General features: G+C 42.9%; 3 protein-coding genes and 1 long non-coding RNA gene across 4 annotated transcripts; 1 reads left to right on the top strand and 3 right to left on the bottom strand.

Moving 5' to 3' along the window:
- Positions 1 to 1,377: 1,377 nt before the first annotated feature.
- MATN3 (matrilin 3) lies at positions 1,378 to 19,031 on the bottom strand. Its single transcript, XM_066314750.1, has 8 exons — positions 18,937 to 19,031; positions 13,342 to 13,911; positions 10,568 to 10,690; positions 10,018 to 10,140; positions 9,316 to 9,438; positions 7,247 to 7,369; positions 3,663 to 3,770; positions 1,378 to 1,868 (listed from the first exon to the last, which is right to left on the bottom strand). Exons 2-8 carry the CDS (start codon positions 13,805 to 13,807, stop codon positions 1,813 to 1,815), a joined length of 1,122 nt encoding a protein of 373 aa, XP_066170847.1. The 5' UTR covers positions 13,808 to 13,911; positions 18,937 to 19,031; the 3' UTR covers positions 1,378 to 1,812.
- LAPTM4A (lysosomal protein transmembrane 4 alpha) lies at positions 17,553 to 31,162 on the bottom strand. Its single transcript, XM_066314751.1, has 7 exons — positions 30,982 to 31,162; positions 24,081 to 24,201; positions 21,879 to 21,955; positions 21,662 to 21,784; positions 20,416 to 20,511; positions 18,937 to 19,035; positions 17,553 to 18,328 (listed from the first exon to the last, which is right to left on the bottom strand). The coding sequence occupies exons 1-7, from the start codon at positions 31,078 to 31,080 to the stop codon at positions 18,254 to 18,256; spliced, it is 690 nt and encodes a 229-aa protein (XP_066170848.1). The 5' UTR covers positions 31,081 to 31,162; the 3' UTR covers positions 17,553 to 18,253.
- Positions 31,163 to 31,271: 109 nt separating this feature from the next.
- On the top strand, positions 31,272 to 33,913 carry LOC136358755 (uncharacterized). Its single transcript, XR_010743162.1, has 2 exons — positions 31,272 to 31,679; positions 33,515 to 33,913. It is a non-coding gene; the product is annotated as an uncharacterized lncRNA (long non-coding RNA).
- Positions 33,914 to 38,924: 5,011 nt separating this feature from the next.
- LOC136359822 (protein LYRIC-like) lies at positions 38,925 to 70,487 on the bottom strand. The gene is made up of 12 exons (XM_066316760.1): positions 70,388 to 70,487; positions 69,625 to 70,052; positions 59,125 to 59,184; positions 57,843 to 57,933; positions 55,414 to 55,482; positions 53,391 to 53,606; positions 52,379 to 52,453; positions 50,618 to 50,716; positions 44,035 to 44,138; positions 43,217 to 43,336; positions 41,605 to 41,734; positions 38,925 to 41,121 (listed from the first exon to the last, which is right to left on the bottom strand). The coding sequence occupies exons 1-12, from the start codon at positions 70,485 to 70,487 to the stop codon at positions 41,066 to 41,068; spliced, it is 1,548 nt and encodes a 515-aa protein (XP_066172857.1). The 3' UTR covers positions 38,925 to 41,065.
- Between the last annotated feature and the right edge of the window lie 51,628 nt (positions 70,488 to 122,115).

Raw genomic sequence — 122,115 nt, 5'->3', positions numbered from 1 at the left:
ACAAATCATTTATATCATCTTGGAATTTTACATGGTACTCACCAAGTGAGGCAGATAATTGTTCAGAGGAATTAAATGTAAATATTATCATTTGTGATACAAAATGAATTTATGAATACTAGTGCATGAATCAAAGCCTGCCCAGCTGACAGCTTGCAAGATACATCTGGCCTCCAGAACAATTTTCCACTATCTTATAAAATTTTACATCTCATCTGACAATTTGCCTTAGTGTAAATAGGGCTGATGTCATCCCCTCCCAATTGCCAAGTTGTAAAGTCTTGCATTAGATTTACAACTTGTTTATTCTTACCAATTACCGAGGCCAAGTCATACTTCTGGCCCTATAAATGCCTGTATAATGCCCATGCCTAAGCAGAGGACATGAAAGTAAGCAAAGTAAAGTGCTGGATATAAAACTCCATGACTTGGAGAAATAAAAAAAAATTTGCATGCACAGCACTTTGAGGAAGCAAGTTTAGCATAGCCAGGACATCCCACGCTAACTTTAATTGTACTACAGCAAATTAACATCAGTACAGGGACACATCACAAAATACCAAGCACAGCCAAATCCAGCATTCCTGGAGGGTTTGTAGTCTCATTTTTAGCCCTTGCAGCTGAAGCTGTGTCCCATGTTCACTTGTGCTATTTAGTGTTTTATTCCAGCTTAACATTACTATGTATGCATACCTGAAGTCACACTCCCATGTGCAGTGAATGTAACCGAACGTGCTTGAATGTGGTATGTGCAGGGTGTGAAACGAGTACAGATGTTGTTTAATACGTGCTTGGCAAACCAGTTACCAGATATAATATTTTGTGTAGTTATATTGCAACAGTCTACAAAATGTGGGGGATTTTTCAATTTAAAAAAAAAACAACATTGTTTTTAGTCCTAATTTAAATATAATTTCTAAAGTATTTGGATGATTATAAATGCCAAGTGTATAAAACAAACTGATTTCTTTAATGACTAATTTTGTTTTTAATTGTTAGCTTCTGTGTTTTATCTTAAAAGCCTGATTGACACAAGTAAAGTGTCAGTAAATCTGTGTAATGACAACAGGAATGACTGACTAATAACATAAGTAAATTATGCAGGATAAAAGTATTAAATTGGAGGATGTCTTTCATTCTTCTACATTTTGAACATTATTAATACCTGAAATTATTGTTCAGTGTTTTATTTAGAGTGATTTCTAGGTTTTAAAATCAAAGACTTCTTTTTCCAAACATGACTTGGGGCAGTATTCTGTTTATTTCTTCCATTTATGCCTCCTTTACCTTTGAAGTTTTGCTTCCTTGGGTATTTTAAACCCTTTATTTCATAACACATCCTTCAGGAGGAATACAAAATAACTTCCAACATCAATGTGCATATCATATCGCATTTTATTAAAATAAGTTACAGGATCCCAACTTACTTTCCCATTTAATTGAAAGAAGACATAGGCACATTTTTCATTCTGCATTGCCATTTCAAAGTTTTATATAATGTAATTTATTTTTTTTTCTGCATTTACTTTGAACTAAGAGAATAAAACATGCAGTTACTACAGAAAATCAGTATCTGCAGTACAAACTGAAGCACAGCAGGTAAAAGTAGCTTCATGGCTATAAAGTGACTGTACATGAAGATCCTCAGGGTCACTGTATTTTCAAGACTCATCTTCCTGAAGTTTTCTTGAAATTTGTTGATAATAACAAACCAACTGCTGTTTTGCAAGTTATGCAATGAAATAAACTTCCTGAAAACAATAAAAAGGCTTGATTCTGAAAAATTATTTTAAAATCAAGCAAAATGACAGCTCAGACAATCTGCTGTCTGTCTTGATATGCCTGCAGCTTCTCAGACACTTCCTCTAGTGGTCAGTTGTTAAGGGCAATAAAATAGATGGTTATAAGGTTTGTTTTTATTTACAGTCTTTCTCATTGCTGCATTTTCAGAAAACAGTTAGTTTTCTAGATGAGGTCAATACATGCTTGAAACAGAGATTTCCAAACATGTTAGTGCTCTGTCAAGATCTGGCATCTTACCAAATAATATCAGCAGCCCTAATTTATTAGAAAGAGTTGGATCAGGTGATACTCAGGGATGAGGAGCAGAAAGTGATGGTCTCTGCTATGTTTTCCAGGTTGTCTAGAAAGGATGCTAGGGATAGAAATGGCCCATCAAAGAATAACTTTGAAAGAAAGCCTCAGGTCTATGTAATAAAGTCTATTCCTAACTTAAACCCAAAACATTTTCCTGCTTAAAATGAGCTCTTGGGGCAGAAACATTGATCTCTGAGGGACGTGCTACTGCTGAGATGACATTACAGGTTTAAATATCTTGGTGTTCAGTTTTAACTAGTTAGATTCCCTAGAAATATACATTATAATCCAGGAAAAGCAGAGTTCTTCCTCCCTCTTTTCCTAGGCAGATAGACTGAACTCCAAGCACACTGCAAGAAGAGGGATGTGCAATTAGATCTCATAAAAATAACTTTGAAATTTACTCAAAAACTGGGAAAGTCTTGTGTCCTTGGCAGAAGTGTTTATTTGACTTTCAGAAACTTTGGCAAACTGCAAAATTCTTGTGTCTGTCTAAATGATGACATGTATAAAACACAATGCTTTGCTCTCTTTTTTTTTAATCTTTAATAGTCCACTCTTCCCTGATTTTGAGGCTGCAGGGATCAGGATGATAACCACAGACATAATGCTCCTTTAAATCAATTCCTATTTGAGTAAGAACACCTCTGACAGAAAAAAACACTCAGTCTCAAAAATTTTCAGCAAATAAAATCTGTGACAATCCTTGGTACATTGTTGCAGTGATCAACCACTCTCACTTCTAAAAACTATGCCTTATGATGTACAAATTCAACTTCTAGTTATCAGTTCCTGCTATGTCATCTGAGGGCATTTATTCCAGCATTCAGGCTTGCTGTGGTACAACAGAGTTCACCACTTTCTCTTTGTTTATTGGCTGCGGTTCTTTTTCACTCCCACGTGTTTGTGGAATGTCTAATCCAGGGACTGACCACATTTCTCCTCAGGGCTGCAGACACAGCGCTGCAAATTCCACCACCAGCTGGCACCTCGGGTCTCCTACAGACACAAGGCTTGCCCACAGCCTCCAACCTCAGCACCCTGCCTTGCAGCTCTCTCATGCTCCTCTAGCCCAGGATTCTAATAGGCCCACACATTTTCTGAGAAAAGAAGGTGCTTGAAAATCACTTGGGACAGTGCCTGCCTATGGAGGTGGGATGCAGAGGAGTACCACAGCTAATGGGACTGTTGTCACACTGCCCGTGAAGATATCTCCAAAGTTTTGGGATACAATAGGAGAGCTCAAACTGAGTGTTTGATGTAACAGTTAAAGCCAGCCAGAAGAATTATGAGTAGAGCAGTGCTTGATGTTCACCGTGGCACATAAAAATCTAGGGGATGTGGACATATGCATTTATTTTATCTGTATTATGTTGCTCTTCAATGAAATGTGAAAACATAGTGGTGTTTGCAACGGCCTATCTTTTTTTCCATAATGTTTCTAAAATCACCCTGAAAATACTTTCTCTTTTGAGGATATGTCTTCTGTGGTTTATATCAAAACAGCTACCTCTAAAATACCAGGAAAGTGCTGAATGCAGGTGATCATATAAGAAAAAGGATATATTTTGTGGACAGAGCTTCAAGGCGTGAGGTCACTGAGTCCTGGAGGGCAATTATGGCTTCACATTTACAGGACTCTTCAGTTGTTACAAGACTGCTCATTATGACTCCTAAGAGAGAAAACAGCGTTTAGCATTTAGCATATTAATTACAATTATTGAACATTTAAATCCCAAGAAAATGCTTGATCCTGTGGAAAAAGCCAAACCCATGCTGTGAGACTACAGCAAGCACTGCAACCCAGGGCACTTGGGAAGGAGGAGCAGCAGTGAACAGGGGCTGGTATATAGCCAGAGACCTGAGTGTCATAGTCCAGCATGGGCAAGAGAAAGCTCAACTCTAACCAAGAATGAAGCAGAGCAGGGTTTTCTTCACTTGCCTACCTGGATCCTCTGCACTCTTTAAATTTGACTGTTATTGGGAAAAAAAAAAAAAAGGGTCTGCCTGCAGAGACCAACCAGCCTTCCCATCAACTTTAATTAGATCACTCCACTAATACTCTTGGTTTCTAACATTTGCAGTATGCTTGCATAGGGAGTAGCTTTCTTGATTCAAGAGGGCGGACACAAATCCATTTAAATATCACATGAATATAGATGGAGGGAATGACATCACTCAAAAAGGCCCAAGTGAATTTCAGGTCTAGCAGAAAGTCACAGCAATCTAACTGGAGGAGCAAGTTGGTGTGCCAGAGGAGTCACCAGTCTCTTCAGAAAAAGAAAGCAAGCACTGCTATACTCCACAGTGCTTCCATTGAATCTCTCCCTAGGTCCTGACCTCAGTCTTCCAAACTTACAGGGGACCAGCCTCAGCTGACATAAAAAATGCCTTTTTCTACGTAATTCACAAAAAAACGCCAGCAATTATGACAAAGGGTTCAGAGAGACGACAATTTCACTGTAGTATAATAATGTCAAGCATCAGTAGATGGCTGTGAGTTCTTAGCTACATGAAATGCAATTTAAACCTCACCTACTCCATAAAGTAAATAAGGCTGCAGCACTTGCTGAAGGCTGAGAACAAATTATCAATAGCAACTGGAGCACAGGTACTGTAGTGACATCAGCATCCACATCTGAGACTGGAATAAAAAGCTTCCAAAGGCAAACCTTTCTTAAAAGAGAGCCTACAAATACATTTTCAGTAAGTTATCAAGAGGTATTATCTGTATACAGTACCCATCTCTTAATAAATGGGTTTTTAACATCAGTTGCAAAGGCAATAATAGCATATTAATACATTTTGTTTTCTCTAGATACATAAATGTGTAGCTGATCAATATGAAACAATGTATGTGAGCATTGTAACAGTCAAAAAATAGAAATATTTTACACAAGTATATATATATATTTTTTTTTCTGGACTGTTTTGGCTTGCTCTTTTTTTGGTGGTTTTTTTTGTTTTGTTTATCAATCATGGAATTAATACCTTTTTGTATTTTGCAAAGGAAAACTGCAAAATCTATGAGGTTGCAGATCTGGCAGTGCAGAAACTAATTTGTCTTAAAGCCAATGTTGAAATTGGTGTCTCCTTGATTCCACTGAGCCTGTATTTTTTCAGCTCTCCTCTTTGGAACATTCCACTGGCTTTATGGTCAATGTACAAAGAAGTGCTGTTCAAGAGTCAACTGGAAGAAGGCCAGTTCAAAACATCACACCAACATGGTTGGTTTCCAACCAACTGCCAGTTAACTTTTTATGTCTGCATTTAAATTCTCCAATGACAGATACAGATCCTCCTTGGATTATGTCTGTTTTAACAAAATTATTTTTCCAACCAACTCTGGCAATTATCCAAGGGTACTCTGAATTCTTCTACAGTCCTTCTGTGAAATTGAGAGTCTTCCAGTATTTGATATTCAAAATTTGGGACATTCCTGTTGCCACTGGGATGCCCAGCAAGTCACACAAAACATGCTAAAGCTGTGTTTTTACACTGCCTTTATGTTCAAGTCCAGACCAAGAATAAACTATTTTTGCTGATGGTGTTTGTCTATATCCACCTATTTTATAACTGTCTTCTTATACAGCATCTTCAGCCACTAGGTGTGATGGTTATTCCTGCTCTAAACCAGGGCTGGGCTAGGCACCTCTTGAGGTGCCTTCCTACCCAACTTAACTTCAGATTCTACATGAAGCTATGGAGAGGTTCTGCCAGCATCTCATCCCAGTATTGCCCATCTGAAGAGAAAACAGTTGGTGAGTTCATGTTTGCTGCACTCACTTTGGAGGAGAGGCCAGGAATAGAAGGTTCATCCCTGCAGCAGCTCTAACCTGAGTATTGTTCCCCTTGGGACTCCCCAGCCATTCTCCAAATGCTGGTATGCAATGAAGACTCACATCCCAGAGACAGGTGCCCCAGAACCCTGCCTTGCCAACACCCCTAATTATTCTCATTTCATAAGGAATGCAGATCATGACAGATAGTATTTTTAAATACAGTGAGTCCTTAAATGTGTGATGATAGATAAAAGGCAGCATTAAACTTAAACTCATTTTAAATACAATAACTGCTATAACTAATCAAGGACCAAAGTAGTACAAAATATTTGTGGAAAGAGGCATAAAAGAATGAAAAGGGATTATACTTCTTGAGACCTTGTGAGCTCAAACATTTCTCAAACATATTTAAAATGTTTAACACGTTAAAAAGAGGTGCTTCAATAAATAAACATATTCAGAAAAAAAAAAAAACCAGCAAGTTATTACTTGAGCATGTTTTGTCGTCTGAATTTAAGATAAAGCCTTCATTGGAGTCACAGGTCTATGATCCACTCACACAGACTTGCTGCCAGTCATGAGTTCCTGGTGCACACACACCAGTTCACACAGGATGTGCTTTGGAGAAGCAGTTATCCAAAAACAAGATAACATTTTTAATGCTTCCCAATGGCAATGCTTTTCCATGCTGGGAGCCTATCCTCTATGAATCTTTGCAGGAACTACTGGGATGTGTAACTGGTCTTGCCTTGGAGCAGCAATTATCTTACTGGGGATTAATACATTAATTCATGCAAGGGATAGCTCAGACCTTGCTCCCTCTGACCCAGCTGCGTAACCCCACCAGATGTGACATGCCACATCTGCTCCAAAGGCACACTAGGAAAGGTTTCCAGTACACAATAATTTACAGTAAGGAGATTGGGAAGGAAAGAAACACTTCTGAAATTGTTACATTTTTTACTGTAAAACACATCACTGAGAAGCTAAAGAAAGCTCAAACTGTCTTGCATGGTGGTACACACATTCCACAGTACTACAAAGTGTGTGACTAACCCCAGCTCTTCTCTCTTCAACAATTTCTCAGTTCTGGGTTTGATAAATATTACATAAATTAGGGAAGGCCTTATTTATAAGCTGACCAAGACTGCATGGTGAGTATTTACTAACATTGTTACATATAAAGTTCTTCCTATCTCTGAATTTTGCTCAAAGTGGGCAAGGCAGAGTGACACAGAACTGTCTGAGTGCACCTGAAAGTTCCTCAGACAGATACAAATATATTGATACTTTAACAAGATCTGTTGAAACACATGCAGTTATCTGGGGAGGGCATGGGTGGAAAGGGATCAGCAAGCTGCTCTTACTTGAGCATGTCCTCCTGTCAGGGTTGAGGGTGTAGCCTTGGTGGCAGTCACAGGTGTAGGACAGGTCATCCCTCACACAGACCTGCTCGCAGTTGTGCCTGCCAGGCGCACACACGTCGGCAGCTGAGGGAGGCATTTCAGAGGAGAACAATATTAATCCATATCCAAACTTCAGCCTTTAGTGAAGTTTTAGTCAGTGAAGTCCCTTAGAAGTGAAGGTCATAGTGATTCCCATTTGCAAATGTATCTTCACTTGGATTCAAACCAGGGTGTTTTCACTGCATGTCAGCGGGCTGTTAATCAGAGCAGGGTGCACAGAGTGTGTATTTATCTTGCTATCAATGTCACAAAATTAGTACAAAATTTTGGAATACTGGCAACAGTTTTTTGCAGCTGTAACAGATGGCAAAAGGAATGGAACTAGAAGTGATGAAGTTACAAAACAATTATCCAACAAAATTTCAGAGAACAAATATCTTGATTTTAAGAGACTATTTGGCATTACTTCAGCTCTAATTGAGTTGGAGAAGACAGTGTTTTATGGAGTAAAAAGACCATAAACAGAAAAGTATATGTGGCTGCTAAAAAAGATGTGATACCCACTGCCAGTTACAAAGTGGGCGCTTTATGTGTGAGGCTGCTGTTTTCTGCCAAATTTAACACGTCAATTCTGAAAGGGCAAGCTGAGAAGGAGTTCCTATATTTGGATATCTTTGCAGTAAGAAGGCTCAGTAGGGCACAAGAAAAAATAAATGATGGAGAAAGAAAAGGAGAGGAAGAGAGAGAGAAAAGAGAGTGAGAAAGAGAGAAAGAAAGGAGAATAGAAAGGAAGCAAAGGAAAAGAAGAAAAAAAGAAAGAGGAAAAGGAAAAGCAAAAGGGAAAAAAAAAGACCCTCTCCCAGACCTAGACTATTTTTGCGTAATTTTTGCACATCTTTGTGATATAATTGCCACAAAGACCTGAATGATTTGGAAATCATTAGCAGGATACTGCAAAATGAGTTTCAAATTAAAAAAAAAAAAAGCAAGTATGTGAAGTAATTTAAAGAATTTCAAGTTTGAGTATGCAGAAGGAGAATTGGTGCTATGAAATGAGGTTTGGGATTGGACTGCCAAAGGGGAGACCTAATTGAATTTACATTCCCTCACATTTATTGCCTCTCTGTAATGCCAGCTAAGAGCTAATCCTAGGCAATATTTACAAAATCAGCTCCTAACCTAGGAAGGAAGAAATACTGAGGCCCTCCGGCTTCACCTCTTTGAGATGTGAGACCTGTGACTTAACTTGAAAGATTTGCTGAGGGACTTCTTGGAACTGGAAGCCTAAGTTCAATATTTTGTCACACAAAATATAGTAACAAAAGGAATTATAGGGGAAATGGGGGGGAAAAAGGGATTTTCCCTAAATAAATCACCAACGAGACATCCAAAGAAATTCAGAGTGAAGATCAAACCCTAATGAAGTGAAGATTATATAGAATAGGTATTAATTGGTGGATAATATACACTTATGTGTACATCACTGAGCACCAGCTACATCTCTGCTCTTGTTCTCCACAAGAGACCAGCACTGAGAAGGAACATTTCCCTCCATCGTCTCAAGTCTCGAGCTCTAAGGTTGGAATATTTTTTAAGGTGGAAACACATCCACCAGAAAGAGTAATCTCATTTATGATGATAGAGACTGCAATCTCTCTTCCAGCACAGTCCATGCTCTCCCTCATCTCATTCCCTTGTGCTGCTTTACTGAAGAGTTTTCTGACAGAAGTGGTCCACATCACATATTGGATACGGCAATTCATGCTCCATGGGTGTGAAAATACTGTGAAATCCTCAAGGAAATGCCAGTTGTATTTTAATCTTAACCAAATACAAGCTTCATACAACTGCAGAAGAGCCAAGGATCTCAAATTACTACTGAAGGTATGGAAAAACAAAGTTGCCCTGAGTTTTCAGGAGTTGTACAGAAACTTTGGGATAATCTATCAGAAAAATAAAATAAATAAGCCATATTTTTAAAAGCTGCTTGCTTTTAGTTGGAAGACAATTTTTCCTTAATCAGATCTTACCTGAGCAAGTCTTCTTGTCTGGATTCAGAGTGTATCCTTCGTAGCAGCCACAGCTGTAGGATCCATCATTACTCAGACAGACTTGGGCACAGTCATGCCTTCCAGGTGCACACATGTCCATGGCTGTGGTGAGCCATAGTTTAGGAAAGAAACCTATTAATCCCTCCTAGATACTTCACTGTTTTAAGTGCTCAACACTTAAACACTTAATTGTAATTACAATTTAATTACAATTTAATCAGTGTCCTACTACATTATTATATTATGTATATTATAATTATTATTACATTATGTCAGCAGACAACTGAAATCATTTATTAATTATCTAAAGGAGGAGGCAGATACTGCAGGACATGACTACACCACATCTCATGCAGTTCTGTCTTCCATCAGCAATTCCAACAGTCTCGTACATCCATCCCCAGTCAGGAAGAAGCTAAAAACCCACATGAGATGTTTGATAACCTGCCCCGTGTCACACTAAGCAGCTAAACAATGTTTAGGGAATTCTGTGACAACCATAAAAAGGTAGATAAGTGCCAAACTGCATTTTTTAATGCACAAATTTAAACAAAAATTCAATGTTATTATTATTGGAACCAAGGAAAAGACTACATCTGAGTTCTTACTTTAGGGTAACTCACAGAAAACAAGTCCATATCTCCACGAGTTTCATATATTCAAGTAGCCTTTAAGTGTTACCTGAGCAAGTTTTCTTGTCTGGATTCAAGGTGTAGCCTTCATAGCAGTCACAGACATAGGATCCATTGTTACTCACACAGATCTGGTCACACTCGTGCCTCCCAGGTGCACACATGTCCACAGCTTGTTAGGCATGTTAGAGAAACAACTCATTGTTAATAACAAGCCGTTTGGGATGGAATGCACATTCCCATTTTTTAATATATTTTGATTAGTAATCAGCTCAGAAATGGCAATAGTAATTGAAGGAAGTAGAACAAGTGATAGGAGAAAATATCTGTAGTGTCTACACCTGAAGACTTTGTTTTAGCATCTGGCCCTAATGAATGGATCTGTAGGCACAATAAAAAGGATGGTGGTCGTATCAAAATACATCTCACCATTACCTGCAGTTGCGTTTTATTTATTATTCATTTCTACATATTTTATTATTGAAAAAGGAGATGGTTGTTGTTTCAACAGAAGTACACAAGTATAATCTCCAGTCCAAGTATAGTGTTAATTTTTATATTTTTTGCCTAGTTGAACTCATTATCCAAAGGGGTAGTACCTGAGCAGGTTCTCTTATCTGGATTCAGGGTGTATCCTTCATAGCAGTCACAGAGGTGGGATGCCCCATTACTCACACAGACCTGCTGGCAGCCGTGGGTCCCCAGGGCACACACGTTCACAGCTACAAAGGGCATTGACAGAGAGGTATTTCAGTCATCCCAGAGGAGAGGAACAGACATTAATCATTCATGCTTACAGAAGTACATCTTGCACTGTTTGCTGGATTAGTGGCAGTAAATGTCAGTGCTGTGTTGCTGTCACAAGTTACAAGCCTCCTTTGCATCACTCCGTCATAGCCAGGAGAGAGAGAGGTCATAAACAGCATGGAAATAACTCATTACCTGAAGTGGCAGGAGAAAAGATGAATTGAAAAGGGTTCAACAAGGAGAGATTTTAAGCATTCAGTAACATTACACTGTAAAGGAGAACTCAGTGATGAAAAGGATCTTCTGGCTTTTTGTATCCAGTCCCTTTTTATTACAGACAACCAGAGGAAGGAAGGAAGGAAAGAAGGAAGGGAGGGAGGAAGGAAGGAAAAGAAATTAGAGAGAGAAATGAGAAGACAGGAATGTTTTTACCTGAGATTTTTACTTTGATTAGTAGTTACTAACTAGTACTATTGTGGGTATGGACTACTGCTAAAATCAGCCTCCACAGCAATACTGGTGAGATAAAAAATCAGAAGCAAAAGTGCTTGAACTTTCTCATGTATTTCTGAAAACAAGGCAATTTTTTGGCAACAAAATGGCAACATTTCCCACTTCCTAAAACAAGAAAGGTTTAGAAATCCACTAAAAAGGCTGAAAGAGTTGTCTTTACATTTTGAAATAGAGACAGCACCTTTTCATTGTGCTACACACTTGGGAATAAGAGAATTAATCTCCATGTCTTATGAACAAAGTCTCTGGGTGATATTTTCAAGCATAAGTGAGAAGCTCAGACTCAAATGGTCAGATTTTTGTGGTAGGAAAGTCAAATGTCCACTGACTTGGACAGCTATTCAAGGCTAAGATTTTTCCATCTCTGGGATGTCCTCATGCTGAATAATGCTCTCAATGCATCAAGAACTTGATCTTAGCCAACTTTTTTTTTTTTTTTCCCTGAACATTCATTTTCCTGTTTTCAGCTCACCCAACAAAAAAATTAATTGCCGTGGTCAAAGTGAAAGAAAATCCTATTTGCCACTGGTGAGTCCAGATTTCTGACCTACAAAGCACTCTGGAGCTGGAAACGGACGCATTTACCACACTGTCTTACAAGACCCTCTTAGATTCATTTGGTTTATAGGAGTCTTTAAAAAGACTGTTTCCTTCACCCTGGTTTTTTTTCATGAATCCCACAGATTCTGGCAAACTGCACTCAGGCGCCTTAGAGTTTCACTGGAAGTGTACATGTGTGAGCTCTCTGATTTACCCTCCAGCCTTGCAGGGGCTTCACTTCTATGCTTCAGCACAGTAAACAGTAAGTTTATTCTTAAGAACTGGAGATTTTCTTTGCTGCTAGAAAGGACTTGCTTTGGTGAGAGCACAGGTGAACATGAGTGCTATGTTCACAGCACACATACCTGTCCAGCCAGCTGGGCACTTGGGGGGAGGATCTGGTCACATCAGCACCACAACGTGGTGTCAAGCCAAACCTTAAGGCATTTCCTATGCTAATTATTGGGCAAAGTGTCCTGTCTGCAGATGGTCTTACACATTTATTTCATACGTAGAGAAAGAAGTCTATTCACTCTAAATATACTCAAAAAGGTGTGATGGTAATTTTTAGTAAGGCTCTGAAGTAAAAGTAACACACTGCCAATCAAGCTCCCAAGGAAATTAGTATTATTTTAATTCTTTTACAGTGTTATTTATACCTGATTTTACCTATTATTTGCTGGAGATATATTTTAAAGTAAATTTCTTAAAAATTCACTAAAAAAATCTACTTTGCACAAGCTTTTAAATTGTCAGAAAGTTGTCATTTAATTTTTGTGAGTAGGGCTGTGTTGCAGCTATCTATAGGCAGTTCTAAATACTCCAGATGACCTTTCTTCCCTGTAAATGACAGTAACAGCCCACTCTGACCTAGCATTGTTAGTGGAGTTCTAGCCTAAACCAAATACATACAACACTTTTATAAGATCAGCCCTGAAAAAGCGAAGCTAATTCATCCCATCCCACAGTTTAGTTCCTTGTCTAAACCAAGTTACAGAGAAATAGAAGGAGATATGAACCTGGCACACGGGAAAAGCCCAGCAGTGCCTAAGGAGTGAAAGCCTGTCCTGAGATAACCTGCTGCTGCATTTTGCACTTTATCCTGCATCAGATTGCTCAGCCAGTGCAGTGGTTTACCTGCCATGCTGATTTTCCTACTCTTAACCTATAAGGAATCCCTTCAACTCCACACTCCCACCCTCCTTGCTTCCCAGTGAGATGGGAAAAGAAACGAGCAGCCTGCACAGCTCTGCTGTGTACCTACAGTAAATATATGCAGTCAAACCTTGTTCAGATTGCTGTGACTTCTCTTTCTCTCTAAATCTGACCAATTGCACAGGGAGGTCCACTCAAGTCAGGTCTGTTACCTACACTAAGGTCACTATTCAAAATGAAAGGCCATTACTTGGCCTCCACTGAAAAAGAGGGTTGGCTTGTTTGCCCAATGGATGGTAAAGGAAATATTTAGATGTGATACATAACAGTTCTGAAAAACTTCTTTCTTAAGGAGTGGAACCACAGCAGAAGCCAAAAGGAGCCAAGTTACACCACTCTCTGGGACTGATCCCCTTACCACAGAAAGTCTCCCTGAATCTGGATGTCAGCTTTTCAATCACGCCATAGGTCTCCACATAGAAGACGTGTTCATCCAGAGGCTCACTGGCCATTGTCCTCAGGGACTGCACGTCTGCCCGGTCCACCCCGACCGCGTAGATCTCGATGCCAGCTGTCCGGGCACTTGCTGCCACATCTTCAACCTGGTCTTGTGGCCGTCCATCCGTCACAACGATGACCACCTTGGGGATGTTGAGGGTTGCTGGCCGGGTGCCCATCTCCTCAGTGAAGACTTCATCCATGGCAGTCTGGATGGCAAGGCCTGTCATGGTGCCAGCAGACAAGGGCTCAATGCGAGACACAGCCTCCTTCATAGAGGCTTTGTCGAAGTAGGTCCGGAGGGGAAACTCCACCTTGACGGTGCTGGCGTAGTTCATGACCGCCACACGCGTTGTTCGTTCGCCGACATCCAGGGTGTCGATCATTTCTGACAAGAAGATTTTCACTTTCTCAAACTCTTCGGGTCGGACGCTGCGGGAGCTGTCTATGATGAAAACGAGGTCTAGAGGCCGGTTCTTACAGGCAGTGTCTGCCAAGAAGGAAGGAAAATGCTTCAGTCATCTCCTACACAGGACAGGAGCTCTAACCCAAGGGCAGTGAGTGCTGTCACGGCAAACTACTCTTGCCAGATAAAGTTGGTTGATTTTTTACGAAGAGGCTTCAAATTATATATTAGAGAGTCTTAAATATTAATTTTGACAAGTAATAAATAACTGAATTTTTCAAATAGGTGCACTTTTGAGCCCTCAAAATTTCTAACTATTCTTGAAACAAAGGGTTGTGGTTTTCATGTAACAGCCAACAAAGAGATAGAGCAATTATATATAAATGAACTTTCTGCTTATTTTCATAAAGCCTGAATTACAGTTTTTATAAAATAAAGAAATAAAATAGCAAAATATTTGAGTAGATTACAAAGGGAACAGATCCTAATATTTTTTAGGATAGTAACAATATAAACTGCTAATTAGGAATTATTTCTCGTTTGTACATCACAATCCAAAATACACAACAAGAAGCAATAAAGGCCAACAAGGAAAAGATACAAACGATGTTGTAAAAAGTTTTTTTTTTTTTAAATTGTTACTGTTTTAAGGCTTGTAGAGCAGGGAGAAAAGTGAAATCACTTTGAAGTAATTTTACATGTAAAAATGAACATTTACATACACATTTCCAAAATTCCTCACTCCCATAGAAATCTAGACAGAAGCAGAAAAGCCATAGGTCAGATCAGAGACAAGCATCACCTCTAGGAAGAAAAAAAACTAATCAAGGCAATGACAGCAGACAACCAAAATGCCCCGTCCCTGTTCTGATACCACATCCTGACACTGATGGTACCATGTATCTAGTTTATACCATCAAAGTTGGATTTGCAGCTGAAAAATGGACAACCCTAAACAAGAGTATTTCTATAACAGAGACATTCTGGCTCACCAACACATTAAATAGCAAAATATGAGGCGTCCAGTTTGAATTCACACCTTGAGGGCTGTTTTGGGAACCTGACACACTTCTCCTGAGACTATCAGGTTCACTTTTATTATTCCATTCCAGCTTAAATTTAAAAAATCTTCACAAGTATCTCAAAAGTAGAGGTGAAAATAGCACTTCCCCCCCGAGGCATAAGAAACCTTTTTTCTCTTTTTCAAGTGAAAACAGAGAGAAAACACGAAATTGCACAAATTCCCTCAGGAAGCACAGCAGCATAGTTGATTTTGCTTTCGGATGGAGTAATAGACCAAATGCATCTAGGATCCCATCCAGGTATCTTCTGTATAATTCTATATCCATCCTGTAACTCAGTTTTGCCCTTGGGAAGCTGAGAAAACATGAAGAAACGTTAGTGCATGCATGGGTATCTTAAGACAATAAAAGAAAAAAAAAAAAAAAGGAAAAGAAGAAAAAAGGCGCAGTGCAATGGTTGTAGGTAGAAGAATTCTCTTTTTTAGATTGAGAAGAAAAAGAAGTTTTTCTGCAACCTGGCCCTCCCACGAGTCTGAAATAAAGATGTTTCGAGCAGCGAGCACAGGTAGGGAAGAGCTAGGCGGGGTTTACGGGCGCGGGGCGGCAGCGAGGCAGCAGCGAGCGGAGCGCGGTACCTGCGGAGGGGTCGGCGGGGCGCGGCTGGCGGCGCGGGCGGAGCGCGGGGCCCCGCGGGGCCGCGGGCAGCGGCAGCAGCGCCAGCGCCAGGCAGCAGCTCAGGATGCCGAGCGCCCGCCCCATGGTGCCGCCGCCGGCCCCGCGCCCGCCGCGCCGCCTTTAAAGCTGCCGGGACGGGGAAGGGGGACGGACACCGAGGGGGCAGCGGCCGCACCCATCGCCTCCTCCCGAGGGCGGGCCGGTGGCATCGCTCCCCCGCCCCGACGGGCGCTCAGCCGCGGGGAGAGGGAAGGGGGCGAGGGTTGGAGCTCGTCTTTGGGAACTTGCGGCAGGCCAGGGCAGGGCTCCAGCCTGGGCGCAGGGGGAGCTGAGACACCGTTCTTCCTTCACCAGGTGTGTTTGGTCCAGGCTAATTTTGCATTTCAGTGTCCAGAACAGTAGTTGCAAAGAACGAGAGAAAAAGCTCAGTGTGAACAAGGAACTGCCCCCCCTCTGTTGCCAAATCTGGCCAAGGGCATTTTGGCTGGTTCCTGGCACTGGAACTCCTGCCAGTTCCTGCGGGAAGCTGCAGTGAGCTTTAACGGAAAGCATGGCTTAGGACACAAAGGCACCCTGATCGCCAGCACAGGGGTTTAGAAGACACCTTTGCTAAATCTGTGTCCTGTTGTGCTGCAGGATCATCTTCTCCCCCCCTCACCTCCATCAGAGGAACAGGAAGCCTTGATTTAGAAGAGGAACACCCCAGCTGTATAGTATCAGGCAGTCACTGACTCACTTCAGCGAGTTCTACTGCAAAGGCACAGTAGAAGAGGCCACCATCACATCCCCAAAGGCTGTAAACGGTGTCAGGGAAAAGGGACCACCCCACCCTTCAAGAAGCCACAGGACAGGGCTCCAGGGGAGTATGATGGCTTTTCTCTCTCAGAAGACACTGCAGCTTTTTGAGCAAGAGCACATGCACACACACCCCAGAAAAATTTCAGGCAGTGCCTGCTGCTGCCAAATATTGCTCACACACATGGTCAGCCACCCACTTGGACAGGCTCAAGAGCCTTGGCAGGAGCACTTTGCCCACTCATGGTCAGACACACACACTCCCTTACTGCAGAGCATGTGCTGGAGTCCATGTTTGATCAGCATCCAACCACCCAACAGTTTCAGCTGCATTTAACTACATGAAATCACAGTGGCCTTTCATATCCCCCCTCCTCCCTCCAGTCACACTGCAGCAGTCTGTGGCAGCATCTAAAGATGCCCTGGAGTCTCTCTGGGAGTCCAAAGCAAATGCAGCTCCTCATGATTCTGGATATAAGAGTGCAGCTGCACTGGGCACATCCTGGGTAACCCCTGAGGGATGGCACTGTCAGACCAGAGCCACAGAGGGTCTCACAGGTGGCACACAAACTCCTGCTGACAGCACAGCCCTAAAAGAGCATTTTTAAATGTGCACATATTGAAAATACAGGAATAACACAAATTACATGCTGCAGCAATTTCTATCTCTTTTTCAGAATTTAACACAAGGTACCTCTCCTCTTCCAAAGCAGAAAAATGTTTTGTCAAACATAACAACTTGCTAAATAATCTTTTACCTCTTTACAATTCTTGCTACAAAAGAGGAAGAGTAGAAAGTTGTTTGTAGCTTTGTTTTTTGTTTGGAGTTTTTTGCTGATTGAAGAACATCACTAAGTTTTTGGCGTATCTCCAACAACTCTGGACGTTTTCCAATGTAAATGTTGTAGTCCTACTGAATGTCTGTCCTGCTGTTAATGCCTGAGCTGACCAGACATCAGATTTCCCCGAGGACTCAAAGCCTCCAGTACAATTCCCTTTTCCCAGCTCATGGGTAAGTACCAATCAGACAAGCAAAGTCAACCAAGTACCTGAACAACAAAGGCTTTAACACAGGACTGCATTAGAGAGAATCCACATTCTCCAGGCCACAAGAACTTCTTCTGAACAATGGAGCAACGACTAAACCTGTAACTAAGTACATGTTGGACTCTCTGCAGCCCACTGAAGCACTTAAACAAAAAAGCCACCATAAAGATCAACCAATACTACTGGTAAACATTTTGTAAAAGATTTATTTAAGTATCATTTATCACAAAGAGGAAAATACATAGAAGATTAGAAGCATGCAACCATCTTCCACATTTCTATTTGTTTTTCTTGCATTCCCAGCTGGTTGTAATAGAACTCCTGTGCCACCCTCACTTGTTCCTCAAAAATACTGTTTCAAGACATAGGATAACCAAAAAAAACCACAATAAAAGGCAAGATAACATATGAGAAAAGTGCAAAGTAAAAAAGTCACATATATACCACATTCAAACCCTTCCCCTTCCAAAAAATGGATAAAGGCAAACTGTCATTTTGCTGCACGATCGGATTGTCTTTATGAACTACTTTACAAAAAAATTAATATAAATTAGGGGCATAATCCTGCAGACACTTATAATCCCAGCTAACTTCAATCAGAGTGGCTCAATTGGTATTATTAAAAGCCACAAGTTAGTCACATGCATAAGTTCTTGCAGGTGTAAGGCCCTAAGGCAATAAAATGTTTAAGAGCATTAGGAAGAACAAAAAGCAAATGAAATCACTCTCAGACGTGTTTTGCTTAGTAAGTTTATATCAAACATATTTTAAACAGAACAGTTTGCTCCTAAAGCCCTGAATATTTCTATTACTTAAGCAGTTTTGAAAGATTAAAAGACAAAACCCCCAGGAAGCTGGTACAGATGTTAATGAACATAAAAATTGCTTCAGGCAGGTATGTAGGGAGGTGGAGGTTCCTTCTCAGGCATCTTCACTGCCATTTCATAGGTTGGCAGAACATACTAAGGAGAAGACATTTTGAAGTGATTAATGCAAAAGACTTCAAATAAATAAAACAAAACAAAACAAAACAAAACAAAAAAAAAAAAAGAAAAAAAAAAAAAAAGAAAAAAAAAAAAAAGAAAAAAAAACCCCACACATTCCCCATCAGCAATTTAATCCCCTGTTGCAGACAAAGTTATTTTAAGAATTTACTGCTGTTCCTAGTAAGCAAATGAGGAAGTGAAAGAAGGTACAGGAGCAGTTTACTGATCTGCTGAGCCTGGGCCATTCATGCCACACCCCATTGCATCTTGACTTTGCAAAGCAGCAAAGGAGGTTTGGACCAGTGCAAGCAAAGCTTCCCTCTACCACAAAAAAAAAAAAAAAAAAAAAAAAAAAAAAAAAAAAAAAAGAAAAAAAAAAAGGACTTCTCTCTAAAGACCCTCCTTTTAGGCACTGTCAGAACTTAGCTAAGCGATAACCCACCACAAAATTAGCTGCTTTAATTTTTATCTTTCCAGTCTTTCTTTAGAAAGCTGGACAAGGTTTTCAAACATACATGGATGTGGTGATTTTCTACTTCAAAATTAAGGATACTGCTTCCTTTTATCTCAAAAGGACTTTTTACCTGTGGAGGAGCTTCAAAAGCAGGGTACACAGCAATCTCTGGCATATTTCTGCTGCTGATGTATTTATAGCAGTTCCATACACAGTTAATTAGGTATGCCTGAAAGAAGAGAAATTTCTTTTTAAACACCTCATAAGCATTGGTTGATTCAGAAATTATATGTTGGAAAAAAATTACATTCCTATGATAAAAAGGAGCATAAATCAACTTAGGCAGTACATATCTGAGGAATGTTGCTATTTCATGGACCTGGCCACATACTTACATTGCTCTCCATTTAGCTTTGCTCTAACAGTGACTCAGAGAGGATGCACCACACAGGTTTTAGCAAACGAGTTCACAGATCCATTCAACTAATCTCTATGCCTGCCCCAGCAGTGCTAATCAAATAAATCCCCAACTGGCTAATGCTTCTGTGGAGCTCAGTCTAAACCTGCCAGGAGGAGGAGAGGGCAAGAGTACAATCCCACTCATCACCCAGTGAGCACTATTTCCCCAACTAACTGCCAGTGTGAAGGAGGGGGCTCAAACACACAATGAGGCAGCAGGGAGGGTAGAGCAGTGAACTTTGAACTTCAAGTCAACACTGACTGCTGCAGAAAGAGACACTATCATGATATGATGAGGATTAGGGGGTTTTTTATTAATAATTTGTGTAACATTAACCTCTCCAAATCTCTCACTGGCAAGTTAGCACTGTTGTAACAAAAGGTACCAAATTTCCCAATCAGTACACAAGTGTTATCTACTGTATTAGGCACCACTCCCCCCAGTTAAACATTCTTCTTGGAAAAAGCATAGAAAAATCACTAAAATTATTTTTCATAATCTCATTTTTTCTTAAGTGCAACCTGAATGCAATAAAGGAATGGTATCATGGCCAATATATATTACCAATTCATTTCTCTAATACGTATTCTCTACACAGAAGTGTTTATAATTCAAATTAATGCCTCATTATTTAGATCTTCATAAAGAAAGTAACTGGTAATATCACCCTTCACTTAGGGAGGAAGATGCAGGTCTGGAATTAACTTATACATGTCTTCATTCTATCATCTTCCTTCCAAAACTTGCATCCTGGTATCTTAGGCACAGTGAGATATTTAAAACATTTTGTTTAGAAACTTACATGCATTAACTCCATATTATTTCACTGAAAGCTTAATTACAAATACTAAAATTATCTCCACATAGAAAAGAAGTCTTTTTGCATTCCTCCCTCCTACTCAGGAAGGGCAGAGATGCATAAGCACATGCCACTGCACACATACAAGTTAGCTGAAGACACCAGTACACAACATATTAGACTTAAGTCATACTGGAACTGAACATCTCAACAACTGTGCTCTAAATTCTTACTTCTGCATTAAGAAGGCAGCTGGGTTCTGAATTCAGCATTGAGAATTAAGTCAGATTGACAGCATCATAATAGTTATTAACTCTTACAACAGACACATGATTAGAGTTTTAACTTACCTTTAAAATGATAAATAAAACAAAGAACACCAGAACAATAAACAAGAGACAGCTGGAGTCCAAAGAAAGGAGATCTTCTTTGTAAGGGAAATCCGGCTAGTAAAAAAAAAAAAAAACCCAAACAAAAAAAAAACAGGGGAAGGGAGAGAAAGGGAAGAGATAAGAGTGAAAACTGCACAATCAAATATGATAGAAAAACATCCAAACTACACACCAGATGAAATAAACCTTTGTGTAAACTATTCCCCTGAAACAAAAAGTTCCACTTCTAACAAGTTTCCTTTTTATCCTCCCACAAAGCACAGTATTTATCCTGCCTCTGTCCCACAAGAGTGGATCACTACAGTACAGTCTGTGTCCCTAGTCATTTCATCAGTCTTATGCCAACACAGATTCTACTTCACAGCTGCAGGACAGTATTTGTACTTATGGTCCTCTACAACTCATTAGTGACTTACTATTAATTACATCCTGTCAGTCCAACCTGTAACACACAGGTGTGCAGCATAAGAAGTTGTCCCCAAATTTGGAGGAGCCAAAACCTGCAAACCTGTCTCTTTTCCTTCCCTGACCACAGTAACAAAACCTCTCTAAAACACCAACCTAACATTTTATCTGTTTTAAAAAGGACTTGTTTTTAAGCATCTACTTGAACAGATCAAAACAGCAGCCAGCCAGAGCTTGTGGCCCTTGCTGACAGTACATTCTATGCATTGACTCCTCCTGCAAAAAGTGTTAGCGAGAACTCCATTGCAGTTTCCCATGAAAGTGTTGTTGCAACTTGAGGAGGCACACAGAATGTAAAAAGGAAAGCCTGGAATCTCAGATTCCATGTGTAATGCTGTAGGAATCCTCTCCTACACTCCAACAGTCCTTACCTACACTTCTCTTCCCGCTTTCCTACCAAATAAGGGTCAACACATTTTTAATCTGCAGTAGCAAAATTGCCACCAAGCTCCATTGTTTAAAAGCTTACAAACACCTCTCCAAGTCCATTTGTAGCCAATACAGTTTAAACCAGTAGTTCCCATTACAATTCTTTCCTTACTCTCCCTGGTTTTCCTTTTAGGGAGCAATGACACCTTTAACTCTTCCACCTCTGATAAGCTACCATAACCACCTTTGGCTGCTGCGGGCTGAATTTCTTTTCCTTATGTGCAGGAAGGAAAGTGCAGCTCAGACCCTGATCCAATTAAAACAAACTTTAATTTCAAACATAAAATATCAACTTGAGCTGAATACTTACCAACTGATCCAGGTAATCCTTGATTCTGGGCAAGTAGGTTAAAGAGCTGATGGCAACCAAACAGCTGAGCACGAAGTCAAAGAGTTGGTAACAGAAAAATGGAATCAGCCAGCCTACACGATGCTAAGAAAAAACAGAAAAAAGGAGGAGCCTGTAAATTATTTAGTTTAAAAAATCAAGTAGTAACTTTAAAACCACAGATTTTAAATATACTTACAGCAATGGCACCATACACCATCATTGCACTGATTGTGAACATGAGGAGGGAGATAGCAAACAGAACACAGGCATTTTCTGCATTAAAAGAAAAACAGTAAGATTCGGTCATTTCCTGGAGTTGTCACTGCAGCTGACAGGTACCCAAGCTTTGTCCATCACTATGATCTGTGCTCAACTGACTCAGCTGTGCCAACTACCAGCAGCAGAGTAGAATAGTTCAGATCCTTCCTAACAAAAAAAAGATCTGGTTCAAGAAAACCTACAACTACTTGGAAAAATCCCTCTGCCTTAATCAAAAGCCTGACTAAAGCCCAGGAACACCAATTAAAATCTGCTTGACACAGTTTGACAGTAATGCACCATAATGATGCTGATTTGCAATATGTGTCAGTGCTGAAAGTATGTGAGCCATTAACTTTACAACTGGACAGAATCTTAAGTGAAGCTAACACAGTATCAACCTTTACACTTGAAAATGGTTTGGTTACATAATTTGGTCATTGGCAGTGGGAGCAGCACTGCTCCTTCAGCAGTACTAAGGAAAACAGGAAATCACTGGGTGGAAGGTATCCCACTATTTACAAGAAAAAAGCAGTTGAACAGAAACCAATTTGTAGCAAAATCCAGGACACTCATGGAAGCTGCATGATAAAGAATCTCCTTCTGCATCACAATGATGACAGAAGCACAGCTGCTTTCCACAATTATACTTGTTCTTTTTGAACACAAAAGAAACCAGCTTGAGAGTCTAAAGATGTGGTAAACTGATGGTTTTTAGCAATACTGAAGCCAAAATTTTGTGGTTCCCCCGCTTGAAAAAGATTATCTGAGAACCCTTTCTACTCTGTAGTTAATTTGAAATGACACACTGTGGGAGCACTTACACATCCAATTCAGTGCAAGGTAATAATATCTACACACACAGATGGCATAAAGAAAAAGGCTCCCCCATGTCTGAAACACAGTGCGCTGCTCAGACCTAAGTCTCAGCAATCACCAGTAAGTGTGGTTGTCTTCTGAGGAGCTATTACTCACAATATACACAAGTACAATAAATATCTGTAACATGCTTTCACACACACAAAACCCTTTAGCCCAGATTCCAGTATAAAGAATAAGAATTTTTAAGTCAAAAGCACGTGATAGATTTTACACTAAGGACTGAAGAAAGCACCTCCAGCTTTAGAAGCATCTTTCACTCATATAAGCTTAAGGCTACCAAGTACACCAACAGCCTTTACAGCTCATGACATTTAACAGACATCTGCTGCGATTTTACTTAATATCTTAGCCTCATGAAGAATTTGGTCCTTGCTCCCAGTCTTATTTCATTACTAGTAAATGTGAGTTATAGTCATAGGTCAGAACTGACAGATCTTCAATTCAGGTCATGAAAAATTAATCCAAAATGCTCAAAACCCAGTTTTGTACTGTACTATTTAACTTGGCTGAATTTCACCCTCCCTAAATTTTCATGTACTACAGCAGTCTGAGGTAGATTAGAAGTGCCACACTACACACATTTCTGCACATTTAAAACCAAAAGAAGCAAAGCATATGCACAAGTTTACAGATACAATAGTTTAAAAGCTTGACACAAATTACAGTTGTATACATCATACACTTAGTAAGAGCAAAAAGTGGATTTAATTCTGCTCATGGTGCTTTCTCTCTCATTTATTTTGCAGGTGAAACTCAAAAGAAACACTTCAGTTTCACTCAAGTACTTGACATCCCAATTTTTCCACTTTTCTTCAAAAGATATCATGGTTTTCTTGGTAAATTCATACACAAGAGCTCTAAGGTATTTCCTGATCTATGAAGACAACCAAAAATTCTGAAGAAAAGTCTTTAAACTTGTTTTCTGCTGCTTGTTTTTCTGAGACATCAAAGATAGTTAATGTTTATGGAGAAAGTGAATCAAAGATGTCCCACACACAGTTCAACACTCAAAGTATCAGAAGGTCAAGAAATCTCATAATTTAAGATCCCTGGGCATAAAATGAAGTTAAAATAATAGTCCATAAAGTTTTCTTTTAATTCTTGTAGAAGAATTCAATCCCAAAATAACTGAATAGAAATTCAGAAAACAAGATAACCATATTTATTAGGTGTATGCATGTATTACAACCTAGTGTGAGACAAATCCATGATACTGCATACTTTCTATTCCAATCAGCCAGCAGAGTTCTAGACCTACCAGCCATTCTCTCTGAAGCATAGTAATTTCCAATGACTTCATACTGGATATCAACAGTTGGCACCATATTTGGATGAGTCACTTCTACTGTCAACAAGATGCCCATCAGCAAGTTCACCACCTGAGAGAGATCACAGTTACCTCAAGGTTAATGACATTGCAACAGCTAAGATCTTTTTAATGACCGCTAATAATCCTTTACTTCAGTTAAAAATAAACTCTTCCCTTTGCCTGTATGTGGAAGAAAAAAAAACCGAGCCCAACTTACAGTTAAATTTCAAGCTGATTTAGTTAAACCACTATCAAAACAACCCAAAGAGCACAGAGCACTTGCCAGCCTCAATGAATCACAACTAAGTAACTTTACAAATTAAGGGGATGGTAAGGTTCCTAGGGATTCAAATAACTTAATTAAACTGGTTGTGCTTGATGAACGTATAGATTTGTGAACTGGAAAACTGAAAACAGTTAAAAAAGGTCAGGAAGGTAAAGGTACAGAATGAGGACTATTTGGAAAGAATTTCTGCTTTCTACAACAAATTGAGTTCATTTAGCACACAAATAAATTACTGAGCTTCTGCCTTGTTTCAACTTCAGTAAGTTAGAGAACATTTCCCTCTGCTCCCCAGATCACTTACTAAAACCTCACCAGTCCACTCATCAAGGTCTACATAACCACAGGGGAAGTTAAAAACCTTCACACAAAGATCAATCCCCAAAATGTGTACTCATTCAGCACAGGTTGTGCGCTCACCACTCCTCCTCCTCCCTCATGCTGCCACTTAGGGCACCTTCTGTTGCCCCATTTTGGTACACACCAGAAACGTCTTCAGTAAGAGCTCAAAGAATCAGAAGTAGCTTAAACCTCTATAAAATTGCCTTGACAGCATTTATAATGTATTCAAGGGTTACAGGGACATAGTTTCTGTTCCTAATATCTGGAGACACATGCCAAAGGTTGCGTAACACAAAAACCTCATGACGGTATTTTGGGGCTGCAGACATTTTCCAATCAGTATTCAGTACTGTCACTACCACCAGCAGGAGCCCTTCCAATTAGCCTCAAAAGGAAAAAAAAAAAACAAACAAAAAAAAAACCCACAAATCTGGTTTGCAGTTTCTCACAACTTCATATTTGCCAGGTATTTCTTCTGCTACTGGCATGGTTCCAGGAGTCAACAGTGGTGGCAAGTCTGTGTACAATTACTGAGGACTTCAGCACAGAAAAAAACATTTTGAACCTTTAAAAATTTTTGAGACTCACAGTTCTTTTTTTTCTCCCCTCACTGTTTTTACTGGTTTTTTCTTCTTTTCCTTTTTTTTCCCAGGGGTTTAGAGATACATGTTGATAAGCTTGCTTGTACTTTCTGCTAAAAAGAACCTTTTAGAGGAATCAAAGTTGGCCACTCTGTAGAAATGCAATCATCTCATCACATACTACACAAACTTACTAGAATTTCCAGCTATTTCGAGCCATTTGTATTTTTATAAGGCATTTTATGCCTTGGAATATAAAACAGAGTAGGCGAAACTGCTGGCAGTGAAATTTAAACTCAGATTAAACTCTGTTTAATCACCAGTATCTTTAGTCTCAAAATGCACGTATTTTCACCCTCACAGGACACTTCTTGACAACTGTCAAGTTGTTCACCTGCCTCTTGTCTTTAAATCTTATTTTGCTTCACCACTGGTCACAAATACAGAACTCCTTCATTTCATCCTTCTGTACTCTGGCCTTCTGTTCTCAATGCATTTTCAACCCTTTATTTCCTCCTCTCTGTGAGTAAACTGGAGATATGGGAAAATACCTTTCTGCACTGTACTTGTTTCAAAAAAACCATGTCAAGGTTCAGGTCTCTGGCAGTTGAAACATTGACCTCTACTTTATAAAGCACAAAAGTACATGTTCAATTACAATTAAATCATTTATTCTTTATACACAGTCATGAGTGTGACTGCCATGACAGGCTATCTGCCTCAGGATAAAGAGCAAGCAGCACTTGAATTTCTACAGAAGTACTGAAGAACTTGAATGCCTCAGAATTTTGAGATTGCAATTCCCCATCTGTCACTTTTTTTTTAATTTTCATCCTATCTGTGGTCCTAATTCAGCATACCAAAGTCCTTAGTAATTTCACAATTTACTGAATTAATTCCAAGTATTAAAGGTTAATTTTTTCAACCTGAAAGTGTGTGCAAGTAAAACAGAAAATAGTAATTCAAAATTCAACCCTATTAGAATCAATGAGACTATCTAATCAATGTTACTACAAAAATAGTAACAAACCAAAACAAGCCTAAACAAAAACAAACAACAAACCCAAACCTCTGCCAATTAACACCTCAGGGTTTCCAGCACTCCATTACTGCTGTTTACAAATACATCACAACACTGAGCAATTCATCACATTTAACATATGGATTTCAATTATGAGCTACAGAACCAGAGCTTCTATTTTAACTGCTTCCATTCTTTCCCAGAAGCTTGAGAACAGCAAGACCACAAGGCTTGTTTCAAAATAATCAGTGTAACAGGCAGAAAGAACACAGTTTGAACCACAGAGCATCATTAGAGCTTTTAAGTATATACTCCCTACAAATCAAATGTATGTTCACAAATGTCTACAGAGAGAAGTCAGAAAAAAATGTAACTCATGTATGCCTCAGTGTAATACGAGAACTAAACCCATCACCATCTCCCCGTCAAAAGAAAGCAAACTCAAAAAAAACCCCCCCAAACCTGACAAGACAGCACTCAGTGGATACTGCAGCACCCTAAAGTAACAGCTCAGAAATCTCAGCAGTCTCATTCTAGTCTTTTTGTTAGGAAATCAAAAATAGTAACCAAAAAATGTTCAAAATGCATGTTCAAGTTCTTATTAAAAAAATAATTGTATTAAGATGAAAATAATCTTAATTTAGTTCTGTTGTAGCTTAAGGAGTGTATTTTATATCTTCTTATCTTGAATAGCTAAGTTTAACAATTTGGTGTAGCTTGTATCAAAATTCAAATAGCTGAAATTTCAAATTTTCAAGTAGGAAGTCACCATTTATTACACACTGGTAACAGAAATATTAGCTCCCCATATGACTAGAACTCAAAAGACTGTGGAACTATTAACAAGCATTAGCTTTTTAATTAGAGTGTTTTTTCTCCACAGTGTACACTTCATGCCTCATTATGTAAGTACTTCCTCTCTCTGGAGGCCCAACATGAAGTCTAGTTTTCTCCAAGCACTCTGAGTGACTTGGGCAAAACCAAGAATTCCTGCTTATGACTTCACTTATATCCTTTTATGAGGGGAAAGGGAGAAATTGCCTTGCACTACTACACTCATTTTCCTTTCACTTTTCCAGTATTTTTTCCCCAGACATGTTCCCAAAGGGGGAAAAAAAAGCCACCAACACAAAATAAGATGGAGATTCTGTTATGGTCTGGCTTATTAATATATTGAAATAATAAAAACTGAAGAACAGTAATTTTAAATAGGATACTGCAGAGCCACTAGGACTGAGACCAGTTATATTGGCTCACTTCTGTCAATCCGGTTCAGTGAACAAACAATTCCAGAGATCCCCCCCTTAGTTCCTGCTAACCAGAATTCCATCAGTGACCTGAGCCCTGAAGTTTGCTGCCCGAAAGCACCAGCCTCTCCCTGCAAAACAATGCTCTTGGCTTTGGGGCTGTTTACTGAACTCTGAGCCCATTTTTGCCAGGGCAGTGTTCGTGCTTCCAGTTTCTGGAAATCACAGGGCCCAATACGAAAGTTTACAGGAAGAAACAAACTTCAAAGCAATGCAATCGCAATTATAGAGAGAGGAACAGGAGGTTTCTGTTTCCTTCCTACACACAACAGCAGTGGGTGTTGCAGAGCTAACCAAGCTTTATCAGCCCAGGAACTCAAGTACAATTCTGCCAGAAACGTTCTTCACTTGTCTTTTGGTAAATATACTTTCATTTCTTCATCACAAACAGCAGCAGCACTCGGACAGAGCTGTGCTTGAGACACACACTGCGCACACAGCATCAGCAGCAGACATTTTAGAAGGTAGTCCTCATTCTCTCTGGACTTGCAGAAGCACACAGCAAGGACAGTGATAAATGAAACTGTTCTAATGTGGAGCAAAGTTAATTACATGCATGATTTAAGAGTATACAAATAATCAAGGAATAAGAAAATGCCTAAAGAAATGGTTATATAAGAATAACACATTAAGTAGACAGGAGTCTTATCTTACTAAAACATCTGGAGTAGATTGCAATGAGACTCCATTTTAAGTTTGATAGCAAATTCTTTCAGGACTGCACTGCACACAGTTTATATAGGAAATAGCAAGATTTTCAGTAACATAAAACTATTCTTGAACTAAACATTCTCCCCCTCCAAAAAACTATGTCCTTCAAAAAAAAAAAAAAAAAAAAAAAAACCCGACCCAACAAAACCAAAAGACACAAAAAAACTCCACCAAACCCACAAACCAAAAAAAACCACCCTACATAGAAAGTTACTACTATTTGTCCCACCAGAACTTAAAATCAGAGATTATTTGATTTAGAAATAATTCTCATAAGAACCTGAAAGACTAAGTTAGAGCTATACTTAAACAGTGCATTAATTAACATGTTTAAAAGACCTGACATATTCTGGACCGTTTTCTTTAAAGTTTGGCAGCAGGCAATTAAATTTAACTTCTACTGTCCCAACTGTATCTTACCTTCAAAAAAGTGTAATTTATAGCTGAATTCTGATTTAAAGCACTAGGTATGAGCACCTAAAGCTTCATGTTATAACCTTATTTCAGCTCAAACAACCAACTGTTGCCAGACTTAAAAGTTCTCACCCTCCCCCAGGTGACAGCTGAGAACTGGATAAAAACCATTCAACGTGCGGTTTAACAAAGTGTTCGATAGCCTGTTCGATATACAGGGGGTTTTTAACAAAAACCCGCACCTCAGAAGCACTTTGCATGCCCTCTGCTACCTTGACCCCAGCTCTACTTTTCCCTCCAGCAGACCGAGTGGTTACACGAGATCAAAGCCGCACTCCGCCCCGGGACCGCAGCCTGGCGGGTGCCCGGCGCGGCTCCACCGTCCCCAGCGCCCCTTCCCAGGGAAGAAAGAGGGGCCGCATCCAGGCAACAAGAGGAAACATAAGCACAGCAGGAGAGGTAGAAACTGGAAGTGCGACCAGGTCTGTGGGCACGGAAACATCCCCGTGTCCCCCGCCCCCAGCATTATCCTGGGTTTAAAGCCACTCCCGCGAACAGGAATGGCAGCGCGAAGGCAACGAGGTGCTTTTGTTCTGGAACAAGGGTTACAGTCCGCCTTGCTGCTAACCATTTGTGCTCCTCCTTGAGGGCCCAGAAGCATATTCTTGAGCTCCATCCATCAGCAGGGTGGTCTGCAAGTTTCCAAAAGAAGTTTGATTCTCGAGATTACAATGGACCTTTTCCATTGAAATGAACTAGTAACAGAACTTAATCAGCACCAAGCCTTTATCCAATTCCTTTTTGAAAAAAAGGTATCTTTTCTCTAAAGTTTTGTAACATCCCCAAGCCCCTACCCTCCTACCCTGCCTTTTCCTCAGGTCCTCTCTCTCCAGCGACTTTGCCTGCCTGGATTTTTTTTTTTTTTTTTTTTTGCCAGCTGTAGGAACAAGATGTATAAAAATAAGGATCTCCACATACTTGTTGAAAATAAACCATGAACTCTCCAAAATCGAATCCCCATGCCTCTAAATGCAGTTTGTGTGCAGAGCTGTTTCATAACAGCACAAAAAATCAGCATTCTTTGTTTCTTACATTCTGGAGAAGCGCAAAGGAGAATACAGGTTTTGATTACAACTTCAGGAGAACAGAAAAGCTATGATACAACTTTTGCAAACTATCCTCATTCTTACTGCCCACGAGGGTATGGGGAAGGAAAGACGATGAAATTACTTGAATAAAGGGGAGCTCAGGCCCCACTCAAGGGAACCAAGGGAAGTAATGGCTCCAGGCCTTGCTGGTACTGTTGTCACATTTCTACTTCACCCTAGTTCAGAACTTTATCTTTAATATTTCACCTTCACTACCACAGCTCTTCCTCGGAAAAAAAAAGCACTCACCAGTTAGAAAAAAAGTGTTTTGTGAGCTGAATTTGTTTCCACTGCTCTTCAATCACTGTGTGGAGAACAGAGTATGGAATAACCAGGAACTTCCCTTGCCACAAAGCTCTTGTTCATTCTGAAGACACTCATCTTCCTCTCAGAGGTTACATACCACCCACAGGTACCTCACCTTGTTCCTATTATATACCCCAAAGTCCAGTGTCCCCCAACTCTCCTCCCTTACCAAGGACACGCTCAGTATCGTATTGAAGCCTCAATTCCTTCAAGCCAAAAAAGAGAAGAGTAATACAATCTCTCCGAGACGCAGATTAAAATGCTCTGAACTTGCTCTTCGTTTTCTTTTTCCAACCACAACAAGGGAGGCTGCCGAGGGACAGCAGGGCTTGGTTAGCCCGAAGGAGACCCCGGGAAAGAAGAGGGACCCGAGCCCCGCTGGGTGACCCCAGGCAATCCCCTCGTGCAGCTTCCACGGATCGCCTCAGGAAAGGGAACAACAGCCCGGCCAGGGGAACGGGACTCCCCGGTCCCTCGGGAAAGGGAACAACAGCCCGGCCAGAGGAGCGGGACCCCGCGGCCCCTCGGGAAAGGGCACAACAGCCCGGCCAGGGGAGCGGGACTCCGCGGCCCCTCGGGAAAGGGAACAACAGCCCGGCCAGAGGCTCGGGACTCTGCGGCCCCTCAGAGCGACCGCGCGGGCGCTGCTCCTCCGCCCCACCGAACACCCCGCGCACGCGCGCTGAGCACGGCCCCCACCGCCGCCCCTTCAGCCGCTGGCCGCCCCCGACTCTTACCATGTACCAGGTGCCCAGGATGATAGTGCCGGTGCGCACATGGCAGCAGCCGCAGCAGCGGGTGCTGTAGAAGCGGTCACGACTTCGCTTGAACGTCATGGCGGCGGAGCACACTTCCAACCGCCAGACCCGCCACCCGCCCTCTCCGGATAGTTCCCGACACCGAAGGCCGTAAAACCCCCGACGCGCGCGTCACCGCCGCACTGACCAATCAACCGCCAGAAGACTGTCGCGAGGCGGGCCTGCGTTGTCGCGGCGACGAGTGATTGACAGCACCGTAGACCAATCACAACAGCGCTTGCGGGAGGCCCCGCGTTCACCTGCGCCGGCGGGGGCCGCACCTGAGGGGGGCGGTGTTCTTTCCGCCATGTTGAGCTTTCGCTGGCCCTGTCGCCGGCCCTCGGGCGGGTGTGGCGGGGGAAGTCCTGCCCTGTTCCCCTGGAGCGCGGGGTGTAGCACGCCGGAGGATTGAAGAGCCGGAACTTGGTAGCTCGGGCGGCGGCGAGAGCCTGCGGGGAGGGTTCCGTCGTCTAGAGGCGTTCCCTGTACTTAGCGCGGGTGTGGGGCGGCTCGAATTCTGCAGTCCGTCCTGAACCCCTCAGTTTAGGAGGGACATGGAAGTTCTAGAGAATGTCCAGGGAAGGGCAACAGAGCTGGTGAAGTGTCTGGAGCAGCAGTCTGATGAGGGGCGACTGAGGGTGTTTTGCCTGGAGAAAAGAAAGCTCAGAGAGAACCTTATCGCTCTGTACAAGTCCCTGGAAGGAGCTTGTGGCCAGGTGTGGATCGGCCGCCTCTCCCAGGCAACTGGGAACAGCTGGAGAGGACATAGGCTCAGGCTGTGTCGGGGAGGTTTACTCTGGACGTCGGGAGGAATTTGTTCATTAAAAGTGAATAGACATTGGCACAGAAGTTACTATCCCTGAAGGTGTTAAATGAGAGACTGGATATGGCACTTAGTGCCACGGTCTGGTTAACGTGGTGTTAGGTTATGGTTTGGGTTCGATGGTGTCACAGGTTTTTTCCAACGTAATTGATTTTGTGAGTGTGGACAGCCCTTAATTCCAGAATAGTCGTGAGTAAGTAATGTCTCCTGATGTCCTGATTCCAGCTGGGGCCGTGTTAATTTTTGCAGGTGCCAGGAGGGAGCATGTCTCAGATGTGAAGGTTATTCTATCCCACCTCCTTTTCCAGGAGCCGGGGGAAAAGGGATTTCTTCCTATGGAAAAAACACGGAGGAGGGAGCCCACTGGTATTGTGTGTTGGCAGCAGGAGCAGGTTTCTTATCTCATTGATGTTTTCAGTGTATTCTTGTGCCTCCAATTCTCAACTCCATCCCAGTGTAGCAGGAAAGATGAGGGCAAGTGAGAGAGAGCAGTCTGTGTTTCAGAAAGTTTCAGTGGGGGTCCTGAACTGAGGAGTACCATTCCTAAACCAGGGCACCTGGGCACAGCCTGAAGGGGTCTGCCTTGAGGTACTGCCAACATTTCACTGACCCAGTGCTGCGGAAGGTTTCGTTCACATGAGCCATTCTGCTGTTCTTTTGAGTTAATTCCTTGGATTAAAGAATAATATTAAGATTGTATTACATGCTAAGAGGATATGCCATCAGAGGGAAAACAGAAGAGGTGAAATTTAGTCCACAGAAGTGCTTTACTTTGTTGGTGACTCCAAGCCCTGTTTGTGAGTGGGTAATGGAAATGCTTCATTAGTTGCACCGAAACCTGCAGGTACTGCACTTTTTAATATGCTAATTAGAAATAAAGTGTGTAAATCCAAGTGCTGTCTTCATTAGTATATGTGATAATTTTCACCACCACTTAGACACACACACAGTTTCTTGTTCCCACGTGAAGCAGGACTTATAAAGTTCCCCTGACCCAGTGGTTTCTGGAGACCTGAGCTGTTGATGCAGAAATGCACACAGTTTATTTTAACCTTCTACTTGCAGCTGCAAGTATTTCCTTCTTGGCAGTGCACAATCTGAGACACAGAGCCATAAATATTTGCTGTACATATATACACCAAGATGTATGTCGGTGTTAATATTGAGTTTTTTCACTTTGAACAGTGAGAAGGTAAAGAGGGTGACAGTGCTTGTCTTTTTGATACATTCCAGATTATACAATTAACACATTTCATTATTTTAGCTGCTTAGTCTGTTTTTAATGTGAGCTGTTGCTGAGTTGTTTGAAATGATTTACTTAAGGGCTTTAAAAGTAACCTTTTTATTTTAAATCCCCAGAGTTCTATAGCTGGTGTTTTTCCTTCCTTAGGGCATATTTCATTGTTGAATAAACATGTTGTAAGTGCTGCTAAGATGGCTGTAATGATCCTATTGTAAACTACTGTTTGTTTCTTTAGTACTCCTAATGTTCTCAACCCTGTGCACAGATGCCGAATTATCAACTCTGATTTAATGTAGCAAGAAGGGCCTAATTTTAATCAATATACATGTGTCCACGTTAAAAAAAAATAGAAAAAAGAATGTGCATTTTGTTGTAATCAGTCATGTAAAGAATCAGTTTTCTCACAGATGGCACTTTGGGAAGCCTAAGCCAGCTATTCCTGCTTCATGCATGCCTGAATTGATGACATTGTTCTGCGGAGCTGAGGGATTCTCCTTCCTGTTGGTCTGTCTCTGTGTGAAACAGGAATTCACAGGATTAGAATGAGTCAGAAGTGAAAGCAGGAGCCCCTCCCTCAAAGTTTGGACATCCACTTGGAAACCTCTAGATCTCACTCCCAGCTCAAATGATTTGTGAGGCCAGGTTTTCCAACTAAGATCCTACAGTTGGACACTGCCTTCGCTAAGATCAAGCTCTCGTCAGGCTCGGATTTTCAGGGCTATTTTCAAGAGATGAAAGAAATCTTAATTAAGTGTTCATATCTTTGTCAGCCAGACTCAGAATAAAAATTGATGCGATTCCCTTGAGCTTCGCTGCTTGTTATACTCTGCAAACAACAAAGATACTGGGAAGAATAATGTGAATCTCATTTAACATCACAAAGAAGCTTTCAACAGCAGGATAGGCTGATGTGGAACTATTGAATTTGCATAAAACCCCTCTCCACTTTCTCCTCTCTTAAAAAAAAAAAAAAAGGAAAAGAAAGATTTGAAGAGTATTTTGAGAATGATTGCATTGTTTCTTGTACTTAGGGGAAGAAGTAATAGGTTAATGATTTTAGTCCTACCCTCTGTGAAAAATTCCAGTTCTTCCACGCCACAGGCAGCCCAGATGACCTCAGGCAAGACACTTCTTGCTCAGCCTTAATTCTCTCCTTTTTGCTACTTCAAAGAGGATTTGTGAGGCTAAATATATTAAAAACTCTGAGCTCAGCTTACAGTCATGATGGGCTGAGCAAAATCTCAGAGTCAGTGAGCACTAGTAATAAAACTTCCTCACAAATAGCAGAAGGACCATGGCATGCAGCACCAAAGCATCCACAGTGGTAAGAGCAGGAAGCTGTACACGCATCTGCCAGTCATAAGCTGGAAAAGAATGATTGGGATTCCTTTAGCAGCAAGACATTTTGACTCCTTCCCTCTCAGCAGGTAGAGGGGGTTTGATATCGAGGTGTTCCTCATTAGCCAAACTAGTCAGGGCTTGCAAAACCCATGTCTAGACAGGAGATTTGCACTCCTGTCTTGAGAGAGCCTGGCAGCGTTTTACCAAACACAAATTTGTTTTGGGTAATCATATTTTAATGAGGTTGACAGCAAAACAGCCAGGATCAGGTAAATGAGAGACTGGGCTTCAACTTCTTCAAAAATTTGAAGTCCTACACTTGCAAGATGTCAAAACAATGCAGCACTATGACTATTCTCTGCTAATTTTTGTAATAGTTTTTCCCTTTTGTGTTGTTCTTCAGTCTATCCTTGGCTAGAGGATGGTGCTTCAATGCTGTAACCACACACTGAACTATTGCCACCAGGATGGCAATATTTTGAATAAGGAGCTCTTCTGCATTTGCTGTGTTGGGTGAAGGGGAACCTACAGACTCTGAACTGATAACCATGTGTAACCTCGGGCAGAATTCTTATCACTTTATAAGGAAAATATTTTCCTGATGGGGGTTGAGAAACGAAGGCACAGGGAGATGAATTGATCTGACCAACATTACTACAGGTCAGTCAAAGCTCTAGGAACATCTTATCCATTGGCTTCTTTGCCAGGAAATAAAAGGTACAGCAGTGCCCAATGTGTTAGAGCTCCTCCATCCCAAATGGAAGGCACTTGAGTATGAGGGCAGGAACAAACTACTGCTATTTTAAAATTTTTTTTCCTATAACTTTATGCATGTGGCTGCTACTCTGCATTCTAAAATGAAAAACTAAACAACAACAACAAAAAGAAAAAGAGAAAAGGTTAGTGAGCTCCTCAGACTCGGTTATTTTCCATGCTGAACAAACATTTTTAGATTAAAAAAAGTTTCTCAACATTGCAGAGGAAGTAATATCTTTACATAGAAACTGCAATATAACACTGTATCCCCTTAACAGAATTTAGAAAAATCCGTAGAACTGGTGCAGAAGGTGTGAAAAATACCCAGGCTGAAAGCATAGATTGACTTTTTGCTTCCTTAAAAAGGATAAGAATGTACTACAGTAAAAGTAAGGCATTAGCATATCAATGAGGGGAAAAAAACCCTCATAAATTAGTCGGGGGAAACTTTTCTGTTGGTGACTCATACAGCAAAATCATAGATATCCTGAAGTCAGCATTAACAAATTTTACCATTCTTTTTCTCCAAGATGAATTTTGGAGGAAAACAATCTAATTTGGATGATCAGTGGTTTCTAGTAAAAAGGGTTAGAAAATATTAAGATTGTATCACAATGAGTTTTGTGATTATTGAATTTTACCCTTGTTTACTGAATTAATCAGCTTCATTTTGGGATTCCTAATGTAATGATTCAAGCTTCTGTACTATTTGTTCTAGTTGATTGCTGTTAACAATATGAATTAGCTTTTACCAGTATGAGTCAGTTTCACTCAGTTCCAAAACTTTTAAACTCATAACAAATGGGTCAGAAAGTCAGGGTTAGAAATTAAGCTAAAATATGACAGCATGATATAAAATTTCTCTAAACTCAGGACTCTTTCTGAGTTATTCACTGCATGCTCAGATTTTCTAAATCTCAAACACTGAATAAAAATTCGTTTAAGAGAATCAAAATCTGTTAAATTAAAAGAGCTGTGGTTCATTTGTGGCAGCCTCCACACAGTTGAGGAGCTATGAAAATACCTAAAAATAACACGATCTAAAATGGTACTCACAGTTTCAGCTATCTCAGTGCTTTCACATGAACAGCAGTGAGCACTGGAAATGGAAAATCTCCTGTACTCATTGGTAGCCTCCTCCTCCCAGCCCTCAGCCTGGACTTGCCCCTCCATGAATGTTGCCAGGTGAACAGGAGGAGCCTGAGGACCTGAGCACAAGCTGCTCAGGGCAGCAGGGACCACCTTGTGGTGGTGATTTCCTTACCTGTTGGCTCCTTGACTGGGTTTGCAGCTGGGGACGCCAGCAGTGTCCAGGAGGAGCTCTGTGGCAGGTGACTGTTGCTGCCAGAAGAGCTCCATGAAGCCATTTATCCTGAGCCCCTGTAATGTGCACTGCACAGAACCACCACTAAAGGAGAACCCTACTTCCAAAGTGAAATCAAAGTTGAATGGAAAATAACCTTTACCAATTTTCTGATACTCTCTTGGTGGGATGACACAGGGGTCAATTACTCTTACAGTGGCCTTCTCCCCCAGAAGACACAGGGAGTTTTTTCCTGAGATCAATGCGTTACAATGTCTGTTCAGTCATACAGTCATACAGTCTGTTCAGTCTGTACAGGGGGACCTTTCCTTTGCGGGAACACCTGCAGGGCTGAATATCAGGGATGCCACATACTGTAAAGTTCATTTGACTTTGAAAAGATCTCTGGGTCTGGTCAGTACAATCAAAGGACAAGGTTTCTTATATCCAATTTTTTGTGACCCCTGGCTTGAAAACCTTCTCACAACATCCAGCTACCCTTAGAAAATACTCAGTGTTACAGAGTAGGCCCATGGTGTAAGCACAGTAAAGAAATTATTTCCTGCCAGGCAGTTAGCATGTGTACCTGCCAGTCAGCTTGTGCACTCATTGGCTGGGCCACTGATCTGCACACTGGGTGAGACCTTGATAATCATAGACAATTACAGTGATCAGTTATGGATAATTAACAGCAGGCCAAATTCCTCTCTATGGCTGCCTGTCTTTACCCTGGCCGTGTTACACCATGGTTTGAATGTGAAGCAAAGCTTCAGCCCCTGCGTCTGTATCCTGCTGTCTGCCTGCAAGTCAACACAACTTTGTAGGTCAGGAGTTTGTCAGTTATATAATCAGCCACATCTTAATGCCTGTGATACTATGGATTCATCACATATGGATATGGCTCTTTTATTAAGGATATAGCCTGTCTTCTACCTTCGAGAGGCTGCCCACAAGAAAGAGTATCATTTCAAAAGTAGAGCAGACTGATTTTAAGAGAAAGTGGGAACTTAAAGCCATGGATTTCATCATTTACTGCTGCGGCTGTAACAATTAATTGCTTGTCCCTAACGAGATCATAGATGTTTGCCAGCCACACTTCATCCCACCTCCCACACTGTGGCTGCACCAGAGGCTTGATTTCCAGCCGCTGGGCCATTTGCAGGCATGTGGAGAGCTTTTGGCTGCTCCTAAGGCAAGTGCCTCTCAAGCAGCTAATACATTGCTTAGGGAAAAGGCAGGGGGTGCCAGCTGGACCTGGTCCATGAGCTGGCAATTAGACTACACTGGGTTATTGAATGACCAGAGAGAACTGCTCTCGATTTACTCTTCTAAGGGATAACATTTAGTTATAGCTCAAGCAATACCTCAGCATGTTGGAGGGATGTTGAATCTCCTGTCTGAGGATTTCCAATAGTCTCCAGCTATCAAAGATCAGGGACTGGGAGAATGCACACATCCAGCACATCCATTTAACCCTCTGGAGTCAGGAACAGCAGAGCAGGCTGATGATCTCCTCAGTCTCAGTCCTAAAAGCACAGAAACCAGGGACTAACATGTAGTGATGAAGGGGAATTTCTGAAGGAACTCAAAGGTCTGATTTTCAAAGCATCTGCAGAGACCATTTATTGCACTGTGTGATGGTTTTTCAGCCTCTGACAACTGGGAAGTGGAAGAATGGAAGTAGACAGTTGCTTAGAGCTTTGTGTTCTGGCTTGGTTGTTTTTGTAAACTCAGTTCTCTCACTGAAGAACACTTCTGCATCCCTGGGAGCCTGTGCAGCAGCACTGCTGGGGGATGTGGTACAGGAAGGCTCCAGGCACTGCCACAGCCATGTCAAACAAGGAACAACCAACATACCCTTTCCTAACTGCTGACAAAACAGATGAATCACACAAGCATGCTGTACAATGCCACCCCATTTATCCTGAAAGGTGCTTTTCAATTATTTAGGAAAGCCTATGATCAAGAATATCTGGTTGTAGAAGTATAATTTTTTTTTGCCTACATTAGTGTGGTATTAAATAATATGCTGCTGGAAACTATTGAGCCCATGTGTATTACTGTGATGACTTCCCAGAGGTGAAACAGTGAAGCCAGAAGGAAAATGCAGGCCTCAGACACCACTGAAGTCAGGAAAAGGGGTACTGAAGAATTTGACAGAAAAACAGTAATATCATTTACTGCTGCTTGTCATCAGCACCTCAGTCAACTTGTCAGTGTTGTAAGTCTGAATTGTTCTTTCATCCCAACAACAAAAGAACGTCACGAGGATTTCCTAAATACAGAAGAGTTCAGATGAAGGGAAACTCTTAAAAAATTTATAGTAGCTCGAAAAAGCTAGAAAACTGAGTGGTTCTAGCAAAAACCACATGCTCTTACTCACACACATACAAATTAAATAAAACAGCTCAAGAGTTCTGGGCTTTGGACAAAAGTTTTAATTTTTAATTTGTAAAAACAGTGACATTTGAAATACTGAAAAATGCTGAAATAAAGCATAATTACAAAGACACCAAAAAGTTTACAAGCAGATATAGAGGAAAAAAAGCAGAAGAAATCTGTAGTTCACCAATCTTGTGAGCTTCTCTTGATCTCTTTTTTTCCTTTCTTTTTTTTTTTGGATGACAGAGGTTATCTTCAATGCTAAGCAAAGGCCATGAGCAACATCCTGGTCCCAATGAGGTCAATGAATGTTTTCCACTGGCTTCAGAGATAGCAGAACTTTGTTCATTACCCACATACTCATTAGCACATCTTCTAAATCCTTGAACTTGCTGTACCTGTTCCTCCAGTGAGGCCATGTGTTTTCTTGTTACGCATCATTTCCAAACCAGTTACTTTTCCAATAAAAGCTCTTTTAGTCTATTCAGTCCATTCACAAACTGCCAATATTTCGCCTACACTGAGACACAAACACCAAGATGTGCAGATCCTCAGCAGTGGGCTACTCAGTGGTGTCAGTTAAGATTACCCCTCCCCTGTCTGTCTGAAACAAGCCTACTGTGCTAAATTTCAGGGCACACAGTACAGCTAACTACCCCAAAAATCACAGCACAAGAGAACTGCCCTTTGACATATAGTGGCTAAACCCTAAACACAAATACATTGCTGTAGTTAATTGCTTCTCTGAAGGGTACAGCTATTTGACAGCTATGCAACAACAGATGAAGGCCATCAGGGAAAAGTGTTGAGCTGCAGGTAAAGTTTAGACAAGCTGGGATCAGGGATGCAATGGCAGAAGCACAGAGCTCTCCTCTGGCTCCATGATGCAAACAGCTGTGGCAGTGTAAAGCCACGGACATCCCTGGTTATTCACTGTCCTAGTGAAAAGAGTTTCACAGCATCAGCCCAAAGCCTACAAATGTGCACACATTTAACATGCATTAGTAACTGTCCCCCACCATCTCCAAAGGCACAGTGTCAAATGCAGATGGAGATTTGAGAAACACTGTCTCATCCTTCATGGCAGCCCTTCTGAGATTGGTCAGGCACAGTCTCAGGACCATCTGAAGACCCCCCCAGCTACCACCAAAGCTGCAGCTCCTCTGGGGATAAAGGGCTTCTGCTTTTAGTGGTGTCAGTTCAGCATTGTTTATAAACCACAGTATTCTATTGTAACACATTCTCTCCTCCATACTATGAGCCCTCTGACAAGGAGAAATACACATCCATCAATAAATACTAAATTGACTTAAAAACTTCATTCACAAATTTAGTTTATATTAGAATATTCAAGTGACAAAATGATAAAAAACTTCCAAACATCAGATTAAGAAAAATTATTTTTAAAAGTTACCTCAGTCTACTGTAAGTACAAATGCAACATGCTTTGGACATACAAACTTTAAACTTTAGCCCACCATGAATCCAAGGAGAAAAATGCATTTAGAACATCTTTCCAAACAAGTTAAAAACTTCCTTTAGAAATGTTCCTTGAGCAAACTAGTCTGATGCAGGGTAAAAAGTATAAATATGGCAAGGTAAGAGTCAAAAGTCTGACAATAGCAGCCACCAAGGATTTAAAAGAGTTAGGAGGTTGGAGAATGATCCATGTTATTCTCCCTTTGTTTCTGAACAGTGCTTCCTTCTGTACATTATTAGCCTGTCAGTGAGCACCTCTGCAAAAATGCCAGGGGAGACCAGACTAGCTGGTGGATCCTCCATGGGACCAAAGCACAGTCACAGTCAGGTACAGCCCGACTATTTCTACAATGGCATAGAACACTACAAGTTGACAAACAACATGACAGCAAAAAAACTGAAAGGACTTAAAGCAACCAGTCAAACCCCATTCAGCAGCTTTTGATCTAGGGCAGCAGCTTGCAATGAACAGCCACTCTGTTTCAAAACCACCTTCTGTGCACAGCCTGCTCCCTCTCTCTGCTCTCTCACACACTCACGCTCTCTGGCTCACTGCTCCTCTTCTCTTCCTCTCATTGGGAGGTCTCCTGAGCCTCTCTTAGCCTGGGGCTCAGCTGCATGGCAGAAAGCAGAATCCTTGCAGCTCACTGGCATGTCTGCCCCATCGGGTTGGCACTCTGGCAGCCACACAGCTCCCTCAAGTCTCTTTCTTCATTTTCTTCCTCTTCCTCCTCTCCTTTTTTCCAGGAACTCCTGCCATATAAACAACAGGAACAGTGCACAAACCTTCCACATGCAATTGCATCCCTGAGAACTCTTGGCTTTTTGCCTGATGAAGAGGACTTAAGGGTTCTTAGATGTGTTTTACAAGGGCCACCTATTTTCAAGGGTAATTCAAAGTCATGGGGAGGACTCCATATTTTTAGTGGGCTCTGATTCACTTATATTTGCTTCTGTTTCATATTGAAAAGAGCTGTACAAAAATTACTGTCACTAAATGCAATAGTAGCTTTATTTTTTTGCTCAGTAACTCTGAAAGGAATAGGAACAGGTATTTGTCACAGAAAAGCCTCTGTATATTACAGAGCCTCTGTGTATTACCGAGCCTCTCAAAGAATTAAAATATGCAGCTAAAGGATAAGCATTTCACATATTCACTTAAAATGCATTTGTGAACACTTATTAGATTATGCATTATTCTGAAAATTCATCAGATGTGCAAAAACAATCACTTACCATTATTGGGTGAATTATTAACAATGTCCAAGGATTTTTCCAAGGAAGCACCAACTGCATCACTGCTATGTTTTGTAGATATCAAGTCCCTGGGGCCTTCTTCCATTCTTGCTTGCAAACCTTGCTGGGGCTTAATTGAAACAATATGCTTCACTAAGCATACGAGTTAAACGAAGCATATGCAAGTACAAAATATGAGAGAAAATGTCATTATTGTGGGGCATTTAAAGAAACTGCAGGACAAATTAATTTTTACATGATTAGAATAGTTTGCCATGCTATCTACCTATGTCTTATTTATTTGTTTTAGAGGGGATTAAAGTGTTGAAATTGCCTTTTGGTGTTATTTTTCTCCTTGCTTCCCCCAGTGAACAGAAGAGCAGCAAGAAATACTGAGATGAAAGTACTGGCATGGTGTAGTGACACTGAAGACTAAGATGTGCCTAGTGACTGCTAAATTACTTGAGTCCAGAAAAACACTGGAGGTAGCACAAGGGGTCTGATGAGCAACTCTGTGGATCTGACTTCGTAAGTAATTTCATTTTTTATGTCCATCTGAAGGCTGAGCTTGCACAGCAGCATTTGGGGCACCAGACACTAGCATTTGGGGCTGACATGCAACACGAGCTTCTTCTGGCCCTTCAAACACACGTCAGAAGAAGCAATGCTGTCCTGAGGAGTCTGAACAGCACTGTTAAGATTATTCATGAAGGTACATACAAAACTGAACCAACTAATTGGATGTGCAAGAGAGAGAGTGGTATGGCAGCACTCTGGAAACTGATAGGATAGCCTAATGATTATGTGAATTGTGGTCAGTGAGGTGGTTAAAACCTTTCCCTTAAAATGGAAGCATCAGGAGATCTGGGAGCAAAATCATCTCAAGGATCATGAGAGACCACAGTGGGTATGAGGGGAAGACAAATGATTAAAAAAAAAAAAAAAAAAAAAAAGGCAGCTGTACATGCTGTACATGTCCAGAAAAATATATTCTGTGACAAGTGAATGAAATACAATTTGGACATTTTGGGCATTGCCCCCAACAATTTCTCATTTCACTGAGCACCAACAGGCAAGGTCCAAAAGCCAGTCAACACTGTTCTCTTGCACTTCCCATTCCAAATGAACTGACATTATCCACAGCCTTTCTCTGTTGCACTCTGAGACATTTTTCTCTCACTAAGCTTTTTAGTGGTATAACAGTGGCCTTGTTTTATCTTCACTGACTTTTGGGAACCACCTTGTCATTACTGTTGATATCTCTGGGTGACCTTCAGCTACAGATGAAACACAGGCCAATGGTACACTAAATTTGGAGTGCATCTGGTTTTAATCATGGATGAAAAAATGTTTAGGCAGATGCATTCCAAGTTCAGTGCACAACATTCTGTACTGCAAAATCAAAGTGTTTTGAAAATATGTTAGGGAATACTATGTTGCAAAAGTCCACTGTTCACTGTGCTCATAACTTCTTTTTATGGGAAGACAGGGAGAAAAGAAAAAGCCAGAAGACAGAGAGGAAGAAAAGTCTCCCTTAGGTCATCCTAACAAAGAAGAATCCCCCTCTGCTCATGGAAAACCAAGCACTACTCTTGGAATACAAAATACTCACATGCCTCAGTCCAGCTCCAGCTCTTGCTTCCTTCACTTCCATTTTCTTCTTCTTGCGTTGTGTTTTGCTCTCAGGTCCAGAGAGGCAGAAACGAATGCCTGCTTTGCCTGTTGGCAAATCCTGAAAGCATCAGAAATTTTGTAAGAGGAGTCCAGGGACAACTAATCTGGGTTTTTTTTCAGGAAAACTCGTTACCTCCAGGAGTGTGTGCTGACAGTGTACAAGCAGGGCTGTCTCTCTGAATAGGGTGTACACCTCAGCTTAACACATCTCTTTGCAAAAAGCTGAACACACTCTTCCCACTGCTGCCCAAAGGGAACATTTCCCTGGGCTTCTAGAAATCATTTAAACAGCAAGACTTCTGCTTCTACATCTCCACCCAAGATACCACTGTATCGCTGTCACCAAACCCTCTTATCAGCAAACTTAAATAAATATGTTCTGGGTGCCCGAGATGCTGTGAAGGCTGTGTCAGCTCTGGACTCCACACCTCTTTTAAGGCCTGGGTATTTGAGGTCAGCAGCAGCAGAGTGCAAACACCCAGGGTTTGCTGCTTAGGACAGCGATACCAGGGCCATGTTGAACTCCCAAAACCAGCCAGCTCCTCCCATCCCATGTCTCCTGCAAGTGTGTTCCCCAGCTCCAGCTCTTTCAGACAGGTCAGGCAGGGACCATGCCAAGCACTTCCTCCCAGCATGAGAAAGCCCCCACAACTGAAGGAGCCTGGCTGGAGGGCTGGACTGGAGACCCCAGTGTGGATGAGACTGACCCCAGAGGACCAGGTCTCCTTTGGCCATCAACAAACAGCTCTGCCTCACCTTCTTCTCATCCCTGGTCTGATGCTCCTCATCTCCAGTCCAGTTTCCCCACTCCTCCGTGGGAGCCTTCCAGTCAGAGTCCAGATCAATCACTGAGGGGTCACCTATTAGGGCAAACATACAAATGAGTTACATTCAAATCCATACGGCTTCCCAGCCTCACATGAGTAGCACAAGAGCTGCAAAAATACCTGACGTCTTCTTGCTTGCCCATGTGATATTTAGATATGCATGTATGCATGTCTTAAATGTGTTAAAACATTTACAGATTTATTTTAAAAATGTATTAAGACATATACATTGACTGCCAATTCACAATTAGTGATAGCACTCTTCAGGACAGGAGAAAAATGAGAGAAGGGGAGAAAAGCACATGTAAAAACAAAAGCCCTTCCAGCCTGCACTTCAAGAAAACAAGCTTTACAAAACTAATAGTGTGGCTTGTCAAATATTTCCTTTTAATTTTATGAGGAAGGATTGAGGCATATCCAGAAACACTGGCAGACACAACAAGCTCTTCCATTCACTGCAACACACCATCTTCTGGGCAATTATTCATATGGAAGGGCAATATTAACAAAGGATTTGTGTATTCATTGTTGCTCTCATTGATGTTCTCTTTCTTACAAAAAATAGAACCAAGTACATTCTCAACTTCATCTTCCTTTTCTATTTTCTTTTCTTGAATGTAAACCAGAAAAGCACTATCCCAGCACTTATTTCCAAACTTCCTTAAGATACAACTCTAAATAGGTATAAAATAGGTAACACCTACCCTGCATCAATTCTGATCATTTCATGGGAACTGGGCAAAAAACTTTTCAAAATCTTTTAGGTTTCTCTATCTTTCAGCATCTGGTACCTTTGAAAATCTGGCTGCAAGCCCTCAGCTGCCTCTCCACAAAGCACTGGCAAACTATCCTAAGTCAAGAAGGCAAAACAGACCAGTTTAATTCTTTCACCCAACCTAAATGAGGTGCAAAAAAGCAGATAAATCAGCATAAGATGTTGAAAGGACTACTTGATTATTTTTTAACAATTTGAATGTAACAGTTTAAAGTCTTATCCTAATAGGAAGAACAACTTAAAAACACAACATACAATGATAACTCTTTGCTGATTACTTCTCTTAAAAAAAATCCTAAGCTGGATGGAAAAACTTCTACTTGAAGCAGGGCCAAAACCAAAAGCATGCTGGGAATGATAAAAGAAAACTGTTTCCAAAAAGTTGCTCTGACCAGTTTGCTGCCAAATGTTATAAACATGATTATAAACATTGTTCAAGTTTCTCAGTTTCAAATCCATGCCCTCTATATAGACAATATGTCTTCTTCAAAAGGGAAAGGAACAGCTAATTTTGAATGCATTCCCCAATAAAATTCCAGTCCAAAGTAGAATTCAGTCTCCTGAGCTACAAGACAGCAGCTCTGCTGATGGATGCTCTCGTGGTTGTGCAAGCAAAACATAACACATGGAAAGCCACAACTGCTGTTTCCACCTTTTTAACTTCTGATATCTCAAAAAGTGCATTTATGTATATACTTCTAAACATGTAAATAGTTTGATGGCAAACTGCCTGCAATGGGTTTACATTAACACTTCACCCCTGTCACATGTGGGCATGAAACTTGGCCAGACAGCAGTGACTCTACTTCATCTCAGAATTACTCTTCCCAAAGTATTGTGTCCCAGGGGTGTTTAAAATCAACTCAGACTAAAATTAAGGGCAATATAAGATTCTTTACAATTTGCTGGATTTGATGGGGAAATCGGATTAAATGTACTTATCCCAAAGCTCTGATTAAATGTATTTATCCCAAAGCTTTGACTTAAAATCTCTGCTGTTGTGTAGCATATTTCCCTTCTACAGTGGCATCTCCCACAGTGTCTTTAAACTTTGAATATTCTCTAGTATTTTTAAATCTGATTCTCCTTGGGTCATCAATTCTCTGACAGGCTAAAACCGATCAGTAATTCCTGGGAACATAAACACTAAAAGGAATGTGCTGTGCAGCAGGATGTTCTCCTGCTCCCCATGTGGGTTTAGCCCTGACAGAGGTGATATCTCTCTCAGCACCAATACAGACCAACATCTTGGCAATCCCTGCTGTTTATTTTTACAAAAGCAATGCTGTTAAACATAATTTTCCAATTAGGTTCTTGCTTGCAACCCACCCCAGTCCTCCAGCAAACTCCACCAAGATAAAGCTGTACTCTTCTGTTGGCAGCAAACATTTGCAGAGTGCATTTCAAGGCCAAGGTGGTTTCCTTGTACCCCATGCAATGGAAACACTTTTAAATGCTGAAAGGCACAACACTGAAGGTGTCTTCAGAAATCAGGGGGGGCTGCCAGCACCTCTGCAGGCAAAAAGTCCATCCCAGCACCAAGTACCTGAATGCCCTTCATCTCCAGTCTCTCTCCTGTGTAGTGAGGAGCAGACAGGGAGCAGGTGGCTGCACCCTGGGGGCTGTTGGGGAGCAGGCAAACAGCAGCAGGATCTGGTCAAAGGAGACAGTCAGCAGGTTCTCTGTGCCTGCTGATAGAATAGGGTGGAGTACAGCACTGTACAGGCTGAACCTAATTATCTGGCCTGGAAAATGAAACTGGAAAGTACTGCAGCAAAATTCAGTCTGTGTCACCAAGAAGGGGATTAAAATTCTTCTGATCTGGAGTTGTACGTTTGGATTCTAATCTACCGTCATCTCTCCTGGCATGCTGTCCCAAAATATGGGCAGCAGAAACTTAAAGGAGATTCATCTGGCAGCCCTCAGTAGGCTGCATACTGTCCATGGCACTGAGCTTTACTGTGCCTGCTGAAGAAAACCCATCCCTTGGCAAAGGGCAGTTTACTGTTTTACGAACACAGTCCTAACCCAAATCGTTGCCAAGACATCACTTGTGTAATACATTCAGTTGAAATGGGTAGATAATTTCCAGTTTAAATCTTGCATTTCTGTGTTACAGGTCAATAGCTGGGTGGAAGAATCCCTTATTTGGCACTTTCCTTCAGCATAATTCAGTAAAGGCAAAATATCAAATAAACCCAGACTGAAGACTTCTTTTAGTGGAAAAAAGCTACTGAATCTCATAAAACAAAGGAATTAAATTTGATTTTAACTCTGGAACAGAAGGAAGGTTGGAAGTCAGGAAACATGGGGTCAGGAGATGCGGGAGTTTTCTTAAGGCTAATGGGGATAATTTGCTTTGGCAATCAAGAAGGATTCATTGGGAGAGTGCCAAGACACAGATAAAAAGTGACTGTCATGGTCATGAGACGTTGCATTTGCAAAGCAGAATGTGGATTTTCTGAGAGTGCACTACACTGTTGCCAAAGTACAGGTCCACTGCACTTGGAAGCAGATGCATGGGATAAAATTAGTATTCCCTTGCCTTGGAACCAGACAAAAGTGCTCTAAAACAGCCCAGCAGGCCACACTGTGTGGGCTACATGTTTTATAACAGCAAAAGCAGCCACAGCTTGCAATGCATTCCGTGGGACAGCAAAGCTGAAGTACATTAATGTCACCAAAGAGGCAGTGGCAGATGTATGGCATAGGTACACAAAGGGAGTATTAGGAAACACATGCAAGTAAAGCTTCCAAGGCAGAGGCAGGAGGATCAAGAACAACCCTGCAGAAGAAGTAAGAAAGGCTAAAGAAAAGCTTTTCCTGGGCACAAAAATAAAGTGAATTATGTCATGACCCAAAGTGGTTCAGCCCCCCTTCTTTCTCTTTGTGACAGGAATGAAAAGTATGCAAGCACTAATGATGAGTAGGGAAAAATTATGAACAAAACTTCCCACTTTGAGGCCCCCTTCCCTCATGGCAGAATCCTGGCCACCTCAGCCTGCTGGTGAGACTGGTGAGACTGCAGCCATCAGTGCTGACCATGTGGCTTCAACTCCAAGACACTGAATGTCCCCAGCTAACAAAGGCTTAGATTGCTAAGGACTAATTGAATATGCAGAGACAATGACTGATGACAGAATGAGAATTTCAGAATCAGTGAGGTTGAAAGTGGCCTCTGGAGATTCTCTAGAGGCTTATGGCTCTAGAGAATCTCCAGAATCTCACCCACCTCATGGCTCACAGAGGCCCCAGCTACAGCAGGTTTCTCAGGAATGCAGTGGAGTTTTGAATATTTTTGAAGGACAGAGAGTCTGCAACTTCTCTGGGCAAACTGTTCTGTTTCCTGACCACTCTTACCAAAAAAACAGCTTTCACTTATGAATAAGAGGAAATTCACTTTTTACGCATTTGCCTGTTCCCCACTCTCCAGGCCAGCCATGGGCAATGACCCCATCAGGTGCTCATGCACAGGCATGGCTGGACCTTCTCCAGTATATTCCTGACTATCTTGTACTGGGGAGCCCAGAAATGGACACAGGACTCCAGATATGACAATAATTAAGAATTAACCACCAGCAGCATGTATCATTAATGAATGTCAACTCAGGAGTGTGTTGTTTGGAAACCAGCCTGATAGAGAGTCTTAAATATTCCAAAAGTGACTGCCCAGTTCTCTTTACCACTAACTCCCTCTCTCCCTCTATGTATATATGCTTTCAGTTGTGCCAACATTTAAACCTCAAGCCCTTTGTAAGTGAGGATGCTGGTACTTCACAAAAAGATAACGTGGTGTGGAGCAGAGAGCAGGCCAAGGCAGCTTCACCAGCCGGGTCAGAGGCAGGAATCCAGCACCCAGCTCCTTTGGCTGCACCAGCCCAGCACAGAACAAAGAGACTCATTACATGTACTGCTCTGGATTTGATAAAATGACCCCAGCTCATATTTAGGCTATGAATGGCATTTTTTTTTTGTTTGTTTCCCAAGCCTGCAAGAGCTAACAGGTCATGTTTAACTGTCTAAGAGCTCATTTTGCCTGCAGCACTGACCTTAATGCCAACTATTACCTCATCTAAATTCAGGGAATACATGTTCCTGATGCACCCCTCCCCTGCATCAATATAAAGGCTGATGATTCAAAGGAAAAAAAAAATACCAGGACAAAAAAGCAAGCTGTAAGACAGACAGAATCCTCTAAACACTTCTGCTCTGATGTTTGCAGAAGCAAGCTGCTGAATTTGTTCCTATCGCTCTACTCTCAGACAGATATGGAACTCCAAAAGCAGAGCTCTGCTTGGCTTTGCAAGTGCAGATCAAGCCCAGAGTGTGCCAAGTCTGACATGTGCTAAATGTAGTGCAAGGGAACGCTGCTGCCCACACTGCCTCCTCCATCCCGCGTGGGTGTGACGGGCTCCAGAGCTGGAAAGGGCCAGGCACCCATTGCAGCAACGCAGGGGTAAAGAAACACAGCACCAAGGGAAGGGAAGGCTCAGGGTTGGGGATTTTGTTTTTATTCTTTTTAAAGCAAACTGTGCTATTTATAAAATCGTGGCCAAAATGATGCATCTGCTGCAGAGCTTCAGTTACTGCTGGGCAGAGAAGCAAGACAACCACAGTCTTTTCTCCTTAACGCATTCCACCCCTCTGGGTTCTCCTGCAGTTAAGCAATCAGAGCAGCTAGAGCACAGAGGTTTGCTCAGCTCATCAGCTATCATTCCTGCAAGAGCAGGGAAAGGCCTCCCAACAACAGGGGTATATATAAATACTTCACTCGATCCTGACCAAAAGGTCAAGAGAAAAGGCCATCTAATACCCACACTGTTCATGCCAAATTATTCCAACCACTCAGGACCCATGCTTGCCTTTCTCTTAAAACTAAAAAAACACCCATTACTAGTCATAAAAAGACTGAAAACATGATTGCCCCAGTGGACTGAAGTTGTATTCTGCATCTGCGTTCCGGGCATTTCCAAGGAAATTTAAAATTTTGGCAAAGGTACACGGAGTTTGAAAAGCACCCTGTCCTCCCACAGCTCTCCCTCAGCCACCCCACTGAGCCCGGGCTGCAGCTGCCTGGAAAAGGCTCAGTCAGCTCCACCTTCCCACCCAGCCACGGCAGGGAGGGAAACACAATGCTCCAGTTATGAGAACCAAACACAGCTTGGAACTCGTTTCACAAATTCACTAATCTGAGTTGACTGGTAACATGTGAGACTTTTTGAAACACAGAGCCCATCCTGGTGCCTCTGGCTCAGGAAGTCCCTGACCCGCTGTCTGCAGGGTGTGGGGAGGGATCACCCTGTGCTTGCCCTGTTCCTGTGCTTATCTGCCCACAGCTGATAGCGGTGCAACTGCTGGAGAGATGACACGGAAGCCTGCAGACAGACCCCCACAGCTCCTGCTGCTGCCCAGGAGCTCTGATTACACTTTGCATCAGTATGTATGAACCAAAACAGACTGTACCTACTGCATTATTTGTTTTTCTTCTGAGGGAAAACAAATAAAATGCATTTTCTTGCCCTTATCAAGGGTTCCACGTGGACAACTGCTGCCCTGACCGAGCTCACAGCAGCTCTGGGCACCTGCTCAAAACCAAACTCACATGGGATTTCTTCCTGACCAGCAAATGAGCCACATGGGAAGTGGACCCTGATGTCTGAGGCTTGGGGAAAGGACTGAAGAAAGTTCCTGCATAGGTGCACTTGTTTGTCTACAGAAAAAGGGCAAAGAGACCTACCTTGCCCCTGCCACGCATCATCTGCTGGGAGGAAAGTTGAGCTGCCATGCCAACAGCATCTGGAAGGACTGTCCTCAGATGATTTACTCTTCACGTTATCTGCACATAGGAAAGCATCTTCATTAAAAAATTAAACCAAAAAAGCCCAAATCTCAAGCCTAAAAGATAATCACATAGGTATATTCACATTATTAAAACCAATTAATCATGCCCCTGTCTGCTTGCTATGTCACGATGCCTGGGTGTTATGTAATTTAAGCCACATGTTAATCTATGCTTCTCATCACAGTGGATTTATTAACAAAGGCTGGACGAGGACACTACATGCATAAGTTATTAAAAACAACTCACTCAGGAGTGGCTACACTAACAATATTCAGAAATCTAAATTTCTGGCACATCTCTGTTGGGGACCTAATGAGGGAGCTGTAGTTCTTGCAGAACAAAATCACATCCAGAATATCCAGCTATAACTCCCACCACCTTCAGTGAGAAGGCTTCTGCTCAAGCTAACAGAAATCCATAATTACCAAATTGCTCCATAAAAGAGCACAGGTAAAAGAGCTGCTGGAGGAAAAAGAGAAAGTTGTTTTGATGATTACTTTCAATAACTAAAGCAACCAGTAGGATTCACATGCTTCCCTGAATGACTCCCCTTAGCCCCTTTCTAAGGCCTGTACATAACAGACTAGGGTATTCTTCACATCTTCTGTAAATCAGGGTTGTTTTTTTTTGTTTTGGTGTTGTTTTTTTTTTTGTTTGGTTGGGTTTTTTTGGGGTTTTTTTGTTTGGTTTTTTTTTTCACATCTCTGACTTTTCCTTTCTTCCTTTCATCTAATAAACTCTGAGGTTTATGCAGTTGTGTATGTTTGAATTTTTGTTGCATAAATGCAGATATTAAAAAATATTTCTCCTTGTTGAGTACTTGTACATTAGGAACTGCTTGAATCCACTGACAAAGTGTTTGAAAAGAGATGGTTAAATATGGCACCTGGTATATTATTTGCCTTATCTAGCTTTAGAAGCTGATTTCAGCATTCTGGCTAACATCACACACACTGTTTCGTGCACAGATATCTCTATGTATCTATGCTTGTCTTTAGCATCTCTAACAGATTCAGGACCAGGCTTTGCCTTCATCATCCAGGTAAACCTTCAGTTAAATATGAATTTCTGGTAGGCAGGGAACATATGAACCAGGGGTGCTTGCAATCAATCAGTGAAGACTGAGAGTTGCAAAGATGCAAAGTGAAAGCCAGAAATGAGGTTTAACTCAGTGCAGAATGAGGAGATTCTCCATCCTTCTCAAGGCCACGCATGGAGAGGCTCAAGCAGAAAATCCCTCACTGTGCTGGATGAGAAGCTGCTGGCTAGGCAGCCTCTAACAACAGCCTTTCCAAGCTGCACATTCACTCCCTCTCTTGGTCTGAAATTCTCTGAATTTGTTGATTATCAGAGCACAACAGTAACCTTCGGTGTGAGTCAACCTAACAGAAAGAATCTGCAGTAGAGGCAATATTTTTTTTTTATTTATTCCAAGATGAGTACACGAGTTGGAAAGTGCCAAATAAAAGGTTCTGATGCACTCCCTAAAACACTGGTGTGCTGGATTGCAGAAGCAAGCAAGCTCTGCAAGGGAGTGACTAATGAGATGTGGCTCCAGGGGAGGAGACACGTGTGATCAATGAGAGCCCTTTTCAGCCAAGCAGCTAAGAAAGTGATAGAAGAATTCAGATAGAAGTACAATGAGAGGCCACTCACCTAAATCCCTGGAGAGATCTGACAGTGTCCCAAAGGTCACAGGACAGGATTTGACATCTGCAATATCCCAGGTTCCTGCATTTAAAATGCAAAAAACATTTTGCATCTGATGTCATGTTCACAATTTCTACCTCATGCTCCCAAGCTCATTACAGCCCTTCCATGTTCTCTTCATTCCAAGCCTGCATCCACTGCTGTTGCTGGACAAACATCAAGCAAGGAGAAACCACCTTTATGGACAGAATCCAGCCCCATCACCACATGCACCTTCTCAGACTTTCAACGTGCGTGTCACACCAGCATGGCCCTTCTCTGGACCTGAATTCCTCACTCATCTGAACTGATCCCCCTTTTATGCACTGCTGGCAGAAGTTGTCATGTACTGGAATTTGTCATGTATTGGAATCTGACCTTTTGAAAGCATTAGAGTAAAAATGGTACTAATGCCCTCCCCCATCAACCCTGTACTTTGCAAGAAAAGGACTCTAGCAGAGAAGGCAATTCACATGAGGGCAACCTAAGAGCATTTTCTGAATCATCAGCATACTGGATTACTGCTGCTAAGGTGAGTCATCATGTGGTCTTATATACCATTCAATTCAGCCACCATGCTCAATTAATCATTGAGAATGAAGTCAAAATCAAATGCTTTTGATTTAGGAATACCCTTCCTTCTCCTGTTTTGAAATACACAGATATACCCTGCAGCCTAACCCTGACCATGTGTGAGCATCCTCAGAAGGCAAGGCTTTGGTTGTAAAGGACACAAATAATACCTGTAGCTAGAAAACAACCTGCACCCAGGAGGAAGTCTACAACACAAGGAATTCCTGCCATAAGGATCCCTTTCCCCCTTTTTTCACATTGCTGGGAAATAAATGACACCTAGCAGGTTCCAAGGGAGGCGCATAACACTGTATGTGCATGGTGAATGTCAGTGGTGCTACACTCTGATAAGGACACAGCAATTTATGAAGCTTCCCCTCAGGAATGTTTGAATGTCAACACTCACCTACATTGGAGAAAACATCATCTTCTGACCTGGAGGGTGCCAACTCTTCCCGTAGAGCTCCTGAGCCCTTTAGCACGGTCCCACACTCTGCCTTGGCAAAGAAAGCACCTTTTCCAACACCACCAGGGTCCTCTGTGAGTGGCCACACTGCTCCTTTCTCATCCCAGTCAAAGGCTGGCACAACTGCTGAGCTACCCAGGGATGCTCTGGTGGGGTCTTCTCAGGAATAAACATTTACACAGGATCATCATTATTTTTAATTACAAGGAAGAGTTTGTACAGGAGAGACAACAGAACAAAGCCTGATCTAAACCCGTCAGACTAATGGCAACTGAAATTATTTACAGATATGATGACAGCAAAGCAGAGCTCCTGAGATGGGACACTAAAGTAGAAAACAGGAAGGCCAATGTGAGAAGGACGGTGCCACAGCAGCCTTGGACATCCCTTCCTGGAAGGGAGGCTCAAGGCCTCCAGAGTCCTGCTGGGAGCCCAGAGCAGTGAAGGGAGAGAAAGAGAACAGCTAGGCCTCCAAGAAGAAAGAAAGCAAACCTCTTGGATGTTGGTACTTCAAGACTGTGAGAAAAATTAGTACAGGCATGCAAATATTTTTTTTAAAAAGTGTTTTATGACTGCAGCCTTCAGAATAGTGAAGCATTTTCTGGAGCTCTGTTGAGGAGGACACCACAGCTGACATCAACTCCACCTTCACATACCTTAATGGTGATGCTGCTGTTTCTCCCCTGCCAGGAAACAGCAGCCAGCATTCATCAGAGTTTGGGCTGCTTCCTAGAAGATCAGATCTCACTACTCTGTTAATGCCCATGCTAACATGACCATGGGGTTCAGCATTCTGCACAGCCCAGGCTGCAGGATTGCACCAAAGACTTCTGGTGCTCCAAATGAGGCTTGGTGAACTGAGGTCCCTTTCCTAAGTCAGCAAAGCCCTTAACACCTGCATGACCTTAGGGTTAAACCCTGTGGGGTTCTGCGTATGAAGCTGGCACCACTGATGACAATAGGTCAGCTTACATGAAGAAAGAAATGTGGACCCATTCACTTTGCTGGAGAGAAAGTGGAGACCTCAGCACCTCTAGCCTTTAAAGACCCTTGATAAACCAAGAGTTAAAAATCTAAACTCTTGATATTTAACTCTATGCAATCCAAATGACAGATAAAGTGGTCCCAAGGTGTCTGTATATTTTTCTATTGAAATTTCCTGTTCCCTGGTCCTTCAATTTTGATAAGGCATCTGAGAGCACTTTAAGAGCCTTATTGCAGATGGTGCACTAAGAACACACATATATCCAGCTACATCTCCCAATCCAGCTACGTTTCTCCAATATCCAAACTCCTATTTTAGCTTCTAAATTACTCTAAGATTACAAACCTAAAGGCTATTTTTATCATTTTATCACAGATCATGAAAATACTTCCAAATGTCTTAATTCCATGACCTGCTTTCATATAGTGGTTATTACATATAACATGATTAGCAGAAATGCATATTGGCTTAAGTGCATGGCAGACACCTTGAAATCCCCGGAGGAAAAATATGGAGTAAGCACAAAATGTTGTTTCACTTTATCTCATTAGGATAAGAGCATATTCCTGTTAAAGTTCTTTAGTCTGGGCAATCCTGGACTAAAGAACCTGTTTGGAACTGAGCAAATTATGCATGTTATATACATCCATTGTCAGAAAACTTCTGTCAAGCCACATAAAAGGAACAAGCCCACGTGACACCAAGCCTTTAGCAGATCTACAATCTAACAGACATCTGCTTTCAAAGTCCTGTGGGTAATGCTGTGTGCTCTGCTGTGTGTTTTAATGAGAGCATGGAGTAAAAGGCAAGCTACTAAGTAAAAGCTCCCAAAGCTGTTTTTTCTTAAGTAAATAGCCTCAGTAAGTGCATGGATTTTGCTGCCAAATGATAAATAGAGCAAACAGAAAGATGCTGGGGTGTGGGGAGGGGTAACAAATCCAGCCAGATCAGGTGTGTGAATTGAGCCTGTACATTTACCTTTTTGTTTCAGCCTTTCCTTCCTTAAGTGTCTCTTTTCACGGCTGCTGATCTTGGTCTGCCAAACTCCTACAACACAGAGCAAAGTTCATTTTTAAGCTATCAAAGAACTTTCTTCATTGCCTTTACTGCTTAGCATCAAGGTAAACAGCCATCTGAAAGTTTCTGATGCCGGCTGTAAAAGAGGCACCAGATCTCAAGCAGCATGTCCCCTGTGTGCAGCCTTTGCTTCCTCTGCAGAGATGTGTTACGTAAGAAATCCCCATCACAGACCTGTCTGTTGTGCCCTGACTCACATAACTGCACATATTCTTCTGTCCTGTGTGTCAGCCTGATGTGACACCCATTCCCTTGGGGGAGATGTCACAGCAGAGCATCAACCACCTCATATGTCTGACAGTGGGGAGAAGTTAATGAAAATCTTAACCACTAAATACAGCTTCAGTTTACTGGGTTCCTCTAGCCCTGAACACACCCTAAGACTTATTCTGCCATGTGGACACCCTCTCCCACTCAGCTGGTTTACACACACATTCATTCACACCTGTGAGGCCAAATCCTGTCTCCATCCATGTCCTCCATGACTCAAGAAGCCAGAGGAGGTGCTGGCAAAAATGGTTAATGAAGGAAAACACACAGTGCCTAGAGCTGACTCAGACACCTCCTGTCTCTGAAGTATCCCTGAAGAACACATGGAGCCTCCCAAAAAAACACATAAAACAGTTTGGCTAGCTCATCCATTCAAAAAATTACAGATCTATTTGAAGAAAGCCTCTGCTGTGTCCCCTTCTCCCCCAGCAGCCCCAGGGGCCCCAGGAAGGACTCTGGTCCAACAGCAGGGAGGGCTTCTCTTGCTCTCACCACCCCACTAATCACATTGTAATCTTTTAAGCCCAGAAAAGCTTAGAATTTGTTGTTTTCAATGTAACCCTTGGTGGGGAGAGGCAGAGAGGTGCTCATGGGATGCAATGTATTTTCCAGCGAAATTCTAGCTGCCTGAGATTTCTCCACCAAATTTTCTGCAGATCTGCTTACAAACAAAGGTCTTGGCTCTGCTCACAGGTATGCTACAGGTTGGCTGTGAATTTCCCCAGCACCTTTACCAGCCTCAGTCATGAGCACAATAATGTGCTGCTCCATCTGTGTATCAGCCTGGCAGAGACCACAGGATTAGGGGAAGAGCATGAAGAAGGACCCTGTTGACCGCTGGGCATCCGACTACTTCAGAGATCCTTCCTGCAGATTTGCCCTCCCTGTGTACACAGTCAGGACCTGGGCAGTGTGGCAGCAAAGAACATGGCCCCTGTCAGAGACTGAAATGTTATGGTTTCTGGCTTAAACATTTTTATAAAGGACTTTTGCCCATTATAGAAGTCATAATGAAGCTGCACCATCGAAGGCCACCTTGGATGGGACTCCTGACTGAAACCCTGAACTGTGAGTTAAACTGCCCAACTGAAGTTAGAGATGAGGGGAGTGACACTATTGTTCAAAGCATCTGGAAGAGCACCCACAGCCCAGCCCAGCACTTTCTTCGAGGTGGAGGCCACAGCCCCAGGTTTATCTGCTGCCAGGCTGGCACAGACCCTGCACCAAAGGGAGGAGGAGGAAAGGTCTTGGGTAGCGGCACAGCGATGGCAGTGAGTATCCATCCTCTGCTGTGCAGACCAGCTCAGCTGTGGGGCCCCTTCACCCCAGGAAAGCCACATCTAAGGGACATCCATGTGAGGGACAGCAGAGGGGGTCCAGTCACAGACCCCTCCCAAAGGAGTCCCCAGACCCTGCACTAGAGCACTGCACGTGATGCAAGAGATCCGCAGTGTTGCAAGGGACAGTGTCAAACTTGCCCCCCTCAGGGGAGGCATATGGACATTCCCACCTGTCCAAATGTATACTAATCTATGGGAGTCTATATTTTTAGGCAGGGGACCCTCACTACCAAGTAGACCAGTCGGAGGGAGGCAACAAGGCGTCACTGGAACCATGGAGGGATGATATATTTCTAATCTTTGTCACTCTCCCTGTCCCCCCACACACCTCTTTCTCTGTTTTTCTTCCTTTCTTTTTTCCTTCTTTCTCATTGCCTCTTTTACCATTAATTAAATATATCGATTTTTTGATATCAACATCTAAGCTCATTTGGTTTGAACCATGTTTTTTGAGTATATTCAAATCTTTCAGAATTCGATCAGTTTTATTCACAGAGTGAGCTCTCTTCACTCCTCTGTAATTAAACCAGATCACAACAGCACCTGTCTATGTAGTTACATGTAGGAAGGAGCAGGTGATAGAAATAACCCTCAAACTGGCAGATTTCCCCACTAACACTAACTAGAATAGTAGACAAGTCCTCCCTTTTGACACATTTCATCCCATGTTATTATTTGGTAATATGCATTAGGTAACAGAAGAATCAGATCTTTTGTTACCTTCTTCCTCTTGCAGTTTGTCTTTTTCCACAGAAAGCAGATCTTTAGGCACTTCCTTGTCTGAGCATTGGGTTTTCCTCTTCTTCTTAGGCTACAGTATAGACGAGATAGAGAGCAGAAAGATAAGACAAGTATTTGTTATGTTTCATCCAGAAGAAAAAAAAAGTCAAGGCAGTAGTTGCAAAATGGAGACAATGCACAGTATTCAGAGAGAGTAGGAGGTTGCTGGAGTTTTTTATGTGTGTGCAAAAGTCTTCCTGAGCAGATGTTATTGCAGATTCCAAACCAATAAAAGCTATTGCTTTGGATATACAAATCTTAGCTTATCTGGTAGATTAGAAAGTTCACATTTTAATTCAGGTGTCTGCTATATAGTAAGATTTGCAGGCACTGTTCCTAAGTTCTTCTGAAAGAGGAAAGTCAGTCTAAAGTATTTACCTCCTTTAAAATCAGGAATTCTATAATCAAGACCCTTCCAATGCTTAACCAAAAATCCCAGCTCCTCCCCCCCTTCAAACCATGGAACAACCTATTTTTAATGAAGGTATCTGTAGTTCACACCCGTCTGAAAGGGCACAGGAGTAGCTGAGGCCATTTTCATACAGCTTGATGAAACAGTAACACTAACCTTAAACCATAATTTTGAATGTTCTAGATTAAACAGTGGTTCTTGACTTTTCCAAAGTGGGAAACCCTTGCCAGAAATATAGTTCCCTGCCCAGGCTTAGGGGCAGCTCCTCACTTACAGTCACAAAACCACAGAATGGTTTGGAAGGGACCTTAAAGATCATCCTGTTCCAACTCCCCTGCCATAGGCAGGGACACCTTCCACTGGACCAGGCTGCCTAAAACCCCATCCAGCCTGGCCTAAAACACTTTCAGGGATGGGACAGACACAGCTTCTCTGGGCAGCTTGGAACTTTCTGTAAAGATTTGGAAGCTTTCTAAAGCATTAACCTCTTCCTCCATACCAGCACAAGTTCTCAATACCAAGGTAAAACCCTTAAACAGACCCAAGGAAATGTCCTTGTCAGAGCTGGAATGGAAACACAGGAGATTCCAGCATCCACTTCTGGACTTGGATGATGAGACCATCCCCCTTGTGGTGGCAGTGACAAACACTATAGTGTGGCTGTGCCACAAAATTACATGGTCTTATATTCCTGCATCATCTCTTAAGTGCAGCAACCAAGGAAGAACAAACTACCTTAAAAAAAGGAACATTCTTAAAATAACTGTCTCTTGAAAGATAATACATAAACTCTAAAACTCTTGCTGGTACCTTGAGGAGCTTTTTCTCTCTGATGTTGACTGAAGTGATCAGATGGCCATTCACTGGAACCTAAGAGATGGACAATAAAAAAATGCATTATAGTACATATACATGCATGTGTGTGTATATGTAGATATATATAAAAATATATTATTACAATACCTTCCTATAATAAATATAATGTATGAAGGATACAGCTAAGTAATCCCCTGTACAAAGCTGGGCTAGAATTTGTGGCCTTGTTCCAACTGCAGTAATTTATTCCAAATTAATTAGTGTATGCTAAGCCTTTATGAATGTAAATCCAGAAACTCCATAAAGATTTATTCCAAAGCAGACATATTTGTGGTTTATCATAAGATTTGTCTAGGATCAAAGTTGTTTTTCAGATGGGGTAAGCCTGTCTGAAAAAACAGCATAGACATGAGAAGGCTTATTTTAATTCTTGTTTACTAGTTGGGGTGGACCTTATGTTCCCTCTCAAGTCTATCTGACCAACTAAAAGAATAGATTTAATACTACCTAGATCGAGTAAAATAAACAATAAATGTTTAAGGACTTTTCAAATTATAGTTTAATGTCTCAGGTGTCTCAGAATTCCCTGGCAATTGCCAGTCACCAGCTACAGGGATGGGAAAGTGTAAATCTGCAGCTGAGACCACAAGGGATGTGCCAGGAAGGGCCACTGCATGCTGTGCAGAGCCAGCAGCATCCAAGACAAGGCTAAAACTCCCTCCACATGTGCCTCTGTTTCCCCCTGACACACACAGCAGCTCCTTGCTGGATGTATGGCACCTCTCTGACTTATCCAGGTTGCTCTCCTTGTGCAGTGCAGCTGCTGTTCAGCACTGTCCAGGCTTCCTTCGGCCCATCAGACCTGTTGGGCTGCCACATCTCCCAGAAGGGAGCCTGACTCAGGCTGTCACCCTAATCCCTGATCCATCCTCCTCCTCCTCTGCCTGGGGCAGGGAGATTCCTGGCAGGTGAAGGCAGCCTCACCTGGAGCAAAACCCATCTGATCCCTGTGGAATTCAGGTGCCCAGTCCTCTTGGGGAAGGGAGGCCAGCTGATGTTTCCTCCTGCCTCCTCCCTCTCCTCACTCTCACAGATCACCACTGTCCCTGAGACACTGTGGCAGTGATTAGTTACCAGCAGATCAAATCCTTTGGGTGCCTGCCCATGCCTCTCCCCAGCAGACCCAATGGGGCTGCAGTCCTTCAGATTCTCAATGGTCATCTCTTTGATATTTTGGGGACTTTAGAGCTATTTTTCACAAGTCTCAGAAAGGTCTGAAGTGCATGACAGGCACCTGTATGCTGGTAAATGCTTTGTCCCTGGAGGTGTTTGCTTGGAATTCCAGACCAGTTACAAGCCCATGGTAGACATGGACCCAGCAGGAGTTCATCCCAAGTTCCACAATTATTAGGAGAGGAAGCCCCAAAATTGTGGACTTTGCACACAGACAATACTGATTCTGGGTCTTCCAGTAAAACACCACAGTAGCTGGAGGCAAAACCCTTGCCTGTTATATCAATAATTCCACCAGGTCCACATTTTAAGCTTAAGCCAAAATCTCCTCCGTCTCCCTCGGCTGTCAAATGCAAACAATATAATTGTTTATAATTATGTTATTCTGAACATTAGTAAAATAATTACTTCTCTGTTAAAACCCAGCAACATTTGTTAGTAGCTAGCAAGGCTGTCTTGTTCTTTCCCATGGGCACTCTCTTCTAAGACTCTCAGGGTTCATTTACTAGAGGCACTCCATAAAGCTTACCACAAAGCAAACCATTTTCCATCTCCTGCTCTGCTCAAGGGGAAAATCCCACTCTACTTGCAGCAGGGAGAGAAGCAGCCTCTCACATAAAATGTGGGATATAAAGTACAAAACCAGGAGCATTTTGGTGAAAATTTGAACCATATAGATATGGAAAATCTTGAGCTTATTCTTTCTTTCTCAATATATGTTTCTGTCTATTTAAATGTGTGAAAATACAGATAAATCTTGTCTCAGTGGACAGTGGATAGATTTTGTCTCAGTGGACAATAATTTCTATGCAATATAGAATCTTGGGGAGTGACTTTCCATTATCTGACAGCAAACTTCAGGAAAATTGAATTTTATCAGATTAATGCAAGAAGAGATGACTGCGGGAAGCCAAACAACATGTAAGTGGAATATTCCTTCCTGATGTCATCAAATTCTGGTGATTTCCCAGTTTTCATAATGAAATCTTCAGTGTTTTCTAAAGGCTTTACAAATGGACCTCCCAAGTGAAGGCACTTTGAGCAAGACTGCCACCATGGGCACAGAAACAGCAACATCAGCTTAGGAGGCAAAGAGGATGCTTTTTTGCCTTCTTTCAGACACACACAGATAGGAGGATAAGAGACATCCGACCTCCTGCTAGCCTCTCTTTATATCAAGATGCTCCTGCGAGCATGAAGGACTACAGGCAGAGACGAGGAAATATCAGGATTAAGGACATGAAACTGCCTTCCTCCCCCAGGATGGTGTAAGCCAGCACAGCCTGAGGCTGTACAGAGCCCTCACACAGGCAAGGAGAACTCCAGAAGGAAAATGCTGAGTGCAAAGGAGGATTAGGGAAGATGCAAACAATATTGGCTTTGACAGACTTGTCTCGGCTGGGGCAGGATCACATTCCTGGGCTTTCTCTCCATATAAATGACAGTAAGCAAGGAGCTGGAAAAATTGCAGCACTTTGTTTTAGTGCTTTGCCAACCTGACTGCAGCATGCTTTTACCAGACAAGCACAACATTTGCTACTTAAATGATATTCCACTAGCTAGACAAACATCCCCCTCTCTCTCCATCACTGACTAGGAGGTTAAATATATACTGTTGACAATCATTTACTATGTCCCAGGGGTCTTCATGATGACTGAGTGGCTATTCAGCCCTAAGTGCCCACCTGGGACTCCTGAACCTAGCTGCATCCTTCCTAATGAGCAGCTGAGTGCAAAAAAATACCAAACCTGGCCACTGACTGATGCTCAGCAAATGTCCCACCACTGTGGTGTTCTTCTTTCGAACCTGAAATACCTCGTTTCTCTGCCCTCCTTCAGTAATACCAGCAACTCCCTTCCTTTCATCACCAAGAATTTTTACTGAGTTCTACTTCCTTTCAGTGGAAATGTATTATGTTAGCCTGACCTTTTGTATTAAATCCTGCCCTTATCCAACCCTTTTTCAGGCAGTAAGCTGGCTGTGTGGCTGAGGAACCCCACCCTACCCTATTCTTCCCTTTTGAAGCCCTTAGGGTAGGGGATTAGTCATGCCTCTTTATCGTGCCATTTGGCCACTATGAAAAGGAAAAACGAATTTTCATTATTTTATTTCATTTAACCTAATGGAATCATTAAAGAGAAATTAATTTTGTCGGGGGAATTTTTTTCTTAATGAAAAATGTAGTTTTGTGCAGGGAAAACACATCTAAATCCACCACATTAAATGACTATATTAAGTCTTAAGTGCAGTTCCAAATACATCAAATATATGCAGAGAAACAGAATCGGGACTTTTAGTGGAATCAGACTTAGCATATTAATTTCTACTCACATTCTGGGAACAATAGAAAGATTATTTTTAGTTCATGGCCATTTGGTTCATGACCCAGTGGAACAGGATTTCCCCCCCACCCCCTGCCTTTTTTCCTTTTTTTTGTGTAACTTAAGGTGATATTTCTGATGATTGTTCTGAAACTAGCAAATTTTGATTCTCTTGAGCTAGTGTTTAATTTATTTTATGCCGTTAATGTAGTTCTACATAAAGTGACAAAGAAAGGAGGCAAAGTGATACATCTGCAAGTGCTAAAAAATACTGGGTTCAGTATATAAGCCTTGTAGTCAAAGCCATAAAGCTGTATGTCTAGACACTTACCTTTATGCATTTCAATAGTTTCATTAGACTAGTCATTTTTATAAAACCCAACACCTTTGTAAGTGTCTATCAGATCAGGGAGCCTGCTTTCACATCTCAGTGCCACCAACTGGTTAGAGGATTAATTAAAAATTATGTGAATATCAGCTTTAGGTTCACAAACTGCCCTTTGTCCCTCTGGAGGAAGGTGCTTAAAATTGCCTTCCTTGGGAAGGCATGGAAAGGTTTGCCCAGCAGAGGGATACTAGGACAAAATAAACTCAGCCTATGAAACCCAAAGGGAGCTATTATATGCTTCACACATTGGAAATCAGGGAATTCATTTAAGAACATGCACAAAGAGTCAGAAAATTGTTCTCAGCTACCACTTTCAGAAAACTCAAATTAAGTGTGTTGGACACTGGAAATGAAAGGAAGCAAAACTACCCCATTCTGGCAGGGGGTCTGTGAACACAAAACCATTTCCAGATTTAAGAAATACTTCAATTAAATTGTTTCTTAGTGCTCATTTCCAGTGGAAAAAAAAAAGGAGGGTTTTTTCATTTTATGTTACAACACAAGAAAAATATGGTGGATTTAGGCCAAAAGGCAATAATGGTATGACAAAAGTAACACCAATATGCACTAAATTAAAATAATAAGGGAAAGAGTGGGAGAAAAGAACAAAAAGAAAAGTACTTTCTAAGCAGGGCAATAAATAACCTCCCTTAAACATGCTCTGTTACAACTGAACAAGGTATGACTACACTTTTCAGCTTTCTCAGTAGATCTTTAAGAAGATGAAAAGTGAGCAGGAAGTCTTCATCCCTCTCAGCATCCTCTGGAAAATCCAGTCCTTGCTCCCTACACTCCGTGCTCTGAGTCAGATTATTTGCAGCACCACTTGCAGTTCAGTGCTGGCTCTCTGCAGGTGGGTTCTTGTCCCCTCTGCACAGAAGCTGGGCTGGGCCACAGGGTGAGCAAACCCAAGTGCTGCTGCTGCTGTGGCCAGACTCGCATTTCTCCATCCACAGACAGCGAGCAATCAGTGAGACAAACGTGTTGGGAAATAAAGCAGTGCTGGGTTTCATAATTCTGATTCAGAGTTTCATAAATGGAAGCAGACGTCCTGGCCAGTCTGGCTTTGCCACATGGTCTTGTCCTGATGATGGACTTTGCTCTGGGAGACCTATCCCCTAAACCAATGGGAACCAGGTGAATGGGAAAAGACAAGCCTGCATTTGTCAGAGGAGAAAGGATGGGGGTTTAGGCAGAGGCCATCAGAGACACAGGAAAGTACAACCTTCAAAGAAAATTACTCCTTCAGTTCTAACAGAGACAAAGGATAACAAAAGGGCAATTTCTGCTCAGGTGACAATGGAAAGACAAAACAATGTTGGGTTTGTAAGCAAAGGAAACTAAGTGGCTCTCCATGCATGGCAGAAGGACATAAAGGAACTTCTTTGGGACACGGCTGCTCACAACACTACAGAGACGTAGCTGCAAAGGAGAGGGAAAAGAAAGCAGAATCCTGGGTTTTGATCAATACTGTAAGTACTAATAATCTTACTGTTAATAGCTATTACTGATAAGTGGTAATGCAAAGTTTTCCCTGGCAAAATCACTTCAGACAAATGTGTTCCCAATAGGAAAGCAGACTCTGCTGGAAAGAAAAATTACATGGGAAACACATGCAATGAACAAACAGAATTATATGAGAACTACACACTAGAAATATGTGAACTCTCCCCTTTCCCTTAAGGCACCTAACAGAAAAGAAAAGAGCAGTTCTCCCATCAAATGGATGCTCCAAGACGCTTGTGGAAAAGGATCTGGGCCATCAGCACAGAAAATCCGTTCATGTGCACGTATTCCCAGGGATGAAGTTGCCCATAGGGACCCCTTGAGCATGAACACAGGTTGATGACAAGGTGTGGGAGCCAGGACTGCATATGCAGCCGTTCATATCCAACAGCAACTGCACGAGAAAATTTAGGGAAACATCTTTAAGATGATGCTGCCTGTATTACATGTCCTCCTGCTGGCCAGCCTTCTCTGGACACAGGAGAAGCCACACAGCAGCCATAAACACAAGGACCTGACAAGTGCCTGCCTCGGTTCAGCTGCTCTCATCATCAGGGAAAAAAGACATATCTGGGGAAAGAGTTTCTGCAGTGTGAGTAGATTAAAACTACTGTTATGAGGAGGGATGAAGAAATCAGTTTCCTGGGATCTTATATTCTGATTAATTAGAGCACCATCTCAACAAAGGATAAGGGCTCCATTTAAGGAGGCAATTACCAAACTCTACCATGTTCCCGGATACTTTAAAAATCAATTATCATCCAAGACAGCTGTATAAAAATAATTGTGCAACTGTGTTGCATTGGCATGAAAAATACTGTGTAACCTGGAAAGGTAAAAGAAAAAGTCTATTTGCAAAACTCTGGAGCTGAAGGGATGGATCTGTAGTTCTGGTACTGTTAAGCAATTCTGCAAGAAGCAAAAAATACCTCCAGTTTATAAAGACACTTCATAAAAACAGAAAGCATTCTTTTGGAATGTATCTGATAGCACATATTTTTAGAAGCTGCTTAAGGAAGATGATGTCACTGCATTTGTAAAAAATGCTCTTCTTTACAACGGACCAATTTGCAGAACAGCCAAAAAACTCTGAATAAACATAAACCCCCAACTCAACAGCTGTCCCATTCACATCAGCTGGCTTCCAACAAGTCTCATTAGCAATTTCCCAAAATTAAGAAAAAGGCAATTCTGAAAAAGACTAAACACTCTCAGCATAATTCCTAGAAGTTTTTTTTTTGTTGTTGTTGTTTTTTTTTTTTTGTTTTTTTTTTAATGTGTATGTGGCTGTGTGACAACAGCCAAAATGTAACTTGTTTTGTTCTATGCATAAGGAGATCACATTCAAAATGTGCTTGTATGATTGCGTGGAGGCCATGTATCCATTGGAGCAAAGTGGTGGGTGAGAGGCTGGAGATGACCAGCCATGTGCTCTCACAGCCCAGAAAGCCAAACTGTCCTGGGCTGCACCCAAAGCACCAGGTGAGGGGGATTCTTCCTCTCTGCTCTGCCCTGCCCTGGTGAGACCCCACCTGTGTGCTCCACCCAGCCCTGGGGTCCCAGCACATGGGACATGGACCTGTGGGAGCCCAGAGAAAGCCACCAAGTCAATCAGAGGGATGGAGCACCACTGCAATGAAGAAAGTCTGAGAGAATTGGGGTTGTTCAGCCTGCAAACGAGAAGACTTCAGGGTGACTGTCCTGGTTCTGGACAGGACAGGGTTAATTTTTTGCAGAAACTGTGAGGGGGCGTGGAGGACCTGGAGCTTATTCTGTCCCACCCTACAGACATTTCCAGGGGTGCCAGGGGAAGGGACTCTTTTGGGGAGAAGGGGGTTCCTTCCAGTCTGGTTATTGTCTATTCTAAAGGGGTTCCGGTGTGAATCATTTCTTATCTTGTACCCTCTGTCATGAGTATTAGTTCTGTTTCTGTTTGTTTTCTTATCTCATTGATGTTTCCAGTAAATTGATCTTTACCCTTTGTGCCTCCAAGTCTCAACTCCATCCCACTGCAGGTGGGAGGGGGAAAGCTGGGGAGCAGGAGGGAGGAACATGTGGTTTTGGAGAATCTTGGCGGGCCCCCTGAGTTCGGGACTACCATTCCTAAACCATGACAGTGATCCAGCTGAGGCCTTCCAGTACCTGAAGGGAACTTCAAGGAAAAATAGGGCAAAACTATTTACAAAAGCATATAGTAAGAGGACAATGGGGAATGAGTTCAAACCGAAAGAGAGGAGGTTTAGATTAGATGCTAGGAAGAAGTTCTTTACTATGAGGGTGGTGAGGCTCTGGAACAGGTTGCCCAGGGAAAGTGGTTGGTGCCCCATCCCTGGAGGTATTCAAGGACCCAGTAGATGGAGCTCTGAGCAACCTGGTCTAGTGGAAGGTGTCCCTGCCCACAGCAAGGGAGTTGGAATTGGATGATCTTCAAGGTCTCCTTCCAACTCAAACCATTCGGTGATTCTGTGGAAGTTTGTTCACCAGGCTTATCTCACATGGGCTGTTGAAGCCACTCAGTCTGGGTCTAACAGGGCACCGTGGCTCCTGGACAGTTTCTGGCTGCCTATTGCTATGAGGAGGAGGGACACACAAAGGGAAGAAAATCAGTGCTATATCTGCAGCCAAGTAAGAGCAGATTTCATGGGAAGGCAACCTGACAGCCCACCCATGAGGCAGCAACTGGGAATCACTGGTAAATATGCATTCCCAAACTGAAAAAATAATTAACCACCTAGGTTCTTTTAATTAAGATCTTGACTTATCCACCACTCCAGGATATGCAGATGTTTGGCTGCTAGAATGTATCAACACACCTGAGCACTGGAGGCAATTTGTGTCTTGGTTTTATACTACCTCAGCAGGCAGCAGAGGAGCTCCCATCTGTATCACATTGGCCATGTCTATGAATGTGACACTGTTATTAATGACACTTCTGCTGCTGCTTTGGTGGACATTTTCATATGCAAATTTCAGAATGACAAAGGTGTTTGGCTGCTCTCATATCCTAGCATCAGCTAAGTGCCAAAGCAGTGCAGCATCTTACATTTAAGTAAGGAGATAAAGATTTTGCCTTAAGGATATGATGTTCCAAAGGCAGAGAGAACCTGATGGGAAATGACATGGAGCAGTGGAGAAGGCAGGGTGGGGAAAAAAAGAAAAAGATACATATAGAGAAGGGAAAAGGCACAGGACTGTCATGGGAGGACAAGCCTTTGTTTTTCATTTCAGAATGGAAGATGTTTCCTCTGGGTTATCTATCTTTAGGATCTTTTATGCTATTTTTCTTGATCATTCTCTTCTCATCCTCCACTTCCTCAGGACCGTGTTTTCCATACTCTGCACAATAATCAGTGGATCTTATATAGAGGATGATGCTACTGTGTAAATGCAACTGCTAGAGCCCAACCCCTAAAGAGCAGGAATCACTCAGCACTGGAAAAGATGAGATTAATAGCAGAAACTGCACATGACTGTAAACAAATTTATCCCTTCGGTTTATCCCTCCTCATCTTTGGTTTCTGTTACTTAGGCCTGTGAGATGCAGCATCTCTGACTAGAAAGTATCTATTCAAATCAGTGCCTTCAGCTTGAACTAATAACCCTGTCACCATCACAGCACCTGGAATGCCTCTGACACATTTCTGTTCATGAAGAACAAAACAACTTATTTCATAGCACACATTAAAGAATTCCTGCAAATTCATCTTGTTTGTCTTTTTCAGAAATGAGACCTAGGAGATAATAGTAACAGATTAAACAATAAAGTGGGTGTCTCCTCTTTCTGTCCCATGCTGCCTCTGGTATTGGTGCTCTCGAAAATTTTCATTTGTTCTGCAGGTAACTCAAGTTATCTAATATTGATGATTATAAAGGTATAATAAAATTTTTACTAAAATTCCTCTTCACCCCTTGACCCCTTGGTAGCTCTGTTCAGATTGTTTTTGGATTTAATTGTTCTTTACTAATTCAGGGTTACTTGTGCTGCCAGGTCAAGATTCTGCTCTAACTGATGAAAGAAAAGATGCCCTAAAATGGAATAGTTTATTAAAAGATAACTATAATACAACTAAAAGCTAAAGCTTCCATGACAAAATAATAAACCCTTGAAAACTAGCGTTACAATAGAAAGCCTGACACATCTTTGTTCCTGAGTAACAAAATCACTTATTTTATAGCACAATTAAAGAAAAAAAACTCTGCTAATTAATTTTGTTTGTCTTGCTCAGAAATAAGACCTAGGAGACAATAGTAACAGATTAAAATGTTAAAAAAGTTCCATGTATTATTTTAAGTACATTCTTATGTTCAGTGAGGTATTCTGAGAGCTGTATTTTCCATACTGTAGTGCCTCACTGAAATAATTTTCTCAATTTACACTGAGACTTTCTGCTACAGACAGCTTACAGCGTGTCAAAGCAACAGAGTCATGACAACGTCATGTAGAAACTTCAACACTGTGCATCAAGTCAAACTCACAGCATATAATCAACAGGGTGGCCATGGTCAGGAGCTCACAGCCACGTATTAATACAATAACAACAGAGCTTTGATTTGGAGTAAATATACATGATTAGCACATTGCATTAACATCGCAGTAAGGATGCTATTCTTTTATATTCCTTCTTAATATGATGGACATTAACCGGAGTTTTCTTAATTCCATGCGAAGAGGATCAATCTCATACGGAGTTATGCTGTCAGACAAAACGGCGGATGAAAGGGCAGCGCCAGCACCCCCCCCGCCAGGTGCTCGGGCAACCTGAACCTGCTGCCTTGCACCGTCATCTTGACGGACCCCAGGGCTCAGCGGGGAATGCTGAGCCCCCTCACCCCTAAATCACACCGAGAGGTTCGGGACGTCTGTGGGCGGGACGGGATGAGACGGGATGAGACTGGGTGAGATGGGATGGCAGCAGCCCGGTGGGGCCGGACGCAGGGGGTGCAGGGCTGTTCTCTGCCCTGAAAAGGTGCCGGCGAGGAAAGAAGGAAGGATGCTCGTCCCGTCCGGGGGAGCGGGCCAGGAGCGACCCCCCCACTAACCTTACCTGCGCCGTGCGCCTTTGTTCCTCCGGCTGCCGCGCCGGCAGCGCCCCGGCCGCCCGGCCGCCGGCCCCCGCGGGGCCATCCTCATCCTCCTCCTCCTCCTCATCTTCCTCCTCTTCCTCCTGCGCCTCCCCGGCGGCGCGGCGGCGGGGGGCTCCCGGGACGGCCCCTCGTTCCCGCAGCCCCCGCAGGACGAGCAGCGCGGCCGCGGCGGCCGCCAGCACCAGCGCCGGCCAGAGCAGCGCCAGCAGCCGGCCCGGCAGCTCCCCCGCGCCCAGCGCCATCCGCGCCGCCGGCCCCAGCATGGCCGCGCCGGCCCCGGCGGGGATGCTCCGCTCCCAAAGTTGGTGCCGGAGCCGCGCCCGCCGCCGCCGCCCCGAGCGGCACCAGTGCGGCTGCGGAGCGGGCGGGGGACCGGCCGGGGCGGGGGCTGCGGGGGGGCCCGGGGGGCGCGGACACGTCGGTGCTTACGGGAGCCTCGTGGCGAAGGGCGGGTGCGCCTGCGGGGGGCGGGAGTGGGACCCCGGGCGCGGCCGATGGCTGGTGCGCGGGGAGGAAGGGGTTAATGCACGGAGTGGGTCTTCCCCATGAGAAGGATGAGAGTGGTACGCGATGAAAGGCGAAGGCGATGCGATTCGAAGTGGCGAAGCTGCGTTGGTTTGCCCGCAGATGTCTGGCCGAGGGTTGGGGTATGCAGGGATGCTCACAAGTGATCCTTTTCTGCGAAATTCCCCAGTCTAGACGGAACAGTCTGTAGGGATGTACTTCTGTTGTCAGGCAGCGCTACAAACATGTCGTTATCGAGCACCATCGCTGTGATGATGACAAGCGCTGCCATGTAACGCAGCGCGAGATGCGCTCTCATCTCGGGCTGATCCTCGGAAAAACAGCATTTTACCGCCGCCAGCAGAACGGAGCAGAGCGCCTCGAACCACAGATCTCTTTGCCGTGCAGGATGGAAAATTTCTCCAGCCACCTGATGAATAAGTGCAGATGATGCTCTCAGAAAGTCTTTTTTCAAAGTGACCGAGTTTCTTTTAAAGTGGAAAGCTGAGTTTTGCCTCGGTCAGTCTAGGAGGACAATCTGAGCAATAAATAAATGTTGAATAGCAGTGAAGGGAGGGAGTGAGCTGCTCATTCTCTCATCATGGCTGTGTCTTCCACCTGGCACAAACGCAGTGGGACTTACCAAGGGCCACAACTACGAAAAAATAAAGTAAATAAAGCTTCTTTAACTAAAACAGCATAAAAAGTCATGTTTGTTGTAAAGCCAGCACAGAGAAAAGGCTGGTAAGGGAATGATTTTTATCTGGCATGGCTTTATTTCCCACCAGCGGGCACTGCTCTCTCTTGAGTGTGGATGCAAGTTCTGGAGCTCAAACACAAACCCACTGAAAAGATGGCAATGGGGAAGGCTCATTATCCATTCTTCCACTGCACTACCAACTCTTCAGGGAGGAAAGATTTATTATTCCCATGTCCTAGGCCTAATTACAATTAATCCTAAACAAGTCTGGGTTATGAAAGCACAATAAGGTGTTTATAGCACTCTAGAAATGTTCAGACAAAATACAGGAGAACTGTGGATAAAATGATGTCCTGAATGGACTTATGGGGGAGAAGAAGGTTTTGGGAGGGAGGGAGAGAGAAATGCTTAATACATAGCAGAGAGCTGTGGTGGTATGGAGGTGCTTCAAATACTTTTGTTGGGAAGATTCTGCTTAAACCTAGATCACACAAGTTATCATTTTCTGTCTGTATCTCATATTGCCTATCTTCTAAAATTCATCAGTGAATAATCTTGTGGTCTAAAACCTCAGGAATTTGATTGTTTCTGTTCCCAGGCCTGATATTGATGTCTTGTGAGAATATGTCTATCTTGCACCCATCTGGAGCCCTAAGCTGATAACTGAGTAATCATGTGCAAATGTCAGGGACCAGGGGACTTCCTCCATAGCTAAAAATGACAGTTATGTGGGTAGTTTAGATACTTGTCTTTTTTTTTTTTTTTTTTTCTTATCTTGGTTTTTTATTTTTTACCCTTCTTTATTTCTTTGTTTGTAAAATGAAGATACATCTCTTCAGATCCAAGCTGTTAAAATGCATACGGTCTATACCTCAGCTCATGCATAAATTCACTACTTTCAGCTCATCTAAATGAGTTTGTTTTTCTTTTCCTGGAGAAACATAAGCTGAAAGACATTTCAGGAGTCAGCATTGCTTAATTGAGTATGAGATTACTGCTTTGCACCATTCCTTTCTATTTCTTTTTCCTTCAATAGAGGCAATTACTGTGGCTGGCCTCTAATGGCATTTATTTAAAAAGATAAGCATCATCATACTAGACCTTTTTTTTCTAGTATTATTACGGGCTCATTTGGCAGCATATCTCTTACACTATTGCTCTATGAAAATAGCACAAATTATTATCATGTCATGTAATATGGAACGACTGAAATTTTATTGCAAATGTGAGGAGGTATTTTTCCATTTATGTGTCACATGAGCTAATTACAGATGTCAGGTGGGGAGTTGTTCTCCCTTCATACCTGGACAGAAAGTCCAATTATTAGGAGCTGGAACCACCTATCTGTTGTAGATCAAAATGTAGTGGATTTTCACTGACAAAATAGTGGAGACCTGATGGGTTCTGATGGGTTCTAATGCCTGATGAGTTCTGGTCAAACCTGTCTGCTTCTGTGCTGAGTTTGTCATTTAGGGTGCTGAAATTATGAAGGTAGGCTTTGAGAAGTTTTTTGGAGAAAAATCCAGTCTTACTATTGTTTAAATTAAGAATGCTATTTGATTTTGACAAAATCATATGTCAACTAAAATTTAAAAAAAAAAAAAAAAAAGGCAAAAATCTTGGTTTGGGCACTTTTCTTGGTGAAAGCAAAGCAGAGTTTTCTAGCTGAAATTAAAGCATTATTTTCATTTCCATTTTCTATATTGAATCATTTAAGATAAAATTTTCTAAAAATGGAAGGAATGAAAATATTGTTCTCATAAAATTTTACAGAAATTATAAGGTTCTGACCTGATGTATTAACAGTAGACTTAAGGATTCTCCCACAAAAGCCAAGAGAAATGCCCTACCCTGACACTGCTCCTGTGTAATCAACAGCAACAGACATGATAGAAAAATTAGTGATTTCGAACAAATCAGAGATATAGAGAGGAAGTTTTAAACTGCCCCATCAAAACCATCTTTTGAGGTCCCATCAAAATCACATTTTGAGGAGCAGTGAGGAAATCTCTTTAACTCTCTCTCACTCCGTTAACCTTAAGGGGTTCAGAAAGCTTCAGCTGAAAGAAAGCAGGCGAGTTTTGTTTCTAAGCAGCTGCTCAGAAATCCCTGAGTAAGGGCAGAGACTGAGCTGTGCCTTCCCTTGGAGAAGCCATTGGTGCTGAGCAGGTTGTTCAGAACAGACCTTTCTTGTAGGATCACAAGGCTTCCTTTCCCCTCTCCGAGCCTCAGGGGTTTGGGGTAACTGGATGGGAAACGCTGGGGGTTTGCACCCGTTTAAGTGACATGGAGCAGTCTCTGTGTTTCTGAGCCCACAGCTGGGAAAGGTTTTGGGGGAGCACTGTGCAGACGAGGGCAGGAGGATGTTTGGACGTGGCTGAGATCAAAGCACAGGTCTCTGTTTCAGGCATTTGTGGGTAATGAAACACTGAGTGAGGATGTGTCCCCCAGCCAGGCTCCTGCTGCAGGGGCCTGCTGTGGGCTGGGACCCTGCTGCTCTGCTGTAATGAAGCTCATTTACAGGCTGAGATGGTCTCAGCTTTATTTACAGGCTTGAGCAGGACATTTGCACCAAGTCCTGAGGTTCATCTGCTGGTGTGCAGGATGTGTATTCATCACATATTTGTGCAATTTGCAAACTTCTCCCATTTTTCCTCCTGTCTGAAGCCCTGATGCCGCAGTGGCTTTCTACGGAAATGCCTGAAGCTGATGAAGTCCTGAGCTCGCTTAGGCTGTGGATGAGGAAACTGAGGAAGGTGGAAGCTGCACGCCTGGCAGCAGCGTGACAATAACCAGTAATGAGAGAGGAGTGCTCCATCTGTTCAGACTATTCAGCTCCTTTGCACAGCTGCCCACATGGCCAGGTATTGGCCATTAAATAAGATGATTAATTCCTTGACAAGTTGGTATCTGGCCTAGCAGTCCTGCATTTCCTTTTGGCATCTGTGGCTGCTTTGAGGAATGCAGCTTTATAGAATTTTACTAATTATCTAATAGCTTTTCAATCTCTTGTTTCAGTACAGGGAACTGCTGTTAATTAATTGCAGATCTTCGGCATACCATTCTTAACTGATTCCCCTAGTAAATATGTTTAACACTTGCCTTGGTTTCCTGTACATGATTCATTCAGTTGGTAAGTGATCCATCTTTGTTTGCTGTCAAAGTCTTTGAGTTAGAAGAAGACTTTAATCATGTTACTTGGCTTTCCTGAATAGAGGGGAGAAATGGAGTCAAAAAAGCACGCAATGGTAACACACTCAAAGAAAGACCATGGCCTGGGTCCCTTTCACCAATAAAAAGTTGTGTAAGCTTCAATTTCCCTTTCATTTTCATAAAGAACATACTGGAAACATCTATTCAGCCAAAGACATGAAACTAAAACAAAGAAACAAAAAACATCTTGAAAGGAGAAAAGAAGGCACTTTCCCAGCTTATGCATTAATTAAGACCAGTCAAAGAAAACGGCTTCAAAGGAAGGAGGAAGCCAGTGGTAAGCACGGCTGCAACTGCTTTTAATGGGCTATAGCAACGACATGCATGGCAGGCAGAGCCATAGCAGGCATCAATGCAGCAGTGGCAGTTCAAAGGCGACAGAGAAAAAGTTGGAGGCAGAACTGAAGTTGCTGAATAGTAAAATTGTTTCACTAGCAGATTTGTCAGCTCGCTGTGGGACAAAGGAACTTGTTTAGCAGAACACGATCATCTTGAGAACCGTAAACACTGCTGGTTTAAAGATAAAATCAAAGGTCTTGAGAGCAAAGCAGAAGTAGACATAAAAGGATGCATAACTGGCTGTCCTGGAGGTGAAGAGGTTTGCATCTCTGTCAACCAATTCAGAGAGAAGCTGTTAAGTGCCCCAAGTCACTCGCACCCTTGGCACCCACACTTCCCCTGGGTGGAAGCCTGTGCAGAGCTGCATGAATATACAGTAGGATTGGCAGGTTTTCTGCACATCTCCTCAGTGGTGGTTTGCGAGTCTGACAAGAAAATTCATTCCCATCCCCTCTACAAAAAAAAACCAAAAAAAAACCCCAAACAAACCCCAACCCCCCACCCCCCAAAAAAAAAAAAAAAAAACCAACAAAAACCCACAAACAAAAACAAAAACAAAAAAAAAAGAAAGAAAAAAAAGAAAGAAAAAAAAAAGCTAAATGCAACCTAAAGCATACTATTATAAATATTTTATACAAGTAATAAGTGTATTTATTTAGCAGCAAAAGATAGGGCTTTATTATGTTCTTTCCATGCATATTTATTCTCAGTGCTTTTCTGCCTGTGTCCCACATCCAGCTGTCTGGGAAACCAGCTGGTAATTTGCTGTTTCTTTTGACAAACACTTCAAGCTCATGCTTTAAAGACTTCCTAGACTGCTTTAAAGACTTCATCAGCAACCAGCAGCACGTGTGCAGTTTTACAGGATCATGATGTCTACAGAGAAGCCTCCTAAAATTAAGATGACTGCTTGCTTTTTTCTAACTGGCACACAACAGAGTGAACATGGAATAAATGAGTGATGACACACAGTTTATTGCTATCAAAACCAGCATTTAGAGAGGTGCAGCTGACACAGTGGAGGGAAGGCATCACTACCCTCAGGGAGGCTTTAGTGTCAAAAATGTCTGAATACACATCCACTGGTAAAAGTGTGGCTACAGTGCTGTGTTCAGGTAGCTTCACATTCTCATTCCATCTCGGTATCAAAGGCATGGCTGTCCCTCGATGTGCTCAGATAAGCTTTGCATCTGAAGAGGATCTTCCACTTTGATCTGGAGATGTGGAGATCTGAAAAATCTACCACATCCACCACATCCTCCATGGTTTCTTCTCATGTTTAGTCATCCTTCACGTGGAAAAAAACCTACATCTTGTTGCTAATTTAATGTTATCTAGCTCTGGTTTCCCACCACTGATTTCTGTGACTTGCTCTGACAGCGATATCATTCTCGTGTTCCTCCTGAGAAAGTGCTTCAGTGTCACATGTATGTTACCTCTTAGACTCACTTCTGATAAAGAAAAGATATTTAAACTCTATTTCTCACCAAAAGGCCTTTCCAACAGGTCTCATGCTGGTTTTGGAGTTTCTTATTTAGCACATTCCCTTGACATCCTTTTTCTGCATTGTCTTATGGAGAGGTAACATTCAGCCTTTTTAACCTATTAACTTTATCCTAGACACATGGTGTGGGATCATTTTAGCTCTTTTCCTCATCAACATATGAGGGGCACAAGTGGAGATGGCTGCTCATGTTTTTTCTGTTTCCTAGCCAGTTTACTAGTTTCAATTAAATAAAATGTGACCCTGCTTCCTTCAAAGGAGGTGTCATAGCAAAGGGCTGTCTTCTCCATGGCGGGCAGTTGCCTGGGGATTGAGTGCACATAGGTTTGCTCTATTAAGGGCTCTGTCCCATGAGCAGCCAGGCCAAAGGACTACAGTAATCACAAAGAAGATTCTGGATCTGGCTTTTCAGCAGAAAGCTCTATTAGCAACTAAGTCCTAAGGTTTTTCAAACTATCATTTTGTCTGGAACCCAAGACTGTGTCCCTGAGTTGTGCCCTAAGGATCCAGACAGTCAGGATATGTTGGGGTCGTTGCTGTTCTGCTCAGCCTACACAAAAACCCTCAGCCACTTGGGATAAACCCCACATTTATTGTCTCCTTCCACAACCCAGGGTGCCAAGATTTCACCATAAGGCGTGTGACAATGAAATGAATGACACCGATGGTTTCCCATTTTATAATTGCCATGGCAACTATATTGTAACTTAGACTAATAACATTTCATTTCTGGGGCTGTATCTCTCAAAACATGGCATAATTTAGCACTCAGAGCCATCCCACCAGCCTGCCAGCCGCACCATACAGCAACATGTTGTTGCAGCAGTGCTACTGGAGATTCCCATGCACAGGGTTACTTGTTCTTCTGCATTTCTTCCCAAATAATGCAGCATTTCAGAAGTGAAGGCTGCATATTTGGTAGCTGTTTTTCAGAAGGGAGTACTTGCAACTTTCTGAGTTTCTGTAGGAGTGTGTGCTTAAGCCAAGTTCAAGTCTTTCAGTGGTTCCCTACACTTCAGGTTCTTTTCGTGTGAAGTTGTTCTAATTTTAGGGTATTGAGCGTAAATTCACTGTATGAGACATCTGCAGGGATGAGATGTATCTTTTCTCAGCCTCCAAAAACTGTGCTGCCTGCAGCTTATCACAGTCATTAGATACTATGCAACACATGCTATTCAAACATGCAAACCAGGAAAATAAGATCTGTTTACCTGGCATGGATCAGAGGCAGTCCTATTTTTAAATCTACCTCGGGAATGTGGGAAGCAAAGTGTCTCAGGAGGCAATCCAGGCTGGAAAATGTAGGCAGTCATACCAAGGCTCAGTTTCTTTCTCTGAGCTGTGCTGCTGCTGGGCAGAGCTGTGCTGGCCTCAGGACAGGCAGGAGATGGCAGCTGAGGCAGGAGCAGGTGGCTCCATGCCCAGCTCCATCTGCCAGGTTTGTCCAGTGATGCCTGGATCCCAAGGCCTCCCTCCAGGAGGAGCTCACTTCCCTTCATATCTTGCTCTCACTGAAGCCCTCTCGGTCAAAAACTCACAGCAACTTTTGCCTCCTGCTTTCAGCTCTCCTGTTTCATTTATAGTCCTGCTTCTGGCCCAAGGCTTGCACTGAAACCTCCTGAAGTCAGGAAAACTGGGAAAGGTCTTCAACATCTTGACCTCTTTCTAGCTCTCCTCTAATTAGCCTCAGGCTGCAGGCAGTATTGGGGGAAGGCAGCTCCCATTGAAAAAGGGCTGGTGTGGATGGTATGTCCTGTGGGAAAAACTCAGATCCTGGAAGGAAATGCTGGCCATCATTATGTCAAAGGTCTCTGCTGACACTTCATCATGTTTCTATCTGAAATTGAATCATTTGCTGTTATAAACAAATTCTGAGATGATTAAATGAAGCAGAGGAGAAACACCAGTATTAGCCGCATTTTCAGCCTGCAAAAGGGATTTTTTTAATTTGTGTTCCTGATATTTTCCATTTTATTTCTCAACTAGGAAACAAACCATGGTTTACATGACCTTTGGGGGCCATGTTCACTTCCCAACTCTGCTGGGTGACACTGGCCAGCTCATTTCAGCTCAGGAGCTAATGGCTTTGCTTTCACATCCTTTACCTGCTTGTATTTTCCAATCAGCAGTCCTCAAACTCCACCAGCCCATGGTCTACACCAGGCAACACCACCTCTTGCTCTCCCTGTGATCCTTAACTTTGGAATGTCCTGTGCCTGTGAGTAGCACTGGGGCAGCTTCCACAAGCCATAGGTTAACGTGGCCAGCAGGGTCTGCTGGAGTAGCCAGAGGGTCAGCTGGTGTGGCCAGTGGGTTGGGCTGGCACCCAGAGGGTGAGGAGCAGGAGCAGGAGCTGTTGATGGTAGGATGGACACCTAAAGCCTTGGGGACAGGTACTTGGAGGAGGAGCACTGGTGTCATGCCAGCTGTGAGTGTTATTGGTGATTGTTAATCTGGGAACTCTTCATGCTGATGAAGAAAAACAAGCCTTAAAAATGGCCTAAATTGTGAAGCAGAACAAGGTTTAAGGTGTATGCCTCAGTATGTTTAATGAGCTTGTTTAAACAGCCTATTGTGTGGTGTGCTGGCCATTCTCAGTTTGATCCCTCGGCGTATACATCCCCCTCATTAGACAGGTGCCAAAGGTGCCAGGTCCTGTAGCTCTCAGTAACAAAATCCTATTAACTAACTGCTCACATAATTCTGTGTCTAAAATGTAAGGCATTTCCCTTTCTAATTGTGTTAGTAGGTAGGCATGTTGGTGATGTGAGGCAGTCAGATGTAGTTATAACAGGAAGCAGGAGTGGGATTAAGAAGTTCCAGGTCAGTTGTATCTCTCAAAATATGGTATTGTTCCCTTGGAGAGCTCATCCATATACCAGCTGCCTCATTTTTTGAGCTGCCATAGACAGGCATGGAGCACAGCATGCCTGTTCTGCAGTGACTGCCAGGAAGATGTCCCATGTTGAAATGATAGAATTGAAAATGCTTTTGGGTATATTTTCCTGCCAGTCTTTCCTGGTAGACCTTTGAGCTCAGAAAGGCTTCTGCAGAGGATGTGGGTTACCCTTGTAAGGAATCTGAGTACCCAGTGCACAGTCATTTTCAGTTTTCCCAAAGCGCTATTGCTTTCGTGTTGGCAGATAGGAGATGCTTGTGGTTAAGAGTGTAATCCAGTTTCAGTAGCAGAATAATATCTCTATTGTTCAGTCTAGTTTTTAATAGCTCCGTGATCCCACAAGAATATAAACAATGGGAACTAAAGTGTAAGACTGGGAAGGTGAACTTGCCCATTCCTTAGTTGTCTATGGACCATCTATGTTCATGAAACAGAAGAGCAGAAGGAGGATCTATTTTCTGCTAAAATTTAATATTGCAGGATATGACTCTGCACCCCGGGTGTGTCATACCGCCTTTGATACTTCCGAGCAGGAGGAAGAAATGGAAGCTCTTACATGTCTGCGCTAAAGCAGAGCCCTTCAAAGCACTGAAATAAATGATCCTGAGAAGGCTGAAGCCTCTGACAGGGATGGCAGTCGCTCTACAGCATGTCCCTCACCTGGGACGAATCACAGTCATGTGCGGCCCGGCCGTCGGAGCTGACTGCTGCAGACTGTGCAGACCCAGGGAAATCTGCAATTCCAACAGCAGATGGCACAGTCGTAAAACTAAAATCAGGCTGCAAGGGGAAATACTGCCTGGGCTGTGAATCTGAGCATTCCTTCAAGGGGATCCTGTGGGTTTGTCAGCCTAAGCATACTGGTTTTGAAAATAATGTGTTTTCTCTTTAGGAGAAATTATTATAAAATAAACTGCATATATGAGACAATCTGATAGCAGTGGAGATTTGTTTATGATCCTCAAGTAGAGCTGACAGCTTAAGTGTAATCCATGCCTGATAAATCATTCTTTTGATCATCCTTGTATGATCTAGAAATCATTTACAGTGGATTTGAATACAAAGAAATTCTATTTACTGGAAAGAAAGTGAAACCCCAGAACAATTTAATTGAACACTAATATCTTAAACTTGCTTTTATTGTGGACATAATCTTTTCATGTTTCTTAACTATCATCCAGAATCTTACTGAATTAGGCTCAAAAAATATCCTCTGTTATGTTTGGAATTTCATGAACTAAGCAAGATATATGGGGTAAATCAACCCCATAGTCCCCAGTCATCCACATATGGGGAAAGCAGCACAGCAGACCTGGCACTTTGGTTCCATCAGCAATTAGCCTCTGGACAGGCAAATACACTTAGTTTGGCTTTTTTTCTACAAACTTACACAATAAAACCTAGAGATCTTCCTCCAGTAGGCAATATGGTAAGCCTGGATGTATAATACTGGAAAACCATTTCATGATGTTTAAGGAATTAAGGAACTAATCCATCCTTTTGATGCACTAAGAATTGCTAGAGGAATTGTCTAGTGGTTAGAGCAGGAAACTGTGAGTCAAGGCATCTGTTCCCCCCTTTGTCAGTGAATCATTTCCTCTTGTTTGGGTCCCACAAAACACCCAGACAGAATCTGTCCCCAAGTAAAATATACTCTTTACTAGATCTGGTCCCCACATAGCTCCCAGGCTTGTGGTAGAAGCTTTCACATTAGAGTCAGAAAGTTCTAGATGTCAAAATAGAAAGATGTCTTGTAGTCCTGTACATGAATTTTCTCTCTGTAGGCTTCACAGAGCCCAGAGCTCTGTTATCAGCTGTGCTGTGAGAGCACATGGAAGCAGCAATCTCAGCATGGTCCTCATTTTAGTAGACGTTAAAATCCTGAAGAAAAGAATTTTCCAGTGGCAAGATTCTGTATTAGGAGTGTTTGCATTAGCAATGTTTAAGGAGTGGACTATCCACCAATGTTAAGTATCTCATGACTTTCTTGCAGTTAGAAAGAGAGACTGTTTTACTCAGAGAGACATTTAATCCACAAATTTTAATTTTTTTTTCTTTGGGATAGGATAACTTATTTTCTGGAGCTGCCTGTCCTCACTGCTCACAGAAGGAAATGTCAAGCAATTTTACTCCTAACTTACTGCCTCAATTCAGTGCTTAAATGGGCATCCAAAACTCCTGCCATAGGAGTCAGACCGCATTAATTAGATATTCTTCCTAATTAGATATTACAAAGAAATTGTTTACTGTGGGGCTGGTGAGACAGTGGAACAGGTTGCCCAGAGAAGCTGTGGGTGCCCCATCCCTGGATGTGTTCAAGGCCAGGTTGGATGGGGTGTTGAGCGGCCTGCTCTGGAGGAAGGTGGCCCTGACCATGGCAGAGGGCTAGTACTCCAACCCAAGTCATTTTGTGGCTATGTGATTCTGTGATTAAGCACCAACTAAGTCTAACTACTGGTCACTGTTTTGTACTTTAAACAGTTGCAGTTGTTGCTGTTTTTGTATTTGCCACACGTTCTCTGCCTCCCACCACTTCACACCAATCACAGCAGCTGCACTTCTGCTCAGGGGTGTTTGCCCAGGAACCAGCATCTTCCCCGAGGCAGCCTGAGGCAGCAGCAGAGAAACAGCACAAGGCTTTACTGCCCAACCCACCAATCGCTCATCCTCTCCCACTGCTAATCAAGCAAACAAAAATATGTGCTCTCAGAGATAACAGGGATTAAAGGTTTTGCAGTTATTTCCCAGAGGGATTCCAGGCATTCCCATGTTTGCAGTGATTCCCAGAAGTTTACATCGCAGTTGCTTACCAGGGAAAGCAGTGGTTTTCAACGTTCAGAGAAACATGGGTTTTAAATCAAATAACTTTGTAAAAATATCTCAAATATTTGAGATTCCTCCTTCAAAAATATCTGTCTGACACAAGAGGAGATTAACCTCACCTAACTACAGTTTTCTAAAAGTTAGGCGGGTCAGCAGGAACCCCCAGTAACTGATGGAGGCAGGGAAGCAATCTCAAACAATGCAAGTATGAAAGAAATAATGCCTTAAACAAGGGAATAACAATGGCCTATTCTGTTCTTCCTCTGTTTGTCTGAAAAACAATTCCAACTGTAACTTTCTCAGCGAGAAAATAATTTTCAGTTTCCGTTCTCTGTTAAAATTCAGTTTGCATTTTCCTGATTTCTCCCAATTGGTATGGTTTTTTTCCTACTCATCTGTCGTCAGAGGCTGTTGTGGTTCAGGTGTGTGAATGTAGGTACACAGATTGTATTGTTTACATCTGATTTAGCTATTTTGAGCTCTGATTGCAAATACTTCTATGAGTGCTATTTTTTGTTCTAGGGTAGAGTAGGCCTAATGAATAGCACCCCAGAGATTCTTATTTGTCCTCATTAATAGTGGGGAGAGCCTGGGGCCACTAGCTCTGGTGTAGATATCTGCACTGCAAGTGTCTAAAATTAGGTGGGATAAATCTCATGCAAGGAGCTTGATACTTTAAGCCCCTGTTCAGCAAAGCACTTACTGACAGCCTAAAATGAAGCCTGAGCTTTAATGCTTTGCTGAGCTGAAGCCTCAATTACTTAAGGAATGAGAAGACAGTTGTGAGGATCATAGCAGTCAGGCTTGTGCAAGGTTTATGTTGGATTTCCACCGAGCAGTCCTACTACTTCCCTACAGAAAATAACTTCTTCCTTCAATTTCCTCCTCCAAACACAGTTATTTCCAGCCCCTCCCAGGGCTCCCTCTCCCTGGCTGAGTCACCCATACTGTGTAACCCAAAACAGGGGCAGGCGAGCCAGGGGCACCACAGGCTGCTGGGCTCTGCAACTCTGCCCCATTGCCTCTCACTGCTTCTTAGCCTTTGGTGTTTTTGGCTTCAGTGTTAAGCATCAAATTCTTCACCACCCAGCTGAAAACTTTGCCTGAGAGTGGCAAGACTAAATGAATATCTGTTGGTGGGCTGTGTGAGCTTCATGCAATTTGGGGCTTGTTTTGTAACTGCCTTGGGTAGGTGGCTGGAGCTGGAAGTCTGACCTTGTTGGGTGTGTTGGCACCAGCAGACTCCAGGTTTGCAGGGCACAGGTCCAGGCAGAGGCACCAGTGCCTGTGAGGATGTTGGCCTGGGTCACCGGGATATCCTGTGCATCACCTGGGCACATCCAGCCCCAAAACACCCTCCATGTCCTTCCACCCCCTTCTCGCTACCAGGAGAGCCTGGCTATGGGAATAAACCTTGAAATTATGCTAATTCACAGAATCATAGAATCCTTTAGGGCAGAAAAACCCCTAAGATCACAGAGTCCACCCATTAACCAGCAGTGCTGTCACCCATGAAGCCACGTCCCTGAGCACCACATCTCCATGCCTTTCTTTTAAATACCTCCATGGGTAGTGACTCAATTATTTTTATAGCTACCTTGAGCCTTTAGGGCAAAAATCTAATCATCACTTTTGTGCAGAAATAAGTTATATTCATCTCCTGAGCTTGGCCAGGATTTTGGGTGCAAAAAATAAATAGTGGCAAAGATTTGTTATTGTTGTGCTTGTGCTGTAAAGATGTCAGAGGAGAAGTCAAAATACTCAAATCAAGTTGACATGCTTTGTTTATATGTGCTATCACTCTGCTAAAGAGAAACAAAAAATTAAATTACTAAACTGAGATCTGCCACCAGAATGAATTGCTGCAACCCTGAGGATGTGCAGAGCACAGAATAAGTGGAAGTGATAACTATAAAAATACAGGGATACCAGTGCGACACTTTCCCCCACCCCATTACCACAATTTAGGCTCTGTACTTCCTGCTGGTTAATAAAATCAATGGAGACTCAGTCCTGAGTATTGGGCAATATTGATAATCACAGACGCTTGAATTCACACAAGCCATTAACTACCTAATAAACCAAATAAGTAAATTGAACCCAGAAGTGGCAACAGAAATGTAACTGAGAATTCATTTAAATCCAGTGACTCTCAGTGCCATGGGCATGGGGACTATGCTAAGGGACAAGGGTGACTGAGGTCAGGACTCTTTGAAATAATGAATTTTTTCTGGCCTAGTGTACACTATGTTTCTGTCTGTAACTCCGCAGGACTGATGTCCATTTCCTTGTGTCGAGTGCTTATGCCATGTTTACAAGTGCAAGTAGGAATCGTTATCAAATGCATTTTTCCTTGTTTTTCTTCTGATATTTTCTATAAGAATGGTTGCAGATGTCCATGTAAAAAAATAAATAAAAAAAAAATTCAAAGCATTTTGTATTTCACTCCATTAGCACTCAAAAACTTTGGAAGATAATGAAGCATACTTAAGTTTCTGTTTTTCCTTCCTGATGATGCATTTACAATTTTTAAATGAGAAATAAATAGGTTTTCCTTCCAATTAATTGTGTCAAGCTTTTATTAGATTTTCATACATTTAGCAATAAATATTGGGTTTTTACATCTTTTTTTTTTTGCAAGAAACTATGTCAATATTCCCAGTAAACTGCAGGCCAGAAAACAGATGTGTGTGTGTTGTAACTTCCAGAATTTGGTAAAATAAGAAAATGCTTTTGGAGTCATTCAAAGTGGGAAAATCTTTCTAGTAGAAGTTAAAACACTGTTAATGAGAAATGTTTAATCTCTTTGACAACTTCTCAGGGAGAAATGAGTGAATAAGATTTTTATTAGCTTTTCTTTTTCATTATATCAGGTACAAATTAAAATATCTCTGTAAAATAAGCAGTATGGATAGATTTAACTTTCCATTACTCTAAAAGCAGTATCAAAGACAAATTTGCCTGCAGTTCTTATTTCTAATTGCCAAGTGCTCAAAATGTAATGCGTAATTAACAGCTCCTAGCAGTGCAAAAAATGTACAAATTCAGTAATAGTAATTAAACTCTCTCCTTGCATAACTCACAAGGTTTCACAATTCTGTAGCATTTCTCTTTTATATAAGACAAGGACTGAGTCAGAAACTTCAACACATTTCTACAAGCTCAGTTAGTGCATGGCCCGTTTGCTTCCCGACCATGGTCATGAGATGATCTACATCCAATTAAGGCTCGCAGGCTGCAGGTTAGATATTCATTACACAACCCTGATGACTGCGTGCTGCAAAATTGCATAATGTCTTTGTAAATCTTATTTGAATGAATAAGCCATTGAATTAAAAAGTGATGTAAAGCTCAGTCCTGCCCTTTCAGATGTTGCATTTCACTACTCACTTTTGAGAATTAGCAGGTGGCAAGATGAGCTTTTGCTTTCCCCAGGACAGCCTGGAGGCAATGGCTGGGCACTCAGACTTGGTGGTTCATACTCTGACTTGGTGGTTCTTATAAAAGCAAGGTATCCACTGAGGAGTCAGAGTTTAGGCAGTTTATATTGCAGCCCTTATTCCCTTGGCATTTACTTTGATTTAATCATGTTAATCTGGAGGGCTGTAAGGTTTCTGCCCACAGAAGGAAACTGTTGTAAAATGAGATATAGTCATATACATGGCAGCATCTTGGTCCTACAAATATATGAGAAGCTGAAACTTTTTGATATTAATTTGTGGCACATTTTTTGGCTGTGAAACCAAAGTTGCCACGTGCATCAGTGCACCATGCTGCCATTGAAACTAGCATGCCTAAAGCTGAGGTCATGTAAAACTTTTTGTTTCGATGATACCGTAGAGGCAGGAGTGAGCATTTCTTGAAGTAACCTTGCCTCTTCATGCTGGTCTAGATCCTGAGGCCCCCTAAATTGCCTGCAGAATGCTGGTACCACACCACTGTGTTACATAAAATTGCATCCTCTGGCATTGCTCAGTACATTTCCAAGGAAGAAAAAGTATACTTGCTGACCTGCCTTTGGGTGTGAGCTGTGCTGAAAGCACTTATAGCTGTTGACAATGAGCCCTCAAAAACCCTGTCCACTTGAAAGCCGGTCCTAGCCTTTTAACAAGAGCAAACAGGCAGAGCAGATCAAGGCAGCGATTTCAGTTTGCTGTCCTCTGACACTGCAGGAGTGGCAAAATCACTGTAATCCTGCTGATATTACTCACAATAGTGTACCTGATATCCAGCTCAAGAAATTAAACATGTTTTTACCTACAGGTAGCTCACCAAAACTAATGCATTAGTGTTTTGTTCTCTTCCTTGGACAGTAAGAGCCTCAAACCTGGAGAACAATTTTTTCTTCCTTCCCTCAGGAATTAGTTGCCAAGAGGACTGTGCCACTGCCTGAGATAATTCCTCTGCCACCTCTTTCTTTGTCTGCAGCCTGGTGAGATGCCAGAGGATTGGAAAGTGCATGAGAGTTTGCTGACAGTCTTCCTGCTCAAAGCTGCTCCTATGCCTTGACTAGCATTAAATGAGAAAGAAGCTTTGCAGTGGAGTTCATCCCCCTGGGAGGACAGGTTACAGCCTGGCAAGAAATCCAACTAGAAAACTGATTATTTGTTTCACCACAGGAGGAAACCACTATTTTTAGAGATGAAAAAATAATAGGAGTGAGGGAGAAGCCTCTTACCTACTTCAACACAACTAAATGGTCACAATCCTTATTCCAAGGTGGTGAGAGGACATGGAAGCTTTCTAAATTTAGTTTACAACAGTATGTTTGTTCCTGAAAAAAAAAAAATAAAAAGAAAACCCACCAAACCCCAAAACAAATAAACAAACAAAACCCCACCAAAATCAAAACATGTTTAGAAAGAATAAATCTACTTACAAATCTGGTAAGGTTTGGCCAAAACTATTGAGCCTTATAATGGAGGCATATTTTTTGAAAAAAATTATTTTGGTACCCCTTCCGGCCTTTGCTAACAAAAGCTTTGACTTTTCACTGCAGAAAGCCATCTTGAATTTTAAAATTATCCTAATTTTCAAAAAAAAAAACCTTCCAAGGTTTAAGTTCTATCTTCCCCAAGGAGACATGTTGGTTTAGATCAAAAATATCTCAGATGTTAACAAAGTATTTCTCATCTCCAGAAACCCCAAACTTCTGTTTCTTGATTCAACCTAACGCAAAATTTCTCCTCTGTTTATTCATCTCTGCCTAAACAGGAAATGTTGTTTTTCATACTCAGATATAATTGTAGAGGAAAAGTCAAGTCCCTATTCTCATGTTCAGCTATTTGTGGAAGAAACATTTGAATTCTGGTCTAGGCAAAGGTCTAGGCAAAGATCTCTTAGTAACCTTTGCCAATAATTTTCTCCTGTGTTAAACAAAAAATCATTCCCCTTTTTCCCCCCTCCAAAGCAAGATACATAGTCTAAAAACTAATTTTGGTTGATATTAACCAAAGTTTACAGATAGAGGTTTCTGTAGGAAACATTTAACCCTCTCTACTTGCTGGGGTACTTGTGATTTCCTTTCGCATTTCAACAATGGAAACAGATGTTGCAGTGGTGTTAAATGAAGAAATTGGTTGAAAAAAGCAGCCTTGCTGAGGGAGGCAGGGATTCAAACCACCTAGACCCCATGGGAAAGGGCAGAGAGACAGTCTCAGCCCTGTCTGTCCTCAGCAATGCAATCAGAACTGGCTGGGAGAAGGATTGCTTAAAACCCCTTTAATTTTTAAAAAGCTTGACTTAATAGGTATTCCTATGAGAGCATATTCCAACACAATGGAGGAGTCAACGAGCCCATGAAGCAATAACACATTATATATTTTAAAGGTTTTGAGAAGTAGTTGGGAGAAGCAGAAGACAACCTACGTAGAAGCTAAACCACATTTATGGCAAAACATCCTCATAATTAAAAAGAGGAATTAATTGTCTTGCAGGCAGAAAGGCTTTCACTTTTCTTTTCTTCTGTTGTAGGTAAGAAGAGAAATCAGAAATGAGAATCTGAGAAGAAGTGGTAAAAATGGCTAATTTTATTTCTCTAAATTGTTGCTAACAATCCTGCAGATCCAGCACAGCTGAGATCATCACAGCCATTGACAGACGGAGAGAGGTGGGATTTATCCAGGGTGGTTTTTCTAGTGATGGAAAAGCAGATTTCAGTAAGATTTCTTCCATGAAGATGCTCCATTGAATCAGGACCTCAAACTGCCAGATTGATATTGGAAGTCCCAAAATCTCCACCTGAGGGAGGGAGGGACGGAGGAACAGAGGCAGGATGGCAAATTTGTGGTTTTGTTGTTTGGTGGTTTTAAAACATTCTCTTTATGCAGTACAAGTGAATTCTTGGGTGTTTTGCCCTTTTCTGCAAAGTAAGGATGTATAAAGATCAGCTGTATGAGGTACAGAGAGGACAGACAATGGGAAAACAAAGATAAGACATCCTTTAAATTGTACTTAAGCACAAAATGGCTGATGCTTGGCCCCAGCCACAGGGAGGACTGCTCAAAAATCACACACAAATTGTAACAGGGCCAAGCCAGGCATGTGGCAGCAGACTGACTTTTTTTTTTTAATGTGAATCAAGTCGTCCACATGGAAAGTCTCCATTTCATCTCACAACTCTTCATTGTTGGCTGTGAGAAACTTGGCACTCACTCCATCCAGGTGCCCATGGGGCTGCCAGCACGTCCCGGGCGCAAGGATGGCCTCACCCAGCCCTGGGTGCTGAGGGCTGTTTGCTCCTCTCCTCCTCATCCCACACCGTCCTTGGCATGGCTCAGCTATTTCCCTTCTCGAAACACCAACACCACGGGTCATTTCCGTGCTCAGAGGAACACAGACATTTGGGAGTGAGGTGAGGTGCCTGCAGGGCATAAACTAAGTGCATTTCTTGCTGTGACAGAGTGTGGGGAATGTCAAATTTCACATTTCCCTTGATTACTGTTTTTTTGGGTTTGGTTTTTTTTTTTTGTTTGTTTTTTTTTGCTGTGAGAGGGTGTGAGGAATGTCAGATATTTCATGTTTCCCTCAATTATGTATCTCCATGAGTCAGCTCCTCTGGAGCGAGGCAGCCTGGCTCGGGGGCACTGGGCAAGGGGTTCCCTCTCTGCCACCTTGATCCCAGCATCTCTCACCAGCCCTGGACCAAACCCAGCAGCACCGTGTCTCCACTCCGGGCCTGCAGACTGCCCACAGCCCAGCTGTGCCCCACAGAGCGTCAGAGCAGCCTGAACTTTTCACCACGTCCCTCTCGCCACATCCGTCAGGCCATGTCCTTCAGGCCGTGTCCTTCAGGCCGTGTCCCTCACACCGTGTCCCTCACACCGTGTCCCTCAGGCTGTGCCCCTCACGCCGTGTCCCTCTCACCGTGTCCCTCACACCATGTCCCTCACGCCGTGTCCCTCACGCCGTGTCCCTCACATCATGTCCCTCATCATGTCCCTCACACCGTGTCCCTCTCGCCGTGTCCCTCACGCCGTGTCCCTCACGCTGTCCCCTCACACCGTGTCCTCCCAGGCTGTCTGTCCCTCACGCCGTGTCCCTCACACCGTTGTTCCCTCAGGCTGTGTCCCCTGTCCTCAGGCTGTTCCCCTCACGCCGTGTCCCCTCACACCGTGGTCCCCACCATGTCCCCCACGTGTCCCTCACCGTGTCCCTCCCACCATGTCCCTCCGCTGTGCCCTCACGCCGTGTCCCTCGCGTCCCTCACGTGTGCCCCCACCCTGTCCCTCAGCTGTGTCCCTCATGCCTGTCCCTCACAGCCCTGGTGTCCCTCACCCAGGCTGTGTCCCCGCACACCGTGTCCGTCCGCCGTTGTCCCTCATCCGTGTCCTGCCTCTCGCGGTGTCCCTCACACCTGCCACCCACGCGCTCTTGGCTCTGGCTCCGCACAGGAGGAGCTGCTGAAAACAGCAATGCCCATGGCCCATTCTCCAAAAATCGAGCACTGTGAAGAACTCGGTTACCCCTACTTCACTGCGTGCTGGGGGGAACACAGGAACAGAGAGTTTCTGTAACACGTAGTAGGCAAGATATATCCTGCGACTCAATAGGAAGTTTTGGAGAAATACAAATATGGATTGTAATAGCACTTGGGCAAACCTAACCAAAGGCATTTTGTTCTTGATATAAACCTTCAAGAGCAGTAGTCATGCTAAACAGGCTTAGGGTGGAAACAAGTATTCCAGGCTCTTTTGGATGACACTAGCACTGGTGGCATTGTGGCTGTCCATGCAGGAGGTTTCCTGTCCTGCAGCCCCAGGGTCACAGAGTGTGCCAGGAGTGAGGACTTGTAGGGGAAGAAGGAAAAGTGCTGGGGTATCCTCAGGAAAATGAAACATTAGAGTAGAATGGCTGTGCCATGTCTCAGATGGGCTGTTTCTCCACCTCATCCCTGCTCGTTTGACCTGTTTCACATCACATGCTCTGCCCCTCTTTTTCCCCCGTTGTTCTCTGTGTTTTCTTTCCTTACCTCCTGTTGTGTCATTCTCCTCCTGACTCTGAGCACACGTCCCTCTTCTTGGCTCAGTGGCTGAGGGATATGATCCTTCCTTGCATCCCCCTCACCTCTGGCCATAGGTATTACAATCCCTCACAGACCGTATGATTACATCATGGAAACCATCATTGTCACTTGCAACAGTAACAGCTGAGAACTTTATTTTTTGGCCTGGTACACTGAAAACACATGGTAGAGACAACCTGCTCCCAGAAGGCTTGTAAACATGATCCTGGTGTCTTAAAAGGTGTAGTTCACCGGCCCATTGGGGAGCCTGAGAAGAGGCATTCCCCAGCTTCTTAAGGGAGCTGTGAGTGGGTGGCCCAGAGGTGACCTAAGCAAGTGATGCTGCAGAGGGGAGCAGGTCCCTGGCTGTAAGCAGAGCTACTGCATGAGCCACAGCACCCATGGCAAAACCTGTAGTGTGGAGGCTACTGGCACCAGTCTGGGGCGACTGGGCACCTACCTGCCTGGCCTGATGATTCCATGGGTGGATCATTCAGCATCAGCAGTAGGGCAGGGAACATTTTCCATGGGATACTGAGTGTCCTGGAAATGGCTAGAGCAGTCACCTCACTGGAACAGCCTGAGCACAGGCACGTTTCAAGGTGAATGGACCAGGCAGGAGGGCATGCCATCCCTTTAACACTGTCACAGCTGCAAGCAGAATGATGAGTCCAGGCTAATTCCTTTATAACTCTGCTGAGGGGCAAGCCTGGGCCTGGCTGGATGTTAATTCAGATTTCCCTGACTGTTGCTTCCTTCTCTTTCCTTCTCTCCCTTCCCTCTAATAAGTTCTGTTCATTTGAAACACTTTGTTAAAGCTTGCTGCTGTGAATGGTGAAACACTGCCTAATCCAAGGTGCATGGAGTCATTTAGTGTCCCAAGTTTCTGAATGTATGGTTGAGACAGTGTTGCTCCAGTTTCCAATGACACATGGTTCAAAACTGGACCCAGCTTAGCAGCATATGCTGAAAGTGTTGCAGAAGAAGAAAAACCAAAAAATGGGATTACAAGGATGACAGGAGGGATGCTCCCATGATTGTTAATCAACCTCAAGACATCTATAACCCAGCTATGGGTCCCTTCTAACTTGGGATACTCCGTGATCCTATCATACCATCACCAGTAGAGTGGAAATCTCTGAGCCAGGCTTGGCCTGCCTGACAACATGTCCCTCCTGAGACTGGACACAGACATAGACATGTTCTGACAGATGCCAGGTCATGCATTCAGGCTCAGTTTGGCAACTCTGAATGTGCCCAATGAAGTCTCTTACTCATTTTTGCCAAACCACTCCATTCTTGCTGTCGTCCCTTTGTTTTGTTTGGAAGTTCTCACTCTGCAGAGCCTCAGGCTGAGAAACTCACTCTCATTGTCATGAAGAGCCAGTAGCAGCGTAGATATGTCCTGTGAATTTATCCCCACATTTGCTTCCTATGCTCTATAAAATACTAAAAAGCACTAGAGACCAGTGCCTCATCCAGAGACATGGTCCACCCATGACCTTCTCTGAAACACAATGCCATTGCACATAGGCAAAATTTCAGTACATAGAACTGCAGAATGAAAAGGTAATACAAAGTAAGGAAATCCACACTGGTAGTCCTTGATATCTATAACCTCTCTATGCTTTGAATAAAACAACTAAGAGTATTTCAACCTTTTATAATTATCTTAATTAAAAGACCAATATATTATTTTGTCTTTTTAAATTAATGGCATTTATTGCAAATTTAAAAATTAATCCTTTAGGTGTTTGGGGTAGGTTTCAGTTTTGTATTGGGCTGTGGGCTCAGCTCCATTGGCCAGACACGTGTCCTGGGATGCATAAAACTTGTATGTGGTGCTGTGGGAATTGACAGTCCTACAGTCCCAGAGACGTTTGCACTGTGGTCTGAAAGCCAGAGAGCACCAAGAAGGTCTCAGGTGATAAAAACAACTTCTCCTTTATCTCATGTGTTGACACTTAGATGCAGACACCTAAACTTAATGTAATAAATTTAATAATTACTTTTTTCTCCTAAGTCCTCATATCTGAATTGCTTCGGAGCTTCATTTGCTCCTTCCTCTCATGTCCTGGCAAGATAAATCCTAAGATAGCACCACTGTGAATCTTTCTGCCCCATAGCCTGGAGTTGTGGCACTCCCTACAGCACAGAGGTAAGCAACCTTCTCCCCAAAACTGAATGGCCACATCCTAAATGCCTGTTGGCAGGAGTTCAGCTCCTGAACTGTGCCTGGGCTGTGACTGCAGGAGTGCAAGCTGGCCTGCGATGAGTGATGGCCAAACCATGGGCCTCTCTACACCTCACTCATGCATTTGTATCATCTTTTCAGAGAGCTGCTTGTCAGTGTTATATCCACCTTTTGTGACAACATAATATTTTAAAGCCAGCATGAAATGTGAATTAAATTTTCTAAAATAAGTGTGTTCCTTATAATGAAGTGAAAATCACAACCACAGCATTGCTTCACTTAATCCAGAAGCTTTCATGGATATCCTGCAAAGAGCAACTTTACTCAACTAAGGCAGCTTGCAAAGCCCAGTGCCAGATTTTCTGAGAATTGACTGGGTTTTGCCCTTTCATCATCCACCTTAGCTTCACGTTGTAAAAGTGCAGATGCTTAGGAAATTGCCTCCAGGTGTTGAGTGATCTGAGTTTCACAAAAATAATAAACCTTAATCTGAGATAGATGACCTTGTTGTCAGCATAGGATCCTCAGACTTGCAGAAGAAAACTGAAAAGAGTCTTTTTGCATTCCCTTGCTGCAGCTGTGGAGCTCTTTTGGAGAGTCTCAGAGAGATTCAGAATTGCTGTTTTCTTGGGCAAGATTTTTTTGATACACACCAAGCAAAAGGCTGATTGGTGAGATATAAACTAATACTAAAGTCCCTCATTCAGGTACTGTCTGTTAAGTTAGATGAGGCACTTCAGTACTCAGCAAGAAGCAAGACATCTGTTTCGGAGGTACCCAGGCCATAAAACCATGTGGTGTCTCTGCACAAAGGCCTGCAGTGGAGACCTGCCCTTCAGTTCTCTTTGTACATCTCATGGACCAAAGCACCTGGTCTTTCTGCCTTCATTTCTTACACTAGAAAGAAGTGGCAGTACGATTTGTTTTCGCTTGGGGGTTCTGTATTGTTATTTATAAACAGGGATGAATCTGGAAGTCTTTACATAGGGGCTTGCTATAACTCCAGTCCTTTGTTGTATGTCTCTCAATAGACAACTAATGCATTAGGGTCTCTGATGTGCACAGTGGTAGCCCAGCAGCTACTGCCCAACTGTCTTTATGGCACATGTAATATTTACTGTGCTGCCAGGTTCAACTGTGCTGGAAAAAGATAATTGTAGATGCAATTTCACTGTAGAAATTGTTCAGAGCCTGCTAAAGCTTTAGCCAGATTATGGGACTTTTTCTTCTATAAAAAGCCAGAGGGTTCCTGTCTGTTTAATATTCAGGAGGCTAGAAATGCTTCTAGCACTCAGAAAACAGTGAGGAGTGTCCTTGTGGGATCCCCGAGATGAGACCTAAATCTTGAACTCGCACTCCTTGTTCTCCTATTACAGCACATCGAGGGTAGCACTTGTCCCTGCACATCATCACCAGCAGCAACAAACACATTAACTCAGTGCTGCTAATGAGTGCCGGGTGAGCACTGGAATAGGAAGCTATGCTGACATTTAAAGATCCCAGTCATCAGGCTCCATGTTGCCTAATTGCCAGGGCTGTGTGGGAAGCACTGCCTCAATGTCTCCATCTAGTATGGACATGATGAGCAGGAATACACTACTCCTATGGAATGTCAGTTACTTCAGGAAACAATTAGCCTTTCTGAATATTCAAAATATGTCAAAACATTCTTCCTTTTTCCCTTTTAGAGCTCTTCAAAGCTGTGAGTGTGTCAACATCATTCCGCCTACTCAGAGGCGGCTCTGGAATATTTGATTCACAGATGTTTCTCTTGGTTGGTGTTGAACCTCGAGCTGCTGTAGCCAAATCAAATCTTTGCAAGTAATACAGGTGAAAATGGATTTCCAAAGGGTGGTCTGGTCAGCATGTACCACTATTATATTTTCTTTCCTCTCCCAAAATACGGTGCCCATGTCCAAATTTCCCGTAACCTTGGACTATGCTTGTTCCCAAACTGTGCTAAGTGTGTCTGGGAGAGGACCAATTGACTCTGGTCAACAACGTGTGAAGGACTGTCCTAACAGTTTAATAGCATAAGGTGATCATGTTCTGGAGTCTGGGCCTGGGTCCTGACATTTTAATTTACTAGCAGAGATAGAGCCAGTGAGTAGAGTAACAGAAAGCAGGATATCTACTCAACCAGTCTGATGGTGTATCACGGACTATTATGTCTCACCTTGTTTCCCTTTCATAAGGTTTGCCTGGGCATCTCTACTAGGAAGACATCCAATCTTGATCTGAAAACATCAAGAGACAGAGAATCCAGCCTTACTTTTGGTAAGTAGTTCCCAGGATTAATTGCTCTTACTATTAATAATGCATGCCTGGGTTTCTTTGTTTGAATTTGTTTGGCTTCAGCTTCCAGCCGTTGATTCCTGCTATGCTCTCCTCACTAGATGAAGAAGATCTTTTTGCATATGGCATTATCTTGTTGTGGTGGGTGCTTTATGCTTTAATCAAGTCATGTCTCCATCTTTTTGATAAGGTAAGCAGAGAGATCCCTTCCAGGCTTTTTACTAGAGAGAGAGACATTTTTCTCTCATCCTCTCTCTGACCTGTCTTCAGTTTTACCAATTAAAAATGCAAGGCACCAGAACTTTATGCTCTTTGCCCAGTATTAGTCTTACCAGAGCAGTGGGGAGAGATAAGATCAGCTCCCCCCTCCTACTCACTACTTCCTTGTTCATACATCCATGAATCACATATCCTCTCCTGCTTTACAGTAGGGAACTCCACTTAAAATTCAGTCTGCGGTACTTGATTTCCATGGCTGCCTGATGTCTACACAATAGGCTCATTCCCTGGTCCTACAGCAGTGTCTATACTAAGACCTATCTTAAAATCAGGTTTTCTGCACTGTCTGTGTTATAATGTCCCACCACCATGTTTATGAAGTTAATCCCTGTGCTGCTGCAGTTAGCATTCTTGTGCATGGAATAAAGAAAAATACTAAAAGTCGTTCCTTAGAAAATGAATGAAAAAAATCCCCTTAATGTCAATAGGAGGGAAAGAGCTCATGGCATTTGTTCTCAATATGAATCTGTAACTAAATTTTCCACCCCAGAAAATGTAAAAGCCATGCTGTTCTAATCCTTTTTCATATACAAGAGCTTATAACTGCTGTAACCAGTTGAACACACATTGACTCCTTCCCACTGCTACTGCAATATTCTCTCTTCTTAAGAAAAAAAATATCAAGTCTACTGTCCTTCCAAGAAAGATTTTCTGTTCATTAAAATCTGAACACTGCTGCATGGATTTCAGGTTGATAGGCAGAACGTATCCCATTCATCCCAAAGGCAAGTGTAGTCTGTGTGGCAAAGCCAGCATTATGAAGCTTTTTTTAAGTCAAATCAGAGCTATTCTTTGAAGGACTGTGATTGTGCAATCATCAAGGGTTTTTCAAGTTGGCAAGAAAAGACACAAAGCAAACTGATCTGACGCATTTTAACGGGTATTTTTTAGATATGTAGAGTGAAAGAACAACCCTGAAACTTTTACATGAGCAATTCTACATCTTTGGCCCTACTGATTTGATGAGGTTTCTGGTTGGGAAAGGATTTCAGGATTGACTTGCTCCAATACTTTCAGCCACTTATTTTTCCATGTAAATATGAGGTCACATTGATGTCATAACACCAAGAAATCAGTCTTTGTGGGCTCATTAACAGGGCACCAGCATCTAGAAGTCTACAGAGTTTTGTCACTAGCCAAGGATTACAGTGTAAAACCAACATATTAATGCATGAAAGAAGAAAGTACATTTAAGTTCACACAAAGCTCCCAGTTCCTATGGGCTATACATTTTATATTAAAGCTCAAGAGCTCACAAACTCTGCCATTAAAACAGGAGTTGTTAATTCTGAGGAACACTACAATTTGTGTCTGAAGCTACTTTTAGAGGCTACCTGTGATTAATGTTCATGGATCTGTCATTGTCAGATGGTCACATGAAACTCAATGGTTAGTTTTTCTGAAGAGCCAAGATGTCCCTGCAGCACTCTGGAGGGGGGACACTTCCCCAGGAGACCATGGCTCTCATTGAGGGCCGAGCACGAGGTTGAGATGTTTGTGGAAACTTGTACCACTGCAGTATGCAATCTCAGTGTGGTCTCCTTGTGCTCCCCCAGGTCCCTGTAGCAACCCCATGTGTGAATGCCTCTCAGAGATGCATTAATCACCTACCCATCACATGCATTTCAGTTGCAGGTTTGCAGTCAGACAGGAGAACTCATCCAGCTTTGGGCCAGTGCAGCATGTTCCATGTTCAGTCCAGCTTTGAGCCAGTTCCAGCATAATGTGTTTGTTGCTGCTGGTGATGATGTGCAGGGACACAAGTGCTACCCCTCGATGTCTGCTGTAATAGGAGAACAAGGGAGTGCGAGTTCAAGATTTAGTGTCTCATCTCGGGGGATCCCACAAGGACACTCCTCACTGTTTCTGAGTGCTAGAAGCATTTCTAGCCTCCTGAATATTAAACAGTCAGGAACCCTCTGGCTTTTTATAGAAGAAAAAGTCCCATATACTCTGGCTAAAGCTTTAGCAGGCTCTGAACAATTTCTACAGTGAAATTGCATCTACAATTAATGTTCCCATGCAAGCCACATTCTCTCTCCACTTCCTAAAAGTTTAAAACTAGCAAGGAAAGTCATTATGTTTTATATAAACACAGCAAGGACCATGAACATGAAACCAGGGTTAATAACAGTCTGACCACAAAGCACTCTATGAGCAAGGGGTGGGGATTTTTGTGTCAGCACGGTCGTAGCTGTCCCAGTGGCTGGGTGGCAGAGAAGGTGTGTTGGCCCGTGGGAAACCTGACCCGGGGAGTTCCCAGGCCGGCGAGCGAAACGAGGCCGGGTATCTGTCGGGAGAGCAGTCACACACCTCGTCCCGCCGAATGCGACCTGCCAGAGCACTGCTGTCTGCCCAGCCTTTGGAAACAGTTAGAAACAGAGGTCAGATTCCCCAGCTGCCCAAAAACTCTGCTGAGAAAAGAATCAAAATAGCCGTAGCAAAACATCACTTCCCAGCCTCAGCCATTCCTGGGAAGTCGACATACGGTGGTTCTGTAAATGTATCATGGAGAAACCTGGCCAGCAGAGGTCAGATACGGATTTGAACAGTTAGGGAGAAAAAAACTTCACTGAGATATTCATTTGGCTTGATATTTTCTCTTGATATTTGAGGATAGAGAGGTGTTTGGTCCTAATGGGCAGAGCTGGTATGCCTTGAGCCATTTTAGTTCGTTTTTGTGCTTGTATTTTCATTCCTGTGGTATTTGCTGTGTTACTCTCCTTAAGTACATTTTTAATGGTAAATTTCATATATTGATTCAGTAATAAATGTTAGACTATGAGAAAAGTTGTCATTTTTAAACAAGATATATGAATTTCCCTCCCTTCTTCTATTCTTTTTTCTTTTTTTGTTACTTTCAGACCTTCCTTCCTTCTTTCCTTCCTTCTCTCTTTCCTGCTTCACTGTCTCCCCTCTGTCTCCTCTTCCCTCTTTGTCTCTGTCTCTCTATTTCTGTGCCTTTTTTTCTCAGGCTCACAGGCCTGTTTTGTGAACCTGGGTGCATGGGATGATGGAATTACACCCACAGATTCACCCTCCCTAAAAACATTCAGAGTCAGACTTGCCACTGCATGTTTCCCTCCTTTCTGAAGCTGAACAAATTGCACAGAAAGAATTGAAACAACTTAGATTTCCTTTCTAACTTCTTTAGATGCCGCAATAACTGAGATTGAGTTAGTCTTGATTTACATACTCTGCAGATACAGAGAGCAGCACTCATTGCACAGAGGGGAAAACTGGGGTGGGTTAGTCACAAGTGATAAACACCCTGCGGCTGTTCCAGAGGGGCTGGACTCCAAACTGAGTGATGTTGGCGTCTGGGCCAGGGCTGGGGCAGGGCCTGGACACCCACCAGCAGTGCCCAGCCATGGCTGCTCAGCCTCTGGGCTCATGGTGCTGACAGTGCTTCTCAAAGTTTTGCTTGAAAGGAGCTTTGAAGAAAATGAAGACAATTGAAGACAAATCCACTTTTATATGTGTAAGTGTCAGGTATTGCTGAGCATTATAGCTGGAAGCCAAAGCCATTTACTATTTGTACTCTGATGACAGAAATGAAATGTTTCTGGTCCACTTGTGGTTTCCTTTACATTAACCTTATTCATATCTCCAGTTCTTTGTACAAATATCTACCAGCAATAGTTTTAAAAGTTACATTTCCACTATAGCTATTTCCTTCCTTCTTCACACTTAGCATCTGTGCAAGACAGAATGTAAGCTCTGTTTTAGGGGAAAAGTACTCAGGTCAGCAAAGGAAAGTATAGCCCTGGCTGAAGGGCAGCCCTTGACAGACATTTGCAGTTTTCATCATGAGCATCCTAACAGGAAAGATATTTGTTCAATCCAGTTTTGCCCTTTGCCCGTTAAACCATGTTTTGTTTTTATTATATAATTTCCTGATAAATTTCCTGAGCTCAAGAATGAGAAGAATTAAGAGGAATTATTCTGGAAGAGTAGACCTCCTGTGAGATTTTTTTCCCTGCTGTGAGTCACTTTCAGAGGGAGAGAACCCAGATTTTTGTCTCTCAGGAAGTGAGTTTCAACAATAGTAGGAATATTGTATCTTGATATATTAGAGCTGTACCAAGGTCAGGGTGCGAGGGGAAAAAAAGACAACATGAGCTGTTGGCTCCTGGTAGATTGGTAAGCATCTCTCATTGCAGGGAGCTCAAAATGGAAAAGAAAGTAATTCCCACTTCCAAATGTCCTGTTATTCCTCTGAAAACATTTTATATGTGTATGTTAGAGAAATGTTCACAGACCTTGGTCTGCATTGGGACTACTTGATATGAGCAAGGGAGAGTCTCCCCCTGGAGAGAGGTTGCAGTCCAGGGATGAACGCCAAGGGAGGAAAGAAGTCTTCAGCAAAGCAATGTGCAGTCTGCCAGGAGAGCCCTGCTCCTCTGCACTTCCAGGCTGGATTTCTGTAGGCCATGCCTGAAAAACATGTGAGATGAAATGGACCTGGTTCATAATAAACAGCTCCTGTTTCCGTGTCAAGGTCTGAAAATGGCATTTCTAATAAATGCTGGAATTTATGGATTTACTAACCCAGCATTAAAAATAGGTGGAATGTTTCAATAGGACTTATGATGGTACCTTTTTTCTCTGCTAATAAAGGCTGTAAGCAAGTGTGAAGAACAGGTAATACAATCTACACCAAGAAACATCTCAGTAAATACCTAATTACATCATTTAAACTGTGCTTGCTGAAGCCCTGGGCTATACTCTGCTGCTTGAATTTTTGTAAATCCTTGACATTACAGCTGCTTAAATCCGTGCCAGGAGCAATATTGGATCTGTCAAGCAGAGATAGAGGCTTCATTGTCCAAAATTAAAGATGCGTGATGCCTCAGATAGCTTTCCAGTTTTAGCTGCTCTGCTCTGGTGTTGGAGAGCCTGTGTAAGAGACCCAAAGTCCAGCTGAAGGATCAAACCCTTTACCTCTGTAACATGGACAATAGGTATCACTAGCACAGTGTGTCTGGATCACGAAGATACAGCAGAGCTACCTTGTTTCTGATTTTCTTTGTGCTTTGAGGGCTCTGGAGCCACTCCTACACCCCGAACAAAGCAGAGAAGCCCTGCCAGCCCAGCCCAGTGTCTGAGTTTTAACTAAATTAACTGCAATCCTTCCCAGTACCATGCTAGATGTGTTACCTGTGTGATCATGTACATCTCCTTTGTAGTGCACTTCCCAGCATAGTTTTTTAACACAGTTAGAAAATCATGATTAGATAAATATGCCTACAGTATCATCAGGCTGGGACTATTTTCCTGAAAATAATGACATGGGAGCAACACTTCCACTTCCTTTTGGAAGACTGAAAATTTGTTGCAGAGAAAGGGATCAAGTGATGTGTCAACAGGAGAGTCAGAAATGGCCATAAGCAGGAGTTTTGCTCAGATTTCTACATAAACCCTTTTGCATTCTCTGCATTTTCAGAGAGATTAGGAAAAATATAATCAGAGCATGTGAATTTCAGTATTTCCATTAAATGAGGCCTTCTCAGTTATAACATTCACTTTTCTCATTTGTCAAAATTGAGCTGAAAATTAAATATTGCATCTTCCATTAGACTTTCAGTGGAGGTTCCTTCCTTTGGTGGACATAAAACAAAGTCAGATGTGCTGGGACACTAAAGATACCTTGGCATACTTTTGTCAGAAAAGACATGATATACTTGGGGATGAAAAGTAGCTTCCACCATGTTCTGAGAACTCCTTGGAGAAGAACAGTAATGATAAATCCACCTCCTTGCATGGTTTAGAGTTGCTGCATGGTGTTTGAACAGCTGTTCTTGTCCCATCCCTGAAGGTGGCTGCAAGTCAGTGGAAGAGGAAGAAATCTGAGTATGTATCATTCTAAAGTGGCAGATAGGATGAATTATTGGGGTTTTTTTCACTGATAAATCCCTTGTCTCTGTTAGTGATACTGAACATGCTATGCTGTCATGACTGAGGAGTTTCAGCAACTCACCACAGTGCTGAGTGTGCCTGTCATGTAACAGAAAGGTTTATATCAATGTCCAGGCTCAAATTTCCTAACATACAAATCTCTCTAAACTCCCTTTAAAGCCCCCAAAAGACACATCTCATGGAGCAAACTCCACTGTCCTGTGGCTTGGGTGACTTACTAGTTACAGCTGTCCTGCAGTTTCCTAACCAGAGCATTCCTGTAAAATAATGCAGTAAATATTCAATGTGTAGCCCCTTCTTAGAAGGTTTGCATAAAAACTACATATATGTAATTTCCCCCATATTTAGTAGCCTTAAAGGCATAATGGTCAAAGCTATTATTTATTGCCAAATTCCCCAATTGATCCAAAAAAGCATGATTTCTTACAAAAGAGGGAAATATCTTCAGTCTACCAGTGTGCTGCTACAAGACTGAAATGTGGATAATTTCCACAGGGTGAGCACACCTTCATGCTTGATCCTCCAGCAGAGGAACCTCTAAAACACACTACTTCTGTACTCCAGGGAACCTTAGTGAGTGACATCTCTGTGGGGCTGTATTTGCTTCAGTGACTGGCATCCGATAGTGAATTTAAGCAAATTTGGTTGTGTCTGTGATGGTGCCACTGATCTGGTCAACATCTCCATGGACACTTCCCAGTCTGCCATGCTCAGTCTCAACTCACTGCTTGCCAGCTTTCAGCTTTGCTGTGTTTCCACAGGCTCCTCCTGGTACACGTCAGGCATAGACTCCAGGTGGAATCAGCTTCACTTAAATTTCAACATGTAAAAGTTGTTTTTAGTTTCCCTCTGCCTTCTGTGGCATCCAAGGAGCTTGCTGAGGGAGTATTTTTCTCATTCAAAGGGAACTGTCAAAGTTAGATTAGAAGAAAATTTTCCTCCAACTTTTTACTTTGCCTCTAATGACTTTAAAGAAGTCTCAGAAGAGCTGAGACTTAAGTGACAAAATTTACATATCTGAATTGAAGTGGTTTTAGACCCAGCATCTCTGTCTCTGAGTCCTTCATGGAAGCAGGGGCCCACAAGCCCATTGCTGCTGGCCCTTAGGACAGTCACTGTTCCTAGGCAGGACATCTGGCTCACTTAAATAGCAAGAGCTATCCAGGGAAGGGGTGAGTTTGTGGAGCCACAATGCAGGAGCAGGTAGCAAGCTGGCACCTACACACAGAAACAGGCTTCCTGTGAGTTTTATGACTTTTCTTCTGAAAGACTAAAAAAAGAGTTTGGATGGTTTAGGAACGCATAAAGGTTATGAATTCTGTGCTATTTCCAGCAGCTCATCTGCTGGAGGCCAGCAGACACAACAGTCCCCAATGAAAGCAGATCCTGTCATTCCCTCTCTGCTTCTCCTTGATCAGCTCCAAGAAGAAACTTCAGCCTCTTCCCCCCCAGTTCCCCCACAAAAGTTCACTAAAGATCTCTTTTCCACCAGGCAGTGAACACCCTTTCTCTTGCCCCTTTTATAACTGCAGAGGATCAGTAATTTCCTGTGGTTGGTCCCATGCCATCACATTTTCCCTCTTTGTGGAAACCTAGCTCAAAACTGAGGTTAACATATGGAAAAGCTCCACTGTCCCTTACATTTATAAAGTAAAAACATTTATAAAGACATTGGTGATGCAGAGAGTTTGCAGACTCCAAGATCATTTCCACCAGCTGAGGGAACAGAGGGAGCTGCACAGAGCCCCAGGGGGAAGGGGAGCTGAAGGGACAGGCATTGCATCACAGCATCTGCTGTCTTCTGAGGGCAGTACAGACTGTTGAACCCTGGGTTTATTACAGTCATCTGAAAATCTGCAGAAGAACAACTTTTCTGTAAATCCCTTCGGTCAGATAAAATTTGAATTTTCTATATGTACAGTGATTATTTCTTCAATTTTAGAGAAAGAGTGAATGTATAGCTTGCACAGGAAAATGTGCTGAGGCTTGCCCTAAACTTTGTCTGAGGCTCACCAGAATAAATTAGAGTTATAGTTTTAAGAAAAGAGTTAAAATAAGATGACAACACAACTGTGCGGTCTTTTTTGCAGCATACATTTACATATTTCCAAAGTCCATATCAACCCAACAAGTCACCAAAGATTTCAATGCCATCTATGGAGCACCCTATTAAGGACTGGTACGATAAATATTACATTTATATGTAATATGAATGGTCCACTAATTTGAGTATTAGATCTTAAATGAATGAAAATTCTAAATCCAAACCCTTAATTCAATAACATTTGCATTTCAAAAATGTTTAAAAGCCTGGATCTGGATTTGGATCTGAAGTACACCACCATACCACCACAGGGGACTTGCCTCAACTCCCAGCATAAATGCCCCATACACTTTGGAACACATTGTGATTTAAGTCAGCAGCCAGAAAGCAAAGCAATGAGTATTTCTCAAATGACTACCGTAAAAAGAAATTGATGCATTTTATATGTAAAGATAAATAATTTAAGTCTTTTTGGCAATATTTTATTTATTAAACAAGTAAAAAGCTGTTTTGCATCATAAAAGAAAGCCAAAAAGACAAAACTGACCAAAGCTGAAAAACAGGAAAGCCATAGGGGAAAGAAAAAAAGGAATTCTAGTTATTTTACATAACAGATGGCAGCATAACAGAGAACAGCTGATGCTGGTAGCCTAAGGGAATTTTCCTGTGTCAGAAGAAAAATAAAATTTAGGATATACAGAACCCTCCTTTAAATGAGTTTCATAAAAAGTGTCATACTTAATGTACGACCTCTGCTGTCTGTATATCTTGCCTGGGCAATTAATCCACTTTATGGCTCACTCTCAGTGACCCTTCTTCCTCATGAATGGTGAATGAAATATTCTCAGCAGTGACATGCCTCTCCCACTCTGCATCTTCCCAGCTGGCTTGTCCCATTACCCCACACACATCCCCCATCACACCAGGCTTAAGTTTTATGGCAGGGATAAACTAAACCACTAAGGCAAGCAGCTTGGTTTGCCTGACCAGAGGGTTTTGTGGAGCTAAATACCATGGAAGCTGACTAAGATACCTAAACCTGAATACCTGACCTAAACAAGGTATACAGTGTGCAAAGGAAAAGAAGCTGCTGTGAGGACACCCTGAAAAAGGACAACACAGGAGACAAAAAGGAGAACAGAAATTATCTCATACAACAGACATAATCAGAATAATTTCATGCAGCCACATGGACCAGTGCTACTTGAAGGGTGATGGGTTCAAACTGTTTTGGGCTACGTGCATATGGCTGTCTCTCTGTCCCCATGTGCAAGGGATTTGTGCACTGCCATTTGTGCACATGCAAAACAGAGGACAAATAGACCCAGTGCCACTTGACCTAGCATCGAACATACCTGTTATGCTGTTACTGTAATGAGTATCAATCATTTAACCCGAATGCACCATTGCACCAAAAGAGAAAATTGATTATTGTTAATTAAAGTTATTATTCACTAAAAGCGGCATGGAATTTTCCATGTACCAACCTAACTCAAGGCCTTTTGAATTAATGTGTTAAATTTTTTCCCATGGATTCAACTAGAAGCAAGTCAAGGCCTGAGATCTCTGAAAACATCCATCCAAAGAAGGAACTTTGATGATGTTTGAGGGTTCCTTTTAATTCAGGATATTGTATGAGTCTAAGGCTAGTAAAACTTCACCTTTTTTTCAAAGTCTTAGAAAAATTATACTAAACAAGGCAAAGTCCAACTTCCTTAAAAGGTAGTAGATGGGATCAGCATAAAATTCCTGATGGTAGCAGTCTTAGAGGGGAACTACTTCTTCCATCCATCCATCCACATCCTAAGAAGTAGTCTGATTAAATGGTCAGCACCATTTAATTCCCAAGATAGGTTCAGCCATGTGACTCTCACCCCATATATTACCCATTACTGAGCTAGGGGAGGGCACAGGTCACTCTTGTGGCCATTTCCAGGTAGAAATCCTCTGTTGTTATGAAGCCTGGTTGCAATTCTTTCCCTTTACAATTACAAGGCAACACTGGCTCAGAGCTGACTGAAAGGATCTCATCCTATCCCAGATTTCCCATGTTGTTTAAGGCTGTTTCACAGAATCATTGGAGATAGAAGGGATCTCTGGAGACCATCTGGTTCAAAATCCCTGCTCAAAGCAGGGTCAGGTTTCCCCACTGGAGATGCATGTCCAATATTTATTCACTTCAGCTGTTCATGGATGTCTTCAAAGGTTCCTGAGACCCTTGAGAGGGAAATGCTAGAGAATTAAAATGCATGTGACAATTATCTGTATATTTATCTATGCAACTTTGGTACCTGCAGGCTCAAGAGTGTGTTTATGTGTGTGTATATATATATATATATATTTGTGTATCCTGAGGATGTTGGCATGAATCAACACTTTTGTCCTAGTCACAGCTTTTATTGTGGTTGCTGTTATTATTTATTTTTGCTGTAAGAGTAGAGTTCTATGCTATTGAGGTAAGCTCTCTTTTTAACTCCTGTCTGGGTCCTCAGCACTTGTCACCCTATATTACCTTAGAGTTTCTCAAGGTCTCTAAGCAAAAGGAGCTCCTACTCCACCAGCATCCCCTCACATTTACTGGGGAAGGATTCCCTGAGTCTTTGATGCAGCCTGAGTGAATTAGGTGTAGCCTGAGAACCTTGCTGGTTTGGGCAAACAAATACACACCGATGACAGACCTTAATGAAAACGAGCTTAGGCAGTAGCACAGGGCCTGTCATCCCACAGCAGGGAGTGGTTGAGCAGATGAAGGACCCTCTGCTCAGGTAGCTCAGGGCTGTGGAGCTCTAGCACTTTGTTAGGCTTCCTGAGCAACTGAACAGCTCAATAATCCACAGGAACCATCCCCTGGAACAGAGATAACAAAAGACTTTCTAAGCTTGGACACAGGTTTTGTAGATTTAGTACCTAGAGAAAATGATGTCCAGATTTTTATGCATGTCATTTTTTCTGACCCCATGCAGGCAGAGACAGGTCCTTAAGCTTGGCCATAGGGTACCTTTATACGAGGCACTGTGATGTTGGGGTCACATTTTTATTTTCCTCACATTTCTGAAAAAATCATGGGAACCAGACTTCTGTATAGGAAGGGATCAGATGCTGATAATTTCAACAGCAAACATGCTTGGAAATGACACCCACAGGCAGATCTGCAGATTTGCACACTCTGGTCTGCCAAAATAAACCCTGGTGAAGAGCGCAGACCTTTGCAGAATACAGCAATAAGCTAGAATGTACTTTTCTTTTTCTACTTACTTTTTTTTCCCATGAAAAAAGTTTGAAACATGCAAACATACCCTTATACATATCTGACCAGAGTGAGTCAGGCCAGCTGAACAAGTTTAGTATAGCAAACACCATTTGATGTGGATCCAAAAGAAGATCTATAAAGTATCTCAGAGAGACGCAGAAATAAATGTTGTGCAGGCTGCCATCTGGCCATAGTGTCCACACACGTGTTTGAATGGAATGGGAGAATATTATTTTCCTGGGTTACTGCAGAAGCTTTAAACAGAATTTCAGTTCTCACATTGTGTGCTCCAGCTGCCATCACATCTCCAGTGCAACATCTGTAACACTATCAGTCACAAGAAATCACAAGTAATCCTTGAAATGAGGAGCACTGTAAATAAAACCAGCAATAGAAAACATTCAAAACATCATAATCCTGCCTACTCTCCACAGATATTAGTGACCCCTTAGGACAGCAATCTGTGCAACTGCAGAGAAGCTGCTGTCTGTGATACTGTTGGATAGATGGGTGAAAACAGGGCAAGAATCCAAGGAGAAGGGCAAACAAGTGAGGAAAACCTTACAGCCTGGAAGGTGAGGGTGATGGCTTCCAAATCCAGTCAGCACACTGCTAGCAGTTAACAGAGCTATCACAAGTGGTTTTGATTTCGTTTCTAGTGAAAGACTTGATGAGAAGGTAGTTGTGAAATAGGATGGCTGACTCTGCTAAGTCAATGCACTACAGCTGGAGTCTATTTTAGGGGTAATGAGCTAAGAAATGGCAAAGACAAGAAACCATGTCTGATTCTGAAGGAGCAACAGCTCATTCTCTTCTTCTGTGGTATCATCTTCCTGACTTCTCAGTTTCCTTTCTCTTTGCTCAGCTTTAATGAGTGTTGTTGAATTATTTCCACTATGTGACAACTGTCACAGGTGTTGTCTTCCAGTTTGCTTTGCGTTTCTCTTATTACACCCAAAAATAACATGCATTAGAATGTCTGCTCCAATAAATCTCTTACAATCTTCTGTATAAATTGGATATGAATATCCTTGCTTTATTATACATGCTTAGACATATCATAATTTAACATAGTTCCTTAAATATATTTTATCTGCTTCCTGATGAATCATGCTACAACATTTTAATTTCCTAATAAAAGATCTGTACCATCAGATTAAGCAAATAACACTGAAAGCAAATAACATTGAAAATTTGAGAGAATTAATTTGTCCTGCATAGAAAGTGGAGAAGTGAGCTAACTGTCATTCCTAATTTCTGATTCTAATGTGAAATCTGAATTCTTATTTCACATCTCATTTCCAGTGCTCCCCATCTGGGGACTGTTCTCAGAAACAGAAGCTGCACTGGCAGAAAAATGAAGAAGACAGAAACTTTTTGATTTCAAAATTTTATAAACAGCTAAAAAAATCACCCAGAACAGATGAGCAAAAAATAAGCATTGTTCCTCCTGTGACCACAATTTCTCTGCTCTGATATTGCCATAATAGAGGCTGGGCATCAACAGCCACAAGTGATGCCAAAATCCCTCGGGAACAGCCAACTCCATCTGGCAGCTTTTTCTGCTGTCATTTGGGGTTATCTACTTGGTCATCCCATGCTGGCCCTCCCTGCGGACAGTGACTTATTGCCAAAATCCACAAACTGATTGTTTAAGTCTCTATTTCAGCCTACACTTCAGTCACTTGAGACATCCTGTGGGGTTCAAGCCAGGATGAGTAACTTGCATGTCTCTGCATCCTGCCTCTGCTCTGGCACAGCCTCTATGAAAACATCCCTCCTCTCAGAAGATGTGACCCGGGGGCACGTACAGCCCGAGGACAGCAGCTCTGGCGTGCTGGCAGGATGATGGGAGCTCCTCCGTGCTGACTCACGTTCCCCCTTCTCCAAACAGCAGGGCATTGGTTTATTACCAGCCAGGGGCACCGGGCAGGCACTTACATCTCTGAACACATCCACTCTGTATTTGGATGCAAACACATCCAGTCCTCCTGCTACCAGACAGGTAAACAGTACTGCAGTTTAGCTTTCCCCAGAGATCCCGGATTACCAGAGCTCCTCTTGTCAAGCATCTCTGTTCCTCTCTCCCCTGCTCCTCCTTGTTTCTCACTCATTGCTCTACTATTCCAAGGCCTCGTGTGCAGGTTTGCTTTCGAGCAGCTGTACTTTGTTACTGGTTTTGTTGTGATAGCACCGAAAGCCCCGGCCACAGACAAGGTCTCTGTGGTCACAAACTGCTTCACTGGGTTTTCATTTCCAGGACTCATCTGGGTACTGGGGAGCTGAGTGATCTGCAGGGTTTCGGAAAGAAACACAGTCATAAACCCCAGGACAGCACAAGCCTTTTCTGTGTTTTACACAAGCTTCACAAAAGCTGTGTCAGATGAAATTGTTTATAGTCCTGGGCACTGCTCACTTCTGGTTTGGACCTAGTCCTTCCCATTTTCCTCTGCCCTGACGTTTTGTGGTTTGAGCAGTTTAAGAGCCAGAGCTTTCTGATCTAACTGCGCCAGTCACCCCTTGTGTGGCCCTGTGCAAAGCCATGGACCTCTCCTGTGTCAGCCTCCTCATCTGCAAAAGGAGTGTAGCCCCTGCTCACCTCCATCCTCTCAGAGTGAAAAATCAATAATTTACATTTGTGAGACACTTTTGATGCTTCACAGAGCACGGAGCATGAAGCTTCTTAAACGCTAAATGTGACTGGAATGATTAGGAGCACCTAAAGAGCTCATGCGTGGGGTTGTTACTTAAAAGTCTTTGGGAAAGAGGAGAAGGTGATGGACACGCAGCAAAAAGCAACCTCTTCTTGGAAATAAAACAGCAGACTGAGTGGAGGACAACTTCTCCAAGGTAGCAACTAAGCTGGGAGTGCTATTTTGGGGCCTTTTAGCCAAAAAGCTGCCTGACCTTCAGACTGTGGTCATAAACAGGGAGCTTGCACAGGTACAAATTACCCCTGTGTTTGGAGACTCCAGGAGGAACAGAAGAGGCTCTGGGGCTGGCCCAGGAGATTCTAAGTGTACCTGGAATGGGGACGGGGTGCACTCCTCACCCATGGCAGAGCAGCAGATTCAGATTTCATGCAGGCTATAGTTTTGCCTGCTGCTGCCGCTAGATCCTAATAACCAAACCAAGAAGGGAATTTTTATGCCATCTGAGGCATTCCCAATCCCCCTCTGCATCTAGTGAAAACTTAATAGCGTGAGAAAATGCCTTCCTGTAGCGTACTGTAAACCACATGCAGAACAGGAGCAGATGGAGGGGCCTGTCCTCGCCCCATGGAGGGGCTCTGTCAGGATGCTCCCTGCCAAGGGATGGGAGCAGGAAGGAATGGCACCTTTGCAGGGTGCAGTATTCACTCAGTGAGGGTAAAGCCAGCAGAAATTGCAGAGGCTCTGGGACAATAACTCTTGCTGCTCAGAGGAATGTAAGAGGAGAGGGAGAGCTCCTTTTCCGAAGTCTTTCCCCCATACAGATGGAAGTAGTTAAGATTCCTGCAGGAGCCAGGAGCGGCAAAGTTAACACATCTGGAAGTTTCCTGATGCCTGAAGTCAGGCCGTGATGAACAATGCTCACTGGGCTGAGCAGGCTCTGCTCGGCTGCTTTTATTGCACTTGGACTCATTTCAACCTCTGCTCCGTGATTAATTGCATTTTTAAAAATAAAGTTCCAAACACTTCCCAGGAAGTTTGGGGAAGGCAGAGCACTTCAGTGGCACCAGGAGCTCAGCACTCAGTGCAGTTTCAATACAGCAGCCCCAGATACAGCTTGCATTAGCCATGGGAATGGCTTCATTTGACATGGGATCTTGTAAGCCCATTTCATCATGGAGAGGGTGTTTGGCCTCCCAAGTCTCTCCAACACCTGCCAGACATGGTTGGGTTGCACCAGGTGTTAGCCAGGCTCTCCACCCATCTTGTTTTAGCCCCTACCCTGGGGCCAGGCTAGGACTGTAGATGTTCTCTGCCCAATGAAAATTAGGGAAAGGAAGATCCTTGCCCTTCCCAGGGTGTTTCTGCATGTCTGTCCCAGGGCCTCACTCTAACTCCCAATTAAAGAAGGAGAAGATAATGTTTTGGGAACAGGTGGGAAGGGCATAATTAGAAAAGCACATTCTTGGCATGCAAAAGACATTTCAGAGGACAGAAGCTAGGTCCTTGTTGCCATATAATGATGGTGGAGAGGCCAGAGGCAAGACTGAGGAGTGGGTACTTTTCATTTCATACTAAGATGGAAGTAGGCTCAACCTCTTTGCTATAAACACAAGTGTATATTTGTGTTAGAGAAGTGACCAGCTGCTCCAGTGTTACTAGTGCAGAACTGCCTGAGAGGAACTGGTGTGAATTGAATGGAGACCTGGAAGCCAGGGTCCTGGTAATTCATTAATACCTGACCTAAGGGTCTGTGAAGGGCCGTTTCTCATGTCCTACAGCCCCTCCTGGGCACCTGTATGAGATAGTGTGAATGAAAACTCACACATCCACAAAAAGATCACCTTGGAGTCAGTCACTCACAGGGACAAGGGATGCTCAAGGCTGTTTAATACTCTGTTAGCACCCAAAGCTGCTCCAGGAGCCAGTGAATACCTGCAAGCTGTTTGCTAGTGTCCTCTTCACTACAAAAGACAGAGGTTGTTTTTTGTACAAAGGTCAGCAGAATAAACAACAAAAGACTTGCAGAACTGCTGGAAAATTTTGCAGGCAGGCAGCAAGAAGGGGAGCAGAGAGCTGCAGACACCATGGGCTTACCTTGGCCCATGTCTCTGTCAGCAACACAGTGCAATGGTGCAGTGCTTCTCTTGGGGCTTTCGCCTTCTTTCTCTGGCCAGCTCTGGCACCAGCGTCGCAAAAAGGTACGGTCCTGTATTCTGGAATACAGCTCTGATCCTGTAGGTTCTTGCCTCAGCAGAAGCATGAACAATGCGAGAAATAAAGGGGTGGAACTCCGGGCGGGGGGGCGGAATTCAACTGGGTTTTATTCAATTCTCATGATTCCCTTTCACCCAGGAGTCAGCCTGCCGAAGTCCACTGAACTCTCAGGTTTTCATCTTAAATATGGGGGTGAGGGAGTGGGGAGGATACAACTTGGAACCAATCGAGAATGGGAAAGGAGTGACTCTGTACATAAATGACAACTTATAGGACAAATCAAGGGACAAAAGGGGAAGAGGGACTTGGACCCCACCAAACACTCAACATCCTCACCAGAACTTTCTAGAGGTCAGGGTGAGGCTTCAAAGTGACAGGCAGGACCCAGGTGTCACATAAACGATGATTGATTAATAACAATAACTGGGGCAAACCATAACGGGGTAAAACATGGGGTACATGGAACAACCCATTATAAAACAAAGAACAAAAGCATGCAGAAACTTGGTAAAGTCCAAAATGCACCACAACACAGCTCTGCACACTTGGGCTTTCAGGTTGTGTCGTGCCCACACCACACAAATCCCATGGAGCCCTGCAACCACAAGGCATCACTGCACACCATGCACTGAGGGGAACAGAGGGTGCAGGGGTACATGAACCACATAGGAGATGGGTCATCCTGTGGTGGGCTCTTGGTATGCCTGGGCTTCTGGCATTTACCTCCCATTACCAGGTGTGTCTGAAAAAACACCCAGACTGGTCGCCATCACGGCGGGTGCGCTGTTGGTTTATATTACAGCACGTCTGGAGTGCTCCTCCCTTTCTCCTCCGCCCCCTTCGTTTCCTCTATTAAACTGTCTTTGCATCTTGTCTCATGTTAGGACCTGATTTGGAAAATGATTTAACTGCTTGCTTAATTTTAATACACTGCAAGTCATTGTGTTGCAATCACAGCTGGCTGCATGGAAAGCTCACCCATGTGCCGGTACTGGCAGAGGGATCAGCTCTGGAATGATGGGCTGGAGGCTGAGCCTCCCCTGCAGGAGCTGGGCCAGGGTGGCCTCTATTTCCAGGCTGCTGCTTCCAAAGCTTTTTGGCTGCATCAACACCCAGTGAGTGGTTTGGCTGGGGGACCTTTGGGCCACTGTTTGCCACGCTGCTGTAGTTGTTCAGGGTTCCTTTGCACCTCAGGTCTCCTTTGTAATTTCAGTTTGGCTGGTCCTGGAGCTCAGCTCTGTTGTTACGGGGCACAGAGCACCCCGGGGCTGGGTGTGGGGTCGGTGTCCCGGCAGGTACCTGCATGTCAGTGCAGCTGACTGAAATACCTTGGGGAGCACAAGGCAGGCTGTGAGGTCACTGCTTGAAACAATACTTTCCTCATTGCAGAGCAGGGTTTTTTTCACCTATTTACCCATCAGGCACAGATGCCTTCTGAGGTGAGATCTGGAGTGTACGGGCCTTTAGACAGGCATCACTCCCTCAGAAATGCTCTTCTGCTGCAAAGGGGTCAGATGCAGGGACTCATAGGGAGACTTTTAGAATCACAGAACCACAGAATTTTTGGGGTGGGAGGAACCTTAAAGATCATTCAGTTCCAGGTCCCCTGCCATGGGCAGGGACACCTGCCACTACAGCAGTTTGCTCAAAGCCCTGTTCAACCTGACCTTGCACATTTCCAGTTAAAAGACTTACCCAGTTCAGCACCACCAAAGAGTTGGTCTCCCATTACCCTAAAAATCTCTAGGGTGGTTTTTTTTTGTGTCTGTCCAGGATCAGGGTTGCACTGCTGAGGGATGCCCACTGATGTGTGTAACTACAGCACCATGCACTGTTGTAGGTGCTACAAAAGACAAAAAGAACACCAGGGGCTGCTCTGAACCCAGGGAGCTCAGCTGTTAGCTTAGCTCTCTCCCTGGTTTATCTCTCGTGCGCTCTTTCCTTTACCCACAGCCCTGAAGGCATGAGTCTCTGCGGATTGGGGCTATATTGTATGCTGTTTTACATATATATCAAGTAATAAATTAACAAGAAAGGGATTTTCCTGAGACAGATCAAGCTTCTTACCAGAGGCATGTATCAGAAATCACGGTACACATGTAAAATTGCAGGTGGAGCAAGCCCGCACATGGAAATACCGCTCTTCACAAGCAAGAAATTACCATGCTGTTTTGTTTTTCTGTTTCGCTTTCCTCCTAGGAATTTCTTTCTGCTTCCATGCCTTATCGTCTGACCGAATTTCATAGTGCATGGAGCAGAGGAATGTGCGTGGGAAAGCCTTGGCTGGGCGGGCCGTGTCTCCGCCGCCCGCCCTCGGCTCCCGCCGCCCGGGCGTGAAGCCCTTCCCACCGCTCGCCGAAGTCATTGTCACACATTTCACCCGTGACTCACTAATGTGCCTGATGCTCATGCTGCAGCTTGTAAGAGATTAGTGCTTGTTCACATAGCTTTTTTTTTTTTTTTTTTTTTTTTTTTTTTTTTTTCCCTGCTCCTTGTGATTCAGCTGGTTTAGACGGCCGATGGCTCAGGCTGCCGTGGGTGACAGAGCACCTTGGGGTTCACCAGCCTCCCAGGGTGGGGAGAGGACAGGCGGATGGAGGCCAGTGTTTGGTAATCAGGGATGGGCAGGTGCTTTCATGGCACCTCAAAAGAAGCTTAAGCCTTGCTGGTACCGTCTGCCTAAGCATTTCACGCAGGAGGTGCTAAAAAGGGATCCTGAAGCTTTAGGGGTAAGTGTGAGCTGGAAGTGAGCAACAACAAACCAGAGAAACAGGCTCTGCTGCCTGTGTTGGCAGGTGAGCAGCTACTGAGCAGATGTTCCAGCAGCTCTTTGAGAAATAAAGTTCTGCTGCTTAGGCTGACTGGAGAGAGCTGCTACCTCTCCATTTGTATTGTGGCCTTCAGATGTATGGGGCTGGCATGACTGGGTACCCACAGCACGGAAATACACCACTCCAGACCTGTGCTCTGTGGTCTGTCTGCTGCAGCGGAGAGAGGACAGACAGCAGAGCTTGTTTGGTCTCTCAGTGGGGCAGAAATGGTTCTTGTATGAGCAGAAATGGTTATTGAATGACTGCCTAGGGTAAGGTGGCATCTCCTTCTCCAGCAGGAACCTAATGGCTCAGGGAAGAGTCCTGGGAATGGATGGAGCAAACTGGCAGAATTGCCCTTTGCAATGGTCTGTACCTCGGACTCACTGTTCTGTGGGGGAGTTTCTCTATTTAACCAAGTTCAGGACATCTGGGAACCCTGAGTCAGCAGCAGGGACTGCCTGCATGCACACAAGGCCAGGCTGGGAGGGCTCCATGATGGCCACTGATGACCTTAAAATCCCTCCCTGACATCTACTGAAGTTTTTTCTTGTTTTCAGGAAGGCCTGCAGCCTTCTTACCGACAGCAATGAGAGCCCTTCCACCACAGCACACAGAAATGAGATACCCTGACCACACGCTTGCTTTTTTTCTTTCTTCATGTTTACCTGGGATTGCAGCCAGATGGGCACTGGAAACTGGTTTCTGAGAGAAGAATTTTGGACAGTGATAATCTAATCTGACCTCCTGTGTAACCCAGGTCAGGGAGTTTAACATGGTCATTCCTGCATGGGAAGGAATTAGTCTTCCTGGCTGTGCCATAACGCCTTCTCAGCCCAACATTTTGTGGTTGAATTAGGTATATCCACTCTTGGGTCTGAGAAAACAATGAGTTTTCAAGTTTTCTTCTCCCTTGGTAGATAAAGATCTGGTTTATTCCATTAGATTTTCTTCCCAGACCCATTCAAGGGATCTTTGACAGTTGAATGAGATTAGAGGAATGGGACCCCCCCTCCATGACAGAGGTGTAATTTGGATGTGTACAAATACATTATGCCACTAATACTTATAACTTGAAAATTCTGGAGTGAAAAGGGTGATGATTACAATTGTGGTGATCTCCTGCAGATGACTGTGATTTATTCGTGCACGAAGTTGTGATTCAGAGGCTGTAGGACCTGGGTGCAAATAATAAAGAAGGAAGTTTATGACTTCCTCCTCCACTTCACCCCTCTGACCCTGCTTCTCTCCTGCCTCCACTTCTGATATTTTTGTTATATGAAGACTTGTAAGGGAATGATGGCTGTTCCATGGGGTATCCACTTGTGAAAACTGAGTCATGTTCTCTCACAAGAAGAGTTTTTATCAGAGTGTCTCATCTCTTGCATAATACAAGAAAGAAAGACAAATAGGTTGGAGAAAGAAGGTTAAATGTTGAAAGCCTCAGAGATCTTAATCTGCCCTCACCACTCATTAAATGACCAAAGAGAGATCACTCTTAGTCAGTTTTTCCAGCAGAAAGCTGCTCCAGAAACTGCTCCTTGCCTGTCTCTTGAGATAAATGAGTTCATATGGCAATACAACTTTTGGAGTATGCAGCCATATGTGCATTTTTTTGGATATATCTACATACATACTTACTAGAATAGTAGATACAAACAGATCCTTACATACACCTGAGCAGCTTCAGTTTGAACTAAGAGCTGTCAGTGCTCATGGCTTCCAGAAGAAGCGAGATAGATAGATAGATAGATAGATAGATACATAGATAGATAGATACATAGATAGATACATAGATAGATACATAGATAGATACACAGATAGATAGATGTTTACATACACAGCATGCATCAGCTTTCCCTGTTTTCCCTGCCAAAGACAGGAATCCCTGTGCCTTTGAGCAGCATGGAACAGGCATTTCCATCATGTTGGGGCTGGCTAGACCAGAGAGAGGCACAGACATAAAGCAATCCTGGTTGGGAAGGAGGAAAAATACCTAATTAACCAAATATACATGCAGGGCCCAGTGCTGCCCTTAGTACCGCTGTGCTCCCTTTTTGTGCCACAGGAAGAATTTAATCCATAGAGTGAGCTGATTTGTTTTCTTCTGATCTTTTCTAGCAGCAGATTCAGTAACTTACCTGCATAAAAAGAGCCTTTTGTACAGGCTCTTTCCCATTAAATTCTATCTTCATTTTACCTTGTGGATTAACAATGCTCAGTCTTTGGCCTTTTGCATCTGTGCAGCCATCTGACAAAAAAGCCTTTTCCCAGATAGCTTAAATTAATAAAGCTGAATTTTTCCCCCCACCAAGGCCAGCAAACTGAAAAAGGCAGAAGCCCTCCAGAGTGATTTTAAACATACAGGTCAAAGGGAGAGAAAGACAGAGGAGAAAGAGCCTGTACAAAAGTCAGGTGAAGAATGAATAGCAAACGTGTTTGCATTCATTATCTTGTTCCTTCTTCTAATTCTTCATCCCATTTCCTTTTCCACGGGTAAATGGGATAAGTGGGTCTCAGGTTGTCTGTGTTTAGTGGAGTACAAGGAAATCCTGTTGCAAGGCACATCACTTATGGCACAGTTTGGTGGTGTAGGTTTTGTGACATTCAGGAAAGGAAGATCTTTTCATAGGCAGCTGAAACATCCTACATAAAACCAGGCTGTGCTTTCTACCTTCAGCCACTGCTTGTGACTCACTGAATAAGAAGTTCTCTTTAAAAAGATAAGCTCAGCCTGGAGACTAGGGATCAGCTGGAAAGGGTGGAAATCAAAACAAAGCTGTCGGGTTTTTCTTTTTCTCTTGGCACCTGATGAATTTTCCCCATGTAGATTAATTTGGAGCCAAGATTTTTTTCCAGAGCTCCAAGATTGTTACTTTGCCTGTTCACATGCTGTCTTTTTCTAACAGGGTTTTATTTTTCAAACCAATTTTTCATCAGACCAATAAGTGAGGAGCTTGTAGAGACCTGCTCACATGTGAACCTGGAGAGTGGAGGGGAAAACCCAAACCAGTATTGCTGCATCGCTAATGGTACAGAGCTCAGATAACAATTACGGCTGCTGGATATTTAGGCTCTGCATTTAACCCACCTTTCCTGGCTACCTTTACAGCTCACGTTTAAACAACAACACTTTCTCTTTCTCAAGGCTTTTCCTTAATTGGATTTTTGTTATGCTTTTTTCCCTTCTCATCTGTGGCTTAAGAAACTGTAAAAAAATAGCTTGGAGGAACCAAAAAGAAACTTTAATTTCAGGCAGGAATTACATAGATTTCCTGTGTAAAAAAGTCATTTTGCCTCTTGCTTACAGGATGGAAAGGGAAGACATTTTGTTCTGCACAAGTTGGTGATGATCCTGAGATGCAAGTTTAAATCAACAATTGCATTTAAATCAGCATTTATGGTGAAGGGAAGGACTTTAGGACAGTAATGGCTTTTATGCTGTCTTTGCCCTGTGTGTTGTCCTGTGGTCTCACTGGTCCCACAGGGTAGAAGAGTTAGGAATGGCACAGAGGCTGCTTGACTCCTGTTCCAGTTCCCAGTAGTTGAACCATCCCTGTCCACCATAACTCCACTGCTGTGGGTTAAACTCTGGACTTCACTCCAGGCTGTGTGTGCATTATCTCATGAACAGCTGTGTCACCTGGGGCAGAGGGCTCAGCCTTGCCCAGGAGGGGAGGGGGAGCACACAGTGACTGAAACTCCCTTACCCACAGCATCGCTGAAAGCATCCCCACTGGAAATAAGAAGATTCTCTTGTGCCCCAGCACAGCTGAGGGGGTGGTGAGCTGCAGCAGAAGGTGAGAGCAAATAGGGTAGGATGCCCACCAAGAGCCCTTTGGAAGCCGAACAAGCAGTGCAGAGGCGCTCACCACTTTTTCAGTAGATCCCTGAACTAATAACCTTTCAGTCAGGAAATATATTTCAAATATTATGGGTGGGCAACTGGATGCTGGCAATGAGGGAATAAGAAGATACTTTGCGCCTCACTGCAGAGCGAGATTTCTGAGTACAGAGCTATAAAATGCCCACACTGTGCTCTGGAGTTATCAGTCTCTGTGGTAGTATTTCCTGCAGAGGTTCTTCAATAAAATTAAGGATTCAACCATCTTCAAGAGAACTTCTGACACCTTTCTGCCCCTACAAGATTTTCATGGTCCTGTGTCCCATAAGCTCACAAATGTATACAAATATTGATCCTCATAGCACAAATGCTTCTAAAAATTCAAGAGCACTGCTTGTTCTGCTGTTATGTAGTTTTGCTAGTTTCCAAAATGCACTGGACACCAATTGCCAGCTTTTTTGAAGAAGCATTCACTCACAGGCCTTGAGCCAGAAACACTGCAGATTTGGTGATTAAGGGATGGTGAGATTTTTCTGAAGCCGCAGCAGACGCTGATGGCAGCTGAATTCAGGCCTGAACTCCTGATTTGGGGGATACAGCAGTACCCTTCTGAATAAATTCAGCGGGCATCATTCAGTCACTGAATGCTAGAGAGCTTTCCTCTTCTCTCCAGGAGATTGCAGCATCAGGTTGGTCAGAACTGCAGCTGCTGCCAGGGGTAGGACTGCTGCCAGAGATCTGGAGATCTGCTGATTTCCATCCTACTTTTCTGGACTTTGTTGCCTTATAAAAGAAGCAATCAACTGTCTTTCATAAGGACAGGGCTTTGCATTGTTGCAGTGTTTTTCACTTCCAAATCACTTTACAAGCATTCAGTGGTGCATCTCACAACACACCTCCAGTGGGCTGTGGATATGTTTTATCTTAATTTTACAGTTGTATTTAATCATGCAAACAGGAAACTAGTTTCTTGTCAAATCTTCATTTTGTAGCCCTCAGGCTAGACCCACAGCCACAGTCCTGTCCTCTGTCTGGCTTGGGGTTGGTCTATAATCAGCCTGGGATGGCATTGCTACAGGAAAAAAGCCCAGAGAATGATCTGAGGGCAAGGCGCCAATGGCAACACCAGGCCCAGAGTGACTGAATGTCATTGTTTTACATCCAAGTGTAAATGTTTAAGCTCTTGGGCATTTGCAATCTTCTCTTCTCTGCCTATTCTAGACAGTGAATGGCATTTTGCAGCCACAGCTCATCCTCTCTGACCAAAGGGCTTGTTTTAAAGTAATCTATCCCCTCCAGTTTATAGCCACACAGGCCTACAAAAAATGACCCAGTGATAAAATGTGGTTGTATACATCTCTCCCAAAGCATATTTTCATTATCCATTAACTCTGTGTAGTCAACAGTGAAGGACAGGTAATAGACATTAGGGAAGCAGCAGCAGGATGGTTGAACTCTGGTCCTGGAGGAGACCAAAACATCCCATGGGCTGCCAGGCTGCTGCTGGGAGCCTCATGCTCCTGTGCCTTCAGCCGGGACAGATTTTACACTCCCCAGAGGATCTAAATAGTTTTTAGTGGCTGCACTGCGTGTTATTTTCCTGTCCTGCATCAGTGTAGTCACACATCCATATGATAAGCTTTTCAAATTTTAGTTCTTATAATTTTAGTGAATAAAATATATACAAATATCTATAAAATATATACAGGCTGCCAAGAGAAGTTGTGGATGTCCCATCCCTGGAAGTGTTCAAGGCTAGGTTGAGTGGGTCTTCGAGCAACCTGGTCTAGTGGAAGTTGTTCCTGCCTATGGCAGGGATGTTGGAACTGGATGATCTTTAAAGCCCCTTTCAACCCCAAATCATTCTAGAATTCTATGATTCTGTGACAACCATCAGACCACTATCCGAAGCTTCCAAATAATCTTATCTTTGATCAAATGCACTTTTTACATGATGATGCACTGAGATTTTAATTGTGCTTAGAGAGCTAAACAAGTCACTGAGGATACAGCTTTGAGTCCTATCTCTGTTGCTCAGATCTCCTGGTCAGGATGCAGTTCAGAAAACCATTCCAGGCTCATTTTCAAACTGCATTTCCCAGAAGCTTATTGTAAATAAAAAAGCTGCAAAACCCCCCTGACTCTTCAATGAGGGCAAACTCCAGGAGGCTGGTCTGGAACTTGATCTCTGTCCCTCACATGTTGATAGCCTTTTAACACGAGAGTTTGACAAAGGCCAGTGACTCACTTGAGAGGAAAATCCCACCACGGGATGGTAGTTCCTCATCCCCAGAGACTTTAATCTGAGTATCATGGTGCATCTGCTGAGAGGTTAAATCCATGAATACTGTTCAAGTTTCTATTTAACATTTTGAGGCCAAATACTGCATCTGAAAACAGGACACTGCTCTTGTCCTTGCCTCTCTACCAGAGTCTGCAATTAACCCATCCATATGTGTTTGTAAAGCACAGTAAGACAAAAAAGGCTGAATTTCCCTAACTGTGGCCACAGCATATGAACTTATAGACATAAGCAGAAAACTTCTCCACATCAATGGGTTTCTTGCCTGTCTGGATCACTTGCATGTCTGTATTTTCTGCCGCTATTAAGGATTATGGCTGTAATCCTCCAGGAATTGTTCTTCAGTTTTTAAAGTGCAGCTAACCATCAGGCGGGCAAGATAGCGCAAGCCACACGGGCTGAGCTCGTCTGTGATCTCACCCCATTACACAATACTGTGAGGAGCCCCAGTGGTGTAACATTGCACAGAGCAAGCTCCCCGGAGTTGGGGGATTATAGACAGTCCTGAGGAACTATTTTATGTCATGGGAGAGAGGAATGGGAATGAACGGGAGTTCAAAGTCCGGATTACCATTAGGACAGCAAAACACATTCCTATAGTCTGCAAGTATACAAAGACATCACAGTTGGCTCGTTTCCTTTCCTCTTGCCTGTAGCAGCCACAGCTCCAGCCCTACTTTAAATGCACTACATCAATGTGTCAATAAAATGTGGCTGTGGGGCCTCATCCTCACCCAGTAGGTGTGAGGTAGCTCTGTGTGAATGCCAGCCAAGGCTCAGGCTGGCAGCTCTGTCCTGGGCAGGGAAACATTATTTCCATTACATTATCTCTTTTGTTTATTGGCTTTTCTTTTTCCTCTTAAAGAGATTTATATTTAAACCATAAAATATGATCAGATTCAATCTTGTTCTGGACTAGCTCTCCTCAAAAGGGTTTGTATTTTAAGCTTCTTCCTAATTTTCCCATAACATTGATATGTCTGCTTGTAGGGAAGCACAGTGATAGGCAGGCTGGGCTTAAATCCACCAAATTCAGTTCGGATTTATATTATCACTGAACTCCTGCCAGAGGGTGAGGCAATGGCAGGCTGAAGACTGAGGGAAGAGCTGAGGACCCAGGGGAGATGGGATCATTCCAGAAGAGCAAGAGAGAAAACAGAGGTCTGCAAAATAAGGGGCACACCCTAAAATCCTCAAGGTGCAGAAAGAAAAAAAACTGTTAACCTACCCCTAATCCCAACCTACCCCTTGCAAAGGTTGCTGCCAAAGGTTCACAGGAGATATTTTGCTCTCCAAGCCTTTGCTAGTCCTTGTGTTTTAGAGCATCTCTGCTTTTTCAGGGCTGACCCCTGGATCTCTCCCTGCTGCTGAGGGTGGAGCAAATTTGGATGTCCTGGATGTCTGCACTTGCTTCTGCTGCCCCTGTGTATCATGGCAGGGGAGGGGGGTTATGCCATTTTGCTGGATTTTGGATGATACCTTATATGTTTACTGGGCTTTGTCCTCAGCTGTGGTGAACACAGTCTTTAAAAGAAACCTCACACCCATCTGTGTGCTCAGTGCTATTGCAGAGCTTTCTCGTTTTCCAAAATGCATCCTAACATCCCTTCTGTTACTTCCTGGGAGCCTTTGTGCAGCAACCTCCTGTGGTTGTTTTAGTTATCTGTATACTTTTCTCCTTGAATCAGATGACTTCTCCCTTCCTAGACAGATTACACAAAGTATTCCTCACCCAGACACCATGAGTCTTTCCGCCCCCAGCAATTGCCACACAGCTCCTCTCTGAGCCTCTCTTTCCATAAATAATACATGCCCAGATTTCTTAAATTCTTGGTCATCTTCCTTGATTCAGCTACATGTCAATGACCTCTCTTATGACAAACAAGTATTGCTGCAGCTGGAATCCCATTTAATAACTTATTTCCCTTATTATATAAATATATACTGTAGCCCTTCATGTGTGGAGCAGCATGGAAATTACCATGATGGTTTCTGCACCCTGTTAGCAGCTCTGACCTGATTTAACACAGGCTGGCTCACATCACCTCTTACTCAATGTTTTCCATGGATGAGGTGCAGACAAGCCACATACAAGGAGCTCGTGGATTTGTGTCACATGTGTTGAAACGGGAGGGGATGGAGGGAACTCATGCCAACGAAC

Source organism: Sylvia atricapilla, chromosome 3 (genome assembly GCF_009819655.1).
Source record: "Sylvia atricapilla isolate bSylAtr1 chromosome 3, bSylAtr1.pri, whole genome shotgun sequence".
NCBI lineage: Eukaryota > Metazoa > Chordata > Aves > Passeriformes > Sylviidae > Sylvia > Sylvia atricapilla.
The sequence above is the reverse complement of the archived record's forward strand: the minus strand, read 5'-3'. Positions and strand labels throughout refer to the sequence as shown.

Bases quoted from the DNA above. Each gene is read 5' to 3' on its own strand.
- MATN3 (XM_066314750.1), bottom strand. From the start codon at position 13,807: ATGATCGACACCCTGGATGTCGGCGAACGAACAACGCGTGTGGCGGTC. The intron at 7,370-9,315 runs GTAAGATCTGAT...TGCCTCCCTCAG, and splicing joins AGACAAGAAGACTTGCTCAG to CTGCCGACGTGTGTGCGCCT. The intron at 1,869-3,662 runs ATATCCTTTTTC...ACAACTGACCAC, and splicing joins TGAAGCTCTGTCCACAAAAT to TAGAGGAAGTGTCTGAGAAG.
- LOC136359822 (XM_066316760.1), bottom strand. From the start codon at position 70,487: ATGAGAGCGCATCTCGCGCTGCGTTACATGGCAGCGCTTGTCATCATC. The intron at 70,053-70,387 runs GTACATCCCTAC...GCCCCCCCGCAG, and splicing joins AGCGCTGCCTGACAACAGAA to CCCCCGCCCCGGCCGGTCCC. The intron at 41,735-43,216 runs GTGAGTATTTTG...GTTTCAATTAAG, and splicing joins CTGGAGCTGGACTGAGGCAT to CCCCAGCAAGGTTTGCAAGC.
- LAPTM4A (XM_066314751.1), bottom strand. From the start codon at position 31,080: ATGACGTTCAAGCGAAGTCGTGACCGCTTCTACAGCACCCGCTGCTGC. The intron at 24,202-30,981 runs GTAAGAGTCGGG...GATCTCTCTCAG, and splicing joins TCCTGGGCACCTGGTACATG to GTGGTGAACTTGCTGATGGG. The intron at 19,036-20,415 runs GTAAGTTAAAAC...CTCTTCTTTCAG, and splicing joins TTTTATTTATCATTTTAAAG to GCATACCTAATTAACTGTGT.